Source organism: Maylandia zebra, linkage group LG18 (assembly GCF_041146795.1).
Source record: "Maylandia zebra isolate NMK-2024a linkage group LG18, Mzebra_GT3a, whole genome shotgun sequence".
In the NCBI taxonomy this organism is placed as follows: domain Eukaryota; kingdom Metazoa; phylum Chordata; class Actinopteri; order Cichliformes; family Cichlidae; genus Maylandia; species Maylandia zebra.
This window is the reverse complement of record NC_135184.1, coordinates 4,570,475-4,713,646: the sequence shown is the minus strand read 5'-3', so window position 1 is coordinate 4,713,646 and position 143,172 is coordinate 4,570,475. Positions and strand designations below refer to the sequence as shown.

General features: G+C 41.3%; 11 protein-coding genes and 2 pseudogenes across 19 annotated transcripts in view; all 13 read right to left on the bottom strand.

Moving 5' to 3' along the window:
- Nucleotides 1-7,938, bottom strand: part of LOC101482917 (uncharacterized) — a 13,519-nt gene extending 5,581 nt beyond the window's left edge. The window contains exons 1-2 of the mRNA XM_024798990.2: nt 7,779-7,938; nt 3,151-3,388 (exon numbers count right to left, since the gene is read on the bottom strand). Of these exons, the coding sequence (XP_024654758.1) occupies nt 3,151-3,373 (223 nt within the window). The 5' untranslated portion in view covers nt 3,374-3,388; nt 7,779-7,938. The remainder of the gene's footprint in view (nt 1-3,150; nt 3,389-7,778) is intronic.
- A 1,953-nt stretch (nt 7,939-9,891) lies between these two features.
- Nucleotides 9,892-12,564, bottom strand: LOC112430625 (tripartite motif-containing protein 16-like; annotated as a pseudogene).
- A 3,013-nt stretch (nt 12,565-15,577) lies between these two features.
- On the bottom strand, nt 15,578-34,947 carry LOC112429804 (uncharacterized). Its single transcript, XM_024798988.2, has 3 exons — nt 34,785-34,947; nt 28,891-29,128; nt 15,578-20,761 (listed from the first exon to the last, which is right to left on the bottom strand). The coding sequence occupies exons 2-3, from the start codon at nt 29,111-29,113 to the stop codon at nt 19,350-19,352; spliced, it is 1,635 nt and encodes a 544-aa protein (XP_024654756.2). The 5' UTR covers nt 29,114-29,128; nt 34,785-34,947; the 3' UTR covers nt 15,578-19,349.
- A 3,051-nt stretch (nt 34,948-37,998) lies between these two features.
- Nucleotides 37,999-40,080, bottom strand: LOC112431529 (tripartite motif-containing protein 16-like). Its single transcript, XM_076877114.1, has one exon. It carries the CDS (start codon nt 39,994-39,996, stop codon nt 38,317-38,319), a length of 1,680 nt encoding a protein of 559 aa, XP_076733229.1. The 5' UTR covers nt 39,997-40,080; the 3' UTR covers nt 37,999-38,316.
- A 5,173-nt stretch (nt 40,081-45,253) lies between these two features.
- Nucleotides 45,254-47,605, bottom strand: LOC106676976 (tripartite motif-containing protein 16-like). Its single transcript, XM_014414608.4, has one exon. It carries the CDS (start codon nt 47,573-47,575, stop codon nt 45,893-45,895), a length of 1,683 nt encoding a protein of 560 aa, XP_014270094.3. The 5' UTR covers nt 47,576-47,605; the 3' UTR covers nt 45,254-45,892.
- An 11,772-nt stretch (nt 47,606-59,377) lies between these two features.
- LOC101483376 (tripartite motif-containing protein 16-like) lies at nt 59,378-61,849 on the bottom strand. The gene has a single exon (XM_014414607.4). It carries the CDS (start codon nt 61,817-61,819, stop codon nt 60,143-60,145), a length of 1,677 nt encoding a protein of 558 aa, XP_014270093.3. The 5' UTR covers nt 61,820-61,849; the 3' UTR covers nt 59,378-60,142.
- Nucleotides 61,850-70,309: 8,460 nt separating this feature from the next.
- Nucleotides 70,310-73,678, bottom strand: LOC143413668 (tripartite motif-containing protein 16-like). The gene is made up of 2 exons (XM_076876999.1): nt 73,661-73,678; nt 70,310-70,978 (listed from the first exon to the last, which is right to left on the bottom strand). The coding sequence occupies exons 1-2, from the start codon at nt 73,676-73,678 to the stop codon at nt 70,310-70,312; spliced, it is 687 nt and encodes a 228-aa protein (XP_076733114.1).
- Nucleotides 73,679-73,721: 43 nt separating this feature from the next.
- LOC143413667 (uncharacterized) lies at nt 73,722-77,504 on the bottom strand. The gene is made up of 2 exons (XM_076876998.1): nt 77,370-77,504; nt 73,722-74,632 (listed from the first exon to the last, which is right to left on the bottom strand). The coding sequence occupies exons 1-2, from the start codon at nt 77,452-77,454 to the stop codon at nt 73,722-73,724; spliced, it is 996 nt and encodes a 331-aa protein (XP_076733113.1). The 5' UTR covers nt 77,455-77,504.
- A 2,604-nt stretch (nt 77,505-80,108) lies between these two features.
- LOC106676977 (tripartite motif-containing protein 29-like) lies at nt 80,109-83,639 on the bottom strand (annotated as a pseudogene). Its single transcript, XR_013094347.1, has 3 exons — nt 83,465-83,639; nt 82,567-82,653; nt 80,109-82,079 (listed from the first exon to the last, which is right to left on the bottom strand). The product of XR_013094347.1 is annotated as a tripartite motif-containing protein 29-like (transcript).
- Nucleotides 83,640-100,419: 16,780 nt separating this feature from the next.
- Nucleotides 100,420-122,456, bottom strand: LOC112431527 (tripartite motif-containing protein 16-like). The gene is made up of 2 exons (XM_076877120.1): nt 122,371-122,456; nt 100,420-103,346 (listed from the first exon to the last, which is right to left on the bottom strand). Exon 2 carries the CDS (start codon nt 103,201-103,203, stop codon nt 101,536-101,538), a length of 1,668 nt encoding a protein of 555 aa, XP_076733235.1. The 5' UTR covers nt 103,204-103,346; nt 122,371-122,456; the 3' UTR covers nt 100,420-101,535.
- On the bottom strand, nt 105,931-114,114 carry LOC143412384 (uncharacterized). 3 transcript variants are annotated; one of them, XM_076877141.1, is made up of 5 exons: nt 113,881-114,100; nt 112,581-112,850; nt 111,741-111,886; nt 110,197-110,475; nt 105,931-109,710 (listed from the first exon to the last, which is right to left on the bottom strand). In XM_076877141.1, the coding sequence occupies exons 4-5, from the start codon at nt 110,441-110,443 to the stop codon at nt 109,166-109,168; spliced, it is 792 nt and encodes a 263-aa protein (XP_076733256.1). In that variant the 5' UTR covers nt 110,444-110,475; nt 111,741-111,886; nt 112,581-112,850; nt 113,881-114,100; the 3' UTR covers nt 105,931-109,165. The 3 variants fall into 3 exon arrangements, with proteins under 3 accessions (XP_076733256.1, XP_076733255.1, XP_076733257.1); XM_076877140.1 differs by having other exon boundaries at nt 112,589-112,850; nt 113,881-114,099; XM_076877142.1 differs by lacking the exons at nt 111,741-111,886; nt 112,581-112,850 and having other exon boundaries at nt 113,881-114,114.
- LOC112436405 (tripartite motif-containing protein 16-like) lies at nt 119,183-142,881 on the bottom strand. Of its 5 annotated transcripts, XM_076877109.1 has the most exons (3): nt 142,056-142,881; nt 141,616-141,701; nt 119,183-121,883 (listed from the first exon to the last, which is right to left on the bottom strand). In XM_076877109.1, the coding sequence occupies exons 1-3, from the start codon at nt 142,109-142,111 to the stop codon at nt 120,067-120,069; spliced, it is 1,959 nt and encodes a 652-aa protein (XP_076733224.1). In that variant the 5' UTR covers nt 142,112-142,881; the 3' UTR covers nt 119,183-120,066. The 5 variants fall into 5 exon arrangements, with proteins under 5 accessions (XP_076733224.1, XP_076733222.1, XP_076733225.1 ...); XM_076877107.1 differs by lacking the exon at nt 142,056-142,881 and having other exon boundaries at nt 141,616-141,934; XM_076877110.1 differs by lacking the exons at nt 141,616-141,701; nt 142,056-142,881 and adding an exon at nt 122,371-122,450.
- On the bottom strand, nt 134,062-137,766 carry LOC112436411 (uncharacterized). 2 transcript variants are annotated; one of them, XM_076877135.1, is made up of 4 exons: nt 137,562-137,766; nt 136,270-136,531; nt 134,991-135,567; nt 134,062-134,906 (listed from the first exon to the last, which is right to left on the bottom strand). In XM_076877135.1, the coding sequence occupies exons 2-4, from the start codon at nt 136,517-136,519 to the stop codon at nt 134,639-134,641; spliced, it is 1,095 nt and encodes a 364-aa protein (XP_076733250.1). In that variant the 5' UTR covers nt 136,520-136,531; nt 137,562-137,766; the 3' UTR covers nt 134,062-134,638. The 2 variants fall into 2 exon arrangements, with proteins under 2 accessions (XP_076733250.1, XP_024661738.2); XM_024805970.2 differs by having other exon boundaries at nt 134,062-135,567; nt 137,562-137,765.
- Nucleotides 142,882-143,172: the final 291 nt, after the last annotated feature.

Here is a 143,172-nt window from a genome sequence, read left to right as displayed (position 1 = left end):
GACGGGCTTTTCAGTGAAGGCCTTGCATCAGCTAGACAATATTAAACCACATACTGCATTTATTCCAACAACATGGCTTTGTAGTAGTAGAGTCCAGGTGGTGAACTGGCCTGCCTGCAGACATGGCAAATGTTTCTTTCATCCACTGAAAATATTTTGCATGAAAGTGAAAAATATGAAAATGGAGACCCAGGACTGTTCAACAGCTAGAATCTTATATCAGAGAAAAATGGGAAGAAACTCAAAACAGCAGCTGCTCTCCTCAGGTCACTAACTGTTGTTAAAAGAAGACAGAAAACAGTGGTAACATGGCTCCGTCCTGACTTTTCTGTTGCTATCTTCAATTTCAAAATAAGCAAATGTTTTGTATATTTGTTTGTTTTGTTGTTTTTCTTCTACAATGTCCAATTGGGTTTAATTGGGTTTGTATCTGTAGAAATTTTATATCCATTAACAAATAAAGACAATCAGCATCATAATATGAACTCATTTTCAGGTTTCAACATTAACTAGACACAAGATTGTTTCTACTTTCTCAACCAACACACTTCGGCTTGTTCCTTTTAGTTTATATTATTCCTGTACCCCTGAAAATAAAGTTTAAGTTCTAATTAGAATCCTACATTAGTAATATTTGTTTGTCTCATCTATAGAGTATTCCAAACTTTTCATACTTTGTTGGTAAAATTATTTAGCACTAATTTCCTAGCAGCGGCTGTACTGTCCTGTGACAATTACACCCAGCTGTATTAGGAATTAGGTTAAAGAACTGTTTTGCTTTTTAGTTTAACTGTTGTTAGTTTTGCCATATTTGTGCCAACAGTGTTGGGTAGTAACGGAATACCCCGGGGTTCCCTTTACTACGGTTCGGAGCCACGGACCTGTTTCATATACGCGCGGAATAGTTTTCTATATGAGACCCAGCAAAAAGTGTAGCCGTACCTAATGTCCAACCTACTGATACTCATTTTACATTAAGATTTAAAAGTCTAGTTGGTACTGGTATGGCGAGTATCCTTCAGTAATAGTAATAAATCACACAGCAATTCATGTAGTTGTAAAAAGCATGTTAATATATTAAGTAATCCAAAGTATTCAGAATTAGAGATGGACCGATCCGATATTACGTATCGGTCCGATACTGACCTAAATTACTGGATCGGATATCGGAGAAAAATAAAAAATGTAATCCGATCCATTAAATATCACGAAAGCACCTCACAAAACTTGCAACATGCCGTAACTCACCTCAGAACGTTAGCACGTCAGAGCAGTATGCGTCACGTGATAGAGCGGCTGTGGCATGCGGGACCTGTCGGTGGTCTGGATAGCATGTGGAGCTTCGCTAGCAACCTGGCATTTCATCTCCGACAAAGTTATCCCCGAGAGAAGTAAAGCAAGTGTGTAAGTCCATCTCTGAATGTTTGTAAAGCATTTCTGCGTTAAGCTTAACAAACGACTGCCTCTCGCTCTCCGGCTGCTACTTCAATCGTGAAACTTACTTAATTACTTGCTTAATGGGGCGATCGTGGCTCAAGAGTTAGGAGTTCGCCTTGTAATCGGAAGGTTGCCGGTTCGAGCCCCGGCTTGGACAGTCTCGGTCGTTGTGTCCTTGGGCAAGACACTTCACCCGTTGCCTACTGGTGGTGGTCAGAGGGCCCGGTGGCGCCAGTGTCCGGCAGCCTCGCCTCTGTCAGTGCGCCCCAGGGTGGCTGTGGTTACAATGTAGCTTGCCATCACCAGTGTGTGTGAATGTGTGTGTGAATGGGTGGATGACTGGATATGTAAAGCGCTTTGGGGTCCTTAGGGACTAGTAAAGCGCTATATAAATACAGGCCATTTACCATTTAATGATCAGCTGATCGGCTTTTCTGTCGCGAGTCTGTCTCTCTGGTTTGCTTTTGGCCCACTTTGCACCAGAAAGAGGAAACCAGCGGCTGAACAACAGCAGAACGTTTAAGCTTGATAAGCTGTTGTTAGAATGTATTTAATATTACTTTCTACACCAGGATCTTTTTCTACGTAGCTGACGCTGGTAACTGTGCAGGGGCGGATCTAGCAAAGTTTAGCCAGGGGGGCCGATAGGGCATGAACAGGGAAAAGGGGGCACAAAGACATACTTTTCTTTCTTATTCTCATTTAAAATGTCTAGCTTTTAATAAATAATTATCTGACACCCAAAGTTTTAATTTGATGTAAAATGAATAGAAGTCAATTACTGTATATAGTGACTATTAAGTCTAATATACCCTAGTAAGCTATAGTACTCTTTACTTTGGGAAGGTACCATCTGTGCAGTCTGCAATTTTGTTGAAGAAAGATGTTGAATCTATTTAATATTTCTTGAAAAATAATTGATTTCTGTGCATTTTTTTTCCACACTGCATCAAATTAAGGTTGATTACGTCGATTAAGCATCATGAGGTGGCGCGTGAGGGGTGGTTCCCTATTTTTTATTTATTTATTTTTGTTGTTGCTGGGAGTTGGAACCCTATTAGTTAGGTTGCTTAATATTTATGCTAAGTACTCTTTAAAATACCAGAATAGGGAGGATGGTGTAGGTTTAAGTTTATTAGATTGATCAGTATTGCTGAACTATGAAATATTTTTTTTGTATACAGGTATAACAGAATAGCTTTAGTGTAGTTGTTGTTTTAAACTTGAGTATGAACTTATACAAAATGCAGCAAGATATTTTAAAAAACAGTTTTGTTGATTAAAAAACACTATATCGGATTCATATCGTATCGGCAGATATCCAAATTTATGATATCGGTATCGGACATAAAAAAGTGGTATCGTGCCATCTCTATTCAGAATACATTACACTCACTGAGTAACGAGTTCTGAATACATTACAAAATACATATATTCTGTAATACATTTTAAAAGTAACTTTTCCAACACTGCGTACTATTAGCAAACTTGCGAGCCACATGCTATGAAGCAAATCTATGGTCTACAGTGACCCCTTGTAGACATTGTGAGACATCGTTTCTGCTTCCAGAAAACCACAATTTGTGGGACTGTCAACTGCTCCTAAAAGATAACTGAGCAACAATAACAGATATTAAGGCGCCTTTTCCTTCTTCCCAGTGCAGACATCACTGATGCTTCACTCGTTCCTGCCTTCCTGATAGTTTCACATACCTTTACTTTGTATCTGTATTTCAGGTTTCCAGATGGTATCCAGCAGTCTGAGCCTCTCCTGCCCGGTCCAGACCATGATGTGTTCAACCTCGTGACTGGTGCAGAGTTCCTCCTGTTCCTCCTTAATCTGAGGAGGCTCTGGGTCCTCCTGCTTCAGACTGGAGCTCCTCTCCTGGTTACAGATCTGTTGGTCTGCGGGAACCTCCTCATCCTTACTCTTCATTCTGTTTTGAGAATTCTTGAAAAGAGACAAGTGATAACGGGAGAAATTAAAAATGAACAAATGTGACAAATGTTTCAAGAGCACCGTGTGAGTGACTCAAGTTCTGATACTTTTATAAGCAAAATTAAGAATACAAAAACTTTCAGGTAGCTGCTGCCAGCTTGGTAAATGGCCTGCATTTGTATAGCGCTTTTCTAGTCCATAGGACCCCAAAGCGCTTCACACTACATTCAGTCATTCACCCATTCACACACACATTCACACACACAGCTTCACAGTTGCGCAACTGTTTGTCATTTTAACCTGCCACAGTAACAACCAAAAGTAATTATATCATTAATTATATTTAGATGGAGGATTTTAGAGTATTTCTCACCACCTGACTATGATCTGAGTCCAAATTTCAAATTAAAAGCTGTTTCACTTTGTTTGCTCCTCAGTGTGTCGGTTCTCTCTGGGTACTCCAGCTAGGGCTGCCACAAACGATTATTTTTGAGATAGTCGACTAATCACATCATGCATCCATTGTTGTAAAACGTACAGCTTATTGCACCAGTATGCACCAGCTCTTACATAACTATCATTAGCTTACAGCTTAAAGTGTTTAACGTATGTGCTCACTAAAAATAAAGATAAGATGATAGTTCATTAAACTTTTAATTAAATTTGCAGATTAAACACCACCGAGACAATCAATTCAGCAGTCTGCTCTTTGCTCCCTCAAATATAACAGGACATTGGAGTAAATTCTCAATCATCTCACATTTCTGTTCAGTTTTCTGTTTATTCAGCTGTGTGAAAACTGTAATTTTAATCTCAGCCAAACTGATGCACTCAGGAAACAATAAAACACTGAAAAAGCCAGATAATAACATTTATAAACTAAGTCACTTATATAACTAACCCTATAGATGAAAGCACATAACATTTTATTTTCAAAAGCAAATAACAAGCTTATAGAGCAGTAGTTTTCGGTTTTCAACAAAAGCATGCAATTTACTTTGTGTACAGTCAAATGGAGTTGAGTCAACTAGTGCCACCCGTGGCAAGGTGCCATAGCCTACAGCCAGATCAACTTGTGACACAGACATCTGCAGCACAATACATTTGTAACTTTCAATTTTTTCTGTTTTTGTGTCTTGCAAATAAACCTTATATTATATAATTATATTATGCATTTATTTTTGGCCTACATCAGTAGAAAATGACAAATTATATACACAAAGTTATTGAAATCACCAGTCCTGTTGATTATCATGATTTTAATTTTCTTTCCCATAACAAAGAAATACGTCTTGAACAAATATATGACACATTAATATTTCACATCCTGTTATCATAGCCTGCCTGTGTAGAGAATACATTAACATGGCAAATGTATTGTGCATGAAACAAATTCAAACGAGGTGCAGATGTGTGTCACAAGTTAATCTGACTGTAGGCTTTAGGCACTTGACCACAGGTGGCGCTAGTTGACTCAATTTGAGTGAACATAAAGTAAACTGCACGTTTTAGTTGTGCAGCGAAAACGCTGAAATCGGAGTAATAACACGTACGAGGGGAACAATAACGAAGACAAGATTCTCCCGATCGTTTACTCTTGCTGTCCTGTGAACAACATCGGCGTGGTGTTAATTGTTTGCCGTTTTCGCGATCGCCTCGCGCACGAGAATATCACCAGGTAAACTCGCGGAATTTTTAAACATTTTGTTATTAAAGAGCAACAAGACTGAGGGAGTGTGTTTGAGGTAACCTTATAAATGTCACGGATGACACATTTGGTGTTTATTTGCTGTTTTGTCGGTAGCGGCTACTGAAAAGCAAGTCTACCACACATCTGTTCGGCCAACGCCAGTTAATCCGGAACACTGGCCGCGAAGAATTACCGTTCACTCGCAGAAAAGGCTCATCGATGGTGGCTGGGATCGCGGCACGATCATCAGCCATTGCAGCCTAACGGTGTGTTCACACCGAACGCGATGGACGCGAATAGAGCGTCAGGTTTACATGTAAAGTCAATGGAAAGGCGCGATGACGCGCGATTGCGGGTCCCGCGAAAATTCGGAAGCAGATTTGCGTCGCGAAAACGCCAAAACGCGTGAAACGCGCGTCAGTGTAGCGCGTCTGGCGCGTTTGACTCGCGAATAAAACCACGCGCGTGAGTTTTTGTGTTGCATTTTGTGCATACGCGCGTTTCGCGTCTACCGCTCGAGTTGGAAAAATCTGAACTCCAGCGTCAAATCGCGCCGCGACAACCAATCAGGAGCCTGGTGACGTGGCTGTTACCTAGGTCAAAGGGGCAGATCCAGCCAAAGCCTTTCATACTTCAATGGAGGGGAAGGCTAATCAATGCGGTAGCAAACAACTCGGAGCTGTACAACACCAGCTGCTTTCAGTACCGAGACAGGAATAAAAAGGACCGAGCTTGGAGGAAGATATGTGAAGAGATTGGGCAACCTGGTAAGTTCATTCATTTCTCTTTTGAAAGTTTTCACTGACCCGGGGAAGCCGCACAAAAGCTAGCAAGCCACCGCTATTTTCCCACTGACGTACAAATACCGTTCTGCTTTTATGCATGTTGTCATTTAGGAATATATTTTATTGTTTATTAATAAACAGCACACAGTGGTCCCGCTGTTCATCCGTCACTGCTTTGCTTTTTCGCTGATTTTTTATTGCACAGTACAGCATTGCATTCTGCAGCCTGATTGACAAATCTCCTGCGCTTGCCAAATTTATCACGTTTGGTTTTGATAACCATCGCGTCCAATAGAAAAAACAGCACAAAAACACCCATAACTATGCGCCTCATTCGGAAATAGACACCTGCACCGTGAGGGAAAAAGGCGCACGAAAGTGGCGGGCAGATGAAGACAAACCGCGGCATAATAATACTTTTACGTTTTGCAATCTACAAAGGTTTGCACTTTGAGAATCAATTGTGAGAACTGTGACCAGGGGCTAGTTATTCTGAGAACCCCTGCAATAAATGAGGGACCACTGTCTACTCTACGATTATTATATCCAACCTGTTAACATTTAATACTGTATTGATAGAACCAACTGATTCTGCAGCAGAGCATCCCCAGTCCCTGAGCTCCTGCTGCTGCACCCACAGGTATGTACAGCAAGCACTGATACCTTTTTAGTCGGTGGGATTCCCTTGTGATCACCTTTACTAAATATCTACAACCAATCTGATTATATCCTGTTATTGTTTTTTTTTTTTTTTTCAATGTTGAAATTAAAATCTAGTAGCAGCCTTCTCATTTCTTTGTGTTTTGTGCTGTTTTACAGGCCCACAGAGGAGGACGGCTCCGAGGCAGATGAGGGACGGGTCCCAGGACGGTCCATCGGCGGTGGAGCTGGCCATCCTGGAGTCCCTGAAGAGGCCACACCAGTCTCCAATGGAGCATTTCCTCCTCAGCCTTGTTCCTGCTCTGGAGAGCAGCTGGTCCTTTTTATTCCTGTCTCTCTGTAAATTCTTATATTTTATATATTTATGTTTAATGTTTTTCTGTTTGAGACTTTTAATATTATTTCAAATAAATGTTTATAATGACTAATGTCTCAGTTCTACTACACAGCAAATGTTGGCACACAACTTGACACATGTAGAATTTATTTCATATTATACTAATGACAAAATATACTGATACAGTGGGATGCAGAAGTTTGGGCAACCTTGTTAATAGACATTATTTTCCTGTATAAATCGTTGGTTGTTACAATAAAAAATGTCAGTTAAATATCATACAGGAGACACACACAGTGATATTTGAGAAGTGAAAAGAAGTTTACTGGATTTACAGAAAGTGTGCAATAATTGTTTAAACAAAATCAAGCAGGTGCATCAATTTGGGCACCACAAAAAAGAAATGAAATGAATATTTAGTGTATATCAATGTGTGTGTCTCCTATATGATATATGGGGTGCCTTTGTCTGGATGTGCTTCCCATCCAGAGCTGCTCGGGGAAACGAGCCCGCCAGCCCTTTATAGTGGCCGAGCCCACTGGCGATAAGGAAAGGTAGCTCGTCATAGAGGACTCACGCTCGGGGAGACGTTTTTATGGTCGACTTAATAATGGAATAATGGCATGCATTTATATAGCGCTTTTCGAGACCCTCAGAGCGCGTTACAATCCCACTATTCGGTTCTATACTTAGGCTCCCAGAAGAGCCTCGAGAACCCTGGCGCTGTCTTTGCATACCTCCACAATGCTATGTTATTTAATCTTTTAAAAAAGGAGATTTCCTGCGTACGACCAGAAAGAGCTCAAGTACCGCGCGTTCCACAGTTTTTAAAATAAATAACCTACAACATCTGCACGGCAACCACGTGGTGCGAGTTGAAGGTTTCTCTCACAGATTCTTTCGTCCGCGTGTTTAATACTAAAATCTTACCGTTTAAATCAAAGGGACGCACTTATGTGATGAGCTGCTGGTTGAATTTAGTCTGCGCTGATGGTTGATCTCACCCTGGTCGATTGTTTCTTAACCTCCGAGCAGATTTCTACCTTGAAAAACTCTCAAACCACTGTTGTTTGTTTGTTGTGGAGTTTGAGTGACGTCATTTCCGCTATACTTCTTCTATTAGAATTTCGAGTAGAACTGGCGCACTGCTGCCCTCCTCGGGTCATTCGTAGTCCAAATAAAAGTCCTTCCAAACAGTCCAGTGCTTTGCAGAAACCCGAATAAAGAATTTTAGTTCCCCAGTGATCCAAGCCAAGTATTGACTTAAACAGTCTGTAATATTCTGCAGCACAACTGGAACAGACTGTCTAAACATGTAAAGTAATGACACCCATTCTTTTCATTCTGTTATTGCTTTTTCCACATGCTGTTTTTTTGATGATGGATCCACATTCAGAAGACCCAGTGCTTATTAAATTAAATTAATTAATTTTATTTATATAGCGCCAAATCACAACAACAGTCAATACTATATTTATATTGTTATATATTATAATTAGTCCTCCAGTGAAGTTAGTCTCATATCACATGTGGCTGCATTACATCCTGCAACACCTCGACCGCCCGGGAACTTATGCCATGGTCCTGTTTGTGGACTTTAGTTTGGCTTTTAACACCATCGTGCCTGAACTTCTCTCCTCCAAACTATCCCAGCTCAGTGTGTCACCAGCTGCCTGTCAGTGGATCACCAGCCTGACAGACAGGAAGCAGCAAGTGAGGCTGGGGGAGATCACCTCTGAAACTCGGTCCCTCAGTATTGGTGCCCCTCAAGGATGTGTCCTCCTTCTACACTAATGACTGCACCTCCAAGAACTCTGCTGTTAAACTCCTAAAGTTTGCAGATGTCACCACCGTCACTGGCCTCATTCAAGATGGTGATGAATCTACATACCGACAGGACGTTAAGCAGCTGGTACTCTGGTGCAGTCAGCACAGTCTGGAGCTGAACACTCTTAAGACTGTAGAGATGACAGTGGTGTTGGAGCTATTTGTTCTTTATTTTTTATTATTTTTGAAATTAGTTAAAGTTTGTTGTTAGTTTACTTATATTTTGGGGTTTATTTACAAGTTTATTTGTAGGTTAATATTTGTTTCAATGTTTTGTTTGTTTGATGTTACCTTGTTAAATTAGTCAGTAAAAGCTGTAGGGCCATTTTGTTTCTATAAATAAAGAGACTGGTATAGGACCAGTATGCACTGGGGTGAGCCTATGGGTTTTTACCAGAGCAGGAGAAGCAGCAGGAAGTAACTAAAAATGGATCTTGTTATTGCCAAACTGGATGAATAAACCATAAAAACGCAACTTTCAAGTTTGGACAGTGGACTTCTTTTGCCTGCATACGGAATATTATCGCAGTGCAGCAGTGGCTTGTGGACTTTTAATTGCGGGATGTTTGGTTGGTCAAACAAAAGGAATTGCCACTACAATTGGACTTCAGGAGACATCCCTTAACTCTGCTCCCCCTTACCATATCAGACAGCCCGGTGTCTACTGTGAAGATCTTGAAGTTCCTGGGTACCACCATCTCCCAGGACCTGAAGTGGGAGACCAACATCAACTCCATCCTCAAAAGGACCCAGCAGAGGATGTACTTCCTGAGACAACTGGGGAAGTACAGTCTTCCACAGGAGCTGCTGATCCAGTTCTACACTTCAGTCATTGAGTCTGTCCTGTGCTCCTCCATCACAGTCTGGTATGGTGCAGCCACTAAACAGGACAGGAGCAGACTGCAGCAGACTGTACAGGCAGCAGAAAGGATCATCGGCGCCCCCCTGCCCTCCATCCAGGAGCTGTACCTCTCAAGAACCAGGAAACGGGCAGGGAAAATCATCACAGACCCCTCACACCCTGGACACAGACTTTTTGACCTGCTGCCTTCTGGCAGACGGTACAGAAGCCTGCAGACCAGGACCACCCGACACAGGAACAGTTTCTTTCCCCTCGCCATCTCCCTTCTAAACAGTTGACCTGTATTAAATCCCAGTTCTTTGTATTCCTTACGGCAAAGAAAGACACAGCTCAAAGTGGTCAAACTCAAAAAATGATCTTTATTTTACGTTACCGGGAAGGGAGACCTGAACACACGAACACACAAGCTCAGGTCTGAAGCACAAGCAGGAAGCCTAGTTATTTATATACTTCCTCTAGACGTCACACACACTTTAAGTTTCGATCAAACACCCTACTTAGTTTCACTTTCTGCCCGCAACTCATGTTCTCTGCAAAAGCATGCAGTTTCCTGTCAGTACTTTTGGCACAGACTGTACTCAGAGTTGGGCCTCTCTTATCCATAAAACAATATAATCAGCAAATAAGCATTCAGATTATATTATGTCACACTGCTCCCACTGCCAAACTGCAGCTGCACCTTATGTACATTCTGTAGTATTCATTCCACCTCATTTCATTTCTGTATTTAATGTATATAAGTTTAGATTAGTTATTTATAGTTGGTTTACACAGCTTTGTGTATGTATGTGTATATATAGACGTGTGTGTGTGTGTGTGTGTGTGTGTGTGTGTGTGTGTGTGTGTGTGTGTGTGTGTGTGTGTGTCAATATACCAAACAGATAAATGTATTTGTTTCTTTCTAAAGTAAAGACAAAAAAAACTGCTTGACAAAGAATGTTCTGCTAATTTCTCTGTTAAAGCCCATGAAGTAGAAGACAAAAACAGGTGGAGAAATATTTGTGTAAATAAAATTCATATCGATCACTGGTACCTTCAATGGACAAACAAACACAGGAAGGATCCCCTTTAAAAACTCAAAAACATCAAGAGAACAAAATGAAGATGTCAAAGTACCACCCATAATGTTTGACAGACAGCTGATCTCGGTGCAGAAATGATGGAGAGAAAATAAAATGGAAACTAAAATATAGATTTAAACCCACAATATGAAAGTCTTCGGTCTATTTCAGTTTAATGAATTCAGCAATATCTCCATAATTGGTGTAAAGTCTAAGCCCAACGTAGAGCGGCTGAGTGAATGTGGTCTGGACTCTGTGGAGGAGAGTCATGGTTTCAGAGACGCTGTAGAAGGACAAAATACCTGCTCTGTGATCCAGGTACACTCCTACTCTGGAGGAACAAGGACCTGAAATGGGAATTTCAGTGTTGTTATGCCAAAATGTGTAACTATTTTTGGAACAATCTAGTGCCCAAGACTTGTCATTACGACCAAATCCACATTCATTTCGAGTCCCTGCTCTGCTGATATTCCTATATGCAACTGCTACAAAAACTCCCCCTCTCCTCACCACCTCCCAGTAACAACGTCCGGTCAGGCTCTCTCTACTCAGGACCTGCCACCATCCAGTAAATGTCTGGATGATCCAAAAAGGATTGTTGATGATACATGAATGTTACTTTTCTGTTCTCGTCTGATAATAACAGCTGTTTGTGTGCTGTGTTTGGATCCAGTGAGATTTTACATGAATATTTTAAGAATCCAGCTCTGGTCTTTGGCTCTGCTGGTGGATCTGACAGTAAAACATCCACTTCAGTGACTGTCAGTGAGATGTTTGTCCATTCCTCTCTCAGAATGTCCTGTAGTTTATCTCTGACCTCTGACACAGCTGCTGTCACATCCTCAAAGTAGCTCAGAGGACGGATATTGATGCTGGATGAGTCTGTAGACTCACTGAGTGCTGACAGTGAGGGGTAGTTGTGTAGAAACTGGATGTGATCCTCTGTGTGTGAGAGCTGCTTCAGCTCAGCATCTTTCCTCTTCAGCTCAGTGATCTCCTGCTCCAGCTTCTCCTGAAGCTCTTTGACTCGACTCACTTCAGTTTCCTGCTGGGATCTGATCTGCTGCTTCACATCAGAGCTTCTTTTCTGGATGAGATGGATCAGCTCAGTGAAGATCTTCTCACTGTGCTCCACTGTTTGATCAGCAGACTGATTGATGGCCTCCACCTCCTGTTGAAGCAGCTTCACATCTTTCTCTCTGTCCTGGATTCTCTGCTGGATGTTTTGTCGACTCACCTCCAGCTCTCTCTGCCTCTCAGTCCTTTCTGCTGCAGCTGAGACTGTGTCGTGGCCTTTATGTTCATCCACAGAGCAGAGATAACAGATACTCTGCTGATCAGTACGGCAGAACATCTTCATCACCTCATCATGACGAGAGCAGATGTTCTCCTGGAGCTTCTTGGAGGGCTCCACCAGCTTGTGTTTCTTTAATGGAGCCACATCATAATGAGGCTGAAGGTGTTTCTCACAGTAAGAGACCAAACACACCAGACATGATTTCACAGCTTTCATTTTTCTTCCATTGCAGAAATCACAGGCCACATCTTCAGGTCCAGCATAGCAGTGATCAGCAGGAGCAGCTTGGAGTCCAGTCTTCTTCAGCTCCTCCACTAAAACTGCTAACATGGTGTTTTTCACCAGGACAGGCCTCGCTGTGAAAGTCTGTCTGCACTGAGGGCAGCTGCAGGTTTTCTTCTCCTCCTCTCCATCCCAAAAGCCATTAATACAGTTCATGCAGTAGCTGTGTCCACACGGAATAGTCACTGGCTCCTTCAGCAGATCCAAACAGATCGAACAAGAGAAAGTTTCTTGGTCCAGCTGAACTCCTTTCTGCGCCATTTCCCCATCTCAGTATCAGTGACTTTGTGAGTTTCACTTCCTTATAATTGAAAGCATTCGGAGCTCTTATCTAAACAACATGAGTTAGCTCTTCTGCGTCGCTGCACGTTGATTACAGCCATGTTCAAAGTGCAGACCTGAAGGGGAGGGAAGAAGGAAATATATGGGCAGACAGTAGGTGCTGAGTCAGAGAGCAGGAAGAGGAGGGAGGATTATCAGGCTATGATTAATTCTAAGAAGAGGAAAGATGTGTGATTAGTACTTCTTATAACAGAGCTTGCTTCGCATTTTAAACAGTTTTAAACAGTGTGTTTTAAAAGGTCTTTTAAAATAATCTAAGTCTGCGAAATTAATTCATCTTTTTATTTGTTTCAGTATTTAAAATACTCCATATAAAGAGAGAACATAGTGAATAACTTTTCAAAACTGAGCTGAGAACAAATGTAGTCCATTTATTTTTTATATTTTTAGTTACAAAACAGAAAATTCCAAATGCTCCTAAAAGAAAACCGAGCAACAATAACAGAGATTTATAACGTCTCTTCCTTCGTCACCTGTTTGTTTTTCAAGTTGCTTTTGACAGTTAGTTCTTATACTCTTGTCTCATGTGTGACAATATAGGGCACATGCCTTTATTGTTCATAGCAGGAGGTGTTTAAATTTTCATCCTCTGACTTGTTCTCAGGACGTCTAGAGACAATAATCAAGTGCACTCAAAGGAACTTTGCTTCAGTGACCATGCCCTTAGCCCACAGTGGATATTTGTAAGGGGGTGATTGCAAAACATTGCCGCTGTCACGGAGTTTCATATGATTGAGTCGTGTGTTTATGAGTCAGTAACTGTTATTTCATTGGCAGGTTAAGTGGATTATGCTGGTTATAACTGTTAAAGTTATATGTCTCATTTACAGATTATTCCAAACTTTTCATACACACTAAAAAATGCTGGGTTATTTTCATAATCAACTTCTGTGTAAAAGCTGTAGGTTCGTAAATCGGGTTATTGTGACCAAATATTGGTGCAAAAGTCATGACTCAGGAGTTGGGATGATGATGTGCCGGGTTCTTCAGTTCACTCCACAGCTTGACTAATCCTGTTGGGTCACAGGTTGGGCAGCTTTGATAAAACATTGAGTCAAAATTTCACACAATTGTTTGGGTTGAAGATAAGCCTCAGAAGAAGCCACATCAGTCTTCACACTGCCATGTTCAACTAGAAATGACCTGATCAGATATCACTGGACTTCTCCACTACTCAGGGGCGATTCTAGGATCAGAGCTTTGGGGGTGCTGAGCACCAGGAGAGCTGCCCAGCCAGGCAAGATAAACTTTACTTGTCACAATGAGACTTCTTCCCCATCTCTGTCAGTCCTGATTTTATGTCTTTATTTCCAGAGCCGGCTCTTTTTAGTGAGCCGAGCCGAAAGAGCCGGTTCTCTAAAAAGAGCCGAAAATCCCATCACTAGTATTAAGCCTTTTGGTTCTTAGTCAACAGAGATTGACAGACCACGTGACTTTCGCGCATTGCTTTGTGGGTACCCGTGGCAACAACATCAAGACACTGCATCAAACACTAGCATTTCCAGCACCGGTAATCATTAATTCTGAGGTTTTAATCCCTACTTGCATTTTATTTGCCCCAAAAACAGTTATGTACAAAACGACGAAGAACTCGGCAGGTCCGTACGAAGACAGACTTGACGAAAAGACCAAAAAACAAAGTACGAGGAAAAAATCAAAGGAGAGATTTTCAATCTCTACACACAACGCTAAGTTGTTAAAGGGTTAACCTGGCAGGGCTGAGAATGTTGGTTGACCCTCCTCAGTATACAGCTAATCTGTTCTTCACTTAAGCTGGGCATACAGTGTGTGATTTTCGGCCCATTTTGAGATGATTTTTCAGTTGTGCCGTCGACCGTTTTGGGGATCGGCCCGAGTTTCGCCTTAATCGTGTGTCTTGTAGTATACATGGGGTAACAAGAAGTGATTAACACCTCACGACCAGCTCCCAATCAGCAATCGTATGGTTGAAAGAAAATCAAACCTTTTTGAAATCCTGGTCGCCCCTCGTGAGCAGAGATGGGCAGTAACGCGTTCTGTAATCTGATTACTTTTTTCAAGTAACGAGTAAAGTAAGGGATTACTATTGCAAAAACGGTAATTAGATTACCGTTACTTTCCCGTAGGAACGCTACGTTACTGCGTTACTAAAACCGTGATTTTTTGCGAGAATGGCTCACGACAGTGACGTAAGCGAGTGCGCCGTTAGTGACAACAGCTGTGTGCAGATCAACAATGGATCATATATCGAGTGCGGAGAGAGTATGAGCGTGCAGCGTTTAAAGCGTGGAAGTACTGACCTTACTTTGAGTTTGATTCCATAAAAAGTGACAAAAACATTAGTGTCCGTTGTGTGTGGGAAGAAAACTTCTTTTTACAGCGAAAAAACCCCCTAAACTTCCAAGCAAGCACCGAGTGCGCAACGACGTAATGGGAAATTCACAGAGAAACTCATGGATTCTTCAACTGACCGCGGCACACCTGCACCAGGGTAAACCTCCGCCTACCCCACTCCTGCTTTACAGGTGAAAATAGAGCAACAGGACCGCTGAGTCTTTGACTTTATTTATTTTCTGCTGTGTTTTACTTGCATCTATTTGAAAGAGTGAGTGTAAACACAAAAACTATTTTCTTTTATGTGCTGGAATGTGCAGAAAATAGGTTTAAATGTTAAACTAATTTATTCAAGTCAGAGAATGTTGCATATAATTAAATTTTTGCTTGATGCATAAAGTTAAAAGATTAAAACTAATAAAACAAGTTTTAAAAAGAGACTTTTCCATTTGATTACAGAGGGGCCGATGGCGCGATATGGCAGCCTCGCTTCTGTCAGTCTGCCCCAGGGCAGCTGTGGCTACAACCGTAGCTTGCCTCCACCAGTGTATGAATGTGAGAGTGAATGAATAGTGGCATTGTAAAGCGCTTTGGGTGCCTTGAAAAGCGCTATATAAATCCAATCCATTATTATTATTATTATTATTATTATTATTATTATTATTGTATGATGGATTATGCAGAAAAAGTAGAATTGGGCTGAAAGATCTATCGCTTTATTACCTATTCAGGTTGTAAATCGTGTTTTTAAAAAGTAACTAAGTAACTAAGTAATTAATTACTTTCGAAAATAAGTAATCAGTAAAGTAACGGGATTACTTTTTGGGGAAGTAATCAGTAATTAGTTACTGATTACTTTTTTCAAGTAACTTGACCAACACTGCTCGTGAGGGTATCGCATAGTAATGTGCAGCTCGATACTGAAATACCGATTCGTACGATACCAGTCATTTATGTTCTAGAATTGATTCTCATAATAAAATATCGATATTTTAGTAATTTAGGGTAAGTTTGTAGTTTATCATTAACAGGAATACAGTGGAAAGAAACTATATCATTCGGATTGTCTACATAGGAAGGAACTACTTCCTCTTCCACCTTTCATAGTCATGTGCGAAATACGGCTGCATAAATGTGTCGCAGCCCCTTGGCGTGTGCACTCACAATAATGGCTGAGCATAAATGGAGTCATGTGTGGACGTATTTTACCTCCACAAACAGCTGAGACATGGTTTGCAATACATGTGGCAAGAAAGTGAGGTGTTGTGGCAACATCACTAACCTTGTCAAACACCTCAGAATAAATCATATCACAGAATATGATGAGCGTATGTTGAGGTGAACAGAAGAGGAGGAGAGGACAGGGACAGATGCTGCTAGGGCGAGACAGACGTCTCTCACGGAGTCCTTTAGTGCTGCAGGCAGGCAACGTGTTCAAATAGCGCACAGCTTCAGTTTCTTTATTTCTATATGATGAATTCTGCATTTTTAAGTGATAAGAACAAGTAATCTGATGTCCTGTAATCATTATGAAGCTATAATTTGAGATACAATAAATAAAATAAGTTTTTGTACAAAGTATTGGTATCGGATCAGCATAAGAGACCAAGACCTCTGATACCCGACCTGACATAGACACAGACAAACAGGCACCCACAGATACAAAGACTCCAAACCTCCCTCCGCCCGCTCATATGTAGTGTTGATGCATGTGTGTTCTAAAGTGCATTTAAAACCCAGGAGGGCATGGAGCTACCTGCCAGAGAGCAGCAGTTAAGCGCATAGCCCCTCCTGATAGCCCTCATTGTCTATGTGTATTTAAAATTGAGAGGTGGGCAACAATGCTAGGGGTGAGGTTGTACACCCTAAAGGTCTTCTGGATGCCGTGTAGTGTGCACACCCCCAAGATCCTATATGTATGTGTTATGAGAGTGTGAGTAATGTCTAAGTTGTGGGATAAAATTGAGGGACAGGCAGCCAGAAGGGGACAGAGGGGGGGATGCCTTACCTGCACCCTGGTGACACACCTTTACCCCAAGGACCTACATGTGTGGGTGATTGTGGTGGAGCGGGAAGACTGAGGCAGCTGGAGATGGGGAGGGAAGGAAGGGAGGGGCAAGTGACCCCTCCCTGGGGCCAGCTCCCCCGCTGACCCCAGTAGGCACCCCCATACTCTGCAACCCACCAGGGAAAGGGGGCCCAGGCCCATCCGGACCGGTTCAGCAGCGCCGCCCGGCCCCACAGAGCCCGGGACAGCCCACCCGACCCCACCACAGAGAAAACTGCACCCACTCTGTCATCCACTCAGCTTCCAGACTACACAAGACAATAGACACCCAGGCTGAGATGTTCCTCCACCTCTCCTATATCTCCCCCTCCTGCAGAGTGAGTTCCTGGAGAGAGGAGACCTCCTGCAAGATGTAACACCCCCCCACCAGTTGAAGAGTCCCCCAGGTGGCTCTGGCGGCACCCTGCGCCAGGGCTGGGCCCCCATACACCCGCTCGCCAACAACCCCGGCGACACACCAACCAGGACCCAAACCCCAAGGCCCAGCCAGGGCCCCAGCCAAGAAGAAGGCGCACCCCCAGAACCCCACGCCCGTCCCGGACCCACCCAGGGGCAGCCAGGCTACCAGGTCAGTAACCCATGTCCGTCAGCACAGACCCTCCCCTAGGCCCACTGCACGCATCCACGAGGAAACCGTCACCTAAGAGCCAACAGAGCCCTAAACAGGCCATGACCGCAACCCCGGGTTGAGCCCTCCACGGAAGATGCTCCTGGGGAATCCCCCGACGCCCTAAGCCTGTCCCTACCCCCACATCAATCTGATCAACGAACAGAAAGTTCTGCTAATTTCTGTTTAACTCCATTAAGTTGCAGACAAAAAACAAAAATAAAACTAGGGTAGCGCTCTGCCCATAAAGTTCAACTGACAGCTAATCTATGTGCAGTGCATAAAGAAAATGATGGAAAGACAAACTAAAAGAAAATTTAAACCTCTTACACCATTAAAGACTTCAGTCGTTCGCAGTTTAATGAACTCAGCAGAGACTCCAATAAAGAGCAGCTGAGTCAATCTGGTCTGGACTCTGGAGGAGAGTCATGGTTTCAGAGCCTCTGTAGGACAGAAAACCTGCATTTATAGTGGGATAGTCTTCTGCTTAAATAACAGGATCATTCAAAACCGTTGTGTGACTCTGGAGGCTACACCCATAGACTGTGTGTCAGAAATATGATTTGTGTTCAGTATTTGAGCAATTTTATATGGTTTCCATATTCTTAAAATTTACTTTTGAAGGCGAATTATCTCTATTTCCAGTTAGCATCGGACTTCACTGAACAAGCTGGGTGATGGAACAAGCTGATGCTTTAATTTGCTGAATTATTTTGCACATCTTGCCAGTGGTAACAACACAGGCAAAGTTTTCACATCCATTACACAACATGGTGAGCGTCAGTAGTTGAGGGATGAAGTCACATATGTCAACATACATTTGCATCAGAGAACAGTCTCTTCAATTTACTTTTATTTCTATTTCTATAATATGTGAAAACGAGAATATAAAATACCCCCCAATCTAACATCTCTCACAATACAAATGAAACTACAATGCTTTGTAGACTGCCCAAGAATTTGAACAGGGTACTGGGCTTAAGTATAACAGACCCAAATTCAAGCACACTGGGTGAAAAAGTCCATTGTAAAAATCTGAGTTTAAATAAATAGTTTCTCAATTTATATAAAACATAGTCAGACACCAAGAAACAAATTGTGGAAAAAAGCTAAATAAAGGAGAACATTGTTATGTTGTTTGCTGCAAAGAACTGGTTATAATCATTTTTGACATTTTTTTTAAACTATAAAAATCAGAAAGGAATTTGGTTCCAGTAGATGGTGGCTCTCAAGCACAGCAATGTAAATCTCTCTCTTACACACACACACACACACACGCACACACACACGTCTATATATACATTACATATGCATACACATACATACACAAAGCTGTGTAAACCAACTATAAATAACTAATCTAAACTTATATACATTAAATACAGAAATTAAATGAGGTGGAGTGAATACTAATGAATATACATAAATAAAAAGCACAACTAACTAAATCAACATCACAACATGAAGTGACTTCCAGTCCATAATGACTCCAGATTTTTGGTCTTAGGTATTACTTGAATGATTTCAAATCTTTTGTAGGAAAACCAGAATGACTGATGAATTAAATGTTTGCAATAAAAAAATAATAAATGTTTTTTATAACAAAGTTGATTAGGTAAAAAAAAAATTAACATCTACAATTAATATATACATGTTATCTGTACAGTTATCTGTACAGAAAAACATTCATCATAGTAACAAACCAATTAGTGTAACAAACAGTTGTTACTGTTACGGACATAAAATACCAAATTGAACTAAATATGAGGTAATCTTTTCCCTCATATATTGTAGTGAAGCTCCGCTTTGAACATTGCTCCATTTGAACTCTTTCCTCCACTTTCATGTACTGTGAATTCTCATGTGCTTTTTCAAGTTTGTTGTCTGACTCAATATTTTACCACATATGTTACACAAGTTTGGCTTCTCACCTGTGTGAATTCTCATGTGAACTCTGAATGCTGACGCGTCACTAAAGCTTTTCCCACAGGCGCTACAAGAATATGGTTTCTCACCTGTGTGAATTCTCATGTGAACTCTGAATGCTGACGCGTCACTAAAGCTTTTCCCACAGGCGCTACAAGAATATGGCTTCTCACCTGTGTGGATTCTCATGTGTGTTTTTAAGTGGATCAGCTGACGGAATCCTTTCTCACATGTGCTACACCGATAAGGTTTCTCACCTGTATGACTTCTCATGTGAGTTTTGAAGAACAGAATGCAACTGAATTTTTTTCCACACAGACTACAAGAATATGGATTCTCACCTTTGTGGATTCTCATGTGTGTTTTTAAGTGGCTCAGCTGACGGAATCCTTTCCCACATGTGCTACAGCAATAAGGTTTCTCACCTGTGTGGATTCTCATGTGAGTTTTGAAGCACACAATGTCACTGAATCTTTTTCCACAGCTGCTACAAGAATATGGCTTCTCACCTGTGTGGTTTCTCATATGAGTTTTCAAGCTGTCCATATCACTGAATTTTTTTCCACAGGTGTTACAAGAATGTGGCTTCTCACCTGTGTGGATTCTCATGTGCCTTTTCAAGTGTGCCCCCTGATTGAATGTTTTACCACATATTTTACACAAGTGTGGCTTCTCACCTGTGTGGATTCTCATGTGAACTCTGAATGCTGACGCGCCACTAAAGCTTTTCCCACAGGCGCTACAAGAATATGGCTTCTCACCTGTGTGGGTTCTAATGTGAGTTTTTAAGCCGTTCATCTGAATGAATCGTTTCCCACAGGTGCTACAAGAATAAGGTTTCTCACCTGTATGGACTCTTAGATGGTTAAGCAGTCTGTATTTATACTGAAAGGTTTTTCCACAAATCTCACATTTTACAGACTTTCTACTTGTGTCAGGCTTACACTGACTATATGACATGAGCTGGCTCTCTACTCCACTTTGCTTTCTCTGATTTCTCCTCTTTGTGTTTGCATTTGTAGTTGATCCTGAGTGCACATGCTCACTTTCTTCCTGGCCTTGGCTCCACTCTGGCTGAGGACAGTTGTTAGAAAGAAAGTCACTGCTTGGTTCAGGTTGCTCATGAGTAGAAGTCACCATACATTTATTAGTCTCTTCCTTTAGAAGAAGCCGCTCTCCCTCCTGACTGGTGCAGGGTTCCTCCTGCTCCTCTTTAAATTCTGGAGGCTTTCGATCCTCCTGATCCAGACTGGAGATCCTTTCATGGTTAGAGACCTGTTGGTCTGCAGGAACCTCTTCCTCCTTACAGATCTTTTGATCTGAAAAGTCTCAAGAGACAAAAACAAAAACATAAAATGAAAAAAACCAAAAACTCGAACATTAAAAAAACAAAACAAAACATCTCATCAACTATTAGAAATTCTCTATGAGCATGTCGCCCACGTACGCCAGTGTAATTCAAACAGTTATGCTAGTGATACTGACACTTAGATACACCGGAATAAATTGAAGTTTGGGGAGCTACATACAAATCAAAAGATCTTGCTGCATTTTCTTACATATTAATTTTGTACATTACTACAATGAATTTTAAATAAAACCCCTCAGATGCAGTTTAAGTGCAGACCTTCAGCTTCAATTCAGTAGGTTGAATGAAAACACGGCATAAAAATGTGAGAAAAAAAATCATCATGTTCATTTCTAATACAGATGCTTGCTTTCTCCTTTTTAATACTCTACCAGGCCTTTACTGCAGTGACTTTCAGGTCTTGTTTGTTTGTAGGCCTTTCTGTCTCAAGTTTAGCTTTCAACAATAGAAATGCATGCTTAACTTGGTCAACGCTTGAGGGTCGACGGACGTGCTGACGCGCCAAAAATCAAACCACCAATTTAGGACAACACAGCAACAAGATGCAACGACCCAGAGTCTCCATTTCAACTTGGGTCAAAAGTGCGGACTTCAAACTTTATACCAGTTTTTAAATTGTGTTGACAGGCCACGTAAAACAGACGTATGATAAAAAATACACACAATGTTTTTTTCTGAATAAAATAGTAGTGTTTACAGTGGGAAGAAACTGTAAAAACAGTGTTTTTTTAAGGACAGCGCTAGCAAACACTCCTTTTTATCTTGTGAGAGAAAAAGACAAAACACCCCTTTCCTTCCCCATTAGTGAAAAAATGTACCATGTTAACCAATCGAAAATGATGTGGCAACATGTGGCATTTTGTTGTTTGGGAAAAGGTGGAAGTTTTAGGAGTGACACCGGCGAGTCATAGCGAGCGAGCGAGCGAAAGAAAGAGAGAGAGCAAGTTTTGATGCGTGAGAGATTTGTGACATTTAGCATGTTTGGAGGGTATAGTTAGGGTGTAGTTTAGTCGTTGTGTTGTTTTGTGTCAGTTCTACGTCTTATGTGTGCATTTTTAGGTACATAGTACCATGTACTATAATATTTGCAAAACGTGCGCATAATTTTTAGAAATGTACAATTTCTATTTGCATTTTAAGTTTCGAAAATGATTTTTTTTAAACACGTTTGTGGTTTTTACAGTAAAAAATATAACTTTTTTTCTACTCGGATTTTAGGTTTTTGGTCTCAATTGTCGTCAGTTGAAGCAGAATTTGAATTTTTTTTTTGAAAACATGGACATGGCATCCTTTGGATTAATGAGGATCACTTGCTTGTTCTTAGTGCTCAGGTCAAAAACTTTCTTCTGTGATGGAATTTCCTATCAAACTGGCTGCTTAGGCGTCAAGTTTCTAACTCAACAATGCTCCCATCCAGACGACGGGCTTTTCAGGGAAGGCCTTGCATCAGCTAGACAATATTAAACCACATACTGCATCTATTCCAACAACATGGCTTTGTAGTAGTAGAGTCCAGGTGGTGAACTGGCCTGCCTGCAGACATGGCAAATGTTTCTTTCATCCACTGAAAATATTTTGCATGAAAGTGAAAAATATGAAAATGGAGACCCAGGACTGTTCAACAGCTAGAATCTTATATCAGAGAAAAATGGGAAGAAACTCAAAACAGCAGCTGCTCTCCTCAGGTCACTAACTGTTGTTAAAAGAAGACAGAAAACAGTGGTAACATGGCTCCGTCCTGACTTTTCTGTTGCTATCTTCAATTTCAAAATAAGCAAATGTTTTGTATATTTGTTTGTTTTGTTGTTTTTCTTCTACAATGTCCAATTGGGTTTAATTGGGTTTGTATCTGTAGAAATTTTATATCCATTAACAAATAAAGACAATCAGCATCATAATATGAACTCATTTTCAGGTTTCAACATTAACTAGACACAAGATTGTTTCTACTTTCTCAACCAACACACTTCGGCTTGTTCCTTTTAGTTTACATTATTCCTGTACCCCTGAAAATAAAGTTTAAGTTCTAATTAGAATCCTACATTAGTAATATTTGTTTGTCTCATCTATAGAGTATTCCAAACTTTTCATACTTTGTTGGTAAAATTATTTAGCACTAATTTCCTAGCAGCGGCTGTACTGTCCTGTGACAATTACACCCAGCTGTATTAGGAATTAGGTTAAAGAACTGTTTTGCTTTTTCGTTTAACTGTTGTTAGTTTTGCCATATTTGTGCCTTACCAACAGTGTTGGGTAGTAACGGAATACCCCGGGGTTCCCTTTACTACGGTTTGGAGCCACGGACCTGTTTCATATACGTGCGGAATAGTTTTCTATATGAGACCCAGCAAAAAGTGTAGCCGTACCTAATGTCCAACCTACTGATACTCATTTTACATTAAGATTTAAAAGTCTAGTTGGTACCTGTATGAGGAGTATCCTTCAGTAATACAGGGAGTGCAGAATTATTAGGCAAATTGTATTTTTGAGGAATAATTTTATTATTGAACAACAACCATGTTCTCAATGAACCCAAAAAACTCATTAATATCAAAGCTGAATGTTTTTGGAAGTAGTTTTTAGTTTGTTTTTAGTTTTAGCTATTTTAGGGGGATATCTGTGTACTCCACCTCCACCTTGCTGGCGTCTGAGTCGGACTGGAGCTCTCTGCCCTTTACCAATCCAGCCACGGGCCCATCCATCTGGCCCATCAAGACTCACTCTCATTTCATCAGTCCATAAAACCTTAGAAAAATCAGTCTTGAGATATTTCTTGGCCCAGTCTTGACGTTTCAGCTTGTGTGTCTTGTTCAGTGGTGGTCGTCTTTCAGCCTTTCTTACCTTGGCCATGTCTCTGAGTATTGCACACCTTGTGCCTTTGGGCACTCCAGTGATGTTGCAGCTCTGAAATATGGCCAAACTGGTGGCAAGTGGCATCTTGGCAGCTGCACGCTTGACTTTTCTCAGTTCATGGGCAGTTATTTTGCACCTTGGTTTTTCGACATGCTTCTTACGACCCTGTTGACTATTTTGAATGAAACGCTTGATTGTTCGATGATCACGCTTCAGAAGCTTTGCAATTTTGAGACTGCTGCATCCCTCTGCGAGATATCTCACTATTTTTGACTTTTCTACCGAGGGAATTTACAGCAGTGATTATTACGGCTGTTTACATACCCCCACAAGCCGACACTGACCGTGCACTCAGGGAACTGTACAGCGCGATCAGCAGTGAGGAAACCGCACACCCAGAGGCAGCGTTTATCACAGCCGGAGACTTTAATAAGGGAAACCTGAAGAAAGTCTCACCAAAACTCCATCAACACATCCTTTTTAACACACGTGGAAACCGGCTACTCGACCACTGTTACACCTCTTTCCGGGATGCGTACAAAGCCCTCCCCCGCGCCCCATTCGGCCAATCAGATCACTGCTCCATCCTGCTCCTGCCCGCCTACAGGCAGAAGCTGAAACAGGAAGCTCCAACCCGGAGGGCGGTGCACTGTTGGACGGACCAATCGGAGTCTGCGCTGCGGGACTGTTTTGATCACGCGGACTGGGTAATGTTTCACGTGGCCGCCAGAGACATTGATGAATACACAGACTCTGTGCATTTATCAGGAAATGCGTGGAAGATGTCGTCCCATCCAGAACAGTTAAATCCTCCCCAAATCAAAAACCCTGGATTAACAGAGATGTTCGCGCGGCACTGGCGGCACGGAACACCGCCTTTGCCTCCGCGAACACATCGGACTACAAACACGCACATTACCAACTCCGGAAGACGATCAAAGCAGCCAAACGTGAGTACAGGGACAGGGTGGAGCAACAGTTTGACAACCCTCGGAGTATGTGGCAGGGACTAAACACGATCACAGACTTTAGAGGGAAAACCAGCACACCGCAGACCACGGCCTCTCTGTGTGAGGATCTAAACGTATTCTACGCTAGATTCGACGCAGCGAACACCATGAGACCGGACAGTGTGCGCACCGCGGATGACGTCAGTGCGCACACTGTGTCTGAGGAGGATGTGCGGAAGTGCTTCAGGAAGGTGAACGCACGCAAAGCTACTGGTCCGGACGGGATTCCCGGCCGCGTCCTCAAGTCATGCGCGGCTCAGCTGGCTGGAGTGTTCACACACATCTTCAACCTTTCCCTCTCTCTGTCTGTAGTCCCAGCCTGCTTCAAAATGGCCACCATCGTCCCTGTACCCAAATCCTCCACCATCTCCTCATTGAACGACTGGCGACCTGTAGCCCTGACCTCCATCGTAAGCAAATGCTTCGAGAAGCTGGTCAGGGACTTCATCTGCTCTGCACTACCCGACTCACTGGACCCTCTACAGTTTGCATACCGCCACAACAGGTCCACTGATGATGCCATAGCCCTGACACTACACACTGCCCTGTCACACCTGGAGAAGAGAGACACGTACAGTGGGGCAAAAAAGTATTTAGTCAGCCACCGATTGTGCAAGTTCCCCCACCTAAAATGATGACAGAGGTCAGTAATTTGCACCAGAGGTACACTTCAACTGTGAGAGACAGAATGTGAAAAAAAAATCCATGAATCCACATGGTAGGATTTGTAAAGAATTTATTCGTAAATCAGGGTGGAAAATAAGTATTTGGTCAATAACAAAAATACAACTCAATACTTTGTAACATAACCTTTGTTGGCAATAACAGAGGTCAAACGTTTACTATAGGTCTTTACCAGGTTTGCACACACAGTAGCTGGTATTTTGGCCCATTCCTCCATGCAGATCTTCTCGAGAGCAGTGATGTTTTGGGGCTGTCGCCGAGCAACACGGACTTTCAACTCCCGCCACAGATATTCTATGGGGTTGAGGTCTGGAGACTGGCTAGGCCACTCCAGGACTTTCAAATGCTTCTTACGGAGCCACTCCTTTGTTGCCCGGGCGGTGTGTTTTGGATCATTGTCATGTTGGAAGACCCAGCCTCGTTTCATCTTCAAAGTTCTCACTGATGGAAGGAGGTTTTGGCTCAAAATCTCACGATACATGGCCCCATTCATTCTGTCCTTAACACGGATCAGTCGTCCTGTCCCCTTAGCAGAAAAACAGCCCCATAGCATGATGTTTCCACCCCCATGCTTCACAGTAGGTATGGTGTTCTTGGGATGCAACTCAGTATTCTTCTTCCTCCAAACACGACGAGTTGAGTTTATACCAAAAAGTTCTACTTTGGTTTCATCTGACCACATGACATTCTCCCAATCCTCTGCTGTATCATCCATGTGCTCTCTGGCAAACTTCAGACGGGCCTGGACATGCACTGGCTTCAGCAGCGGAACACGTCTGGCACTGCGGGATTTGATTCCCTGCCGTTGTAGTGTGTTACTGATGGTGACCTTTGTTACTTTGGTCCCAGCTCTCTGCAGGTCATTCACCAGGTCCCCCCGTGTGGTTCTGGGATCTTTGCTCACCGTTCTCATGATCATTTTGACCCCACGGGATGAGATCTTGCGTGGAGCCCCAGATCGAGGGAGATTATCAGTGGTCTTGTATGTCTTCCATTTTCTGATGATTGCTCCCACAGTTGATTTTTTCACACCAAGCTGCTTGCCTATTGTAGATTCACTCTTCCCAGTCTGGTGCAGGTCTACAATACTTTTCCTGGTGTCCTTCGAAAGCTCTTTGGTCTTGGCCATGGCGGAGTTTGGAGTCTGACTGTTTGAGGCTGTGGACAGGTGTCTTTTATACAGATGATGAGTTCAAACAGGTGCCATTCATACAGGTAACGAGTGGGGGACAGAAAAGCTTCTTACAGAAGACGTTACAGGTCTGTGAGAGCCAGAGATTTTCCTTGTTTGAGGTGACCAAATACTTATTTTCCACCCTAATTTACGAATAAATTCTTTACAAATCCTACCATGTGGATTCATGGATTTTTTTTTTTCACATTCTGTCTCTCACAGTTGAAGTGTACCTCTGGTGCAAATTACTGACCTCTGTCATCATTTTAAGTGGGGGAACTTGCACAATCGGTGGCTGACTAAATACTTTTTTGCCCCACTGTATGTGAGAATGCTGTTTGTAGATTACAGCTCAGCATTCAATACCATCGTTCCCTCGAAGCTGGACAGGAAACTGCAGGATCTAGGACTGAGCAGCTCCCTCTGCAGCTGGATCCTTAGCTTCCTGTCTGACAGATGCCAGGTGGTCAGACTGGGCAGCATCACCTCATCCCCCATCACACTGAACACTGGTGCTCCACAGGGGTGTGTACTGAGCCCTCTCCTGTACTCACTCTACACCTACGACTGCACAGCCACTAACAGCTCCAACATCATTGTGAAGTTTGCGGACGACACTACAGTGGTGGGTCTTATCACCAACGGTGATGAGACGGCTTACAGGGAGGAGGTCAGCGCCCTGACCCACTGGTGTCAACACAACCATCTCACCCTCAACGTCGCAAAGACAAAGGAGTTGATAGTGGACTTCCGGAGGTGCAGAGAAGTACACACCCCCATCACCATCAACGGCGCTGCTGTGGAGAGAGTGAGCAGCTTCCGGTTCCTTGGAGTACATCTGGCTGAGGATCTTACGTGGTCAGTACACACAAACAAAACAGTGAAGAAGGCGCAGCAGCGCCTCTTCTTTCTCAGGAGACTGAAAAGATTCGGCATGAGCCCCCGCATCCTCAGGACCTTCTATCACTGTGCCATTGAGAGCATCCTCACTGGATGCATCACCACCTGGTATGGCAACAGCACCGCCTACAACTGCAAAGCTCTCCAGCGAGTAGTGCGGTGCTCTGAACGGATAATTGGAGGTGAGCTTCCCTCCCTCCAAGACATCTACAGGAAGCGCTGCCTGAGGAAAGCGGGGAGGATCATCAAGGACTCCAGTCACCCCAGCCATAAACTGTTCAGACTGCTTCCATCAGGAAGGAGGTTCTGCAGCATCCGGTCCCGTACCAGCAGACTGAGAGACAGCTTTTTCCATCAGGCCATCAGACTGCTGAACACGTCATAGACACCTCAGCTTCACTACTGGAACTTTAACATTATGCACTCCACACTGTATATAAATGCCACTTGTTTTGCACATATTCAACTCTGTATATTTTATATATTTTATTATTATTATTATTATTATTATTTTTACTATTTAATTTGTAAAAATGTGTATACACACACACACACACACACACACACACACACACACACACGTAGGAAAATATTTAGTATACACATCCAGAAATGCATACACTATTATACATTGTACATATATTTATTAGTTTCAGGTTGGCCATTCTTTTATTTTGCTCGTTTGTGTTGTTGTGTTTGCACATCTCTGTTGCTTGTGGGGCTCGCACACAAGAATTTCACTCGCATGTGCTGTGCCAGTGTGCCTGCACATGTGATGTGACAATAAAAGTGATTTGATTTGATTTGATTTCTGAGCCTGTCAAGTCCTTCTTTTGACCCATTTTGCCAAAGGAAAGGACGTTGCCTAATAATTATGCACACCTGATATAGTGTGTTGATGTCATTAGACCACACCCCTTCTCATTACAGAGATGCACATCACCTAATATGCTTAATTGGTAGTAGGCTTTCGAGCCTATACAGCTTGGAGTAAGACAACATGCATGAAGAGGATGATGTGGACAAAATACTCATTTGCCTAATAATTCTGCACTCCCTGTAGTAATAAATCACACAGCAATTCATGTAGTTGTAAAAAGCATGTGAATATATTAAGTAATCCAAAGTATCCAGAATACATTACACTCACTGAGTAACGAGTTCTGAATACATTACAAAATACATATATTCTGTAATACATTTTAAAAGTAACTTTTCCAACGCTGCCTACTATTAGCAAACTTGCGAGCCACATGCTATGAAGCAAATCTATGGTCTACAGTGACCCCTTGTAGACATTGTGAGACATCGTTTCTGCTTCCAGAAAACCACAATTTGTGGGACTGTCAACTGCTCCTAAAAGATAACTGAGCAACAATAACAGATATTAAGGCGCCTTTTCCTTCTTCCCAGTGCAGACATCACTGATGCTTCACTCATTCCTGCCTTCCTGATAGTTTCACATACCTTTGCTTTGTATCTGTATTTCAGGTTTCCAGATGGTATCCAGCAGTCTGAGCCTCTCCTGCCCGGTCCAGACCATGATGTGTTCAAACTCGTGACTGGTGCAGAGTTCCTCCTGTTCCTCCTTAATCTGAGGAGGCTCTGGGTCCTCCTGCTTCAGACTGGAGCTCCTCTCCTGGTTACAGACCTGTTGGTCTGCGAGAACCTCCTCATCCTTACTCTTCATTCTGTTTTGAGAATTCTTGAAAAGAGACAAGTGATGACGGGAGAAATTAAAAATGAACAAATGTGACAAATGTTTCAAGAGCAAAAGTAATTATATCACTAGAAAAATTTGCATTTCTTGCGAAAATGCAGTGTGGATGCTTTAAAGCTGAAGCTGTATGCAAAAACTAGCTGAAAAAGCTGAAAAGTTGCAGAAATTGTAAAAACTTTGCAGAAGTAAAGGAACTTTGCTAAAATGTAATAACTTAGCAGAACTGCAATATCTTAGAGGAAACATAATACTTGGCAGAAATACAATAGCATAGCAGAACTTAGCAGAAATATTGTAACTTACCAGAAACATGATAACTTCTCAAAAATACAAGAATTTAGGAGAAATAGTATAAGATAACAGAAAGAATATATTTATCCAAAAATACTTAAACATTACTGAAACACTATGATTTAGAAAAATAGTACAACATAGCAGAAATACTGTGTTTTACCAGAGACACTGTGATGAACTATGAATATTGTAATTTTAAATTAATAGTATGTTTTAGCACAAATACTATAATTTGGAAAAAATACTATGTTTCAGCACAAATACTCTGGTTTAGCACAAATATTATAACATAGCAGAAATACAATTATATAGCAGAAGTGCTATATTTAGAAAGAAAAATATAATATAGTAGAAATACTATGATTTAGCAGAAATACTGTAATCAGGACATATATTGTAACATGACAGAAATTCCTCCACTTAGTAGTAATACTTTAACATAACACAAATGTTATGATTTGGCACAAAAATCATGATTTGTCAAAAATACTATGATTTAGCAAAATACTATGATTGAGCAGAAGTACTAAGATGTAATAAAAGAACCTTGATTTAACAGAAATACAATTATGGAGGAGTAATACTTTAAAATGGGAGAACTATTGATACACACACACACATACACAGAGCCTAAAGGGAAGAGTATTTGTGCCATGGAGTGTTAACAAGAATGTGAGGTCCATATTAGAAAAGCTGGTAAAATCATAAAAGTTTGCAGAATTGTAATAAATGATGAATATGAATTACTGGTCTGTGATAGTGTATTAATTTGTAGGGGAAAAAAACATGTTGACCAAGGTGGAATCGAACCCACAACCTTTGGTTTGCGGACCCGTGTCATTAACAACTGCGCCACTGGGAAAGAGAGCGGGTGCCTTGAAAAACAGGGTAATGAGCAGTCAGAATTAGATTGCGGTGAGAGGCAAAAAAATGCCGTTTTCTGGAGTTACAAAACGTCATGTAACTCAAAAACTAGGTGGACTAGAAGCATAATTCTTGTACTGGGTGAATCAGCGGACTTTGGTGTACTTTGACCGCGATTTTCATTGCTCTCTGTACATCCGTCGCTGAGATATGACGAGAGAAGGAACGGCAGACCTCAGATATGATTGGCTGGCTGGGAAGCCGTGCAGGCCCTGATATGTGCATTTGAATGTCTGAGTCCTCACAGAGGATTGGCTGCCTGGCAGAAATATATAGAAATAGTATGATTAAGCATAAATACTACATTTAGTAGAAATACTATATTAAGCACAAATCCTATAAAAAGCAGAAATACTGTACTATGATTTGGTAGAAAAACTATAATTAATCAGAAATACTATATTTGGCAGAAACACTATATTTAGCACAAATCTTATAAAATAGCAGAAATAGTATGATTTAGCACAATAGTAATAAGTTAAACAGAAAAGTTGGAAAAGCAAAATGGACAGCTGAAAAAATGCTGAACATGCTGAGGGTCCCTCAAATATACTTGTTAAATGAAAAAAATCAGCAAAAAAATATATAACAGCCACACAATCACAAATATGTACACATAAGGAAACACACATGCACAGAGAGAGACACACACAAGATCCAATTCAGTAAACCAGTCTAAATATATTGAATTTTAATCTTACAATGAGATCATCCCATTAAAAGGATTTCTCTCTCTCTCTGTCACACACACACACACACACACACACACACACACACACACACACACACACACACACACACACACAGGGAGAGAGAAGTAAGTTTCCAGCTCAGTCAAGCAGGCTGGGAGCTGCAAAATTTGAATCCACCAATCAGAGAGGCGGTGTACTTTTCCCCGCCAAAACAGGTGCACGCAGCACAGAGAGACACAGGATTTTTGCAGTCTGTTTCTCATAGTGACGACTCCCCTCAAACAAATGACCATAATTTCCTAACCGTAGGGGCTAGAACGGTCATTCTTACATCGTTCTGTTCAGAAGAGATGGAGGAATCTTCCAGTGTTGACAATTTATCATTAAAATATGAATTATTAAAGATATTTGACTTGTAATGCACCATAACTGAGTAGAGCAAAGCAAAAACTGCCTTGACTTGCCTTCAAAAAACGCTTTGTAACTCTAAATCTATTTGGAGTATCGATATCATTCTTTCACCGTAAGAGACAGCAGGCTTTGGTGAACAGTCATGGAAATTTTCAGGTCTCTGTGGAAATCCAACAAAAAGTTATGACGAGAGAAAAAAGTGGTTCATTTCCAGAGTTTGAAATCTGAGCGAAGGACGAATTTCCTACCCTCAAACGAGTCCAACTCATTTCAGAACGGTAATAGGTGAGAAAGAAATTCTTTAATTGTGAGTGTCAGGAGTGTCTGAAGATATACTGGGACAAGCCTCATGTCTTAACTTTGCTTCGTTAAGGAGATATGACGATTCGAATATGCCTCTCATTACAGAAATCAAGCGGTGATTTTGAACAAACTCTCCATTGACTTTCTATGGAGAGTTTTGCGACTTTGTGTTGGTCTGAGGAGATTTGCAAAAATTCTATAAATTCCACAACAATGATAGTGACATTTTCAGAAAGCCAGCAAAAATACCTACGTTTTGTTGTATAATTTGTGGAAGTTGAGTGAAATTTGAGCAAGTAGCAAGAAGTTGTTCGGACATGAAGAGAAGACTGCGAAACCTTCAGTGGCACACTGGAAGCCAAGTGCATAGCAACCATAACAACGCATGTATTTTGTGAAAAATCACAATTTTGCAACTCAAAACTTTAAGAGGCATAAAAGTAAAACAGTAAAAGATTTGAAAAAGCTGATTTATACCTGAATGGCCCAATAATTTGAGAACATTTTAAAGTTTGAATGGTTGTTCTACGTGAAAATATGAAGAAGTAGTTAAGTTTTAGCAGAATTGCAGAAGTTTCCTATTCATTTCAAATTAAAGGAAAAAAGCTTAATATTTTAAAAAGTATAATAGTGAAAAATACCAAAAGACATAGCCGTCATTAGCAGAAATAGCAGAATAGTTTAAAATTTGAACGGTGAAAATCGGCTGAAAATTGTGGAAGTAGATCCACGGCGAAAAGTGTACAGAAACACCAAGAAGGAACTCAATAGTGTGGATGCTTATTTAGATGGAGAATTTTAGAGTGTTTTTCACCACCTGACTATGATCGGAGTCCAAATTTCAAATTAAAGGCTGTTTCACTTTGTTTGCTGATTTGTGCTTAAAGCTGCAACACCTACCAGTATTTTGTTTTGTTTTTCATTATTTTCAAACTACGAAATAATTGCAGTAAAAATAATGAATTAATATCATGTAAATTATTTAAACGGTACTTAAGATGGTGGTTAACACTGTTGCCTCACAGCAAGAAGATTCTTAATTCGACTCAGGAGTTTGCATGTTCTGCTCCTCAGTGTGTCGGTTCTCTCTGGGTACTCCAGCTAGGGCTGCCACAAACGATTATTTTTGAGATAGTCAACTAATCACATCATGCATCCATTGTTGTAAAACGTACAGCTTATTGCACCAGTATGCACCTGCTCTTATATAACTATCATTAGCTTACAGCTTAAAGTGTTTAACGTATGTGCTCACTAAAAATAAAGACAAGATGATAGTTCATTAAACTTTTAATTAAATTTGCAGATTAAACACCACCGAGACAATCAATTCAGCAGTCTGCTCTTTGCTCCCTCAAATATAACAGGACATTGGAGTAAATTCTCAATCATCTCACATTTCTGTTCAGTTTTCTGTTTATTCAGCTGTGTGAAAACTGTAATTTTAATCTCAGCCAAACTGATGCACTCAGGAAACAATAAAACACTGAAAAAGCCAGATAATAACATTTATAAACTAAGTCACTTATATAACTAACCCTATAGATGAAAGCACATAACATTTTATTTTCAAAAGCAAATAACAAGCTTATAGAGCAGTAGTTTTCGGTTTTCAACAAAAGCATGCAATTTACTTTGTGTACAGTCAAATGGAGTTGAGTCAACTAGTGCCACCCGTGGCAAGGTGCCATAGCCTACAGCCAGATCAACTTGTGACACAGACATCTGCAGCACAATACATTTGTAACTTTCAATTTTTTCTGTTTTTGTGTCTTGCAAATAAACCTTATATTATATAATTATATTATGCATTTATTTTTGGCCTACATCAGTAGAAAATGCCAAATTATATACACAAAGTTATTGAAATCACCAGTCCTGTTGATTATCATGATTTTAATTTTCTTTCCCATAACAAAGAAATACGTCTTGAACAAATATATGACACATTAATATTTCACATCCTGTTATCATAGCCTGCCTGTGTAGAGAATACATTAACATGGCAAATGTATTGTGCATGAAACAAATTCAAACGAGGTGCAGATGTGTGTCACAAGTTAATCTGACTGTAGGCTTTAGGCACTTGACCACAGGTGGCGCTAGTTGACTCAATTTGAGTGAACATAAAGTAAACTGCACGTTTTAGTTGTGCAGCGAAAACGCTGAAATCTGAGTAATAACACGTACGAGGGGAACAATAACGAAGACAAGATTCTCCCGATCGTTTACTCTTGCTGTCCTGTGAACAACATCGGCGTGGTGTTAATTGTTTGCCGTTTTCGCGATCGCCTCGCGCACGAGAATATCACCAGGTAAACTCGCGACATTTCTAAACATTTTGTTATTAAAGAGCAACAAGACTGAGGGAGTGTGTTTGAGGTAACCTTATAAATGTCACGGATGACACATTTGGTGTTTATTTGCTGTTTTGTCGGTAGCGGCTACTGAAAAGCAAGCCTACCACACATCTGTTCGCCAGTTAATCCGGAACACTGGCCGCGAAGGATTTCACTCGCAGAAAAGGCTCATCGATGGTGGCTGGGATCGCGGCACGATCATCAGCCATTGCAGCCTAAGGCTCAGGGAAACGAGCCCGCCAGCCCTTTATAGTGGCCGAGCCCACTGGCGATAAGGAAAGGTAGCTCGTCATAGAGGACTCACGCTCGGGGAGACGTTTTTATGGTCGACTTAATAATGGAATAATGGCATGCATTTATATAGCGCTTTTCGAGACCCTCAGAGCGCGTTACAATCCCACTATTCGGTTCTATACTTAGGCTCCCAGAAGAGCCTCGAGAACCCTGGTGCTGTCTTTGCATACCTCCACAATGCTATGTTATTTAATCTTTAAAAAAAAGGAGATTTCCTGCGTACGACCAGAAAGAGCTCAAGTACCGCGCGTTCCACAGTTTTAAAATAAATAACCTACAACATCTGCACGGCAACCACGTGGTGCGAGTTGAAGGTTTCTCTCACAGATTCTTTCGTCCGCGTGTTTAATACTAAAATCTTACCGTTTAAATCAAAGGGACGCACTTATGTGATGAGCTGCTGGTTGAATTTAGTCTGCGCTGATGGTTGATCTCACCCTGGTCGATTGTTTCTTAACCTCCGAGCAGATTTCTACCTTGAAAAACTCTCAAACCACTGTTGTTTGTTTGTTGTGGAGTTTGAGTGACGTCATTTCCGCTATACTTCTTCTATTAGAATTTCGAGTAGAACTGGCGCACTGCTGCCCTCCTCGGGTCATTCGTAGTCCAAATAAAAGTCCTTCCAAACAGTCCAGTGCTTTGCAGAAACCCGAATAAAGAATTTTAGTTCCCCAGTGATCCAAGCCAAGTATTGACTTAAACCATAGGTGTCAAACTCTGGCCTGTGGGCCAAATTTGGCCCGCAGCCTAATTACATTTGGCCCGCGAAGCCATACCAAATTACTATTAGAGCTGGCCTACTGGTATTATACAGCTAATATATATATTGTTTAGTATTAAGCTTTGCTTGTTCCATATTCAGTTTTTCAGCAAAACGTGTTTGAGTCCATAAGAAAAGATTCATTCTTATATCTGGAGGAATAAATATATTTCAATAAATATTAACGTTAGCCTGCGACATTGTTTCAGTTTTGAATTTTGGCCCACTGTGTATTTGAGTTTGACACCCCTGACTTAAACAGTCTGCAGCACAACTGGAACAGACTGTCTAAACATGTAAAGTAATGACACCCATTCTTTTCATTCTGTTATTGCTTTTGCCACATGCTGTTTTGTTTTTTTTTGTTTTTTTTTTTATGATGGATCCATATTCAGAAGACCAAGTGCTTATTAAATTAAATTACATTTTATTTACATAGTGCCAAATCACAACAACAGTCACCTCAAGGCCCCCCAGGTTCTCCAGCCTTTAGATTGATTTTAGTGTCATCTTCATTAACTGAAGTTTCTGTATGTTTCCTTATCATTTCATTCATTTTCCTCACTCCTTAATACATATCTGAGCTCCTAGTTTGAGCAGATGACAAACTTGACACCAAGTTTGTCATCTGCAAACTTGGTGTCAAGTTTGGATTTAGTCCATAAATGATTGAAAACCAACAACAAGGCTACAACAAGACAGCAGCAATGTGTAGGCCTGTACTAAAAAAGGGAAAACAGTCATCCTGGGTCATCCATATGCCAAACAGTAGATAACACATGAGGATCCTACTTACCACCCTTTAACAGTTATACAGAGTGAGGAATTGCCAGGGGAAATGAATCCGGTCTGCAATACAGCCTGTAATCTTTGCCACCCTGAACACGAATAAGTGGACCAAAGCACCACTATAACAACCTCTGATTAACAGGTAAGGGAGAGGTGAATGTTCATGCTGCATTCACTGACACATGTATGGACCAACCTCCACCAAATCTACCCCACTACAAGTGGTAAACATGGCCCTGTCCTGACTTTTCTGTTGCTGTATTCCATTTCAAAGTAAGCAAATGTTTTTGTATGTTTGTTTGTTTTGTGGCACAAGTTCCCATTTTCTTCTACAATGTTACAGCTGTACCATACATTTTATTTCCGTTAACAAATGAAGCCAATCAACATCATAATATGATCTCATTTTCAGATTTTAACATTCATTGCACTCAAGGCTGTTCATGTGTCTTCTCTGTCCGAAATGTGTTAAACAAATGTGAACATGGTTTGAAAAAGGAGTGAAAGAAGCGATCTATGTCCACTTTGAACAGAGGTGGTGGTTTACGACACCAACTGTCTGCCATCTATAATCCAGAGATTATATCTTTGAGATCCTTTCCCAGATGCCTTAACGCCCACTCACATTCACTCACAGCCTTTTGACCCCCTTGGCTCATGTGATTAGGTAAAATGGTAAATGGTAAATGGCCTGTATTTATATAGCGCTTTACTAGTCCCTAAGGACCCCAAAGCGCTTTACATATCCAGTCATCCACCCATTCACACAGGTAGAGGATCACTAGGAGGACCAGACATCAGCTAGTTCCTTTTAGTTTTAATCATTTAAATTTGTGGCGCTTGGACCTTAAATTCTTCCTGTACCACTGAAAATACACTTCAAAGCTTTAATTAAAATCTTAGTAATATTAGTAATATTTGTTTATTTATTTTATTAAGACCATGAAAGTTTCACATACCTTTTCTGTGTATCTTCATTTCAGATGGTATCCAGCACTCTGAGCCTCTCCTGCCCGGTCCAGACGATGACACTGTTTTGAAAAGTCTCGACAAACAAATAGACACAAGTGATAATGGGAAAAATTAAAAATGAACAAATGTGACAAATATTTCAAGAACACTGTCCGAGTGACTCAAGTACTGACACTTTTATTGGAAAAGTTAAAAGTAGAAAACATTCACGTAGCTGCTGCCAGTTTCACAGTTGTGTAACTGTCTTTTTAACCAGCAACAGGGAAAACCAAAAGTAAATATATAATTAAAATGTGTATTGGATGGAGAATTTTAGGGTGTTTCTCACCATGTCACTATGATCTGAGTCCATATTTCAAATTAAAAGCTGTTTCGCTTTATTGTTTGTGACAATTGCCCGCACGTGAGGAGACACGTCAGCGTGTGGTGACTCCGCCCCAAGGTGGAGACATCTGCTCAGAGGCAAAACACCTGTACTCACCCGGACCATGGACACAGCTGCTGCTTTAAAAAGCACCTGAGACCTCAAAGGCCAACAAGTAAAAGAAAAGTTCACAGACTGAGGAATCTTCCTTTGTGAAAACATGAACTCTGAACTTTGAGGTGTTTCAGGATGATAACTACTTCAGTTATTCTCTCAGATTAGTTTGACATTTTCTCAATTAGATTTGAGTGAGATCCTGGAATGAAGACGGACAAAAATTGTTTGTTCAACAAAGTTTTCTTTATAGTAATAGTCTTCGGTTTGTTCATATGTTTCATCACGACAAGAAACATATGAACAAAATCAGGTTTTAGATCCCCCTGAAAACTTTGGTCTTCCAAACAGGAAAATATAAATGTAATTTATATTAAGAAGGAAACAAAGTTTTCAGTATTTTATATATTATATAAATAAATATAAATATTTAGTGTTTTTAGTATCTAATAAAAAATACCAGGTTTTTTTTCAGATATTAAACAAAAACTTTTAAATGTAGTCATAGATATGTTTAAAAATGTACAAACTGGTGAGAAAAAACAATTGTCATAAAGGAAACCCAGCCTATTTCTCTGTTAAGGTTTATTAAGTGGAAGAGGAAAAAACAACATACAAATCCATCAATACAAATACAGAGAGCACAAAAAATTTTAGATTTTCATATGGAGAAATATTTTTATACATGAAAATAATCACGAGCAGTGATAGGCTACAAGGCTAAAGAGTAACAGGAAAGAGCTCCACTGAAACAAACAAGGTGCTCAGGTACCACCCATAATATCCAACCGGTAGCTGACCATTGTGCAGGCGCAGAAATGCCACAATATTGCTGCAGAGAAAATAAAATGGAAATTAAAATGCAGATTTCAACCTACAATATGAAAGACTTCAGTCTATTTCAGTTTAATGAACCCAGCAGTGTCTCCAAAATTGTGGTAAAACCAGAGTCCAGCATAGAGCGGCTGAGTGAATGTGGTCTGGACTCTGTGGAGGAGAGTCATGGTTTTAGTGACGCTGTAGAAGCACAAAATACCTGCTCTGTGATCCAGGTACACTCCTACTCTGGAGGACCCAACATTTGAAATAGGAGTTTGAATGTTGTTATGCCAAAATGTGGAACTGTTTTTGGAACAATCTAATGCCCAAGACTTGACATTACGCCCAAAGGCACATTCATTCCTCCACCATGCTCTACTAATGTTCTTGTATGCGACTGCTATAATAACTCTCCCTTTCCTCTCCACCTCCCAGTAACAACGTCCAGTCAGACTCTCTTTACTCAGGACCTGCAACCATCCAGTGAATTTGTCTTGATGATCAAAATAAGACTGTTGATGCTTCATAAATGTTGCTTTTCTGTTGTCCTCTGATAATAACAGCTGTTTGTGTGCTGTGTTTGGATCCAGTGTGATTTCACATGAATATTTTAAGAATCCAGCTCTGGTCTTTGGCTCTGGTTGTGGATCTGGCACTAAAACATCCACTTCAGTGACTGTCAGTGAGATGTTTGTCCATTCCTCTCTCAGAATGTCCTGTAGTTTATCTCTGACCTCTGACACAGCTGCTGTCACATCCTCAAAGTAGCTCAGAGGACGGATATTGATGCTGGATGAGTCTGTAGACTCACTGAGTGCTGACAGTGAGGGGTAGTTGTGTAGAAACTGGATGTGATCCTCTGTGTGTGAGAGCTGCTTCAGCTCAGCATCTTTCCTCTTCAGCTCAGTGATCTCCTGCTCCAGCTTCTCCTGAAGCTCTTTGACTCGACTCACTTCAGTTTCCTGCTGGGATCTGATCTGCTGCTTCACATCAGAGCTTCTTTTCTGGATGAGATGGATCAGCTCAGTGAAGATCTTCTCACTGTGCTCCACTGTTTGATCAGCAGACTGATTGATGGCCTCCACCTCCTGTTGAAGCAGCTTCACATCTTTCTCTCTGTCCTGGATTCTCTGCTGGATGTTTTGTCGACTCACCTCCAGCTCTCTCTGCCTCTCAGTCCTTTCTGCTGCAGCTGAGACTGTGTCGTGGCCTTTATGTTCATCCACAGGGCAGAGATAACAGATACTCTGCTGATCAGTACGGCAGAACATCTTCATCACCTCATCATGACGAGAGCAGATGTTTTCCTGGAGCTTCTTGGAGGGCTCCACCAGCTTGTGTTTCTTTAATGGAGCAACATCATAATGAGGCTGAAGGTGTTCCTTACAGTAAGAAGCCAGACAGACTAAACATGATTTCACAGCTTTTAACTTCATCTCAATGCAGAAATCACAGGCCACATCTTCAGGTCCAGCATAGCAGTGATCAGCAGGAGCAGCTTGGAGTCCAGTCTTCTTCAGCTGCTCCACTAAAACTGCTAACATGGTGTTTTTCACCAGGACAGGTCTCGGTGTGAAAGTCTGTCTGCACTGAGGGCAGCTGTAGACTTTCTTCTCGTCCTCTCCATCCCAAAAGCCATTAATACAGTTCATGCAGTAGCTGTGTCCACAGGGAATAGTCACCGGATTCTTCAGCAGATCCAAACAGATCGAACAAGAGAAAGTTTCTTGGTCCAGCTGAACTCCTTTCTGCGCCATTTCTCCTCTCAGTATCAGCGACTGTGTGAGTTTCACTTCCTTATAACTGAAACTAATGCAGTAAATGGGGCCTGTCAGCTATTCCACGTCACTACATGCTGGTTATGTCATCCAGGGAAGGACGGACGTTGTTTTGCTGTGCTGTATTTTAATGTGAAGTGTACATATTTATTTTTTATATTGCATGCATTGGTTATATTTTTGTGCAGTGTTTTATTTAGTTTGCATGTTTTAGTTGCCGGCAAATTGTCCTGGAGAGACTCCGCCTTTTCCCCCGTTTTTACTAATTGGACACACCTGAGAGAAAAGAAAAGGTAATTTACAGAGTGCTCAAGGACACATAAGAGGTTTGGAGCCGGTGTTCAACGAAAATGTAACACGGAGAATGCGAGACAGACAGAGGAAAGACACAGACGATCAGAGGGGAGAGCGAGAGACGATCAGAGAGTAGAGATGATCAGATGGAGCAGACGACCAGCGACTGGGAAGAGAGATTACCAGCGACTGGAAAGGGGAAACGATCAGAGGAAAAAAAGGCAGATGACCAGCGACTAGGGACGCGTAGCGGCAGTCTGGTGGCAATAACGACAAGAGCCAGCTCGTGCACTGCGGGAGAACAGAAGCAGTGAGACGGCGGTGCCGATTGCAGTTTGAGGAAGCGGCGGGCGGAGTTGAGAGCTCTGCCCACCCGGGTAAGTCTTTGACTTATCCTTTTTATAAAGTAAACTGCCAAAGGAATAGTGACTGCCGCTCCCTCCCTTTCTTCAGTGCACCAGGACGTGGAATGCGGGGAGGAAGGCGAGGACTCCGCTGGGTTTCCCTCTTTGACTACTACGCTGGACCTCTTAGTTTTCTGTGACTTTTAGGCCGTGGTGGATTCCACTGGACTTTTAATGTTGTGTGTTATTGATTTTTATTGTGTCTTCCCTTGGCCAAGGTTGTTTTAATTCATTTTATATTTTTAACTATTTAAACATAATAAATTATATTTTTAATTCTACAGTTTTGTTTCGTGTGCTTTTCCCTCGGCGGCTCCATTGCTCTGCCCGTTTTGAGGAAGGTTTCCTTCCTTTAAAAAACACAAATCACCTGTGGAAAGAAGATAAGAGAAAGATAAAACTCAGCCTTTCCGCACCGGTGTCACAGTTACACCCATCTTCAAAGTTTAGATCTGAAGGGGAGGGAACACAGAAACATGTGGACAGAGAGGAGGTGCTGAGTCAGAGAGTGGGAGGAAGTGGGAGGTTTATCAGACTGTGTGTCATTAACACTTTTTATAACGGAGCATTTTTCACATTTTAAAAATACTATTCAAACTTTTTAAAAATTATCTTCTACATCTGCTAAATTAATCATTTTATTCATTTCAATAACCACTGACACTCTAACTACATGTCTCTGGACTCTGAGGAAGCCAGAGTGCCCAGAGATAAGGACAACATGCAAATCACATCGAAAGGCTTGTACAGATCCTGCACAGGACATAGTATGAGACCAGTATCACCTTCAGTGTCAGTCACACTGAATTGTAATTGTTAGGGTGCCTGGGTCGTTGACCCAGAGGTTTAAGTTTTCATTATTATTGTACTTTGATTTTTGCCTTTATTTATCATTTCTAGTCTTTTGGTTTCTTTGTCTGAGTTGTACCTGCTGGTTTCTGTTCTGTGTTGCCTCCCCTGTCTGCTGTATCCCCATGTCAAGTCTGCGTCTCTGTGTTATGTTTCCATTTTTACTTTGAAAGTCCGTGTCTCATGTTAATGTGTCTGGTTTTGCTTCCTTTGTCTTTTTAGGCCTGAGTTTCTGTCCAGCCACCTGTTGCTGCTGGAGGGTCCGAGAGGCCCGTCCAGCCACCTGTTGCTGCTGGAGGGTCCGAGAGGCCCGTCCAGCCACCTGCCTCCGCTGGAGGGTCCGAGAGGCCCGTCCAGTCTTCGTTGCCTGCAGTGCCACCACCTGCTTCTCCATCTGCGGCTTCCACGCTGTCGTCGCCTGGTCCTGCCTCGCCTGGTTATGAATAAACTCTATGTAGAGGGGAAATGTACATACCAAGTCTACATTTGCACAAAAGTCTACAGGAGAAGCAGCAAAAGTGCAGACATTCTGAGCAGATACTCTGTACAGATGCTAGTGTTAGAAATTCTCAAGTAAAAGTAGAAATACTGATTCAACTTCTTTACTCAAGTAAAGGTGAAAAAGTCAGCAAGAACAAAGCAAAAGTAAAAATCAAGTTTTTTGCTGGATGTCAAACATATGAAATACTCTTGAGCAAATTTATTTAGCAAAATCCACAATGGTATAACCATGCAAAATAAAAGATGCCCAAGTGTGCACCCTCATGCTTGTCTTTGAACTGTATGTGAAGCGTACATCTACAGCTGAAAAGAGACTGTTTCCATAATTTGTGAATTTACTGATTTGTTGTTAATGTGACACTTTTTTTCATGAACTGCAGATGATGAAATTCTCTTTATTTGAGAAAATATATCCTTATACTAGTAACAACTTCTTTACTATGTGAATAAACTATTTGAACAACTAAATCAGAATCAGAATATTTTATTGATTCTGATTCTGATTCAGTTAATGGGTTCAGAGTGAAATCCAATACACACAGTTTAGTTTAGAATCACAAATTAATCTAACCCCACTAACTACATGTCTCTGGACTGTGAGGAAGCCAGAGTGCCCAGAGATAAACACAAGGACAACATGCAAATCACACAGAAAGGCCTTGCACAGTTGCACAGTGCTGTAGGCCTTAAAGCCTTTCAATAGATATAAGAAGATGGTTAAGGCAAGAGATTACTATTTTGTCTTTTACATTGGTGCAAATGGAGGAATAAATGCCCAAAAAAGAAAGAAGGTTTTTAAAATTGACCACGTAAAACAGTTCAAGTACCTCTGTGTTTACGGAGAGAAGGGGATATATGTGGCGGACAGATAGTCGCTTCACCAATGACCTGGGCTACTTTGAGCTGGTTAACATCAACGACAAATGTAAGACTAAGTGCACAGACACAATTGATAATCTGGACAATAAGAAAATCCAGATATGTTTTCCACAGGGAGCAATACAGAAATAAAAGATGTAAAACAAGTAGCCATCCTGGGCAACAGAAACAGCAGAATCCTCCACATGCATCAAATATTGCAGAGCGCAGGGGTGGAATGATATCAGTCACAGATGCAGCGCTGCAGAACGGAATCAATCTAAAAACAGCAATCAAAGAAACAGGCAGCAACATTGGCCTGAGGAGGTTTATGACCTACTTTGTCAGCATAAAGAGTAGATTCCTCCAAAACTCTTTCCAGGAAGCACTGAAATGCAGGAATGAGAACTTTGGAAAGATCCGACAGTCTTTGTTGTTATCTGTTTGTGCTGCTTTTTAAAGGAACAATTGGATTGTTTATAATTTGCAAGAGTACATGTATTTGTTTGGTTGATTTAGCAGAAGCACTGTGGAAAATTTTACAAGGACGTGCGCTTACATCCATGTAACAGTACAAGAGAGGCACGGCTCAGCAGGTTCTGAGGTACCTGTTTACAAAATGTTGTATCCTATCTAAAGATTCTTTACAATTTTACATTGAGAAACATTATTCTTGAAATATTTGACCTGTATGAAGTATCATGTCTTAAATGTATTTCACATCATTCATTTTTGAACCATAAGACTAACAAGCTGAAATGTAACAGGAGGGAACTTAAATACTGACTTAGCTAAACCCTATGACACACGAGGGGGAAGCAAAATAGCTGCCCTATAACTACCTAACACAAAACAATTAAGCAAACTCAAACACCCCCTGGCAATGAAGCATGTTGTTCAGTCCAATGAGGCTGTCAGCAGTACTTCCGATCCCCCAGCCTTTTGCCAACCAGGAAGGAGAATCCAAACCTGCAGGTATCTCAAACAAAAAGACTTATTAATAAAACATAAAACATAAATTTGACCATGCAGTGTTGATATGGGTGCACTCCATATAAACATTGTAAGGTGTGATGGAAAAGGTAAACTAATTTAATAAAGAAACAATATAATAGACAATAAATAAAATATATTTAAAGTAGGGACTGCAAAGTAAACTAAAGTGAAGCAAACTAGTGGTGAGGTGTGGAGCTTACCATGTGTGGCTTGCCATCACAAACACAAAGCCAACAACAAAATGCAAAGATGAAAACCACCGCAAGAATTTTTTAAAGCAATCAAACCACTGTGAATTCTACTTTAGAAACAAGAACAGATAGAAACGAAGGCTGCAACCTGACTGGTTACACGTTTGTTACCTGTTGAAGTTCAGAGTTTGGCTGCTGTGCTGGGGTCAGCATTGCTCAGCTTTAACGTCACTCTTGGTTCTTGGCTAGCTTAGTGTTAAAATGCCATCTGTGCAGGTTGTCTGTGCGAAGTTGTGTTAGCAGGATCATGCAGCTGTTTCTGTCCTGGACACAGTTTACACTTTACCATCTCACGCTTATCCTTTTGTTTAAAATAAAAAAAAAAGTAATGTCCATGTCCAAGCTGTAGACTGTGCCACTATTTTCCTCCTGCAGCACACAAAATGAGATCAATTCCACAAATTTACCCACTTGAAACCAGTTCTCTACAAGAACTTGATTCTTTTATATAGTTCAATTCATTTTTATTGATTTGGCGCCAAATCACAACAACAGTTACGTCAAGGCACTTTATGTTGTAATGTTTTCTTGTTGTCATGTCTGTCGTTGTCCACCAGGTGTCTCCTTTGGATCATTTTTTCTGTGTAACTGTTGTTTTACACCAGTGATCAGAGTTTTGTTTGTTGGTTTTTTTGTGGTTTGTTTCTTTGTTTGGATTTGTTTTTATCCACATTTGTACATATGTCCGTATATTTTCACCAATAGCTATGACAGGAGATGGGACAACCCTGGAAAAGTAGTGCCAAAACAACCATCTATGCCGAAATGTCTTCAAGACAAAGGAGGTGTTTTTGTTAAATGAAGGGGGGGCAAATCATTCATCTCCCAGAGATTCACAAATCTCACACCGGCAGGCTAAGAGAGCAGTCCATATCTGACTGAAGAGAAGAAAAATCTAGCACGGAGAGGCTGTGAGTCACAACCAGTAATGCTGATGCTGCACTGAGAGACCATGGGAAAAACTGATAAGTTTGCAGTTTATAAATATGAAATAAAACACTTCAGTGCTTTAAAATGTTTAATAACTTTGTCCATGATGACCCATATTAAAAAAACTTCTCTATATAATGATTGAAAGAAAAAAAACATTGCTTTAAAAATCAACAAGTACGAGATTGACTGATGAATCTTCCTCTGGTCTAAACATGAACTTTGTGGGGTTTTAGGAGGAAGATTTCTTCAGTTATTCCCTCAAGATTATTTTAGCACTTTTCCTATCATACTTGACTGAGACCCTGGAATGAAGACAGAAAAAAAAACGTTTTTTTCAACGTTTTATTTGTAATTATAATAATATTAAATTTCTTCATGTAGTGAATTTTAAAAACAACGGACAATCTCATCTTGATTACTCCTTAAAACTAGAGTTTCATAATACCTCATTTGTCATGACTTACCCCCCAGAAAAGTTAGTCTTCCAGTTATACATTTCTTTCCAAGTGTATAAAGTGATGATCACTACTCATTTAGAGATCAGCTCTTTTTATGCAGTGAAATGTTTTTGTAGATGAAAATGATCATGAACAGTCATAGCCTCCATGGCTAAACAGACTTAGGAACAGCTCGTTATAAAACGCTCAATAACATCATTCAACATCTAGAAGATGTTGGGGTAACACCCATAATGATTGATTTACAGCTGATCTCTGTGCACAGCCAAAATGTCACAACAATGATGAAACTAAAATACAGATTTAAACCCACAATATGAAAGACTTTAGTCTATTTCAGTGTGACGAACTCAGCAATATCTCCATAATTATAGTAAAGACTCAGTCCAGCATAGAGCGGCTGAGTGAATGTAGTCTGGACTCTGTGGAGGAGAGTCATGGTTTCAGAGACGCTGTAGAAGGACAAAATACCTGCTCTGTGATCCAGGTACACTCCTACTCTGGAGGACTGAGGACCTGAGACATGAGTTTGGATGTTGTTGTGCCAAAATATATAACTGTTTTTGTTGCAATCTAATGCCCAGGATTGGTCATCGTGCCCAAACCAACATTCATCCTGTGCTGTCCTGATATTTTTAGATGCAACTGCTACAATAACTCCTCTTCCTCTCCTCAACACTTCCCAGTAACAACGTTCAGTTAGACTCTCTCTACTAACGACCTGTTTATAAGAAGTGAATCTGTATGGATGATCAAAATAAGACTCGTCATAAAACAATAATGTTACTCTTCTGTTGTCCTCTGATAATAACAGCTGTGTGTGTGCTGTGTTTGGGTCCAGTGTGATTTCCTTTGAATATTTTAAGAATCTATCTCTGGTCTTTGGCTCTGGTTGTGACAGTAAAACATCCACTTCAGTGACTGTCAGTGAGATGTTTGTCCATTCCTCTCTCAGAATGTCCTGTAGTTTATCTCTGACCTCTGACACAGCTGCTGTCACATCCTCAAAGTAGCTCAGAGGACGGATATTGATGCTGGATGAGTCTGTAGACTCACTGAGTGCTGACAGTGAGGGGTAGTTGTGTAGAAACTGGATGTGATCCTCTGTGTGTGAGAGCTGCTTCAATAGCTGCTTCAGCTCAGCATCTTTCCTCTTCAGCTCAGTGATCTCCTGCTCCAGCTTCTCCTGAAGCTCTTTGACTCGACTCACTTCAGTTTCCTGCTGGGATCTGATCTGCTGCTTCACATCAGAGCTTCTTTTCTGGATGAGATGGATCAGCTCAGTGAAGATCTTCTCACTGTGCTCCACTGTTTGATCAGCAGACTGATTGATGGCCTCCACCTCCTGTTGAAGCAGCTTCACATCTTTCTCTCTGTCCTGGATTCTCTGCTGGATGTTTTGTCGACTCACCTCCAGCTCTCTCTGCCTCTCAGTCCTTTCTGCTGCAGCTGAGACTGTGTCGTGGCCTTTATGTTCATCCACAGAGCAGAGATAACAGATACTCTGCTGATCAGTACGGCAGAACATCTTCATCACCTCATCATGACGAGAGCAGATGTTCTCCTGGAGCTTCTTGGAGGGCTCCACCAGCTTGTGTTTCTTTAATGGAGCCACATCATAATGAGGCTGAAGGTGTTTCTCACAGTAAGAGACCAAACACACTAGACAGGATTTCACAGCTTTTAGCTTTATGCCAGTGCAGAAATCACAGGCCACATCTTCAGGTCCAGCATAGCAGTGATCAGCAGGAGCAGCTTGGAGTCCAGTCTTCTTCAGCTGCTCCACTAAAACTGCTAACATGGTATTTTTCACCAGGACAGGTCTCGGTGTGAAAGTCTGTCTGCACTGAGGGCAGCTGTAGGTTTTCTTCTCGTCCTCTCCATCCCAAAAGCCATTAATACAGTTCATGCAGTAGCTGTGTCCACAGGGAATAGTCACCGGATTCTTCAGTAGATCCAAACAGATCGAACAAGAGAAAGTTTCCTGGTCCAGCTGAACTCCTTTCTGCGCCATTTCTACTCTCTGTGTCAGTGACTGTGTGAGTTTCACTTCCTTATAACTGAAACTGGTCTGAGCTCTGATCTAAACAACATGTGTTGCTGCTGTGAATGGGGCCTGTGAGCTCTTACAGATTGCCACATGTTGCTTACACTCATCTACAAAGTGGAGATCAGAAGGGGAGGGAACAAGTGAACATGAGGACAGACAGGAGGTGCTGAGTCAGAGACCGGGAGGGGAGGGGCTTATGGGGCAGTGACTCATTACAGGAAGCCAAGAGATGTGTTTTTAACACTTCTGCAGCTATGGCAGACAATTAAATCCTCTGATGGCAGAATTTACAGTCTGATATGCTCTGATAACTGTAATTTAGTGCTGCTGAGCTTTGGTAATTGTAAGTATTTTTTTTATTGTTTGTGACACTTTGCTGTTTCTTATAACATGTATGACTGTCAAGCTGACATTAATGGTCTTTTAATGGTATATAATTTGTTAATGTGCAGTCAGAAACCCTGACCAGGAGTCTTTCACTGAGGTTTCCTGCTTGTCTCTAAACACTGCATCAGTGTTTATGTCAGAAACTCTCAAAATGTCAGAAAATCACGGTAATTATCTAGAAAGAATTTCACCCATATCTGTCAATTAAAACAAAAAAAAAAAATAAACTAAGCAGATTTAAAAATGAAGAGAAAATCCCTTTATTGATTCATCTGGTGACACAGCTGATTAAACCTCAGTATGTTTATTTATAAAATGCTTTTTACAGACATATAATTACTAAGTACTGTACAAATAACAGACAAAGGGCTGTGCTCTGAACCCATTCCTACACTCACTCTACACCCATGACAGCTTGGAAAAAATGGCTAATAACATAACTGAGAGGTTTTCAGGATTGAGTTCACTTGCTGATGAGACAGCCCTGGACAACTATTGCCAAAACAAGCATTTATGCCTGAATATCTCAGAAAGAAAGGAGGTTATTGTGAATTACATGAAGGTGGAGGAGCATTCATCTGCCAGTACTCATGAATAACTCAGCTGTGGAAACAGTGGACAGCTTTAAATACCTCTGAATATATAAAGACTTTATATGGGCAACTCATCCAACTGTTGTTAAAAAGAAAACCAACATCTTGGACCTCAAATTCTCAAAGGAACTTTAACCGCAACGCAAAAGTGTGCTCTCTATATTTATTTATTTATTTATTTATTTATTTATTTTAATTGAATCGCTTTACACAAATCATGGTCACAATATAAAATGAAAATGTTCCGATTATACATAAAACTCCACCCCAAAAAACCAAAAAAAACCAAACCAAAAAAACCCAAAAAGAAACCCCCCTCCCTCCCCACCCGAGGCTCATGTAAAGAGAAACAGAACAAAACAAAACAAAAAAAACAAAAAATGTATGTCACTCATCTGGAAAATACGTTTTTATATAGTCAATAAATGGGTTCCAAGTCGCAGAGAATTTTTGTTGTGATGAGAGAACTCTGTATCTAAGTTTTTCCAGTTTTTCCATTTCAGACACTTATCAAAGTGTCTGAAATGTAACATTCCAACTTCCCCCTTAGTGTGTTTGTTGGGCAGCTTAGATAATGTCACTTCAGAAAAGAATATAGCCCATATGGTTTTCACTGCCCTATGCATAGCCAAGAAAACAGTCCTCATGAAGTGGAAAAATAAAAATAATCTTAATTCTAACCAATATAGAAATTATCTATTAGATTACATTAGTCTTGATACAGCCTCTGCCACCACATCAGATCAATTGCTCTGGGCTCCTTTGATCAGCTCCATCACCTAGTGGGGGTGGGGGGGTCATAGTTTGGTCCCACCTTCACTGTTGTGATTGGTGTGGGGGTAGGGACAGGCTTAGGGCGTCGGGGGGTTCCCCGGAAGCATCTTCCTTGGGGGGCTCAACCCGGGGTGGCGGTCGTGTCCGGTTGGGGGCTCTTTTGGCTCTCGGGTGACTGTTTCCTCGTGGCTGCGTGCAGCGGGGCTAGGGGAGGGTCTGTGCTGACGGACGTGGGTTACTGACCTGGTAGCCTGTCTGCCCCTGGGTGGGTCCGGGATGGGCGTGAGGTTCTGGGGGCGCTCCGTCTCTGGGCTGGGGCCCTGGCCGGGCCTCGGGGCCTTGGGTCCTGGTTTGTGTGTTGCCGGGGTTGTGGGCGGGTGGGTGCATGGGGGCCCATCCCTGGCGCAGGGTGCCGCCGGTGCGTCGAGCCACCTGGGGGGCTCTTCAACTGGTGGGGGAGATTGACACACCTTGCAGGAGCTTTCCTCTCCTCAGGAACTCTCTGCAGGAGGGGGAGCTACAGGAGAGGTGGAGGAAGATCTCAGCCTGGGCGTCTATTGTCTCATGTAGTCTGGAAGGTGAGTGGATGATGGGGTGGGTGCAGTTTTCTCTGTGGTGGGGTTGGGTGGACTGTCCCAGGCTCTGTGGGGCCGGGGGGTGCTGCTGCGCTGGGCCCCGGTCTGGATGGGTGTTAGATTAAATAGTTAAACATTTGTCATTTTTATATTTACCATTAGTCCATTGTTTTAACTCTGTGAAAGGAATTCTTTCTTTCCTCCCATCCCCAGATTCTCGAGGTTCTGGGTGGGAGGTTGAAGTGTTTTATCACAGGAACGTCCTTTTGAAGATCTGTTTGATGTTTGGTAGAGCTTCCTACCCTTTGTATGGTTTCACTGTGTTATCTTTGGTAAACCATACATTGGGTGTGGGGGAAGACTACCCTCTTTATGACCAAGGATGTTGTTCCTGCTTTTAGGTTTTATGACCCTTTGATCAACACACACACACACACACACACACACACACACACACACACACACACACATTCTCACATAACACCCACACACACACACTTACATACAGTGCCTTGTCTTTGTAACCAAAGGGGGTTGCAGGGGGAGGTGTTTTGTAAACTATTGTTTGAAGTTTGTCAATAAAAGGCAGCGAGAGGAGGCCATCATCGGGGTTCATTGTCGTGCTGGACACAGATGAGGGGGCCTCCCTTGCGCAAGAAATCGATCGAACACTGTTGCCTTGCTTTTCTTTCATGGGAATAAGTCTTGGATACAGCGGGGTCTGAGTTTAGACCCAACAATGGGCCTGGGCCCCCTTTCCCTGGCGGGTCGCGGAGTATGGGAGTGCCTACTGGGGTCAGCGGGGGAGCTGGCCCCAGGGAGGGGTCACCTGCCCCTCCCTTCCTTCCCTCCCCATCTCCAGCTGCCTCCCTCTTCCCGCTCCACCACAACCACCCACACATGCAGGACCTTGGAGTAGGGGTATGTCACCAGGGTGCAGAGGAGGCTACCCGTCCCCCCCCCCCGTCCCCTTCTGGCTGCCTCTGCCTCAATTTTATCCCACAACTTAGACATTCACAATACTCACACTCTCATTACACATACATATAGGATCTTGGGGGTGGGCACGATACACGGACTCCAAATTACCATCAGGGTGTACACCTCACCCCTGACGTCGTTGCCCACCTCTCAATTTTAAATACACTTAGTCATTGAGGGTTAGCAGGAGGGACTATGCGCTTACCTGCTGCTCCTTGGCAGGTAGCTCCATGCCCTCCTGGGTTTTAATTGCACCTTAGAACACACATGCATCAACACTACAATGAGCGGGTGGAGGGAGGTTTGGAGTCTTCTCTCACCCCCATTCTCTGCGGCCTGCTGGAGCGGGGGGGCTAGGACTAGGAGGAGGAGTTGGCCATCCGACTGCGGTCTGGAGTGTGGGGCCTCCCTGCTGCTGCGGAGTCGGGGCGGTCTGCCTCTCCCCACCGCAGGGAAAAGGGTAACACCACCTGGGTCTGGGTGCAGTTCCCCCCTCCAGGGGCAAGGGTACCTAGACCCGGTTCGTAGAGTACGCTTGGGGAGTGTGATCGTGTGTACAGCGTCTCTTTATGTCTGTCTCCACGTTGGTTGAGTGTGGAGTAAGTGCATATGAGAGCATGAGGGTGGGAATGGATGTTTGTGTCTGTGTGTGCCTGTATGTCTGTGTCTATATGTCAGGTTGGGTATCAGACGCCACCTCTCTGGGGACATCTCAGGCCCTCCAAGGTTTGGAGGCCTATCTCCACCCACCACCACTTCCCCTGCCAGTGGCGGACTCCTTCAGGTTTCGGTGCGTTGGTGGTTCTTTGTGCTTTGGGGTGGGCGTCCGGGTACACACCGGCTCACTCCTTGGCGGCCGCTTATCGGGGCCTGGAGCCTGGGGCTTGCTCGGGCCACTTCGGAGGTGGGGTGCCCCCGGCCTCTCGGCCTGGGGCTCGGTCACTCAGGCACGGCTGGCTGCCGGCGGAGCTCACGGGCGTGTCTCTGCAACTCCCCCTGGCTTCTGCTCCGCGGCTGCTGAGTGAACCCTCATCTGGGACTCTCCTCAGCTCTTTCTGGGACAGTGGCGCGGCTGCCCCTCTGTTGGTCTTCCTTGGTCTCTTGTGTTCTGGGAGCCTCTGGATGTCTGGAGTTTTGATCTCCTCCATACCTGCTTCATACCCTGGTGGACGGGGCTGTGGCCCCCCCACACCCCCTAGCAGATCGTTACATGGAGAAACCTTTGGAATGCAAGCATGCTGATCCACACAGGTATGCACACGGGTGTACACATGGGTATTCACAGACGCGGACTACAGCTTTCTTGGCTGCTGCCTCAAAGCACATTGTGCGCTGTCTATCTTGCGTGCTACACAATATTGTTTATTATTTAGTATCTACTGATATCTACTGCTAGCTAGTTTATTGTGATGGTGCTGTTTTTTTTATTATGTTGCTCTTTGTTGTTTGCTTTCTCTTCTGTTTTTTTTCTCCATACAGGTGACCCAGGTGTTTTGTTTTTTTGTTTGTTTGTTTTTTTTCTTTCTTCCCCCCCCCCTTCTCACCGTCTCTTCTCCCCTTTGGTTTTCTTTCTCTCCCTCTCTTTCTTTCATTCTTTCTCCCTGTCCTATCCACCAGTCATGTCTGTCCCGTTTGTAGCAACTGAAAATAAAATAAATTCATAATTATAATAAAGGTCAATCAAATGGACCAATATGGCAAGGCCATGATGATCCACTTGGTAAAATAAATCCGCTTGGCATCTTTCTTGGCCTTAAGACAACAATTCTGATGGCTAAAGATCCAAACGGGACATACAAAAAAAAAAAAAAGTTTTTCCAGTGGTAAAAAGAAAAGCACCTCCTTTAGCCATTGTATACATGAAGGAGCCTTATCAGACTTCCAGTGGAATAGAATAAGTCTGCGGGCAAGCAATGTAGCAAATGCTATGGCATTTTCCTGAGATTTACTAATTTCATATTGAGGTGGCATAACTCCAAAAATGCCAATGCGGAAATCAAGCACTAAATTTTGCGCACTGATGTGAGATGATACTTTGAAATATTTCCCCAGTAATTAGCCAGGTTCGGACAAGACCACATCATGCGACCCTCATTTGCTGGATTATGTCCACACCTGGGACAGGCAGGATCGGCTTCTGGGAAAAATTTTGAAAGCCTCTCTCTTGTATAATGAAGACGATGAAGAATTTTAGACTGAATTAAACCATGGCGAATGCAAAGGGAGGAAGTATGTATACGATTCAAACAACATCTCCACTCATCATCAGATAAATCCACCCCAATGTCTTTTTCCCAATTATTTTTAGTTTTTTTTTCCAAGTAATAGGCCTTAAGCTCTGTACCAGTTTGGAGATTCGCCTTTTGCCAAAAGGATCCATTTCCAAAATAGTATCCACTTGATTTTTAGGAGGTAGGTAGGGGAAAGAAGGAAACAATGTTTTTGCAAAACTTCATATTTGCAGATATCTAAACACATGTGAGGTTGGTATATTGTAATCTCTCATCAAAGCGTCAAAGGTGTTAAAAGTTTCTCCTGAAAATAAATTGTTAAAAAAACTTCAAACCATTATTGTGCCAAATTTGGAATGCTTTATCTGAAATGGATGGCAAAAAAGGGTTAAAAGCAACAGGAAAAAAATTACTAACCTGTTGCAAACAGAAGTGCCTTCTGAATTGAAGCCATATTTTTATAGATGTTCTTACAACTGGATTTGTTATTTTCTGTTTTTGATTTAGAGCTAGGGATGAGGTTAAGAGGGGAAGTGGATTAGACATCAGTTCCATTTTTACCCAAGCCTCACCCTCGCTATTTTCATAAACATATTTCCAGTGCAATAATTTGGTGATATTAGCCGCCCAGTATTAAAATCTAAAATTTGGCAACCCTAGCCCACCAGCCTCTTTTGGTACTTCCAAAAATGTTTTTTCCATTCTGGGATTTGAATTTTTCCAAATAAATGTTGCTATTAACCTATCTAAATCTTTGAAACTTGATTTGGTTATGAAAACAGGAACCATTTGGAAAACATAGAGAAATCTTGGTATTTTAACTATATTTATTCTGCCTGCTAATGAGATTGGAAGTGTTGCCCATTTTTTAAAATCTTGTGATGTTTGTTCTAACAAAGTGCAGTTTACAAACCGGGAGCAACCAGGGGAGGCAGTATCAGTTCCTTAGCACCAGCCGGATAAGCAGCTGAGGATCGCCCTAGCCAGCCACGGAAGCTGGAGTGCAAATAATACTCCAGAAAGGGCTCAAAGTAAAACCCAAAGCTCCAACGAGGTGAGGCGAGTCAAAGCAGCAGGAGTAAAACAATACAGCCAACAAAACGGAACACAAGGAATCATGCGCTTTGGCCATCAAAGCGCATGATTCCTTGTTTCACACCATTTTCATACTCGTGAAATATTCTATGAGCCTGCTTCAGTCCAGTCCCATCAACATAGAAATGTTCCACCCTACAAACTGACTGTGAAAGTGCCGTGGTTCTTGATGTCAGATGGTCCAGTCTGAGTATTTCAGAAACTTGCTGATCTATTGGATTTTCTAGCACAACCATATCTAAGATCTACAGAGAATGGTCTAAAAAAAGTCTACTAAGCTGAAGATTTCTGGGAGAAATTTTTTTGTTGATGTTAGAGGTCAGAGGAGAATGGCCAGAGTACTTTGAGCAGTTTTGAAGGCAAAAATGACTCAAATAACCACTTGTTACAAACCAAGGTATGCAGAAGAGGAGATTAAAAATTCCAAAGAAGAATAAAAAATACAGATTTTTTTGTTCAAAAGTCAAACTTTTTAGTGAGTCTGGATGTCCATCCATCTTCATCCGCTTTATCCGTTCTAAGGGTCAAATGGTGGAGAGTCCCAGATTTAAACCCAGTGGGAGTTTCCCCCAAAGAGGGACAAAGGACCCCCTGATGATCCTCTACCTAATCACATAAGCCAAGGTGTGAAAGCGTGTGTGGGTCACAATCAGCCACAATCCACAATCTCCACCATTTGACCTTAGAACTGAAGAAGCTTCTCGGATGAGAGGTGAAACGTCTTCAAGCAACTCAAAGAAGTCCAGACGCTTTTCTTTCCAAGCTTCTTAGACTAACTAACAGATAAAATAAATCCAGTTACCAGTACAAAAGTATTGGGCAACCCCTTATTTCTTTATATTGCACTTTCAAGGAGCCAAGTGTTACGGTCCTGGGCCTGTGGCCCAGTGTTTTGATTTTGTATTGTGGTTTATTAGTCTGTTTTCCTTTCGGTTCATGGTTTATGACTATTGGCGTTTTGGTCGTGGAGATGACGACCAACCTTCACCTGCATTGGCCCAAAGCAGTCGATGCCTGTTGAGAAGAAGGCTGGCTGATGTAATCGTAGGCATGCAAGGGGAAGGTCAGCCATCTTTGGGTTGACAGGTTGGGCTCTCCATTTTTGGCACTCAGGGCAGGAGCGCTGTTCACTTCTTATGGCTTCATGGCCACGAAGAATCCAGTATTTCCTTCTCAATTCTGCAAACAATCTCTCTCCTCCTGGGTGTTTCAAATCACTGTCAACCTGTCGGATGAGTAGTCTGGTGACTGGATGTTTAGGGTCCAATACTACTGGATGTATCACAGCAGCTTCCAAATCATGGCACCGTCTCAGACGACCACCTACTCTTATGAGTTGAAGTGACTTATCAAATTCCAGGTCTAGGCAAAACAGACGGCTGGATGAGTGAACTGGTTTCCCAGTGGTCAGGCATTGCATCTCATCTGGGAAACTGTCTTTCTGAGCAGCTCTCAGCAGAATAAGCTCAGCCTCCTTGTAGTTCTCTGATGTGAGATTGTCACCAGCCGCCCCATGAAGGCACCTGGCTGTTTCTTCCAAAAACTCGCTAAAACTGGTAAACTGCTGTGCATCAGGCAGAGATAGAGTCAGTAGACACAGCTAAGCAAGTTATTGGTTTACTCTGCTCCTCAGCAAAGTCTGTACTGTACAATTCACTAATTACTAGTGCTGTCAAAATTAACGCGTTAACACAAATTAATCCGCCATCACTGTCAACACGATTCAATTTGTTTTAAACGCAATTAGCGCATCTGGATTGCAGAATGACTCAAAATCCCTGACATTTTTCCGTCAACGCATTTTGGGCAGTTTGTCCAAGTAGACTTACCTTCGCACCTGCGCAAATGGGCAGTTGATCTGGTAGTGATGGGCAGCTGAACCAATCAACTCAATATGGAAGATGATAAACACACATTGGCCCTCTGAGTTGGAAATTTGAGTATTAAAAAAATAACAAGACAGAACAGTCGACCGACATAAAGTATTATGCACGTTGTGCAAGAAGGAATTTTCTTTTCACCGAACCACTTCCAGCTTAAAATATCACATTGGCGTGAAGCAAACGTTACTCGGGGATGCTGCTAGTACTTTGGCTAACACGTCACCCAGCTTGCGACAAACCACTCATGGAGCATCGGGCACTCAGTAAGTGTACCTCGGCCATATTGACTGACACAATTGCCAAGTGAATTGCAACAAACTGCAGACCTATTAATGTCGTTGAGAACACTTGCTTTACATAGCTTTGGTTTCTCGTTTCAAGGACTTGAAATGCCTCCCCAAGAGTGACAGAGAGAGCGGATAAATATTTACAGAGTTTTTGTTAACATGAATGTTCAAGAAGTTCAATAAACATGTTAAGTGCATATATTTTCCCTTTTTTCTCGAGTCTGTTTGCTCATGCAAAACGAATAGACTAATATAGAATAAAAATGAATGATATTTAATCCTAATTCATCAAAATGTATCCACATTAACCCTGTGATTAATTTGATGAAACATTTTCATTGTTTGGCAGCACTAATATATATTATATATTAGTGTATACTTACCTATTAGAATATAGGTTTTTTTAAAGTTGTATTTCACAGGACAGAACCTGTGTTAAAAGACTTAAAAAAACTATTCATTTTTTTTTTATAATTTAAGCATACATTCTTTGTGTTTATTCTGCATTCACTTAATTATTTTGCATAAATGTCAGTTACAACCTTAAATACAAAGTTGAAAAAATGTAATTGCAACCAGGCTATCAAGTAGTTGCGATTAATCACGATTAATTTCAGAAAATTTTGGGATTAATTGGTAATTTTTTTTAAATCTATTGATAGCACTACTAATCACATTAACTCATTTTCTCTAAACACCGCGTCTCTGTGGCTTTCAAACCCCAAAACGGGCTGCACCAAAAACTGGTCCACCCATAGAATTGGGTCTCACAGCACAAGCAGAGTAATATAGTGTACACTGTTAAGTGCCAGGAGGATTGCCGTGATTTATACGTGGTAATTAATGGTCATTAATCGGTGGTCATTGATCAATGGTCATGACAGTTTGCATATTAGTGATTATGAAACTGACCTCACAGCCCATTGTTCGTCAGTGGTCCTAGTTTCAGTCATTATTCAAATATACTGTTTATAAGGTTCGGGAAACCTGCAGTCAGCTGAGACTGAAGAAGTCACTTGGATGAGCGATGAAACGTTTCTCCTACTGAAAATGCCACGTCCAGATGAACAGAATCAACTTTATGGGACTGTTCAAATATTCTTTTTTAAAAGAATCTACCAAGTCTTCTAAATTAGTTTAATCATTTTATTCATTTTAGGTATTCACATACTCCATATAAAGACAGAAAATAGTGAATAGGTTGTAAAGACTGAGCTAAGAACAAATATAGACCATATATGTTTTACATTTTTAGTTACAAAAATAAGAAAATTCAAATTGGCTCAAAAATAAATATTTAGCAACAATAATAGAGCATTTTAACTTCTTTTCCTTCATCTCAGTGCAGACACCACGCAATTTACACTGATCTTTTGCTGCCCTCTGCTGTTTGGGCAACCTTGTTAATCTGTAAATCCAATAAACACTTCTCAAATATCACTGTGTGTGTCTCCTATATGATATATTTAACTGACATTTTTGTATTGAAACAACCAACGATTTATACAGGAAAATAATGGCTATTAACAAGGATGCCCAAACTTTTGCATCCCACTGTAACTCTTACAGTACTAAACCTTTTCTCATCTGTGATAATATAGAGCCCAAACAGACAGGACATGCACAATGTCACCTTCAGTGTCAGTCACACTGAATAAAAACTAGTATAAAGGTAAAAATGCACATCCCATTAGTGCAGAGGTCTACAGTGACTGCAGACAAGGTGCTCTGATTGTTGCAGAATCTACAATATGTGCTTATGCTCTATTAACTGTAATTCAGTATCTCTAAACTGTGTGTATTACAAATAGTTTTCATTCATTTCTAAAAAAAACAAAAAAAACAAACACATGTAACTGTCAAGCTGGCACTAATTTTATTTATTAACATGACCTGGGAGAAGGAATGTTTTTCTATGTGTGTTTTGCTAAATAATTTGATGCCCTGTCAGTATTTTTCATTTTAATTGTATGTAATTGTTAACCATATTTTTTTAGTGCTGTGTTTCCAGTTTTATGATCTTTATTCAAATAAGTGGTAAATATTAAAGTAACAGTGAGTTTTATAATATAGCATTTTCATCAGTTATAAGTACAACAATTGTGTTTATATGTTTTAACAATAAATAGGGGGACAGAAATCAAGTGACTAAGTTTGAAAACTAAGTTGTTGTTGTTTGTTTATTGTGTTTTTGTTTTTTGTTTTTTCCCCCCACCATCTTCTATATACTACGATCTAGGGACCTTCAGAATGATACAAAAAGTATTCAGTCACGTGGTTGAAGATTCTATTGTGTCATACATAATGTTTTCTGACCAAACAGCTTCAGACGCCATTTTTCAGAAGCACAAGAGATCAGAACCAGCTCAGCAACAAAGACAAGTGGGAATGGGAAATTAAAGGAAAAGGCTTTTTATTAAGTTGTTTGTGTACCATGTGCCTTTAGAATAGCTCCAGTGTTTCATGATATTGATTCTGCAAGTGTCTGAAACTCTAAAGGAGAAATGAACACAGTTCTATAAAAACAACAACAAAAAAATACTTCATTTTGTGTTCTGATTATGGTGGTGAGAACATTTTCTTCAGTCCAAAATCTGCCAGAGGTGTGCTGCTGGGTTGAGATTTGTGATTGCCAAAGCATATGATTAACATCATTTTCTTAGTCCTCAAATGTTCAGTGACCCCACTTCAGTCCAGTCCCATCACAGTAGAAATAATTTTACTTTACAAAAGGTGAAGTGGAAAAAGGTGTGGTTATTGATTTCACATGGGCTGGTCAGAAACTTGCTGATCTACTGGGAGTTTCCCGCACAACCTGTCAGGGCAGGACACACAACTCCAAAGCACAAAGTAAAACTCAAAATAGCTTTGTAGTTGAACAATAGTGTTAAGCCTGGGCGGGCCAGTGTGTTTGCAGTGTGGACCCAAAAGCAGACACGGGAGAGAAAACAAAAGGCGAGTCATTTATTAGGCTGAATCCACAAACAGAAAACAAGGCAAAGCAAGCTGGAGAAAAACTAAACTGAAATCTAAACTGGGATAACTTAAAATTAGCTATCAAAACTGTGACAAGACAACATGAACAGAAGCATAAAAGAAACCTGAGACCTGGAATAACATAATGCAAGACAAACAGACAACCCGACAGAGGGAGACAACAACAGAGAGGCTGAGACAATATATATATACATACACGTTGACGAGGGCACAAGAAACAGGTGGGAAAACAGCTGAAATTAATCACATGCTAAAGTAAAAGAAAAGATCACAGAATAGCTAATATTTTTGTGTATGTACAAAATAAAAACAGAAAGGTTAGGTCTTCTAAACAGATAAAATGTAATTATGCATTTCTTTCCTAACGTACAAAGTGATGATAAATTCTGTGTGATAAAGGAAACAATCCTAATTTCACTGTTAAGGCCCATGAAGTGGAAGACACGATATACAAATACATCAATACAAATATTCCCTAAATATTTAGAGCAAAGAAAAGTTTACATTTTCATGTGGTGAAGCATTTTTGTTAATAAAAAACATCATGAGCAATGATAGGCTCCATGGCTAGATATACAAAGGAAAGAAGACCACCTAACAAAACTAGAATGTATCACCCATAATGGTTGACTGAGAGCTGAACTCTATGCAGTGTAGAAATTGGCAAAAATGATGGAGAGAAAATAAAATGCAGACTTTAAACCCACAACAATATGAAAGAGTTCAGTCTATTTTGGTTTATTGAACTCAGCAAAATCTCCATAACTGTTGTAAAACCTTACTCCAGCGTAGAGCGGCTGAGTGAATGTGGTCTGGACTCTGTGGAGGAGACTCACGGTTTTGGAGACACTGTAGAAGGACAAAATACCTGCTCTGTGATCCAGATACACTCCTACTCTGGAGGACCCAACATCTGAAATGGGAGTTTCAGTGTTGTTATGGCAAAATGTATAACAGTTTTTGGAACAATGTAATGCCCAAGATTTGTCATTATGCCCAAATCCACATTTATTTCCACACTTTGCTCTGCAGATGTACTTGTATGCGACTGCTACATAAACTCGCCCTTTCCTCTCCACCTCCCAGTAACAACGTCCAGCCAGACTCTGTTCACTCAGGACCTGCCACCATCCAGTAAATCTGTCTGGATGATCCAAAAAGGACTGTTGATGATTCATTAAAGTTACTCGTCTGTTCCCCTCTGATAATAACAGCTGTGTGTGTGCTGTGTTTGGATCCAGTGTGATTTTGCATAAATATTTTAAGAATCCAGCTCTGGTCTTTGGCTCTGGTGGATCTGACAGTGAAACATCCACTTCAGTGACTGTCAGTGAGATGTTTGTCCATTCCTCTCTCAGAATGTCCTGTAGTTTATCTCTGACCTCTGACACAGCTGCTGTCACATCCTCAAAGTAGCTCAGAGGACGGATATTGATGCTGGATGAGTCTGTAGACTCACTGAGTGCTGACAGTGAGGGGTAGTTGTGTAGAAACTGGATGTGATCCTCTGTGTGTGAGAGCTGCTTCAGCTCAGCATCTTTCCTCTTCAGCTCAGTGATCTCCTGCTCCAGCTTCTCCTGAAGCTCTTTGACTCGACTCACTTCAGTTTCCTGCTGGGATCTGATCTGCTGCTTCACATCAGAGCTTCTTTTCTGGATGAGATGGATCAGCTCAGTGAAGATCTTCTCACTGTGCTCCACTGTTTGATCAGCAGACTGATTGATGGCCTCCACCTCCTGTTGAAGCAGCTTCACATCTTTCTCTCTGTCCTGGATTCTCTGCTGGATGTTTTGTCGACTCACCTCCAGCTCTCTCTGCCTCTCAGTCCTTTCTGCTGCAGCTGAGACTGTGTCGTGGCCTTTATGTTCATCCACAGAGCAGAGATAACAGATACTCTGCTGATCAGTACGGCAGAACATCTTCATCACCTCATCATGACGAGAGCAGATGTTCTCCTGAAGCTTCTTGGAGGGCTCCACCAGCTTGTGTTTCTTTAATGGAGCCACATCATAATGAGGCTGAAGGTGTTTCTCACAGTAAGAGACCAAACACACTAGACAAGATTTCACAGCTTTTAGCTTTATGCCAGTGCAGACATCACAGGCCACATCTTCAGGTCCAGCATAGCAGTGATCAGTAGGAGCAGCTTGGAGTCCAGTCTTCTTCAGCTGCTCCACTAAAACTGCTAACATGGTGTTTTTCACCAGGACAGGCCTCGCTGTGAAAGTCTGTCTGCACTGAGGGCAGCTGTAGCTTTTCTTCTTTTCCTCTCCATCCCAAAAGCCATTAATACAGTTCATGCAGTAGTTGTGTCCACAGGGAATAGTCACTGGCTCCTTCAGAAGATCCAAACAGATCGAACAAGAGAAAGTTTCTTGGTCCAGCTGAACTCCTTTCTGCGCCATTTCTCCTCTCAGTATCAGTGACTGTGTGAGTTTCACTTCCTCATAACTGAAATTAGTCTGAGCTCTGATCTAAACAACCAGAATTTCTTTTACAGTGATTCATTCCTCTCACGTCTTCTGCGTCACTGCACGTTGGTTACACCCATGTTCAAAGTGCAGACCTGAAGGGGAGGGAAGAAGGAAATATATGACAGTAGGTGCTGAGTCAGAAAGCAGGAAGAGGAGGAAGGGTCATCAGGCTATGATTAATTCTAGGGAGGAGGAAAAATGTGGGATTAGTACTTCTTATAACAGAGCTCGTTTCTCATTTTTAACTGTTTTAAGTGTGTTTTAAAACCTCTTTTAAATAATCTAAGTCTGCTAAATTAATTCATCTTTTTATTAATTTCAGTGATTCAAATACTGCATATAAAGAGATAAAATACTGAATAACTGAGCTGAGAGAAAATACAGATCATATATTTTTTATATTTTTAGTTACAAAAGAGAAAATTCTAATTGCTCCTAAAAGAAAACTGAACAACAATAACAGAGATTTATAAAGTCTTTTCCTTTGTCCCCTGTTTGTTGTTCAAGTTCCTTGTGACAGTTAGTTCTTATATTAATAAATGTGTGAGAATATAGAGCTCACGCCTTTATTGGTCATAGCAGGAGGTGTTTACATTTTCCTTCTCTGACTTTGTCTCAGTATGTCTAGAGACAATAATCAAGCGCACTTAAAAGAACTTTGCTTCAGTGACCATGCCCTTAGCACACAGTGGATATTAGTAAGGGAGTGGTTGAAGAACATTGCAGCTCTCACGCAGTTTCATATGGTGTGCATTAATGACTCAGTAAGTGTTATTTCATCAGCAGGTTAAGTAGCAAGATACTGTTTGTAACTGTTAAAATTATATGTCTTGTGGAGGTGAACACAGACGACACGAGAGCTCTTGATTAACACTGCTCGTTTATTACTCATCACCACACAACTGAATACTTTCCTCTCCAAAACACAGCAACAACACTTCCAGAAAACTGGGTGTGAGTGGAGCCCTCCAGTGGTCCACCACAGTCTCATCTATAGACTATTCCAAACTTTTCATACTGTGTTGGTAAAATTATTTAGCACTAATTTAATAGCAGCAGCTGTACTGTCTTGTGACAATTACACCCAGCTGTATTAGGAATTAAGTTAAAGGACTGTTCTGCTTTTTAGTTTAACTGTTGCTAGTTTTGCCATATTTGTGCCTTACTATTAGCAAATTTGCGAGCCATATGCTATGAGGCGAATTTATTGTGTACACTGACCCCTTGTGGACATTGTGAAACATTGTTTCTGCTTTCAGAGAACCCCACTTTGTGGGACTTTCAATGTCAACCACACTGACTAAACTAGTACAGAGGGGATCAGTGCAAAAGTCTACAGTCACTGCAGACAATTAAGTGCTCTGATTTTCACAGAATCGACAGTCTGTTCATAACTCTGTTATTTAGTACCACTGAGGTTACTGTACACATTGTAAATAGTTTTCTGTAATTGTTGACAGTTTATTTCTTAAAACATATCTGACTATCAAGCTGAGACTAATTATATCCACTGACATGATCTTAGAGAAAGAATGTGTCTCTAAATGTCACTTAAAGGGATATAATTTGTGGAACTGTGAATATTTTTTTTGTTTCAATGACATATAATTGTAATTGAAGTAAATATTAGTATTCTCCATTCATCACTTATAAGTAAAACACTGATGCTTATATGTTTTAACAATAAATGGGGGCACCAAAATGGAGTTCGATTATATATGATATTATTTATGATATATAAAGCGCCTTGAGGCGACTTTTGTTGTGATTTGGCTCTATATAAATAAAATAGAAGTGAATTGAATTGAATTGATTGGTTTCAGTTAAGGATATTTGCAAGAATTAACTTCTTTTTGCTATCCCCCCAATACTGCTAAAGACCTTCAGAATGACACAAATGATAAGTGTCAGTAAATGTAATTTAGAAAAAGACAAAGCATTCTGTCACATATTTGATTGATTGTGGTTGATGATTCTGTTGCGTTATACATAATATTTTTTGACTAAACAGATTCAAACACCATTACAGATCTCTTGTCAGTGAGACAAGAGATCTAAACCAGAGCAGTGACATAAAGACAAGAAAAATCAAGAAAAATGCCTGTTGGTAAAGAGTTTGTGTACCTTGTGCCTTTAGAAAAGCTTCAGTGTTTCAAGTTATTAATTCTGCCAGTGTCTTAAAATCTAAACAAGAAATTAATACTATTTTTTAATGTTCAGCTGGGTTGAGCTCTGGTGACTGTTATAGCCATCATTGTTAGACTCATCAAATATTCAGCGACCCCACTTCAGTCCAGGCTGTCAAGATCAATATCGAGCAAGATCGAGGAAGTTCTCTTGATGAAAATGTTTAGTTGATGTCAGAGGTCAAAGGAGAATGGCCAGACTACTTTGAACAGTTATAAAGGCAACAATAACCACTCACTACAAATGAAGGTATGCAGGACAGCATCTCTAAACACAAGATGTTTATGCTTGAAGCTGATGAGCTACAACTCACTTGAGCTCACCAAAATTGGACAACAAAAGATTAGAAAACCATTGCCTGGCCTGATGATTTTTAATTTTTGCTTTAGCATTTAAATGGTAGGGTCAGAGTTTTCCCTAAACAACATGAAAGCATGGATCCATCCTGCCTTGTGCCAATGGCTTAGGTTCATGGTGGTGTCATGCTGTAGGGGGAGTTAAAAACCCCCGCTTTGGATTAGTACTGTTAAATACCCCAATTCTTTGATCTTCAGGCTGAAGGAAGAACAACACTCTGTGTTTAATGCTCAATCAACAATCTCTTTAATTAATACAGTTCTCTTTATACCATACAACACTTTGAGCAATACAAACACTGGGACTGGAGAGGTGCACGGGAGGGTGTCCGGCAGATCTCGAAGTGTCTGACAGTTTCACACATTCTTATAACTTCTCCCCTCTCCAAAGTCATAAAAAAACTTTCACATTCACATTATTATATGTGTGAGATGAGGGAGAATATCCTGTGCAGTATGTTCTGTTCTCTTTGTAATCAGAAAAGCAAAGCCATGATTCCATGCAAACAGTATTTCTTTATAAATCAGCAATATAAGGTATCATAAAACAGTGTAATTCATTTGCAATAATAAATCAGCAGTATAGTGTAATACAAATCAGTGTATTAATTTCACAATTTCTAAATCAGAAGTATAATGCAACCTAAAACAGGGTAATGATTCTACAACACAGACATCAACAACCTTTGTCTCTCAAAACTAGGTGCCTGCTGATTCCTCTTTATCTCCTGCCTCCCTATCTCGTGTCCTTGCTGCCCACTTCTTCGCACACTATGCTCTCCTTGCTTTGGCTTACCAACACCTTATCGCACTAACGGCAGCTTAATGTCGCTTTTGCTTCCCACATACACCTCTGACCTATTCTCCCAACTCTGTGGGTGTGCTCTATCTGTGGATGTTTAGCACCTTAACCTATGACCTACTTAAATGAATAATGGATAAAATGTTTTACTATTGTTAATACAACGAAATTCCTAATACTACGATAATCTGTTCTTTCAGTACCAATTGTCATTGGTTTAAATCTGCACGCTAGTGTTTGTGTCTGATTTTATGTAGGTGGTGATATTTCTTTTGATCACTCATAATGATATTTGATGGTAATGACACCAGGAAATCTCCCCAATATAACATGAAGGATTTAAAATAACATTCTATGAATTGACAACAACATAATCGATATTGTGCTACAACGGTTCCAGTTCCGGGTTGCTGCTCGTGCGGTCGACCGGCCAGTCAGCTGAGCAGTTTTGCGTTCTTTTTCTAACTTTAATGCTCTTTTCATTGTTGTATTTCGCTGTTATTAAATTCAGTTCTTTGTATTCTTTTAACGGCAAAGAAAGACACGGCTCAAAGTGGTCAAAGCTCAAAAAATGATCTTTATTTTACATTTCCGGAAATGGAGGCCTGAACACACGAAGACACAAGCTCAGGTCTGAAAGCTTTAGAAGCCAGCATGGTTACATATATATTTCCGCTGCACGCCACACACTAAGTTTCGATCAAAACACTCTGCTTAGTTTCACTTTCTGTCTGCACCTCCTGTGCTCTGCAAAAGCATGCAGTTTCCTGTAAGTACTCTTGGCTCAGACTCTACTCAGAGACGGCCCTTTTAGACTATATTAAAAACAAGTAACAATAAGCACTAAATAAGCACTAACAATATATTTATTTTATGACACGGTCTACTCTGTATATTTGTATTTGTTTCCTTTTCCTCATTTTTGTGATTTTTCAGACTTGTTTTCAACCCTCGACATGACCCCAAGGCTCACCTACACCAGGGACTCCCTCATCCAGCTGCGGACGCAGATGCAGCCCGGCCTCCGGCTTTTCCGCTCCGCTTCCATGGACTGCTTTCCCGAGGAAATACTCCGTGGACACGGAAATCGAAAAACTCACAATAACAAGGTAACCAGGAGGGGAATAAAGAAGAGTGGGGTGAGAGCTAGACTAAAGAGGGAGACACACAAACAACAAGTGCTCCCGTCCCTTATCCTTGCTAATGTGCGGTCTCTCCGCTCCAAGCAGGAAGAGCTGCAAGCCTGTGTCAACCACCTGCATGAGTACAGAACTGCCTCCATTCTGGCATTCACGGAATCGTGGTTAAACAACAACGACGAAGACAGCGCGCTGCACATTGATGATTTTTCACCACCTCTTCATCTGGACAGAGACCGCGAACGCACCGGGAAGCAACATGGTGGCGGCGTGTGTCTGTACGTAAACAACAGCTGGTGCTCTACAGTCACTGTGAGGGAGAAGCTGTACAGTACAGACATCGAGCTTCTGGCTGTTTCCCTGCACCCCTACTACATCCCCAGAGAATTCCCACAGCTTTTCATCATCTTGGTTCACATCCACCCCAGAGCTGATGCAGCTAAAGCCACAGAGTACATCACCAACACTCTGTACAAACTGGAACAATTATCACCTTACTCTCCCAAGTTCATCCTGGGTGATTTCAACCACTGTTCCCCTGACAAGTTGCTTAAAGGATACCAACAGTATGTTTCATGCAGCACACGTCAGGGAAAGACTGGATAAATGCTATGGCTCTGTACCAGATGCATTTAAAGCCCTACCCGACCCCCTCTCAGCTCAGCAGACCACCACACCATCCTGCTGGCCCCTGCTTACACCCCAGTCATCAAGAGGATTAGAAAGGTCACCAAAAACATCAAGCAGTGGACAGAAGAAAGTATCCTCACCCTACAAGGATGTTTTGAAGCCACTGACTGGGACAGCCTTCTTTCTCCCTCTGATGACATTGACGAACAAGTCAACACGGTGACATCATACATCTCCTTCTGTGTTGACAACATTATCCCCTCAAAAACAGTCTCCATGTACCCCAACAACAAACCTTGGATCACCAAGGAACTCAAGGAAATCCTTAATAAAAAAAAAAAAGAAAGAGGATTTTCTTCACCGGCTCTGCACTGGACAAAAAGGAGGTCAACAGGGAGGTGAAGAGGGCCATAAAAACTGCTAAACTGGAGTATAAAAACACAGTTGAAAAAAAATTCACCAAAGGGGACCTCCACTCAGCCTGGCAGGGCCTCAAAACCATGGCCTCTGTGAATACTGCGGCTACCACCACAGAACCATTCAGGTGGAGGGCAGCAACCCCTCCTCCCTCCCTGACTACCTCAACGCTTTCTACACCAGGTTTGAGACGGACAACGTGGCCCAGCTTGAGGAGTACAGATCCTCACTCAAACCTGGCAGCTCTGCACTCACCTTCAGCACTGAGGACATGGTGAGAGCCCTCAGGAGGACCAGGGAGAGGAGCTCACCCGGTGTCATGATCCCCGCATCTCGCCAGCTGACGTCTGTCAGGTGCTATGTTTTGGGTGTTTTGTCCCCTCTCTCCCTTCTGCTCTCTCTTTTTCTCTCACTCTCCCCTGGCCCACGCACCTGGGATGATCAGCATACCTGCAGCTGATTAGGACGATTGGAGTGCTACTTAAGATGGCAGACCGGCTCTACTCGTCGCTGGATCGTTGAGCCATCAGCGTCAGTCACCCTGCAACCTGCAATTTGAACTCGTGAGTACTTCTGAACTTGGAAACTAACCGATTGTCTGTATGTGTGCAGATCTCCCCTGGACCTGTCCCCGTGTAACTGCGAATGAGAGTGAGCACGAGAAGTGGTGGAGAGAAGAGTAGCTTAAGCTTAAGGAAGCTGTGTGGAATTCCCCCCCCCCCCGGACTCCTGCCCCTTTCACTCCTGGACCCCTGTCCCATTCCCCAAACACCTTTGTATATATATTTCACTGTGGGAGATCACTGTAAATAAATTCACTGTTGCCTTACAGAAGTCTGTGGTCTGCACCTGAGTCTGCTTCACTACTCGTGACACCCGGCCCTGACAACATCAGCAGTCGAGTTCTGAGGCACTGTGCAGTGCAACTAGGAAGTGTGTTCTGGACTCTGTTTCAACACTCAATTGACAGTCACACCGTCCCCCAGCTGTGGAAACACGCCACAGTCATCCCCATCCCCAAAAGAAACAACCCAAAGTCTCTGAATGATCTTCATCCTGTGGCCCTCGCCTCCCTGGTGATGAAGGCCATGGAGAAGATCATAAAACAGCACATCTGAGAGCAACTGACCCCCTGATGGACCCACTCCAGTTTGCTTACGGTGCACACAGAGGTGTTGATGATGCCAAAATCTTCATCTTGGACTCCATCCACAAACATCTGGAGCTTCCTGACTCCTCCGCCAGACTTCTGTTTGCTGATTTCTCATCAGCGTTCAACACTCTGCAGCCTCATATCCTGGCCACTAAACTTTCCACCCGATTTCACCTGGATGATCAGCTAATCCTGTGGATATTGGACTTTTTGACCAACAGGACTCAGAAAGTTCGGGACAACAACTCTCTTTCTGGTCTCCATTCTGGCTGCTTCAGTCACCACCACCATCAACGGGAAGCCAGTGGAGGTAGTTGAGGAGTACAAATACCTGGGAACTATCTTTGACAACCTCCTGAAATTCTCTGCCAACACAGAGGAGATTCTCAGGAGGTGCCACCAACAACTATACCTCCTTAGGAAACTCAACTCCTTTGGCGTCAGCACACCCATCAAATGACTTTTTACTATGCCTTCCTTGAAAGCATCATGACCTTGTCCATCACCTGCTGTTTCCACTCCCTCAGCCTTCAGAACAAGAACAGACTGCAGCACACTGCATCAGTGTTCTCTAAAATCATTGGACTGCCCGTCAGAACTCTGGCACAGGTTTTCAGCCAACAGGCCCTCAGACAGGCAGCCAAAATCATCAGTGACCCCTCTCACATTCTTCACCCTGCATTTCAGTGGCTCCTCTCTGAGCGAAGCCTCCGCTGCATTTCTTGCAGGACTGAGAGGAGGAGAGCCACCTTTGTCCCCAAAGCCACCCTGCTTTTTAACTCCAGATGATAACATTTCCCACACCCATAAACTACACTCTTCTTACACTACTGACACTTTATTCACTTTTAGTCACTTACAGTTATTTATTCACCTTCAGTCACTTTAATTTTAAAACTGTATATACTGTATTTTCTGTGTACTCCTATTGCCTGTTCTTATTGTCCTTATATTCAGCGTATGCTGCTCGGTTGTTTGTTAATTGCTCCTTGGGGATAAATAAAGTCTTCTGATTCTGATTAGTAATATTTAAAAAGAATGACTGTAATTTGTAGACTGTTTTGTAGTTTCTAAATTTTCAGCAGTCATGTGATTTCTAAAAGTATACACTGTGAAGCAGATCTCAGTACTAAGCTTTTCTTATCATGATGAGTAGGGATGGGAATTGATAAGAATTTATAGATTCCGAATCCTTTATGATCATTTGGTTCTCACTGGCTTCTCGTTGAGATACATCACTGTCGTTAAGCAGCATAATAAAGAGATTACATTCATGAAATTAACTGCAGGTATTTGTCCTCTTTGTTGTGATCAGTATTGAGGTCATTACTCCAAAAATAAGACTGACAGCTGATCTCTGCGCAGATCAGAGATGTCACAACAATTATAGAGAAAAAAAAAAGAAAGAAAAGAAAATGGAAACAAAAAACAGATTTAAACCCATAACAATATGAAAGAGTTCAGTCATGGTTTCAGAGACGCTGTAGAAGGACAAAATACCTGCTCTGTGATCCAGGTACACTCCTACTCTGGAGGAACGAGGACCTAAAACTGGAGTTTCCAAGTTGTTATGGCAAAATGTGTAATTGTTTATGGAACAATGCCCAAGATTTGTCATTATGACCAAATCCACACACTTTTCCACATGCTGCTCTGCAGAATTTCTTGTAGGCAACTGCTACATAAACTCGCCCTTTCCTCACAACCTCCCAGTAACAACGTCCAGTCAGATGCTCTCTACTCAGGACTGATAACAATGAATCTGTCTGGATGATCAGAATAAGACTGTTGTTCTTCCATTACTGTTGCTTTTCTGTTCCCCTCTGATAATAACAGCTGTTTGTTTGCTGTGTTTGGATCCAGTGTGATTTCACATGAATATTTTAAGAATCCAGCTCTGGTCTTTGGCTCTGGTTGTGGCAGTAAAACATCCACTTCAGTGACTGTCAGTGAGATGTTTGTCCATTCCTCTCTCAGAATGTCCTGTAGTTTATCTCTGACCTCTGACACAGCTGCTGTCACATCCTCAAAGTAGCTCAGAGGACGGATATTGATGCTGGATGAGTCTGTAGACTCACTGAGTGCTGACAGTGAGGGGTAGTTGTGTAGAAACTGGATGTGATCCTCTGTGTGTGAGAGCTGCTTCAGCTCAGCATCTTTCCTCTTCAGCTCAGTGATCTCCTGCTCCAGCTTCTCCTGAAGCTCTTTGACTCGACTCACTTCAGTTTCCTGCTGGGATCTGATCTGCTGCTTCACATCAGAGCTTCTTTTCTGGATGAGATGGATCAGCTCAGTGAAGATCTTCTCACTGTGCTCCACTGTTTGATCAGCAGACTGATTGATGGCCTCCACCTCCTGTTGAAGCAGCTCTGAACATATAACATGTTCCTCTTTGAAGGCAATGGCCTGCAGCAGTAGAAGACAATGCTAGGTGCCATTGCCATCAGCTAAGGATAGTTTTGTGCTGCAGCATTTGAATGATATCTCTGGTATCATCTCACTCTGTTTCTTTTGTGCAATAAAAATAAAGGTTATGTCCATATCCACTCTATTTTCCTCATCTAGCACACAAACTGTAGCAAGTGTGAGTGGAATTGATGAGCAGAATCAACAGGCAAGGAGATTAACAAATCCAAGGAATTTAACTGTTGGGAACCAGTTTGTGACTCCCATCCTTAATGATGACAGATTTCATTTACAGAAAGTAAAACACAAGCAAAGTGAAATCAATCACAAGGTTGAAAAGTATAAATGGTAAAATGGTAAATGGCCTGTATTTATATAGCGCTTTACTAGTCCCTAAGGACCCCAAAGCGCTTTACATATCCAGTCATCCACCCATTCACACACACATTCACACACTGGTGATGGCAGCTACATTGTAGCCACAGCCACCCTGGGGCGCACTGACAGAGGCGAGGCTGCCGGACACTGGCGCCACCGGGCCCTCTGACCACCACCAGTAGGCAACGGGTGAAGTGTCTTGCCCAAGGACACAACGACCAAGACTGTCCGAGCCGGGGCTCGAACCGGCAACCTTCCGATTACAAGGCGAACGCCCAACTCTTGAGCCACGATCGTCCCACGATAAAAGAAAATACAGATTTTTTGTTCAAAGGCCAAACGTTTTAGTGAGTCTGGATGTGTGGGGGAAGTTTTATACAACTCAGTAACTTATACTTATCAAACTCCTAAAATATTCAGAAGCTTTGTACAATTCAGATTTTAAAAGATAGCTCAGTTTAGGATTATGGAAAACCAACATCTCATGTCTGTGGCGTTTGAAAACTAAAGTCAACTGAATACAAATTTTTGTGGGAAGATGATGAAGTGTTTTAATGATTACTACAAACACTACTGATGTTATACATTGTGGATGTAGTGAAAAAAAAGATGAAGAGGGCTGGCATAACTGAAGAGGATGCTAGAAACTGTGTGAGATACTGGAAGATGAGTCACTCTGGCGACCCCTAAAAGGAGCAGTTGAAAGAAAAAAATGATTTAAATCATTTTCTTTTTCTTACTATGTTGTTGTTGTAATTTTGCTCCCAAGAGCTGACATACTGGTTTAATGATGCTGAAATGTTTCCTGCAGTTTCCATCAGTATTTCTGTCAAACACTCTCAGATTTTAATAATATAATGTCAAAACTCTAAAATGAATTTCAGCCAAATCTGTAAAACTAAAACAAATAAAAAGAAACTGAGCAGATTAAAAAATGAAGCAAAGGAAGAAAAATTCCTTCATTACCTTAGCTGATTAACTACATTAGGTAAATTTATTTACATAGCACTTTTCACAGACATGTAATCACAAAGTACTGAACAACAAAATTGATAAATTATAAAAAAAATCAAAAATTAAAAATACAGTAGAAAATTAAAATAGAGGTAAAACAAAACCAGTTACCAGTACTGTGCAAATGTCTTGAGCACCCCTCTTTTCTTTACATTTTACTTTCAAGGAGCCAGAGTTGTAATTTTTGACAGTTGGACAGGTAATCCATTTCTTCCACTTTTCTGGGTATTGGCCACAGCACCTAGTATAGCTGCAGGTATAAGCAGAGATACCCAGAGTACAGAGTTTTCCAGCCATCTCCTCCCAGCTTTTCCTAAGGCAAGGCAAGGCAAGGCAAATTTATTTGTATAGCACAATTCAACAACAAGGTGATAAGGGGACCCCAATGAGTTCCCAAACCAGCTGAGAGATATAATCTCTCCATTGTTTCTCCTGGGGCCACATCCTGCAGTGCCCAGAACACTTCACACTGGATACTTTCTGGTTATATGCAAAAACCACCTTAAACATCTCCTTTTGATATTTGGGGAGTAGGAGCTCTACTCTGAGACGGAAAAACACGTGAAACAGTCCATTCAGAGTCAATGTCCCTAGCTCATCAGAATGCAGTTAAAGCTCTCAGAGTTGAAGATCTTGTGAACTGGAACCTCTACCAGATGCTTTCAGCACATCTACAGTATGGGTATGCAAGGTCGTTCTGGCATCCTTCCCCACCACTTCCTCCAACTCACCACTAGCTAATGATCAACTGACAACTCATAACCTGACAGTTCAGAACATACAGCTGCAGACCTGACTATATGATTACAAAATTGATCAGCAATCTATGGCTCAGGTGCGATGTGCACTCATAGACACACTTGTTTGAAGATGGTGTTGATTATGAATAAAGTAGGACTATCACAGAAGCCCGACAAAGCACTGCTTGGATTTAGACTGGACAGGCTATTCCCTTCAATCACACCCCTGCAGGTTTTACTTCACTTCTTATGTTGAGTGTTGGGGACCCTAAGTAGCCCAGGTACATGCTGAATAGTTCTTGGATAGTATTCGGCATGTAAGCACAGACATCAGCCAGGAAACGTTCGCCAACCCAAAGATGCAGGGGAAAAACTGTTTTGTTCTCTGGTCACCACGTCACAATTTATTTTTTTTAAAAAGTACAATAAAAAAAGGTTCCAATGCGTCATAATAATAAGCCAAATAAAAATTTTGAGAGTTCTGTGCACGTCTCAACCTGAATATGAGGTCACATTTTCCCTTAGTTGTTGCAGTGATTTGGTTTGTCACCAGTGTGGGCTCTATCATCGGCACACTGCCATGTCTGACAGCTCTCACTCATTTGTAATCTTTAACTAGTATGAATTCCCATGTGTCGTTTCAGGTTTGCCATCTGACTAAATCTTTTCCCACAGATCGCACAAGAATGTGGCTTCTCACCTGTGTGGATTCTTACATGCGTTTCCAGTGTTGATTTCTGACTGAATCTTTTACCACAGGTGCTACACGAATGCGGCCTCTCACCTGTATGAATTCTGATGTGAGTTTTCAAGTGTATCATACGACTGAATCTTTTCCCGCAGGTGCTACAAGAATGCGGCTTGTCACCTGTGTGATTTTGCACGTGAGTTTTCAAAGTTATCATGTGACTGAATCTCTTCCCACAGGTGTTGCAAGAATGTGGCTTCTCGCCCGTGTGAATTCTCATGTGTGTTTTCAAGTTTGCCATCTGACTAAATCCTTTTCCACAGATGCTACATGAATGTGGCTTTTCACCTGTGTGTGTTCTCAGATGTTTAGTCAGGTTGGATTTACACTGAAAGGTTTTTCCACAAGTGTCACATTTTACAGACTTTCTACTTGTATCAGTTTTACACTGGCTGTCTAAAGCCTGAGAGTCATTTACTCTGCTAATATGACTTCTGTCTATTTGATGTCTCAACAGATCTGCACATCTAGTCGATCCTGAGTCCACATACTTGCTTTCTTCCTCGTCTCTGCTCTCTGGTTCAGGACAGTTGTGAGAAAGGAGCTGGTCACTGTTTGGTTCACTTTCCTCATAAGTAGAAGTCACCATAAAGGTATCAGTCTCCTCTTTCAGTATAAGGTGCTCTCCCTCTTGACTGGTGTAGAGTTCCTCTGGTTCCTCTTTAATCTCTGGATGCCCTGGGTCTTTCTGATCAAGACTGGAGTTCCTCTCCGGGATGCAGACCTGCTGGAGGAGACCCTCCTCTTCCTTACATTCATGTTGTTGTGGGATTGCTGAAGGAACAAAAGGACACAAGAAAAAAGCTTCCTAATGTTATGACAGGAAAACACTAAAAACAGTATGGTATGTCATTCAAAATATTAAACCTGACCTGTTTGCTTCAAAAGTCAATCCTATTAATTCCAGTTTGCATAAGTCAGTTTTTGTTTCCAGTTTAGAAGTCAACTGCATGTGATCTTAATGTTCTGGATCTTCAGTCCTGGCTTCAACAACTTGAAAAAGAAAATGCTCAGCAAGTTGATAAAGTAGAATACTTGGAAAACTAAAGCTGACTGAGTTCCCCCTTTGTTTTCTTTGTCTTTGTCCGCTGCCATAAAGAAGCTGCCTTCATGTCATCCATGAACTCACCATCATAACATTGACCTGCTGAGGTGCATTCTGTTATTTTCTTTAGTCAGTTATTACTTTTTAGTGGATCGTTCAATGTGATTTCTAAAATTATATTATATATGGGTTCGTATACAAAGTGTAAACCTGCACGTTGAAAGGAGCGATTTCAGATGGTTCGAGGATGCCTCGTGGGCACCTCCCTTTGCAGGTGTTCTGGTCATGCCCAGAAACCTGCTGGAGACATAAAAATTACTCATCTAGCCTGGGAATGCCAGGCTAGATGATCCAGTTCCACAGGATCCCTCAGTTGGAGAGGAATGTCTGGAAAAGTGTGCTTAGCTTACTGACCCAACTTCGGATAAGTGGATGGATGGAAGAATAGTACTCATCTGTTATGTAGAAAACATAACAAGCAATGGGAAAACAACATAAATTGAATTGCTTGTTTGCTGTATCCCACATTGTAGATGAGTTACCAAACATTTGAATAACACAAAGTCAGTGTTCATTTCACAGAAACAGAATTCAACCTGTCTTGTTCTTACATCTTTCTCTGTCTCTGAATAAACATTCTCACCCTGCAAAATAAAGCAGTGATGCATTTAACTAGCAAATACAACATGTAACATGTAAACTTAAGAAAATCAGATATAATGACAGCCCTAAAAAGCAAATATGTCAGGCTCATAGCCTGGGTTTATGCCCCAGTACAGTCCTGCATATAACTAAACAGGAGTAATGTTTAACCACATTAAGATGTGTGGACCTGTGAAAAAAAGTAGGCTTGCTTGTTAGCACTTATAACATTAGACACACTTGACTAACTAGTCTGACATTTGGGGTATTTTAAATTATTTTATAGTGTGTTATAATGATCTCTACCAACCTGATCTATGTACTATCTAAAAGCCTGCAGGTCCCGTGTTGGGAAATGAGCTACATTTGTTGTATTTTTAGTTGTAATGAATGTTTTTTGTTTGCAAGCCCTTTTTGTGTATGTTTGGACAAACTGTGTAATTTCTCTCTATAGTTTCATCATTAATGTCCATTTTGTATCTGAGGAAGTTGGTCTTTGGATCAAAGATTTTATTTTTTTGGCTCTTTCTGTGTGAAATACTACCTTTGAATATTTCAAATTTCTGCTCCATGTTAGCTTTTTACTTATTCAAACATGTTTTGTTTCTCAAACCAGACTACATATATTTTCATTAAGTTCATCAGTGTTCATTAAGTGTGCCTATGCCAAAAGGCACACTTATTTGTTTTATCGCTGCTTTGTAAAAAGCTATCATTTTATTTATTTGTCTTGTGACCTTTTGTTTTCTGTTTGCTTGTCTTATTCGTTCTGTGTTAGTTGTGCATAGTATGTATTGTTTTCTTATCATTTGGTGCATGAATTTTTGTTTTGACCCCTTCAACAAAGAGATGCTACAGCTCAAGAGGTTTATCAACATATAATGAATCTGATTGAGGTGTGGAGCTGTGTGATGTCATGTCGTGTAATGAGACTTATGACTATGACTCAAACTAAATGACTAATATTAAGGAAAGAGGTGCGATATATGGTCATCTCCATAGAAGCTTCCAAAATATTATTTATATTTATATTATTTATTACTTTGTAATTTTCCACAGTTTATGTGTACAGGAAGTAAGTATGCAGCCAGTCTGAACCAGTTTGCTCATTGTAGCTCTTTTCATTCAGTCTCAAGGTCGGTCTTTCTTTATCAGGAAGGCTCACTCAATAACTGTCTCTCAGAGTGCAGTTCTTCGTTATCCAGCCTGCACAAAATGCTTTGTGTGTCTGTTCATGCTGGTCCTTCTGCAGCTTTAATGAAAGACTCAAAGACATTGGAAGTGAGCTTTTTTCCCCAGATTTCCTCCACACAGCTGAATCATTTTAGTCTGAGCTAAAGCTGCTGCAAAAGCTTACAGCAAAATTCATAATCATGATTATTTTTGGTCACATAAACCTATTGCAGTTTCACTTATTTAACAGGGTAAATTTTGAAAATAAAACTTACATTTAAGTCGAATCGATTTGTTTGTTTAAAAGAGACGAGAGTGATGGGAGACACAGGGTCGTCTTGCAGGGAGTTTGGCCCTGATTAGGCGGTGATTTTGATCACTAAACACATCTCAAAGGATGAAGATGGGTGGTGAGGAGCAGATGACTCCTGCTTCAGGGCACACAGGGTAAGGGACAGAGAGATCAAGCTGTCAGCCAGCTGTGGCACAAGTTTTGTCTCACATTTTAACCTCAAAAGTGACTTTCTCTGCGCCTTACTCAGTGTTTAATGCTAAAAGTTTACGTGTGTGTGTGTGTGTGTGTATATAACTCCATTAGCCTAAAACTGAGCTCTGATCAGGGTCCTACATGATCATCGCAGTTATACATACCTGTCATGTGTAACTTTGTCTCGGGTTTCCGGCTGATATCCAGCAGTCTGCGCTGACGGCTGATCTCCTCCTCATACTGGACCATCGTTTTTTCAGCCTCAGAGGAGATGTCTTCAGCTGTAGCAGTTAGTCTCTCCCTGATAAAGTCTCTCAAATGCTGAACTGAAGACATTGTTGCTTCAGTAACTGAAATATTTGTCAAACCAAAATCTTCCAGCTAACTGCAGACATATGTATCACACCTGAAGATAACATCCATCAGAGCCCTTGAGTACTAAAGCTGTGTCCCAATTCAGGGGCTGCATCCTTCTCCGAGGCTGCTTTAATTGAGATCGTCTAGCCTACGACGCGCTGCTCCTGTTGCTTAGCAACCCTGACAGTAGCAGCTGAGAGCCTTTTTTACAGCATTGCTTGACGGATGTGCAAATGTCAATTGTATCTCATTTATTTAATTTTTACAGGAGATGTGACGTGCCTTACATTAAGAGAGGACCGCACCCAGGTGCAGTAATTTTAACACTAGGAAACAACAGTTAGGTATGTAGATAAAAGCAGAGTCATTTAAATCTAACTGTATTTAGTTAATAAAGGGATTCTCCTTTCTTTGCTTTATTTTAAACCTGCTCAGGTTAATTTTATTTGTTTTATTTTTAACAGATTCAGGTGAAATTATTTTTGTCCAGAAGCTCTGACTGTTATGTGTGTGCAGGAGCCAAATGCAGATTCTCAGACGAGTGAGTCAAAAGAAAATACTTTTAATTTTATAGGTGGAAGTTCAACCTCTCTGGGTACTCCAGCATTCCTCCCACAGTCAAAACATACAATTAGTGGGGTTAGGTTAATTGGTGATTCCAAAATACCCATTTGTGTGAATGTGAATGGTTATCTATCTCTCTCATGGAACTCATGGTGGGTTCACGCCCTCGGCCCACGCCTTCCTGGATTGGGAACACCTGGGCCTCATTAGACCAGCGGGTATTTAAGAGGGAGAAGGTCTGCTGTTTGACGCTGGATTGTTGTGAAGACTCTCATTAGTACAAGTCTAGCTTAAGTTTCCTGTGCTGACATGTCAGACGTTAAAGTGTGTTTCTGTGTCTCTTCCCCTAACCCGTCCCCGTGTGGAGAGAGGTCGGTGTGGACGTGTGTGTGATTTCCCTTTTTCCCTGGAACCCCGCCCCTCACGTCTTGTAAATAGCACAATTTCCGCACTGCCTGTAAATACACTTGGTAAAGAAATTGTAAATAAAACTTTCTCTGTTAAATCACAACCCCGGAGTCCTGCGTGTGGATCCTCAGAGCAACCCGTGACAGTCCAGCAAGAACACCACAAAAATTCAGAAGAAAAGCAACAAACAAAATCCCGACTGAAAAACAGACAAGGTCACAAAGAACAAAGGATAACTGAAATTATGTATACTAATACATGTTGTGCTTTTCATACTAATTTATACACATTAGAGCTAATCAGGGGAATAGGGAACGACTGAACACACAGGTGAGACTCATCAGAATTAATGACGCAGGAAGTAAAACTAAATACAAAGCATAAGAGACAAATGACCATCAAATAAAAGGGGAAGTCAATGACTAACACTTAGACAAGACCCTGACACACTGAAACGTCACATAAAAGAACATGGGGGGGAAAGTTGGGAAAAATAACATAAGCAACTTTTTGCAAACTGCTTCTGAGCAACACAAACTGACCTGCATAACTTATTTTTCTTCACTTGGGCACACTGGATGCTGGTAGTTATTCCACTTGCTTTCAATAGTTAAATCTTACTATAATAAACTTTTACTCGTCTATGAAAGGGCCCTAAAGTATGTTAAAGGAGCCACCTTCAGAATAAGAAACCTCTAACTGCAAGGCAAAAACTGTAGCAGCTGAACATCCCTATGCTATCAGACCTGAAGATGCTTTTAGCTACCTACAATCAGGCACTTGACCTGCCACAAGGACAGAAAGAAAAACAAACAGAGACAGGACTTACTTCATACAGGAGACTTCAAACACAGAGACGGGATAAGACAGACAGGACATGAAAGGAAACTAAGATCATCTGATTATCATAGAAAAGAAAACTCACTATAATACTCAAAGGACTTAAGAGAACTCTTAAATCCAAAAGAAAAAAAAATCACGAGCCACCAAAAATCTCTGACTCTCCATCATTAGTTACGACCACAGGCGGACCTCTGCAAGAATGTGAAAATAAAAGGTTTTGTTTTGCACTGCATACATTAACATTAAATTCAAAGCTGGTTTCAGAAAACACAGTGCATTCTGTAATCATTATGTCAACATTATGTGCAAACAGAAATTTACTTTTACTGCTCAGCCTTGTAAAAGGTGTAACTGTCGCGAACATTTAGAAAGCTTCATATGTTTATGAGTTATTATGTAATATTTACAGAATCCGTTTTACTTTGTGATGCAGTATTTGAAAAGAATTCCTGGAATCCGAAGCCTTTTCTTACATGTCTGTGTGCGCATTAATTTCTCATTTCATTTATACGATGATGTGTTCAGGTTTGAGGACCTCCTGCGGCTTTTTGGAGACTTTCATTGATTTTAATATAACACTGGGTATGGACCTAATAACAGAGTTAAATTCTGTATAATGTAAAAACCAAAGGATAAACCCCAAATTCCAAAGGAAAACACACCCAAACTAACACCAGTCTGATGTCAAGATCCTGGAATGAAGACTGAGGAAAAGACTTTGTTCAAAAATTTATTTATTAGAAAACCCTTCAGCTGGTTCCCACATTAAACAATGAACATAATGACTAATCTCCTCGTCAAGTGTGATCACAGAAACCTCTTTCTGATAACACCCCATTTGTTTTTTTGATTTAGAAAATAAAAACTGTGATAATGGAAAGCCCATGAAGTGAAGGAGAAACAATAACATACAAAAGCATTAATATACATGTTAAATAAAATTTTTGATTTACATTTAGATTTAAGATTTACATTTGGAAAAATATATATGTTTAAAATGAAAATCATAAAATTATTATGAGCAGTGATAGCCTCCACGACTAAAGAGACACGGGAAGTTTCCCTTCGAAAAACTAGCAAAATTAACTAATAAAATAATCAAGGAAATATAAAATACCTACAACAAAAATAATACCAACTCATGAACAGACAAATCTAGAAGTGTACTAGAAGCAACACTAACAACACTCAATGGGGAGGGCTCCACACAGGAGGCGTCTCTCTTGCCTCTTTAGCTCTGATGGTGTAAGTAAAACATCCACTTCATTGAATGTCATTAGAATTTTTTTCTATTCTTTTTAAAATTTTCCAGTTGGTTCAGGCGTGCCATTCTTGGATCTAAGAAAGCTGATTGATGATGTACACTGGAAAACGATACACGGGGAACCACTAAGGGGGTGTGGGGAGGCAATACGCGAGGGAGGTGAAATGCACCCACAGGGCGTCTCTCCTGACTAGGTAATAAAGCATCCACTTCAGTGACTGTCAGTGAGATGTTTGTCCGTTCCTCTCTCAGAATGTCCTGTAGTTTATCTCTGACCTCTGACACAGCTGCTGTCACATCCTCAAAGTAGCTCAGAGGATGGATATTGATGCTGGATGAGTCTGTAGACTCACTGAGTGCTGACAGTGAGGGGTAGTTGTGTAGAAACTGGATGTGATCCTCTGTGTGTGAGAGCTGCTTCAGCTCAGCATCTTTCCTCTTCAGCTCAGTGATCTCCTGCTCCAGCTTCTCCTGAAGCTCTTTGACTCGACTCACTTCAGTTTCCTGCTGGGATCTGATCTGCTGCTTCACATCAGAGCTTCTCTTCTGGATGAGATGGATCAGCTCAGTGAAGATCTTCTCACTGTGCTCCACTGTTTGATCAGCAGACTGATTGATGGCCTCCACCTCCTGTTGAAGCAGCTTCACATCTTTCTCTCTGTCCTGGATTCTCTGCTGGATGTTTTGTCGACTCACCTCCAGCTCTCTCTGCCTCTCAGTCCTTTCTGCTGCAGCTGAGACTGTGTCGTGGCCTTTATGTTCATCCACAGAGCAGAGATAACAGATACTCTGCTGATCAGTACGGCAGAACATCTTCATCACCTCATCATGACGAGAGCAGATGTTCTCCTGGAGCTTCTTGGAGGGCTCCACCAGCTTGTGTTTCTTTAATGGAGCCACATCATAATGAGGCTGAAGGTGTTTCTCACAGTAAGATGCCAGACAGAATAAACAGGACTTGAAGGCTTTTATTTTTCTTCCAGTGCAGACATCACAGGCCACATCTTCAGGTCCAGCATAGCAGTGATCAGCAGGAGCAGCTTGGAGTCCAGTCTTCTTCAGCTGCTCCACTAAAACTGCTAACATGGTGCTTTTCACCAGGACAGGCCTCGGTGTGAAAGTCTGTCTGCACTGAGGGCAGCTGTAGATTTTCTTCTTTTCCTCTTCATCCCAGAAGCTTTACAGTTCATGCAGTAGCTGTGTCCACAGGGAATAGTCACCGGATCCTTCAGTAGATCCAAACAGATCGAACAAGAGAAGGTTTCTCGGTCCAGCTGAACTCCTTTCTGCACCATTTCTCCTCTCAGTGTCAGTGTCTGTGTAAGTTTCACTTCCTTATTATAGAAACTGGTCTGATCTGAACAACAAGTGTTGCTGCTGTGAATGGGGCCTGCCAGCTCTAACACATGTTGGTTACACCCATCTTCATAATGTAGATCTAAAGGGGAGGGAACACAGAACGATATGGACAGACAGGAGGTGCTGAGCTAGAGAGCAGGAAGAAGAGGAAGGGTTTTCATGCTGTGATTCATTCCAGAAAGCAGGAAGAGGCTCTGTGTTTAATTGTTTTCTGTTCAAACCTTTAACTAAATAATATAAATGTCAATAACTGGATGCCTCTCTATTCTTTTTGTTAATCTGCTAAATGAATAGTTTGTTTCTTTTAACAATTCAAATAGCAGAAATGAACAGCTGACAGCTTGTCAGACTCAGACTGTAAACCATAGAGACAGTTTATATATACATTTAGTCAGGGCAGTGCAGAGATGTTTAAAGGGGCGGGTGCTCACAGTTAAAAAGGGCACATAGAAGCAGGCTGAAGAACAACAACCCACATTCATCAAGAATCTAATATGGAATCACATCACACTACATCACTGTCATCAGGTGGGCACAATGCAAAGCAAACGTAGCCCATTTTTTACCTGATGGGGTACAATGTTGCTGTTTGGGGGGTTGCTTCTGCTCTTGCTGCTGATAGTGCTGGAGGGCAGGGCTGTGTTGATCTGAGACTGTAGAGATTAAACAGTCCACAGGAGAGAGGGTAGCTGATTAAACAAGTGTTATGAGATAATAATAAAACGCAAAGATTGTTCCCTTATGGTTCTAAGCGCGGTGACCAAAACTGTGGGAAATAAACTAAGCTCTGCCTGTGAATCACTCTTTGCCTCTCTTCTTCCTTCCATCTCCTCATCTCATCTATCACATTCCACTTGCTGTCCATCTGAGAACGAGGCACAGTTTGCTATTGAATTCATCTATTATTTAATTATACATTTTAACAACTCTTGCACCTAATCCATAATAAAGCAATGATAGAAAAATGTTATAGAACCAAAACTTTGTGTTTATTATGTCTGTGAAGGTTCTCAGTCATCCAGGTCATCGTAGTCAAATCAGCTTGCAAAGAAAAGCGTCTGGACTTGTTTAAGTTGCTTGAAGACTTTTCACCTCTCATCACCTCTCATCCGAGAAGCTTCTTCAGTTCTTAGATCAAATGGTGGGGAGTCTCAGATTTAAACCTAGTGGGAGTATCCCCCCACAGAGGGACAAAAGGACCCCCTGATGATCCTCTAATCGCCTGAGCCAAGGTATGAAAGCCAAGGTGGCTTGCCTGTTCCATTTGCCCATTAGTTTGAGATGGAAACCGGATGGTAAGCTGACTTGAGCCCCTAGTTCCTTGCAAAACTCTCTCCAAACCCAGAACGTGAACACATGCTGTGTAAGAATCTGGCTGGTGTTCAGAGCTGATGGGAGCCTAGGCAGAGCAATGAAATGCACAGCTTTGGAGAACCGATCGATGATGGTCAGAATAAGTGTTACCTGAGGATGGTGGGAGACCAGTGATGAAGTCCAGTGCGATATGAGACCAGGGGCATCTAGGAACGGGCGAAGGAGGCCAGCAGGAGGTGAAACCTAAACTGGAAAAAACTAACACAACACAGAACTGAAACCTAAAATGGAGATGCAGGGAGACGACACAGAATGATGCAGGAAAAAACACAGATGAACCGGTGAGGAGCACACGAGGACACATAGTATAAATACACACAGGGGGAGACATGGAATGGCAAAGACACAGCTGAACCTAATTGACTACACGAGACAGGGGAAATGTGAACACAACACACTAACATAAGACATGGACCTTCACAATAAAACAGGAAATGCACAGAGACATGATACAGACACTAAATAGAGGGGAACACAGAAACCAAACTCTAAGAACTAACTAAGGCTACGTTCACACTGCAGGCGAAAGCGCATTAAATCCGATTTTTTTGACCCTATGCGACCCTATATCCGATCATGCTACGACAGTGTGAACGGCACAAATCCAATATTTTCAAATCTGATCTGGGTCACTTTCACATGTGGTACTGAATACTGAATCTGAATATGCAAATTAGGGGAAATTTACATCAAATTAAATGAGTAATGGCTGATTTGATGACCAAAATCAATGATGGTACTTAGAAACACATGACATTACACATTACATTTTCATGCAGTTAGAAGTTTGAACCTGCAGCTTTATTAAATGAACACCTGGTATCCAACAAGAGTTTAGTTTAAACTTTAGGAACAAAAAAGTAAGAATCAACAGAATTAAACAAAGAACCAACAGCACAGGAAAGTTTAATCTTCATGAAAAACACATGCAGTGACTTCAACGTCCACAATAACACAATGTGTTTGGGCTTATGTGTGTCAGTTTCCAGCTTTAATCTTATGTAACAAGACCTCTTTATAGGTCAATAGAGGAATGAAGTCATTGTTGAACTACAGCTTGTGTGTGTGTCACCTCCACAACCTACAACAATAAAATATGATCTTTGAGTAGTGATATGGGAGTAAAATATACCATACTGATGTGAATAGGAGGTCATCTTTTCCCTCGGCTGTTAGGGTACCTGGGTCGTTGACCCAGTGTTTTGTGTTTGTGGTTTTTTGAGTCTTGTTTAATCATTATTCTGTTCTCTGTGTATCTTATGTTTCCTAGTTATCAGAATCAGAATACTTTATTAATCCTTCAGGATTAATAAAGTATTCTGATTTACTTTATTAAATCTTTAATTTATTCAGTATTTGTTGTTTAGGTTGTCTTGGTTAGTATTTGGTCCCGTTCATGTCTTTGTCTCATGTCTTCTCTTGTCCCTTGCTCTCTGTCCTTTTTGCTCTGCTGCAAACAGAAGCAGAGGAAACTGGAGCTTCTGGTCTTGGCCAGATCTCTTTTGAAAAAGACATTTTAAAGTCAATGAGACTTTTTACCAGATAAATAAATAAAGAATATAAAAGTCTTCTACTTTATGATGGAAATGTTCTTCCTGGCTCAAAATGACATCATTTATCTGAATCTGTAGAAGAAGAAACAATCTCGGAAAGTCACTTTACTCTGTGTCTCACTGGATGTTCAAAGTTTTTAACAAAAGAGAAAACGGAACGGTTCGCAGCCGAGTGTGAAGCAGCGGGAATGAGGATCAGCACCTCCAAATCTGAGGCCATGGTTCTCAGCCGGAAAAGGGTAGAGTGCCCTCTCCGGGTCGGGGATGAGTTCCTGCCCCAAGTGGAGGAGTTCAAGTATCTCAGGGTGTTGTTCGCGAGTGATGGGAGAAGGGAGCCGGAGATTGACAGACGGATTGGGGCTGCAGCTGCTGTAATGCGGACGCTGCACCGGTCCGTCGTGGTGAAGAGGGAGCTGAGTGTAAAAGCAAAGCTCTCAATTTACCGGTCGATCTACGTCCCTACCCTCACCTATGGCCACGAGCTGTGGGTAGTGACCGAAAGAACGAGATCGCGGATACAAGCGGCGGAAATGAGCTTCCTCCGAAGGGTGGCTGGCCTCTCCCTTAGAGATAGGGTGAGAAGTTCGGCCATCCGGGAGGGGCTCAGAGTAGAGCAGCTGCTGCTCCACATCGAAAGGAGCCAGCTGAGGTGGTTTGGGCATCTGACAAGGATGCCCCCTGGGCGCCTCCTGGGTGAGGTGTTCCAGGCATGTCCCACCGGGAGGAGGCCCCGGGGAAGACCCAGGACACGCTGGAGAGATTATATCTCTCGGCTGGCCTGGGAACGCCTTGGTATTCCCCCGGATAAGCTGGAGGAGGTGGCTGGGGAGAGGGAGGTCTGGGCCTCTTTGCTTAGGCTGCTGCCCCCGCGACCCGGCCTCGGATAAGCGGTTGAAGATGGATGGATGGATGGAGAAAAAGAGAAGCATTCTTTGATTTTAGTCTGTTAGCCCACAAGCTGAGTCCTGCATGAGTCAGTGTTATTTCACTGACACCATCACAGTTTTACACACCTGTTCTGTATGACTTTGTCTCAGGTTTGCGGTGATATCCAGCACTCTGAGCTGATGGCAGATCTGGTCAGTCCACAGTAGCTTCAACCACTAAATTATCTCTAACACATCACCAAACCAAAGTCTTCCTGCTAAGAGTACATCAAAGGTGAAAAGCGAGCCTAGAATGTCATCATTTCTGCTCTCCTCTTTCTTCTTCTTCTACTTCTGGACCGCACACATCTGTCGCTGCCCTACTCAGGTCGATCTAATGAAAATCAGCCAGAAATAATAATCAGAAATCCAAATGTAGAATTTATAGTTCCCCATTGATGCAATTTGGTTATTAAATTTAAGAAGCAGTCTGTAATGCTCACCCCAGCATAGTTGAAGCAGATCATCAAAGCATGCTGAACACTTTCTACCATTCCACATGTGCATTTTCTATCCAGGTACTCAACAGCACCAAACCATAATTGTGAATCCATGGCTTTGATCTGGTGAAAATCACCCTACCCCTACTGTTCATCTTTACACACAACAGATGGTGTTTCTGTATCTTATGACTGAATGAAAAGTAATGACAACCGTTATTTTCAATCTTCCATTGCTTCTACCTGTTGTTTCTCTGTATTATTGTCGGATCTTTACCTTCGAATAAAGTGCCTTCAATATAAACTGCCTTGAGGTAACTTGTTGTAATTTGGTGTTTTATTAAGAAAATTGAACTATTGTGGCAGAAAAGTTGGATGCAAACCAAGACTAAAAGTCCTCAGGCAGGAGTCATAGCTGGGCTTTAGCATCTGGGTCACCCACTTTACCCAGGGAGCTAAACCAGCATCTCCAACAGGTGATTTGTTTGTCTGGCAGTTTCAGGCTGGGAAAGCTTGTTAAACTTTAACAAAACATTATTTGGCACCAACGTGAATGATTTGGGTCATGTTTATCACGTCTGAGTCAGGGAGCAAAGGTCACCTCCTTTATGCAGGATTTCACCTTATGCCAACAGGGGAAAAAAATCACGAGTTCTTAAACAAGCTGTAGGTCATGTTACTACACACATTTCAATATGTAAGCATTTCATCATGTTTTAGAGTCTCAGAGTTATTTCAGCCTCATCTTCACATATTTTCACAAATATTCACATTATCTCCGAGATCCAGTTGTGAAATTTTTTCCCTCAGTGTAACCGATTGCAACACAACAAATGACTGACCAGTGATTAGTGTTTTACAGTGATTACGACAGACAGCCTGTTTCTGCCACTGCTGCCAAGCATTTGCTCTTTTCAGCTTGTTCAATTGTGGAGGTTTTTACATTCTTTACCTTACAATATAAAGCACCTTGAGGCAACTGTTGTTTTTTTGGCACTATATATAAATATAAATGAATTGAACTGGTAGCAACTTTATGAATGAGAAAATGAAAACAAGTGTCAGTCAGCTGGTTCATGTCCAGCAGGTGGGGAGGAATCAGTGAGTCTGTTACTCCAGTTACTTACTCAGAGGTAAAGTTAAAGAAAACGAGTTTCCTTCATCGCACTAAACCTGCCCACTAAACATGACCCTGAATGAACCCATATGTAAAGGACTGTAGGTTTTAAGCAGGCTCAGGTAATGGCAACACAATAGATGAGGAAAGTGGGGGAACTCTGACGACATCTAGTGGACATCTTGAAGATGACGGGTCTGAACAGAGAGCAATGCAGGTCTGTGGAGAAGATTGCAGCACACTGTGAAATATGAACTATGAATAATATCTACATCTGTAATGATGTAATCAAAATAGGCTCCATGTAGTTTAAGTTCTGTTACTGTACTTATGAAGCAAACTGCACACACAGAGTTGGCAAACATTGAGTTTACTTGCATTTAGGCAAAATGATATAAACACTTATCATGAGCCAATATAGCACATTTAACTGCTTTTATTTAGCAGGGATTACACAATACACAAAATTAGTCACAAAAAATTTAATCAAATCTTGCAACATGTTGCTAAGAAGAACCAGGACAACCAGGTCAAAGCCATACTGAAGTATAACCTTCATTAACATAAATCACAAAGAAAACATATTTAAATAAAAATTGTATACTTGTCTTGAACTTTTTTAAAATCTTTAGTCCTGTGTATCAAAACTTATTTATTGGCTGATAAAAAGGAATCACATCATGGTTGTTACAAGGAACAAGTGATGAAAAACTCATTTTCATGTTTGTTTTCTTCTATACTGAAGAAGAAATACAAGTTTCTGTGGTAAATATTAAAAGAGCATCCATGTTCAATAAATATTTGTGTCACCTTTAAAGACCAATAAAAAAAATATCAAGCTTAGAGAAACATAAAGTCAGGGCTGGAACAAACAACATAGAGTGCCCTTCACTGCTGTGGACAGGAAATGTACCGTGACTTGGAGCATGAGGTCATTTTCTACCTCGGGTGCTGCAGTGATTTGGTTTGTCACTCAGGTGGATCCTTAGATGAAAATTCAGTCCTGATTTCCAACTGAATCTTTCCCCACAGGAGCTACAAATATATGGTTTCTCACCTGTGTGGATCCTTCTGTGACTTTTCATAGTCGACAAGTCTCTAAACTCTTTCCTACAGACGTTGCAAGAATACGCTTTCTCACCGGTGTGGATTCTCAAATGAGTTTCTAGTCCTGATTTCTTACCAAATCTTTTCCCACATGTGCTACAGAAATACGGCTTCTCGCCTGTGTGGATTCTCACGTGACTTTCAAATCCGGATTTCTTATTAAATCTTTTCCCACAGGTGATGCAAAAATATGGCTTCTCGCCTGTGTGGATCCTTACGTGAGTTTCCAATCCTGATTTCCAAATGAATCTTTTCCCACAGGTGCTACAAGAATGTGGCTTCTCACTTGTGTGAACTCTCATGTGTCTCGTCAGGTTGGATTTACACTGAAAAGTTTTTCCACAAGTGTCACAGCTTACAGATTTTTTACTTGTATCAGTTTCACTCCGAGACTTATCTGTTCGGTTTTTGTGACGTCTCCTTTTCTTCAGCTCCGCATTTCTAGTTGATCCCGAGTCCACATGCTGGTTTTCCTCCTGTTCCTCAAGCTCTGGTTCAGGAAAGTTAAGAGCAAGGAGCTGGTCATCGTTTGGTTCTGATTCACTGAGGTCACTTTCCTCAAAACTAGAAGTCACCATAAAACTATTGATCTCCTGCTTCAGTACAATCTCCTCCAGCTCCTGACTGGTGCAGAGTTCCTCCTGTTCCTCTTTAATCTGTGGAGGATCTGGGTCCTCCTGGTCCAGACTTGAGTTCCTCTCCTGCTGATTGGCGACAAACTCCTCCTCCTTACAGGCAGTTTGCTGGTGGAGGTCTAAACGAACAATAAAAAAAATGTAATTATAGAAAAACACTTCTGAGAAGATAAAGTTTTAGTTAAAGTCTGTAATGAGGGCATGTTGCTCACATTTGCAGGTGAAATTAAAAGTGTGTAAAAATGAAGTTATTTGTGCACTCTGATGCAAATGAGAACTTGAGTTCTGACATTTTTCAGCAACATTAAGAGTAAAAAAAACCTTTCAAACAAAAAAGAACTCACTTATTACTGACTGACTGATGATCTATTTTGGAGTTGATCTCGAAACTGATCTACATCTTGATATTTTTCAAAATAATCTTCACTATTGGGGGTGGCTGTAGCTCAGGCGGTAGAGCAGATCATCTACTGATCGGTTCGATTCCCGGCTTCACCTAGTCTGCATTTCAAATATCCTTGGGCAAGATACTAACTCCAAGTTGCCTCAAGTTGCTCTTTGATCTGTGGAATGTGTGTCTGAATGTTGGTAGAAAGCACTAAGAAAAATGTGCTTGTGCGAATGGGAGTGAGTGGGTGAATGCACAAGTTTTGTAAAGCGCTTTGAGTGCTCAAGATTGAGTAGAAAAGCGCTATATAAGAACCAGTCCATTTAAAACTCCCTGTCATGTTTTCACAAATACACATTAAATAGATCTGACTTTTTTTAAAATTTTATTCCTTATTACTTTTCCATCAACCAAAAAAAACCAAAAAACTGAGTATATAATAATGATTTATGTACATCGTAAATGATTAATGTTAGGAGGACACAGAGATATATTATATATACTCTCCCATGAAAATCATTCATATATTATTTCAGAAAAATATATGCAACCCAAAATAACCCCCCAACAACAAAAGAAAAAAAAAAAAAAGAAAAAAAAAAGACCCTGAAGCAAAGGTTTACAGATAGTGCTCCAGAGAGAAAAAAAATCAAGCAAGTATAACATTCCAGGGTTTCGGGCTGAAGTTTAATCCAAGGATATCATGTTAGTTAGAGAGGCATCCAGATTAGTGGTTGCAATGATAAGCTGCGTCCTCTTCCGTTTCCAATCCATTTAATTTCACGTCCCTTCTCCTGTCCTTCTATTTAGCAGACCAGCAATCGCAGGTTCCCCAGGTTTTCTTTAGCAGCTGTGACGTTACTTCTCCATACAGGTTAAATAGATAGAATCATTTCTGTACATTATCGATCATTTCCTCACCTTCCAAAAATAACAAAAAATTTCCCCACATTTTTTTGAAGGAAGCATGTTTACCCTTTATCATAGACGTAAGTTTCTCCAGAGCAAGGGTTTTTGACAATGTCGATAACCAAATTCTCACGTGTGGTCTACTAGTGGATCTCCATGATTTGGCTATACTGTATTTCGCCTGTAGCAGGCAGAAGGTTGTGGTTTTTTGGTTAGCTTTGCTCAGCTGGATTTCAGCGGGGAAAATTCCTAGGATGCATAATTTAGGACATGGATCCAATTTGACACTTGTAATATGTGCAATTATTTCTAAAACTTCCTTCCAAAACTTTTGAATTTCTGAGCATTCCCATAGGCAGTGCATCAGTGTGCCCTTTTCCCCACATTTAACACATATGTCCGGAGTTTTGGGGTCAAATTTATTTAATAATGTTGGGGTAATATATGTTCTCATTAACCATTTGTACTGGATTAGTTTAAATTGAGTGTTTATAGATTGTGTTTGAGCTTTCAAGCAAGCTTTTTGCCATTCCTCTGTAGTTATACTACACTCTAAGTCTTGACACCATGCGCGTCTTTCTTTTTCTGAGGATATTTGAGAGCCGTCTCTAAGGTTATTGTAGAAGCGAGAAATTAAACCCTTCTTCAGCTGATGGTTTATTGCTATATCCTCTAATGAGTTTAGGGTGGGCGGTGTTAGAGATTGAGGTTTTGAAATGAAGCTTCTGATTTGAAGAAATTTAAAGAAATGTTTGGTTGGAATGTCAAATTTCTGAGTCAAGCCATTGAAACATATTAAGGTGTCCTTGTCAAATAGATCTGCAACTTTGCACAGGCCTCTGTCGGCCCATATTTTAAAGCCCAAATCTTTCCAACCAGGTTTAAAGGCCTTATTGCCCCAGATAGGTGAGAATTGGGATAGTGCTGGCATTTCATTTTTAAACTCGAGTGCCTCGAACCGCACACGAATAGTATTTTTAACAAAGAGGTTTGATGTATCTTTCATCAGATCTTTATATTTTGCAGAGTACAGATAAGTGCTGAGTGGTAAGGGGGTAGTACTTGACCTTTCTAAATTTACCCAGGGTAGGGTAGTTGTTGAGAACCAGCATGAGGCCGCAGAGAGTTGGGCAGCCCAGTAGTACCATTTGAGGTTTGGAACACAGAGACCTCCTCTGTCATACGGAAGATATAGTAGCGAAAGACGCAGTCTAGCTCGTCTGTTATTCCAAATGAATTTACTGAATATTGTTTTTGTCTTTGTGAAGAAGTCATCTGGAGGGTTGAGAGGAATGACTCGGAAGAGATATAGAAATTTTGGAAGGATGTTCATTTTGAGAATATTTACACGTCCAATCATCGAGATTGGTAGCATAGACCATCTATTGATTAAGCCAACAACAGAGTTGATAGTAGGAGAATAATTTGCGTTAATTTTTGGAGTGATTTTTATACCTAGATAAGTGAGACTGTCTCTGGCAATTTGAAACGTTGTTTGAATAGGTGGTTTAGTTCTTTCAGAATGATTAAAAAAGAGGATGGCCGATTTGGATTCATTAATTTTATAACCCAGGGCTCTCAAAATTTCAAAATCCCTGGTAGCCCTTCGGGCAGGGACTCTTCAGTTTTTGGTAGCCCAAAATAAATGTAAGTAGCCCGAATAAAAAAAGAGAGCAATTTTTTGATTGATGTTTTGTTTCCTGTTTTGTTTCCTTTACAATATTATACATTAAAGTATAATATTGTAAAGGAAACAAAACATTAATCAAAAAAATGTTGAAAAACAAATTACAACATTGTATAAAAATTACAATCATCAACTCAAATACTTGGTTCTAATTGAACAGAAATTTCTATGAACTTGTAAGAACTGTAGGACATGAATCAGTCTGTGTCAGATCCTGACTTTGAAATTTCCGCTGAAGTCACGGGTAAGAGACAAGTGGAACCAAGATCGAGGCCATTTGCTTTTTGAAGTTTGCAAAGACTGCTAAATTTTGCCAGTGGTAGTTCACTCTTTGCAACATAGTACGCTGTTCTAAACAGATTTTTCAGGTTTATTTTTAGTATGTTATTTGCAATTGGTGTTTGTTCTGGGAAAGATATTGCAGACTGAGCAATAATGCATTTCTTGCATTTCTCATGGGTTCTAATGGGGGCCTTTCTTAAAATGACTGGTCCCAGTAACAAAGGCGCTTGTCGACTCAGAAATCGAGAGAAAACCAACAACACACCTGGCAGAACATTATGTTATTTACACGGGTGCACATAAGTGGTCCGCATGTGCGCATTCCCTGTCAAAATAAAAGACGCGCACCAGATAAGAAGTTGCAACGCGCGTTTGCGTCCATATAAAAAGCACTGTTTTTGTCTGCTAGAGTGGGATTTTCACGGCACATTCCGCACCACATCTCTGTGCGTTCATCATTTGTTTGAAGCCAGCTCACCTCCTGCAACCACTTTTCTGAGAATACGCGCTTCTTTTGTGGTTCGGACTCCTTCTGACATTTCTTTGGAGGTGGAGGAACACCAAAGTAATTGCTTAAAGGAGCTTCTTCGACATCTTTAAGAGTTCTAAACAAATTTCTGTCCTCCTCCAGAAAATCTTATGTATGCAAACACGCGTTGCAACTTCATATCTTGTGCGCGTTTTTTATTTTGACAGCGAATGCGCACCTGCGGACCACTTATGTGCAGCCCTGGTTATTTAGCTCGTCATATTGCAGCCACAGAAATTCTTTTGTCCATGAAACCATAAAGCTGCACTTTCTTTTTGCCTTATAGTCTGATTTGTCATAACTTTTCCGTTTTGTGGTAAGCTTTTCTTTGGCTGTCACTTCTTCACCCTGACCTGTCTTATTTGGCTCAGCAGAACTAAAATATATATCCTGCTTCTTTTACACACACACACACATAACGGTCAGTGATTCTCTGCTCAATCAACCTCTCATATGTTTAAGCTTGCTGAGGGAGATTTCACTTGTCATGTTTGCATAGTAAACTAACGATTGATAAGACGATGTCAGAGGAATTGGTGCGCAAATTATCATCACTCACCAATCAGTACTGTCGCTCTCTATACACAGTTCGCGCGATTGCAAAGTGAAAGCAAAAAACAAGCGCAAATTCAAACGCGATTTCAATATGTCACATATTGACAGTGGCTCACTGATGCCAATGACATAATTACCCAGCTACATTTCTGAAAGAATGCAAAAGCATTGGCATATATTTTTCCTTCCTACAATAGCCCGACGGGCAGGGCAGAGATAGATTTTGGTAGCCCGACTGGAAAAATCGCTAGCCCCGGGACGTCGGGCTAGCGATTTTGCGAGCCCTGTAACCGGAGATATTGCCAAAGAAGTTAATTGTTTTAAGTAGCTGAGGAATTGAACTCTTTAATTTAGACAGCATTAAAATAATATCATCTGCAAATAATCCAATTTTAGACTCAATATTATTTGTTCTAATGCCAGAGATGTTTTGGTTGTTCCTTATCGCAATAGCCAGTGGTTCTATTGCTAGGACGAAAAGAAGAGGTGAGAGGGGACAGCCTTGACGTGTACCTCTACCTAGATAGAATGGTCTAGATATAATATTGTTGGTTCTAACTGAGGCTATAGGTTCTCTGATGACTCTGCAATAGTCGGCCTCATCACTGATGGGGACGACAAGGAGTACAGAGGACTGACTCAAGACTTTGTGGACTGGTGCCAGCTGAACTACCTCCAGATCAACGCCAGTAAAACCAAGGAGCTGGTGGTAGACTTCCGCAGGCACAAGCATTCTCCACTGCAACCACTGAACATCCAGGGTATGGACATTGAGGCTGTGGACAGCTACAGGTACCTTGGTGTTCATCTGAACAACAGACTGGACTGGACTCATAACTCAGACGCCCTCTACAGGAAAGGGCAGAGCAGGTTGTACCTGCTGCGGAGACTCAGGTCGTTTGGGGTGGAGGGCCCACTCCTGAAGACCTTCTATGACTCTGTGGTGGCTTCTGCTATCTTTTATGGTGTGGTCTGCTGGGGCGGCAGCATCTCTGCTGGGGACAGGAAGAGACTGAACAGGGTGATCCGAAGGGCCAGCTCTGTTCTAGGATGCCCTCTGGACCCAGTGGAGGTGGTGAGTGACAGGAGAACGGCGGCTAAGCTGTCATCCCTGTTGGACAACATCTCCCACCCCATGCAGCAGACTGTGACAGCACTGAGCAGCTCCTTCAGTGGGAGACTGCGGCACCCACGGTGTGGGACGGAGAGATTTCGCAGGTCTTTCCTCCCCACTGCTGTCAGACTCCACAACAAAGACTTTAACTGAACAAACACACACATCCATACATATGCAATAACACTAAGTGCAATAATCTTTTCTGGCATCGTTGTATTTTTACTCAGTTGTATATAGCATTCGTATTCTATTTTTATCTTATTGTATATTTTTATTCTATTTTATTCTACTGTATATAGTATATTATTTTATTCTATTCTGTACAGCTGTGTACTGTATTTATTCTTATTGTATTCTAATTTTTGCGTCATAACTTTTGCACTGTCCACTTCCTGCTGTGACAAAACAAATTTCCCACGTGTGGGACTAATAAAGGTTATCTTATCTTATCTTAATATTTTAACCCAGGTCATGAAGTAATTGCCAAAGCCGAATTGAGATAGTACCTTATAGAGATAATTATGTTCGACCCTATCGAAAGCTTTTTCTGCGTCTAAGGAAAGCAGAGCCATGTCTAGTTGTTCTGAGTTTGTGTAAAGTACATTCAGTACTCTGCGAATCCCATGCTGCGTTTGTCGGCCTTTTACAAACCCATTTTGGTCATTATCAACAAGAAGATGAAGGTACCGTTCAAGTCTGTTTGCCAGTACTTTGCTTATTATCTTGGCATCAGAGTTTATTAGTGAAATTGGTCTATAAGATTCACATTTTGTAGGCGGTTTCCCAGGCTTAGGGAATACCGTTATAAGTGCATTTCGCAAGGAGGGGGGAAGCTCTTTTGAATCATAGCTTTCCACCAGCATGTCGTACAGAGGGAATATTAATTTATCTTTAAATATTTTGAAAAGGTCTAGTGGAATTCCATCTGGGCCGGGAGTTTTTCCCATTTTTAATTTATCGATTGCATTGGAGAGTTCATTCATCGATAACTGAGAGTCTAATTCGCATCGGGCTTCTTCAGAAAGTAAAGGGGTACTTATTGAGTCAAAGAAGGATTCTAGTGATTCTCGAGTCGTATCTCCTGTTGAAGTATATAGTTGTGAATAGTAGTGTTCAAAGAGTTCACTTATTCTATGAGGATCTGTGATATTTTCGTCTGCAGTTCTAATTTCATTTATTGTTTGTTCGTTCAGTAGCGTTTTTATACGCCATGCCAAAAGTTTTCCTGCCTTTTCCCCTTGGTCATAGTAGGTCTGTCTCAGTCTAAATAGTCCGGCTGAGGCTTTCTCAGTAGTTAATTTATCGTATTTTGCTCTTAATCTTAAAAGTTTTTGTTGGTTTTCTTTAGAGTCATTCAGGTTTATCTCAAGTTCCACTTCTTTTATTTGACCTTCGAGGTCCAACATCTCAGTATAGTTTTTATTTGCTTTGTTTTTGGTGTAGCCTATCATCTGTCCACGAATAAAGACCTTAAAAGCTTCCCATCTTACTGAGGCTGTAGTTTCGGATTTGTTGAAGTAGAAATAGTCATCAATATTTTTGCCTACATATTCCAAATATTTTTGATTGTGCAGCCAGTGTGGTCTTAAACGCCAAATAGGGTTACGTCTAAAAGCTGCTGTGACTGAGAAGTTAAGCGTGGTTATTGAGTGGTCAGATATAAGCACACTTTTATATGAGCAGCTGTTAATTCTGGAGATAAGAAAGTTTGAGATAAGAAAATAATCTATGCGACTGCGGCTATTATGACTGGCTGAGTAGCAAGAATATTCTCTCCCTGTTGGATTTTTTAATCTCCATATATCTTTAAGATTCAATTCAAACATAAAGTGTTGTATGACTTGTCTAGATTTTGGATGGGAAGAGTCTAAGCCTGATGATCTATCAAGCCTGGGCTCTAGGGTACAATTAAAGTCCCCCCCAACAATTATCTCACCGTGAAGGTCTGTAATAGAGAGAAATAGATTATTATAAAAGTTGGAGTCGTCAATATTGGGGCCATATACATTAACTAATATTAAATCTTGATTCAGCACGGAGCATTGTAGAATAATGAATCTCCCTGCGGGGTCCAATATGTTTTTTTTAATACACATGGGTACTGATTTATGAATGAGTGTTGCCACTCCTCTAGCATGTGTTGAGAAGTGGCTAAAGAAAACCTGACCTGGCCATCTCCTCCTTATCCGGTCAGTTTCATTCACGAGTAAGTGTGTTTCTTGAATGAAGACTATCTTTGGGTGATATTGTTTTATTCTATCCATTACTCTTTTCAGTTTAATATATTTTCTAAGGCCTCTTACATTCCAGGAAATTAGATCAATATTTGAATAACTACTCATACAGTTTGTACCTTTAGTAATCTGGGTTTGACTACATCTCGTCTCTCCTGTCGAGACTCACAAGTTGTTATTTCAAGAGCACTGCACTTTAAAAACAATCTCTTATAAACCAGAAAACAAAAGAAAACAACAACAAAAAAAAAACAACCCAGAGATCTTCCATCGGTGTAGATCTCAAAACCTTCCCCCCCAAAGTCATAGCGGATTGGTTATGCATCAGATCCGTGTGAAGGAGCTGATAGAGCGTCCTCATGATTGAAGTTACAAACTTAGGTCCGACCGTATTAACTAAAGAAGTGGCCATACAAATGTAACTGAATGAAAAGATTTAGACATAGCATACCTAAGGCCATCTATATCATACCTGTACACCAGCAGCCGTTATATGTCCGGTTTGGAGTTGTTCATCAGAGTTGCATATATTTGATGTAGCGTTTCTGAGTGGGCGTGAAGTTTATCCCTCGTTTTGTTGCCGGACTTTTCGCATGAAATCTTCCACCTCCGCTGGTGTGTGGAAGAGGAGCCTGTTGTCATGGTGGAGAATCCTCATTTTTGCTGGAAAGATCAGTCCGAAGTTTATATGCATTTCACGGAGTTGTTGTTTTACCTGGTTGTATTGTTTCCGTTGTTTCTGGACTTCCGTTGACAGATCAGGAAAAAACATAATGTGATGTCCGTTGTGCGTTATTTTTCCCTTCAGACGTGCCGCTCTCATCACCCTCATCTTGTCTTGATAATTCAAAAATTACATGATGATCACACGGGGTGGGCCATTTGGAGTATTTCGCCCTTGTAGTCTGTGTGCTCGTTCAATGATAGGTGGGGATGGGAGCGCGTCTCGTCCCAAAACATCAATTAAGAAAGTTTGCAAGAATATTGTAATTTCTCCTTGTTCAGTATTCTCAGTCAATCCGACGAGTCTCAGATTAGATCTCCGGCTTCTATTTTCGAGGTCGTCCACCTTTAACTGTAGTTCCTGAATTTTCTTATGAAGGGAAGTCTCTTTACTTACGAGGGAAGAGACGTCGTCTTCAACTTTACTGATGCGAGTTTCTGCGGAGGTGAGCCTCTCCGAAAACACTCCAATCGCCTCTTTTATTTCTTGGTTTGATATTTTAACTTCTTGCAGTTGAGCAGTGAAATGTACTTTCAACGACTGAATTGCGGCCAAAACACTCGCCTCGGTCTGTTGAGCACTAGCACTAGCGCCTTCCATTTTCTCGGTTTCAGGTTCGTTGTTAGGGTCATCGTCTGATCCATCCTTTCCGGCTGTTTTAGGCTTGGACCTATGTTTGGTCGGCATCTTGGTTGTTTAGATCAGAACAGAAGCTTAAGTCGGTGAGGCAGCCGCTAAAAGATTGGATTTTAACCGCTGTTGGGCGTAGGCAAAGGACGTTGAGGTCGGAGCTCGAAGTCTCACTGCCACTCAGGTGGACGCCATAACCAATCTCCCTTAAATAGATCTGACTGATACAAACTGTAGGTTTAATATTAATGTTAACACTTCAGAAAAGCGATTACAGTTTTACCGCTGGTCTGTAAATCTTTCTCAGGTTTCCAGATGTTATGCAGCTGTCTGAGCCGCTCTTCCCCGCTCCAGACGACGATGCCTTCATCCTCGTGTTTCACTACAAGCTGTTCTCCCTCTTGACTGATGCAGAGTTCCTCCTGTTCCTCTTTGATCTGTGGGGGATCTGTGTCCTCCTGGTCCAGATTGAAGTTCCTCTCCTGCTTCCAGACCTGCTGGCCAGCCAGATCTTCCTCCTCCTTACACTTCATGTTGATGTGGGACTTGAGGAACAAAGTAAAAAGAAAAAGATTAGACAGGTAAAGGTGCAGCCTCAGTCAGCAGGGCTGTACACTGTGAGCATGTTGCTCACATATGTGAGAGAGGTTTGTACAAATGTTTCAGAAGCACCATGTGACTCCCTCTCTTTGTTGGAAAGTCTTATTAATTCACTTTATAACTATTACTTTGAAGATAAATTTCTACCATCACAAAAATATTATGACCTCTTTAAAAACAAACAACGGCAACTACATGACTTAAATTCCATGTTTAGATGAAGGTAATGGTCAATGCCTTTTGACAGGGGAAAAACCTCCACACAGAAGAATCTTACTTGGCTGAATCATAAATTATTCACCATGATTAAAACTGCAGATGAGCAATAATCTGCATTTTATTTTAGCCAAAGAGGAATGTTTCTGTTTGTCTGTGATCTGACTTTTTCTGCTGGGTCCAAATTTCATTTTATCCTGTGTAAGTTTGTTTCTCTTCCTGTTAACTAGCAAAGTCAAAATCACCTTGATTCATTTAACTTTAATTCAATTATAAATGTAATCATTTTATTGAACAATTAATTTCATTTCAATGAAAAACAATTACTTAAAAGAAAGAGATTAAGTTGGAGAGAGACATGTGGCCATCTTTTAGTGAGTTAGACCCTGATTAAGGGCTATTTTTAAAAGTAAAGCCCATCTCTCAAAGTCCCTGCCGGCCTGCCTCCACCTCGGGAAATCTGTGGGTGCAGACGGAGGTGAGGAGCACCACAGGCGGCAGAGAACTGTCTGTAGCCCCGGAGTGAGGCGTCGTGAACCGAAGCAGACAGCGAACTGTGGCACAGTGCAGAAAACCGAAGCTTTCCCTCCCTGTTTGGTTTTGATGTGTCTCATGAAAGTCTATTGTTAAAAGTTGACCTTTAAAAAAAACGGACGCACTTGTTTGATTAGCTGCTCTCTGATTTTAGCCTGTTAGCTTACAGACTGAGCTCAGATCGTTCCTGTGTTAGTTCATTGAGAACATCACAGTTTTACATACCTGCTGCGTGACTTCATCTCGGGTCTCCGGCTGATATACAGCAGTCTGAGCCAGTGGCGGATCTCATCATCCTGGACGACTGTTTTTAATGTTTTTAACCACGGAGATTTCTTCTGCATCATCAGTCTCTCATTGTTAAACTCTCCCAGAAACTGAAGACAGTTGTGCCATTTCCGCGCTTCTTCTTCTTCTATTGAGTAGACGGCAGACTACACATGTCCAAGGGTAATACTGTCCTCCTCAGGCCATTAGCATCAAGTCAAAGCCTTAAAGTCTGGTACTTTGCGCATGGTCATTTTTTACGAACAGCAGAATCACAAGACAAAGCGTGCCAATGTTTATACTTTTCACTGTGACTGCCAAATAGATGAAAAAGTAGATGTTAAAAAACAACTTATAGTTTTGTCATTGGGCTGGTAGAAAGCTATGAGTTTCTGTCCCTTTGTCTGACCTTAGAGACTTATTTTAAAAGGAAACATTACAATCCTTTAAAGCAAGTATTTTCACCTCTGTTCCCCCCTCTGTACTTAGCTTTTTTGTTGTCATGTCAGTAATTGTCCAGTTGATGGCTCCCTTGGATCACAAGCCTGTCTCATGAGTCCAAGTGAATATATTCTTAATAAACAGCTTTGAAGAATTTGTGACCAACTTTGTTTAATTCGGAACATCATCATCATGAGTCAAACTCACTCTTGGATCTACAAAATATTTAACAAAAACAAACATCACTGAATCATAAGGTATTTGCTCCAACTCTTAGTCCAGAAACACATGAGTGAACTAGATCAGCTGCTCCTCCAGTTCAGCTGTGGATTTATATCATTATTTATATTTGTAAAGTGGATATGCAGTTTTTCAGTACTAATATAAGCATTTTATATCATTGCTTTATTGACAGATGTTTGGTGTTCAAGGTCAGGCATCAGTTTGAAAAAAACAAACAAACACACTGAGTTGAACTTGAACTTCCTACTGACAAAAACTAAAATTGGTGCAAAAATAACCAGAAACATATAAGAAGCATCCTGGAGGTGCTGCAGACAAGATAGGACCAATAACATGTCAACAGGAAATCCTTTTTACTAATTTGTTTATTTCTTTTTAGATTTTTACTCTCCATTTTAAGCCATGATGTTTGCTGATACTGTGTTCCTACTGTTTGTTCTCATTAATAGTTCTGTTTTTAACATTCTGTGCTGAAGCTGGAGGAAATGTTTCTACAGTGTCAGATGATACAGCTCCAAACTAAATAAGTGACTAACTAACGATGCTTTAATACACTTTACTATAAATTATGATATAGTGCACTTTCTTAAAATTTCTTATTGCTCTGTAATTAATTGTTTTCTTTATAAATGTACAAATGAGAATAAAATCTGTGTGATAAAGGAAGGTCTGTAGACTTCTCTGTTAAGATCAGTGAAGAGAAACAACAACATACAAATACCTAAGAAAAATATTCAGTAAACATTTAGAAGATAGAGAAGTTTATGTTGTCATGTGGAGAAATTTTTCAAATAAAAATATCCATAAGCATTGATAGTCTCCATGGCTGAACAGACACAGGAAAGAGCTCCACCTATAAAACGTAAAAACATCAAGACAACATGTTGAAGATGTCGAGGTACTGCCCATAATGTTTGACTGACATCTGATTTATGTGCAGCACATAAATACCACAATAATGATGGAGAGAAACTAAAAGGGAACTAAAATACAGATTTAAACTTACAACAATATGAAAGACTTCAGTCTATTTCACTTTAATCAACTCAGCAGTGTCTCCATAGTAAATCAACAGTCCAGCATAGAGCGGCTGAGTGAATGTGGTCTGGACTCTGTGGAGGAGAGTCATGGTTTCAGAGACGCTGTAGAAGGACAAAATACCTGCTCTGTGATCCAGGTACACTCCTACTCTGGAGGAACGAGGACCTGAGACAGGAGTTTGGATGTTGTTGTACCAAAATGTAAAACTGTTGTTGTTACAATTTAATGACCAAGATTTGTCATTATATCCAAATACACATTCATCACCTCCTTTTCTGCTGATATTCTTGTATGCGACTGCTACATAAACTCCTTCCCCTCTCCACTCCACCTCCCAGTAACAACGTCCAGTCAGACTCTCTCTACTCAGGACCTGAAACCTGTTAGTGAATCTGTCTGGATGATCAGAATAAGACTGTTGTTGATTCATAAATGTTGCTTTTCTGTTCCCCTCTGATAATAACAGCAATATGTGTGCTGTGTTTGGATCCAGTGTGATTTCACATGAATATTTTAAGAATCCAGCTCTGGTCTTTGGCTCTGGTTGTGACAGTAAAACATCCACTTCAGTGACTGTCAGTGAGATGTTTGTCCATTCCTCTCTCAGAATGTCCTGTAGTTTATCTCTGACCTCTGACACAGCTGCTGTCACATCCTCAAAGTAGCTCAGAGGACGGATATTGATGCTGGATGAGTCTGTAGACTCACTGAGTGCTGACAGTGAGGGGTAGTTGTGTAGAAACTGGATGTGATCCTCTGTGTGTGAGAGCTGCTTCAGCTCAGCATCTTTCCTCTTCAGCTCAGTGATCTCCTGCTCCAGCTTCTCCTGAAGCTCTTTGACTCGACTCACTTCAGTTTCCTGCTGGGATCTGATCTGCTGCTTCACATCAGAGCTTCTTTTCTGGATGAGATGGATCAGCTCAGTGAAGATCTTCTCACTGTGCTCCACTGTTTGATCAGCAGACTGATTGATGGCCTCCACCTCCTGTTGAAGCAGCTTCACATCTTTCTCTCTGTCCTGGATTCTCTGCTGGATGTTTTGTCGACTCACCTCCAGCTCTCTCTGCCTCTCAGTCCTTTCTGCTGCAGCTGAGACTGTGTCGTGGCCTTTATGTTCATCCACAGAGCAGAGATAACAGATACTCTGCTGATCAGTACGGCAGAACATCTTCATCACCTCATCATGACGAGAGCAGATCTTCTCCTGGAGCTTCTTGGAGGGCTCCACCAGCTTGTGTTTCTTGAATGTAGGTGAATCATAATGAGGCTGAAGGTGTTTCTCACAGTAAGATGCCAGACAGACTAAACAGGACTTGAAGGCTTTCATTTTTCTTCCAGTGCAGACATCACAGGCCACATCTTCAGGTCCAGCATAGCAGTGATCAGCAGGAGCAGCTTGGAGTCCAGTCTTCTTCAGCTCCTCCACTAAAACTGCTAACATGGTGTTTTTCACCAGGACAGGCCTCGCTGTGAAAGTCTGTCTGCACTGAGGGCAGCTGTAGATTTTCTTCTTTTCCTCTTCATCCCAGAAGCTTTCAATACACTTCATGCAGTAGCTGTGTCCACAGGGAAGAGTCACCGGATTCTTCAGTAGATCCAAACAGATCGAACAAGAGAAGGTTTCTCGGTCCAGCTGAACACTTTTCTGCGCCATTTCACCCAACAGTGTCAGTGACTGTGTGAGTTTCACTTCCTCAGAACTGAAACTGCTCTGATCTAAACAACATAGGTTTCTGTAGCGAATGGGATCTGTCAGCTCTTATACGTCACCACATGTTGGTTGCACCCATCTTCAAACTGCAGATCAGAAGGGGAGGGAACAAGGGAACATGTGGACAGAGAGGAGGTGCTGAGTTAGAGAGCAGGAAGAGGGAGGGTTATCAGACACTAATTCAATCCTGGAACATGTGAGCCTGTGAGTTTTTCATTTAAAAATAGCACTGCTCAGCCTTTAAAGTTGTTAAATAAACTTAACATTTAAAAGACAATCTTTTTATGTAAATTAGTTTAAATTATCATTTTAGTCATTACAGGATATCAAATACTGCAGCTGAACTAAGAAATTGTTGTAGAAAAAAGCAATAAAAGGTCGTTCCCCCTCTGTCCCCTCCTGGTCACCTGTGCCTCAATTTTATGAGATGAGATGGATCAGCTCAGTGAAGATCTTCTCACTGTGCTCACTGTTTTATCAGCAGACTGATTTTATTCCACAACCTAGACATCCACATTACTCACACTCTCATAACACATACATATAGGGCCTTGGGATCGGGCATGTTATACGGTGTCCAGAGGACAGTCTTTGTATTCAACCTCACCTCTGGCGCCGGTGCCCACCTCTCAGTTTTAAATGCATGTAGACATTGAGGGTTCTCAGGAGGGGCCGTGCTGTACAGTACATGTACAGTGTCCATTTGTGTCTGTATCCAGGTTGGATGAGCGCCGAGTATTTGTATATGTGTGCATGAGGGTGGGAATGCATGTTTAGGTCTGTGTGCGCCTATTCGTCTGTGTCTATATGTCAGCTCGGGTCTTACACTCCACCCCCTTGGAACATCTCAGGCCCTCCAAGGTATGGAGGCTTATTTCCCCTCACCACACTCCCTGCTGGTGGCTGATGCCCTCAGACATCGGTGCGTTCTTGGTGTCCAGGGCTGGACGCTCAGGTCTGTACCAGCTCACTCCCCGGTACGGCTGCTTGGTGGGGCCTGGTGCCTGTGGCTCGGTCGGGCCCCTTGCGGGGGCTCGATTCACTCTGGCACAGCTGACTGCCGGCAGAGCCCGCGTGTACGTCACTGCAGCCCCCTCTGGCTTCTGCTCTGTGGCTGTTGGGTGACCCCTCATCTGGGGTTCTCCTCAGCTCTTCCCAGGAAGGTGGCATGGTTGCCCCTCCGGTGGTCCTCTTTGGGCGCTCGCACTCTGGGGGCCTCTGGATGTCTGGGGCCTGGATCTCCTCCATGCCTGCTTCATGCCCTGGGGGACGGGGCTGTGGCTCCCCACACCTTCTAGCAGATCGTTACATGGAGAAGCCTTTTGAATAGACGAGCACTCATCCACACAGGTGTTCACACACACAAGCTACACCTTTCTTGGCTGCTACCTCAAACCACATTGTGCGATGTCAATCTTGCGTGCTGCACAATCACATTCAGTATTTAATATTTACTGTTATTTACACTTAGCTAGATTATTGCAATGGTGTTGTGTTATTATGTTGCTCTCTTTTTTGCTTGTTTTCTCTTATTTTCTTCTCTCAACAGGTGACCTGGGAGATATTTTTTAAGTGCCCTTTCTCACTGTCCCTCTTCCCCTTTTCTTCCTTCCTTCCTTCCTTTCTTTCTTTCTTTCCCCCAGTCATGTCTGTCCTATCTGTAACAGCTGAAAATAAATTAAAATAAATAAATAATAACAAAGGTTGATCAAATAGACCAATATGGCAAGGCCGTGATGGTCCATTTGGTAAATTAAGTTAGTTGGGCATCTTTTTTGGCCTTCAGACAATAATTCTGATGGCTAAAAAACAAGAAAGAAAGAAAGAAAGAAAGAAAAAAAAGTAATAAAAATGTCTCTAAAACATATTTTAAGATGAATCTTTTTATGACTGAGTAAAAAAAAATGCTAAAATTCGAGTGCAGTGTTGAGTAAAATGGTTTTATTAAAATTTAATTGACCCTTTGAAATTATTTGTTGGAAGTCTTAAATCCCACTGAACAGGGGAAGAGAAAGAGACAGAGACACAAAGATAGCAACACAGAGGTAAATAAACATGGAGACAAGACACTGAGAATAAGACAGAAGGGGAAATGCCCAAAGTCTCATATCTCTGACAAGTTAAGTCACTTTTATTCATAAAAAAACCCAGAACTTAAATATAATTATAAACCACACATAAACATAATCATAGAACAATTAAAAGTAAAACATACCAAAAACACATCAAATGGAGAGTGAAGCAAATATTATTAATAACAACAAATGCACATATTAATAATATAAACCAAAATCCTTCAATAAAAAGGCTACAAACAGAAACAACAATTTGAAACAGCAATAAGAAAACAGTGAAAGTGACTACAGATATAGACCTTCCTAGGGAGGCCTGAAGTGCAAACATACCCTCTACACTCCCTTCATAAAACAGGGGACCATGATTACCACCATAGTTGGCCGGTCTGAAGGCACTGACCTCAACTTCCATACAATGTTTGAGCAGGACAACCAGGACAGACCCACAACATACAGAGCCTTAAGTGACCGCAGGCAAATCTCATCCACCCCACCACCACAGTGATGGGCAAGTCTCCCTGCCCACTGTACAAAATGTGCTTCACAGACGTTGTTTCATGTTGTAAAGATTGTGCCTTAAAAAAATAGCCACAAGAAGTTTTAAAGAAATCTTTATTTCACTTTTAAGACACATAACCAACACCAACATACGAATCAACAGGATGAGCACATGCTGAAATTCAGTCTTCATGAAAATCAAGATTAAATCACAAAATGTTTGGTCTCATGTGTGTTTCTTTCCAGCTTTGACTCTGTGGAGTAAAACCTCTCCACTAAACAAAAAAATAAAACATCTCAGCAACTTTTTTGTCACCTCCACAGCTCAACACGATACAAATATCACATCAAATGAATGTAAATACGTGTTTCATCTTCATTACAGGTTTTAATGGAATATGCAACAAACAGAATTAGGGCTGTGACATATCATATGATCTGCAATAATACTGGTATAAATGTTTACAAAAAAGTGTGTTTAGAGGAACATCATGTGTTTGCATTCACCCCAATGAGTCAACCCCAGTCATGTCTCACAGCCAGAGCCATATGTCGGGCTCCAGTCACAGTTTGGTAGCTGAATGTTCGCAAAATATGCAAGAAAACTTTTCCCACTGAAAGTGAAAAAAGCAAACCTGTTACAACACTTTAAGCAAAAACACACTTGAGTACAACCGGGCTGTGAAGGCACGTGAGCAGGAGATACTAGCAGCAGTGATGTGCGACCCAAAGGTAAACAAATGATTCAACCATGCATCACTGGAGCACTCGCGAGTTACATTTCATATAACAGCAAGAGCAGTCAGTGGATGGAAATTACTGATGTGCTACACGGTGGAAAAGCAGGAGGTTAAAAAGCTCGACCCAAGATGAAACAAACCAGGTAGAATTTCTTTTCCTTATATGCAGAGGTGGAAAGAGTACTAAAATATTTTACTCAAGTAAAAGTACTATTACTTTGCTGAAATTTTACTCAAGTACAAGTAAAATTACCTGTCTAAAAATGTACTCAAGTAAAAGTAAAAAGTAGCTCATTTAAAATGTACTCAGAGTAAAAGTTACATAGTTACTTTTCTGTCAGCAGGAGGACAGCCGCTTCTGAGTAGTGCAAAAAAGGACAGTGGGATATAAATCTCAAAGTAGTTCTTTTTTAGTGAAAAGAAAAACTTTACAAATTAAAGTGCAGTGGCAGTTAAACTGCAAGTCTATACATGAAAATGGATAATGGTCACCAAACCAATCAACCAAACCAAACCGTCAGGTATCACAGTGTTTTCAATACAAAACCATATCATTCTTTCACATGAGAATGTGTTCTAAACTGTCAAATAAGAGAACAAGTACTGAACTGAACGGCAGCTGCTTTAAAAATGTTTTTGAATTTTTTAAACTTGGCCCTGCCCTACTGTACCTCTAGATTAAAGTTCCTTTGTATCCATCCTAGAGTGTTACTCTCTGAACTTCCTGTTAATTTTGAGGAGCAGTTGATTTTCAGAGTTAGTAGAGTTCATCCTTGCTCACTTTGCAGTGAACAGTAGTCCAGCACAGCTAAAGAGACGCTCGAAGGCAGCTGAGGCAGGCAGGCCAGTGTTAAGTTTGAGAGAAAGTTTTTTGATGTCCCTAATAAGACATCAATGCATTACATAGCTACCGCTGGTAAATTATACCAATATACCTCGTGGGGTTTTTTTTATTGGACAGTAACAGGCTAGTTAACGGGAGGTTGCAAGTGCTAATTAACAAGTAACAGAAGTCAGCTGTCTTTGACTAATCTAAGGTAAGTGAGCGCTCTGTTATTCTTTTGCCTGCAGTGTGAACATATGTGGGTTAAGTAAGAAAGTAGCCGCTTCTGTCTTTAATTTAACTATTTTTTTAAATAAATTCTTATTATTAACAAACAGGAAAAACGTAGGTAAACACATTTTCTTTTGGCAATTTACCAACCCAGTAAAAAAAATGTAAGTTGCGTGGACAACAACGTGCCCGATTACAGCAAGTTGCTAGTACCAACCAACGTTATCTGTGTTCTTCACAGATGTCTTAACTTAATGTGATTAATTTGAACACAGCCTTTTTGCTACCATAACGGTACGAGTTGTATTTAACTTACCTCCACATGCTTGCGCAGGTTTGATGTGGAATTTTTAAAAGCTGCTAACTCGGTCTCTCTGGGCAAACACAGCTTACACTGCATAATAAAGCTGTTGCCTTTCTTGCACTTGAAGCCGAAATGGTCCCTTAAATACGGCCAGGGGTTCACATCCGTTTCTTCGAGTTCAGGGTCAGCAGAATTCGACGGGGCTTCTTTTTTCACTGGATCCATAACACCGATGTCAGACTCCATCTTTAACGTGACCTTAGCGCCAGTTTGTTCTACTACCCATCATTCCCTGCAGTATTTCCGAAGTGCAATGGTTTTTTTAATTTACTCAGTAACGGGTGTGATTGAAAACGTAGCGAACTACAATACTTTTTAAAAAATATACTTAAGTAAAAGTAAAATTACAGACTTGAAAAATGACTTTAAAAAGTACAAATACACAAAAAAACTACTCAATTACAGTAACGCAAGTAAATGTAATTCGTTACTTTCCACCTCTGCTTATATGACAGAATTGTGCAGGCTCCGCATTACAAGGTTATTTTGGATATTAAGCTAGAGTGTAAGCACTTGTAATACACTTTTCTTAAAACTTCCAGGAAAAACACCCCTGAGGATACTTATGTGCTCATATTTCATGTATGCCGTGTCACTAACATTGCACTATAATGTTGTTCATAGAGTATTTAAAGGTAGAATGGGAGGCAGAGCCTTCAGCTTTTAAGATTAGACTTAAAACTTTCCTTGTTGCAGATGGGGGTCCCTCCCTGAGCCTGGTTCTGCTGGAGGTTTCTTCCTGTTAAAAAGGAGTTTTTCCTTCCCACTGTCGCCAAAACGCTTGCTAATAGGGGGTCATATGACTGTTTGGGTTTTCTCTGTTTTCATTGTATTATTGTTGGGTCTTTACCTTACAATATCAAGCACCTTGAGGTGGCCACATTTTCACACTTTGAATTAGCTAAGCTGTCATCAGTGACAGCAGCTCACTGGAAGAGAAAGATGGAAAATCCATCATTTACTTACACATATAAATGCTGCTGCCTGCCGAGCTGATAAAATGTACATTATTTTTTTTAAATGTAAGTTTCTTGAAATATTATTTTGAGGCTATATCTCCCACCCCTACATACAATAAACAATACAGAGAGTTTTTTAATGAAGGAGGTCATCTGATCTGCTCTGATCTGGCTTCTCAGTGGACTGCTTCATCTGACAGTTCTCCCACTTTTAACTAGTGTGAATCCTCATGTGTCTTTGTAACTGTATCCTCTGAATGAAGCTTTTCACCTGTGTGGATTCTCATGTGAGTTTTCAAGTTTATCATCAGGCTGAATCTTTTTCCGCAGGTGCTGCAAGAATGTGGCTTCTCACCTGTGTGAACCCTCATATGTCTCGTTAGTTTGGATCTGTACTCAAAGGTTTTTCCACAAATCTCACATTTCACAAACTTTTTACTTGTGTCAGTTTTACGCTGACTCTCTGACACAGGAAAGTTGTCTTGCTGATCTCTGCTCTCTGGTTCAGGAGAGCTGGAAGAAAGGAGACGTTCACTGTCCAGCTCTGGCTCACTTTCCTCATAAGTAGGAGCCACCATGAAGATAATAATGCCTTCAGTCTCCTGCTTCACTACAAGCTGATCTACGTCCTGACTGGTGCAAGGTTCCTCCTCTTCCTCTTTTATGTGTGGAAGCTCCGGATCCTCCTGGTCGAGGCTGAAGTTTCTCTCCTGGTCCCCAAAAACCAGTTCCTCCTCACATTCATGCTGTTGTGGGAAAGCTGAGGTGACAAATGGACAAAATTACTTGTCTTAGATAAATATAGAAGTATAACAAGAATGACTACTCGGCAGTGGTGTCTACAGCTGTCCATTTCCAACTCTACAACAGAGTTTAATCAAAATATCATCAGAAATATCATCATATCATTTACCCAGACCTGGAAACTGTTAAAATAAGATTTCATGCACTCACTTCTAACACGTTAGTAAATTTCTATGCACCAATCACAGTTTGTCCACCAATTACTGTTGGAAAGATGTTTATGTAAATGATAAGACAAACATCAGACAGAAGGGGAAATTTAAAAGTAGGATTAAAATATGGGGATAAAAAGCAGCGAAGCTCTCAGAAAACCTCGACTAACAATCAGCTGAGTTTATTTAAACACTGGCCTTGAAGAACTCTGATGTGTTTCCAAAATATCTTTATTGAATGAATTAAAGTCATATTAATTTTTAGGTAAGACCATTACGGTTTTACATACCCCTGCTGTGTAAGTTCATTTCAGGTTTCCAGATGTTATCCAGCTGTCTGAGCTGCTCTTCTTCAGTCCAGATGAGGCCTTCATCCTCCTGTTTGAGTACAATCTTTTCTACGTCATCACTAATGCAGAGTTCCTCCTCTTCCTCTTTGATCTGTGGAGGATCTGGGCCCTCCTGGTCCAGACTGGAGTTCCTCTCCTGGTTGGAGACCTGCTGGTCATACAGGCCCTCCTCTTCCTCACACTTCATGTTAGGGGGAGATCTTGAGGAACAAAGGGTCACTGAGGAAAAAGGTTAATAATGTGATGACAGGAAAACACATCTGAGCAAATATAGTCCACTCTGAGCATGTCCTCATATGTGAGTGAAATTTAAACTGTACAAACGTGAACAATGAAAGTGTAAGTTACTCTCGAGCTCTGATACTCTTATTAGGAAAGTTCAGAGTACAAATCATTCAGGTAGCTGCTGCCAGCTTCACGCTGCAAGTAAATGTTTGTCATTGTTGTAGATTAAACTGAAAATCTCACAGTGCCATAGCAGATAAGTACCAGTCAGGTTTCACAGCCAGTCATTGCACAGAATCAACCCAACTAAAGTCATCAGTGATCTGAAGATTATTAGGGACTCAGAGTTTCAGTCTTAGTTCTATTTGATCTCATTGCTGCCTTTGATACTGTTGATCATGACATTTTAAATCAAAGGTTTCATCATTTAGTTGGTTTAACCGGACAGTTCTCAATTGGCTCTCGACCTTTGACCCAGTTAAACCTCTCAGGTCATCAGGTTCAGATCTGTTAACTGTTCCCAAAATCAGATGTAAGTGTGCTAAGAGTGTGTTCAGTTACTGTGCTCCTGTTCTTTGGAGCATGCAGCCATAGTTTGCCTGCTGTGGCTGCATTCAAAACTAACAACTATGTTTCCATGCTTTGTGAATAACACTGACATCTGTGAGATTTGAGCTGATTTAGTTCGAGTTAAGACTGTTTATTAGAACATTACAAAGTTATTTTAAAAACTTCATCATTTTCTTGAACCCAAATATAATTCAGTTGAAAAATATACATTTTAAAATGAGGTGAGGATGGTGGGGGAGGCACGATGGTCTTGTAGGGTTAGACCCTGATTAAGGGGTATTTTTGAAAGTAAAGCCCATCTCTCAAAGTCCCTGCCGGCCTGCCTCCACCTCGGGAAGTCTGTGGGTGCAGACGGAGGTGAGGAGCACCACAGGCGGCAGAGGACTGTCTGTAGCCCCGGAGTGAGGCGTCGTGAACCGAAGCAGACAGCGAACTGTGGCACAGTGCAGAAAACAGAAGCTTTCCCTCCCTGCCTCCTTTATCTTAATCTTCTAAATAAATCTTCTATAAAGGCACTTTCTCTCGGTCTCAAGGTTTGTTTAATGCTAAAAGTTCACCGTAAAAAAGAGACGCACTTGTGTGATTAGCCGCTCCCTGATTTCAGTATGTTAGCCTACAAGCTGAGCTCTGATCAGGTCCTACATGAGTTGTATTCTTGTGTTAGTCCACTGAGACCATCGCAGTTTTACCTGTTATGCGTAACTTTATCTCGGGTTTCCGGCTGATATCCAGCAGTCTCTGCTGAAGGTTGATCTCATACTGGACGATCAGACGTTCTGTTAACCTCAGAGCAGATTTCTTCTGCAGCAGTCAGCCGGTCTCTCCACTATTGCTTCTAAACGAACAATAAAAAAAATGTAATTATAGAAAAACACTTCTGAGAAGATAAAGTTTTAGTTAAAGTCTGTAATGAGGGCATGTTGCTCACATTTGCAGGTGAAATTAAAAGTGTGTAAAAATGAAGTTATTTGTGCACTCTGATGCAAATGAGAACTTGAGTTCTGACATTTTTCAGCAACATTAAGAGTAAAAAAAACCTTTCAAACAAAAAAGAACTCACTTATTACTGACTGACTGATGATCTATTTTGGAGTTGATCTCGAAACTGATCTACATCTTGATATTTTTCAAAATAATCTTCACTATTGGGGGTGGCTGTAGCTCAGGCGGTAGAGCAGATCATCTACTGATCGGTTCGATTCCCGGCTTCACCTAGTCTGCATTTCAAATATCCTTGGGCAAGATACTAACTCCAAGTTGCCTCAAGTTGCTCTTTGATCTGTGGAATGTGTGTCTGAATGTTGGTAGAAAGCACTAAGAAAAATGTGCTTGTGCGAATGGGAGTGAGTGGGTGAATGCACAAGTTTTGTAAAGCGCTTTGAGTGCTCAAGATTGAGTAGAAAAGCGCTATATAAGAACCAGTCCATTTAAAACTCCCTGTCATGTTTTCACGAATACACATTAAATAGATCTGACTGATACAAACTGTAGGTTTAATATTAATGTTAACACTTCAGAAAAGCGATTACAGTTTTACCGCTGGTCTGTAAATCTTTCTCAGGTTTCCAGATGTTATGCAGCTGTCTGAGCCGCTCTTCCCCGCTCCAGACGACGATGCCTTCATCCTCGTGTTTCACTACAAGCTGTTCTCCCTCTTGACTGATGCAGAGTTCCTCCTGTTCCTCTTTGATCTGTGGGGGATCTGTGTCCTCCTGGTCCAGATTGAAGTTCCTCTCCTGCTTCCAGACCTGCTGGCCAGCCAGATCTTCCTCCTCCTTACACTTCATGTTGATGTGGGACTTGAGGAACAAAGTAAAAAGAAAAAGATTAGACAGGTAAAGGTGCAGCCTCAGTCAGCAGGGCTGTACACTGTGAGCATGTTGCTCACATATGTGAGAGAGGTTTGTACAAATGTTTCAGAAGCACCATGTGACTCCCTCTCTTTGTTGGAAAGTCTTATTAATTCACTTTATAACTATTACTTTGAAGATAAATTTCTACCATCACAAAAATATTATGACCTCTTTAAAAACAAACAACGGCAACTACATGACTTAAATTCCATGTTTAGATGAAGGTAATGGTCAATGCCTTTTGACAGGGGAAAAACCTCCACACAGAAGAATCTTACTTGGCTGAATCATAAATTATTCACCATGATTAAAACTGCAGATGAGCAATAATCTGCATTTTATTTTAGCCAAAGAGGAATGTTTCTGTTTGTCTGTGATCTGACTTTTTCTGCTGGCTCCAAATTTCATTTTATCCTGTGTAAGTTTGTTTCTCTTCCTGTTAACTAGCAAAGTCAAAATCACCTTGATTCATTTAACTTTAATTCAATTATAAATGTAATCATTTTATTGAACAATTAATTTCATTTCAATGAAAAACAATTACTTAAAAGAAAGAGATTAAGTTGGAGAGAGACATGTGGCCATCTTTTAGTGAGTTAGACCCTGATTAAGGGCTATTTTTAAAAGTAAAGCCCATCTCTCAAAGTCCCTGCCGGCCTGCCTCCACCTCGGGAAGTCTGTGGGTGCAGACGGAGGTGAGGAGCACCACAGGCGGCAGAGAACTGTCTGTAGCCCCGGAGTGAGGCGTCGTGAACCGAAGCAGACAGCGAACTGTGGCACAGTGCAGAAAACCGAAGCTTTCCCTCCCTGTTTGGTTTTGATGTGTCTCATGAAAGTCTATTGTTAAAAGTTTACCTTTAAAAAAAACGGACGCACTTGTTTGATTAGCTGCTCTCTGATTTTAGCCTGTTAGCTTACAGACTGAGCTCAGATCGTTCCTGTGTTAGTTCATTGAGAACATCACAGTTTTACATACCTGCTGCGTGACTTCATCTCGGGTCTCCGGCTGATATACAGCAGTCTGAGCCAGTGGCGGATCTCATCATCCTGGACGACTGTTTTTAATGTTTTTAACCACGGAGATTTCTTCTGCATCATCAGTCTCTCATTGTTAAACTCTCCCAGAAACTGAAGACAGTTGTGCCATTTCCGCGCTTCTTGTTCTTCTATTGAGTAGACGGCAGACTACACATGTCCAAGGGTAATACTGTCCTCCTCAGGCCATTGGTGTCATGATATGAGTGAACAGTTGTTGTTTAAGGTGCAGTTCATGTGGAAGCCACCGGAGGGTGGTGTGGAGATAATAAAAAAGTGATGGCTAAAACCTAAGACGGTGTCATGTCTGCTCCCTGAAGTAATATCGTAACATGGTGTCAGAAGTGAACTGATAAGGCTATAGAAGAGTGTCGCACACATGGAAGGGCTTAAGCCGCCAGCTGGACTTGATTTGCTGCAAGGGAACCTCTCGGAAAATTGGAGACGGTTTCGGCAACGGTTCGAGCTGTATCTCGCGGCTACAGGAGGTGCTAGCAAGCCACCCAAGGTACAGTCTTCACTATTTCTTCACGTTGCTGGAGAGGAAGCGGTTGAAGTGTATAATACCTTCACGTTTGCGGAAAATGGTGATGAGCATACGCTGACGAAAATAATGGAGAAATTTGAGGAATACTGTAGCCCAAAGAAGAACATAACCTATGAAAGGTACAAGTTTTTCACGTGTGTGCAAGGGGATATGCCAATTAGCCAGTACATCACGGAGCTAAAGCTAAGGGCCAAGTCATGTGAATTTGGACAACTGCAAGAATCCCTCATCAGAGATCGGGTAGTGTGTGGAATTACATCGGATGCAATGAGAGAAAGGCTGTTAAGAGAAGATGATATTACTCTCGAAAAAGTAGTTCAGCTTTGCATTGCAGCTGAGACCACAAAAGCTCAAATCAAGCAAATGCATGAGGAGGATCAAAATGCTCAAGTCTCTGCACATGAAAGTAAAGACGTAGATGCAGTGAGACATAAGCAGACATGCAAAAAAGACAGACAAAGTAAGATGAAACTGAACGACAAAGACCAAGCAAGCACGTTTAATTGCAAACGATGTGGAACTAAGCATGCATTACGCCAATGCCCTGCTTATGGCAAACTGTGCAAGAACTGCGGGAAAATGAATCACTTTGCCAGAATGTGTAGATCGAGAAAAGTGCACACTGTCGCCGATGAAGCTACGGATCAGCAGGCAAGTCTGTTCATTGGAGCTGTAAATGCAAAAACACAGACACGAACAGATGAATGGACTGTAGAAATAAAAGTTGGCCACAAACCTGTGAAATTCAAACTTGATACTGGTGCACAAGCCAATGTGGTTCCCTACAGTCTACTACGAAGAATAGGAAATAAGCAAATGCTTAGACCCACAAATGTCAGGTTGTCAACATACACCGGAGACAAAATAGCAGTTAAAGGAAAGTGCACTTGGGCAGTGAAATACAAAAAGAAAAGTTTTGCTTTGGAGTTCATTGTCGTAAAATCAGAAACCAAGCCAATTCTGGGAATTCAAACATGTGAAGAAATGGGACTCATCAAGAGAGTGATGGCACTGAATAAAAGTGATGAAATGGACATCTTCAAAGAATTTGCTGATGTGTTTGAGGGGATAGGTTGCCTTGAGGGAGAACACACCATTCAAATTAATGATAGTGTGGCACCAAAAGTTCATCCACCGAGAAAAATCCCCGTCACTTTGAGAGAAAAACTCAAAGTAGAACTGGACAGAATGGAAAAAATGGAGGTGATTACAAAAATTGAAGAGCCTACCCAGTGGGTAAATCCAATCGTCGTTGTGGAAAAGGCTACTGGACGACTGAGAGTCTGCCTAGATCCACGTGATCTCAATACAGCAGTCATGAGAGAGCACTACCAGTTGCCAACAGTTGAAGAGATAACGAGCCGACTGGCAAAGGCCAAATACTTCACAGTGCTGGACGCAAGCTCAGGATTTTGGCAACTTAAATTGGATGAAGCCAGCTCTCGTCTCTGTACATTCAACACACCTTTTGGTCGTTACAGATTCCTTCGCCTGCCTTTTGGAATTAATTCAGCTCCAGAAGTATTCCACAGGACGGTGAGGCAGCTGTTTGAGGGGATTGATGGCGTCGAGACATACATAGACGACCTTTTGATCTGGGGAGAGACTAAAGTACAGCATGACGACAGACTGAGGCAAGTGCTGGAGAGAGCAAGAGCAAAAAATTTTAAGCTGAACAAAGACAAATGCAAGGTAGGCCTGGAGGAAATTAAATACCTTGGCCACATCTTCTCGGCAGATGGTTTGAAACCAGATCAGAGCAAGATAGAGGCAGTAAAGAAAATGCCTACACCAGAGTGCAAAAAAGATGTGGAGCGATTTCTGGGTATGGTGACATACCTAGCAAAGTTCATTCCAAACATGTCACAACACACAGCGCCATTACGCGGCCTTACCAGAGATGATGCTGCATGGCAGTGGGAAGGTGAGCATCAGCACGCATTCAACAAATTGAAAACAATTCTTACTGAAGCTCCTGTGCTCAGATACTATGATGTACAGCTTCCAGTAACACTATCTGTCGATGCTTCTAAAAGTGGACTCGGTGCTGTCTTACTACAAGATGGCAAGCCAGTTGCTTATGCATCACGCTCATTAACAGAGACTGAACAGCGTTATGCACAAATAGAAAAGGAGATGTTGGCAATTGTGTTTGGTGCAGAGCGTTTCCATCAGTATGTGTATGGCAGAGAAGTGAACGTGGAGTCAGATCACAAACCACTAGAAGTGATAATGAAAAAGCCGTTGAGCAGTGCTCCAGCAAGAATACAGAGACTCCTAATGAGACTGCAAAAATATCAGGTACAAGTACAGTACAAGCCAGGAAGTGAAATGTACATCGCAGACACATTATCCAGAGCATATTTGCCAGTGACCAGCTCATCTGATAATGAGATAGAAGACCAGGTGCACATGGTAATTTCCAACTTACCTGTGACAAGTGCAAAACTAAAGGAATTCAGAAAGGAAACAAGGAATGATATGACACTGACTAAACTTACAGAGACAGTTCTGGATGGATGGCCAGAAACAAGAAACCAAGCTGCAACAGAAATCCAAGCGTATTGGAATTACAGGGAACAAATTTCAGTAGTGGATGGAGTTCTGTTCAAAGGAGAGCAGCTTATTGTTCCTGCAGCACTGAGAGCAGAAATGCTAAAGCGCATTCATGAGGGTCACTTGGGTATTGAAAGCTGCCGACGCAGAGCGAGAGAAGTACTCTTTTGGCCTGGAATGTCACAGAGTATCACAGAGATGGTGAACTGCTGTGATGTGTGCAGTACTCACCAGAAACGACAGAACAAAGAACCACTACATCCACATAGTGTTCCTGAAAGACCTTGGCAGAAGATAGGTGTGGACCTATTTACTTTTGACCAGCAGGAATATCTCCTCTTAGTGGATTACTATTCCAAGTTCATTGAGGTTGAGTGGCTGAAGTCAGACACAAGAAGTGCAACAGTTATCACTCATCTTAAGTCACAATTTGCCAGACACGGGATTCCTGAAACGGTGATTTCAGACAACGGACCACAGTTCAGCTCCCGTGAATTCCAAGACTTTGCAAAAGAGTGGGAGTTTTGTCACAACACTACGAGCCCCCACCATGCACAGTCAAACGGAATGGCAGAGAGAGGAGTACAAACAGTGAAACTCTTGTTAAAAAAGGCAAAAGCCGAGGGGAATGACCCGTATCTATCATTAATGAATCTGAGGAGTACACCGTTGGAGGACATTGGAGCGTCACCAGCCCAGCTGCTAATGGGTCGACGCATAAGAACAAGACTTCCAACAACATCGCAAAGATTGAAACCCCACATGGTCACTAAGACAGTGCAGCAGTTGTTAGAAACAAGACAACAGAAACAGAGAGAATACTTTAACCAAGGAACCAAAGCACTTAAACAACTGCAGGTTGGTGACACTGTCAGAATGTGGCAACAGGGTGTATGGAATCCAGCTCAGGTGACAGGTTTATCTGAACATCCAAGATCTTATGTTGTTCAGATGCCTGATGGACAGACATATAGAAGGAACAGAAAGTTTCTAAGGCAGTCAAGGGACAACCAAAACGTAACACAGCAAAATGAGTGTGATGAAACACAGGGACAAAGTGAGATGGACATGCAAAGTACAAATGTCACTCCCACAGAGTTTCCAAGTTCCCCACCCAAAACTGCGAGTGGACGTATTGTTTCCAAGCCCAGAAGGCTTATTGAGGAATAAAATGAACATTATGTTTTGAGCACATGCTGTGATTAAAAAAAAAAAAATAAAAATAAAAAAAGTGTTCACTAGAGAGAAATGTGAGTATGCCAAGAGGCATTTTTTTTTTTCTCCCTTTCTTTTTTCCCTCTGGTCATGGGCCTTGAGTGGTGTTGTGAGTTACTTTGTTGTTTGCCCCTGTTGTTGAAAAAAAAAAAAAAAAGGGGGATGTCATGATATGAGTGAACAGTTGTTGTTTAAGGTGCAGTTCATGTGGAAGCCACCGGAGGGTGGTGTGGAGATAATAAAAAAGTGATGGCTAAAACCTAAGACGGTGTCATGTCTGCTCCCTGAAGTAATATCGTAACAATTGGCATCAAGTCAAAGCCTTAAAGTCTGGTACTTTGCGCATGGTCATTTTTTACGAACAGCAGAATCACAAGACAAAGCGTGCCAATGTTTATACTTTTCACTGTGACTGCCAAATAGATGAAAAAGTAGATGTTAAAAAACAACTTATAGTTTTGTCATTGGGCTGGTAGAAAGCTATGAGTTTCTGTCCCTTTGTCTGACCTTAGAGACTTATTTTAAAAGGAAACATTACAATCCTTTAAAGCAAGTATTTTCACCTCTGTTCCCCCCTCTGTACTTAGCTTTTTTGTTGTCATGTCAGTAATTGTCCAGTTGATGGCTCCCTTGGATCACAAGCCTGTCTCATGAGTCCAAGTGAATATATTCTTAATAAACAGCTTTGAAGAATTTGTGACCAACTTTGTTTCATTCGGAACATCATCATCATGAGTCAAACTCACTCTTGGATCTACAAAATATTGAACAAAAACAAACATCACTGAATCATAAGGTATTTGCTCCAACTCTTAGTCCAGAAACACATGAGTGAACTAGATCAGCTGCTCCTCCAGTTCAGCTGTGGATTTATATCATTATTTATATTTGTAAAGTGGATATGCAGTTTTTCAGTACTAATATAAGCATTTTATATCATTGCTTTATTGACAGATGTTTGGTGTTCAAGGTCAGGCATCAGTTTGAAAAAAACAAACAAACACACTGAGTTGAACTTGAACTTCCTACTGACAAAAACTAAAATTGGTGCAAAAATAACCAGAAACATATAAGAAGCATCCTGGAGGTGCTGCAGACAAGATAGGACCAATAACATGTCAACAGGAAATCCTTTTTACTAATTTGTTTATTTCTTTTTAGATTTTTACTCTCCATTTTAAGCCATGATGTTTGCTGATACTGTGTTCCTACTGTTTGTTCTCATTAATAGTTCTGTTTTTAACATTCTGTGCTGAAGCTGGAGGAAATGTTTCTACAGTGTCAGATGATACAGCTCCAAACTAAATAAGTGACTAACTAACGATGCTTTAATACACTTTACTATAAATTATGATATAGTGCACTTTCTTAAAATTTCTTATTGCTCTGTAATTAATTGTTTTCTTTATAAATGTACAAATGAGAATAAAATCTGTGTGATAAAGGAAGGTCTGTAGACTTCTCTGTTAAGATCAGTGAAGAGAAACAACAACATACAAATACCTAAGAAAAATATTCAGTAAACATTTAGAAGATAGAGAAGTTTATGTTGTCATGTGGAGAAATTTTTCAAATAAAAATATCCATAAGCATTGATAGTCTCCATGGCTGAACAGACACAGGAAAGAGCTCCACCTATAAAACGTAAAAACATCAAGACAACATGTTGAAGATGTCGAGGTACTGCCCATAATGTTTGACTGACATCTGATTTATGTGCAGCACATAAATACCACAATAATGATGGAGAGAAACTAAAAGGGAACTAAAATACAGATTTAAACTTACAACAATATGAAAGACTTCAGTCTATTTCACTTTAATCAACTCAGCAGTGGTTCCATACCAGTAAACCAACAGTCCAGCATAGAGCGGCTGAGTGAATGTGGTCTGGACTCTGTGGAGGAGAGTCATGGTTTCAGAGACGCTGTAGAAGGACAAAATACCTGCTCTGTGATCCAGGTACACTCCTACTCTGGAGGAACGAGGACCTGAGACACGAGTTTGGATGTTGTTGTACCGAAATATATATCTGTTGTTGTTACAATCTAATGACCAAGATTTGTCATTACATCCAAAAACACATTCATTACCACCTCCTTCTCTGCTGATATTCTTGTATGCGACTGCTACATAAACTCCTTCCCCTCTCCACTCCACCTCCCAGTAACAACGTCCAGTCAGACTCTCTCTACTCAGGACCTGAGACCAATAAGTGAATCTGTCTGGATGATCAGAATAAGACTGTTGTTGATTCATAAATGTTGCTTTTCTGTTCTCCTCTGATAATAACAGCCGTTTGTTTGCTGTGTTTGGATCCAGTGTGATTTCACATGAATATTTTAAGAATCCAGCTCTGGTCTTTGGCTCTGGTTGTGACAGTGAAACATCCACTTCAGTGACTGTCAGTGAGATGTTTGTCCATTGCTCTCTCAGAATGTCCTGTAGTTTATCTCTGACCTCTGACACAGCTGCTGTCACATCCTCAAAGTAGCTCAGAGGACGGATATTGATGCTGGATGAGTCTGTAGACTCACTGAGTGCTGACAGTGAGGGGTAGTTGTGTAGAAACTGGATGTGATCCTCTGTGTGTGAGAGCTGCTTGAGCTCAGCATCTTTCCTCTTCAGCTCAGTGATCTCCTGCTCCAGCTTCTCCTGAAGCTCTTTGACTCGACTCACTTCAGTTTCCTGCTGGGATCTGATCTGCTGCTTCACATCAGAGCTTCTTTTCTGGATGAGATGGATCAGCTCAGTGAAGATCTTCTCACTGTGCTCCACTGTTTGATCAGCAGACTGATTGATGGCCTCCACCTCCTGTTGAAGCAGCTTCACATCTTTCTCTCTGTCCTGGATTCTCTGCTGGATGTTTTGTCGACTCACCTCCAGCTCTCTCTGCCTCTCAGTCCTTTCTGCTGCAGCTGAGACTGTGTCGTGGCCTTTATGTTCATCCACAGGGCAGAGATAACAGATACTCTGCTGATCAGTACGGCAGAACATCTTCATCACCTCATCATGACGAGAGCAGATGTTCTCCTGGAGCTTCTTGGAGGGCTCCACCAGCTTGTGTTTCTTTAATGGAGCCACATCATAATGAGGCTGAAGGTGTTTCTCACAGTAAGATGCCAGACAGACTAAACAGGACTTGAAGGCTTTTATTTTTCTTCCAGTGCAGACATCACAGGCCACATCTTCAGGTCCAGCATAGCAGTGATCAGCAGGAGCAGCTTGGAGTCCAGTCTTCTTCAGCTCCTCCACTAAAACTGCTAACATGGTGTTTTTCTCCAGGACAGGCCTCGCTGTGAAGGTCCTCCGGCACTGAGGGCAGCTGTAGATTTTCTTCTTTTCCTCTTCATCCCAGAAGCTTTCAATACACTTCATGCAGTAGCTGTGTCCACAGGGAAGAGTCACTGGATCCTTCAGTAGATCCAAACAGATCGAACAAGAGAAGGTTTCTCGGTCTAGCTGAACTCCTTTCTGCGCCATTTCTCCTCTCAGTGTCAGTGACTGTGTAAGTTTCACTTCCTTAATATAGAAACTGGTCTGATCTGAACAACAAGTGTTGCTGCTGTGAATGGGGCCTGCCAGCTCTAACACATGTTGGTTACACCCATCTTCATAATGTAGATCTAAAGGGGAGGGAACACAGAACGATATGGACAGACAGGAGGTGCTGAGCTAGAGAGCAGGAAGAAGAGGAAGGGCTTTCATGCTGTGATTCATTCCAGAAAGCAGGAAGAGGCTCTGTGTTTAATTGTTTTTTGTTCAAACCTTTAACTAAATAATATAAATGTCAATAACTGGATGCCTCTCTATTCTTTTTGTTAATCTGCTAAATGAATAGTTTGTTTCTTTTAACAATTCAAATAGCAGAAATGAACAGCTGACAGCTTGTCAGACTCAGACTGTAAACCATAGAGACAGTTTATATATACATTTAGTCAGGGCAGTGCAGAGATGTTTAAAGGGGCGGGTGCTCACAGTTAAAAAGGGCACATAGAAGCAGGCTGAAGAACAACAACCCACATTCATCAAGAATCTAATATGGAATCACATCACACTACATCACTGTCATCAGGTGGGCACAATGCAAAGCAAACGTAGCCCATTTTTTACCTGATGGGGTACAATGTTGCTGTTTGGGGGGTTGCTTCTGCTCTTGCTGCTGATAGTGCTGGAGGGCAGGGCTGTGTTGATCTGAGACTGTAGAGATTAAACAGTCCACAGGAGAGAGGGTAGCTGATTAAACAAGTGTTATGAGATAATAATAAAACGCAAAGATTGGTCACCGCGCTTGGAACCATAAGGCGACAAAACTGGGAAATAAACTAAGCTCTGCCTGTGAATCACTCTTTGCCTCTCTTCTTCCTTCCATCTCCTCATCTCATCTATCACATTCCACTTGCTGTCCATCTGAGAACGAGGCACAGTTTGCTATTGAATTCATCTATTATTTAATTATACATTTTAACAACTCTTGCACCTAATCCATAATAAAGCAATGATAGAAAAATGTTATAGAACAAAAACTTTGTGTTTATTATGTCTGTGAAGGTTCTCAGTCATCCAGGTCATCGTAGTCAAATCAGCTTGCAAAGAAAAGCGTCTGGACTTGTTTAAGTTGCTTGAAGACTTTTCACCTCTCATCACCTCTCATCACCTCTCATCCGAGAAGCTTCTTCAGTTCTAAGATCAAATGGTGGGGAGTCCCAGATTTAAAACTAGTGGGAGTATCCCCCCACAGAGGGACAAAAGGACCCCCTGATGATCCTCTAATCGCCTGAGCCAAGGTATGAAAGCCAAGGTGGCTTGCCTGTTCCATTTGCCCATTAGTTTGAGATGGAAACCGGATGGTAAGCTGACTTGAGCCCCTAGTTCCTTGCAAAACTCTCTCCAAACCCAGAACGTGAACACATGCTGTGTAAGAATCTGGCTGGTGTTCAGAGCTGATGGGAGCTTAGGCAGAGCAATGAAATGCACAGCTTTGGAGAACCGATCGATGATGGTCAGAATAACTGTTACCTGAGGATGGTGGGAGACCAGTGATGAAGTCCAGTGCGATATGAGACCAGGGGCATCTAGGAACGGGCGAAGGAGGTGAAACCTAAACTGGAAAAAACTAACACAACACAGAACTGAAACCTAAAATGGAGATGCAGGGAGACGACACAGAATGATGCAGGAAAAAACACAGATGAACCGGCGAGGAGCACACGAGGACACATAGTATAAATACACACAGGGGGAGACATGGAATGGCAAAGACACAGCTGAACCTAATTGACTACACGAGACAGGGGAAATGTGAACACTAGGTTTAGTTTAAACTAAACTTTAGGAACAAAAAAGTAAGAATCAACAGAATTAAACAAAGAACCAACAGCACAGGAAAGTTTAATCTTCATGAAAAACACATGCAGTGACTTCAACGTCCACAATAACACAATCTGTTTGGGCTTATGTGTGTCAGTTTCCAGCTTTAATCTTATGTAACAAGACTCTTTATAGGTCAATAGAGGAATGAAGTCATTGTTGAACTACAGCTTGTGTGTGTGTCACCTCCACAACCTACAACAATGAAATATGATCTTTGAGTAGTGATATGGGAGTAAAATATACCATAATGATGTGAATAGGAGGTCATCTTTTCCCTCGGCTGTTAGGGTACCTGGGCCGTTGACCCAGTGTTTTGTGTTTATGGTTTTTTGAGTCTTGTTTAATCATTATTCTGTTCTCTGTGTATCTTATGTTTCCTAGTTATCAGAATCAGAATACTTTATTAATCCTTCAGGATTAATAAAGTATTCTGATTTACTTTATTAAATCAGAATTCAAGGGCTTACGCTCTTGAATTTATTCAGTATTTGTTGTTTAGGTTGTCTTGGTTAGTATTTGGTCCCGTTCATGTCTTTGTCTCGTGTCTTCTCTCGTCCCTTGCTCTCTGTCCTTTTTGCTCTGCTGCAAACAGAAGCAGAGAAAACTGGAGCTTCTGGTCTTGGCCAGATCTCTTTTGAAAAAGACATTTTAAAGTCAATGAGACTTTTTACCAGATAAATAAATAAAGAACATTGTAGCGACTTCCACAGTCGCTACAGGCCGGGGATGGAGCCTGCCTATTTGCCTGACGCGCTGTCAAAGTTACGCAATAATGCGAGAGATGGAATTGTTTGCTCGTTTAATTAAAGTGCTTTGAGAGTTTACAGAGTAGTATCATCGGCTCCTGATTCAAACTCTTACAACATCACAGGCTCTAATATAACGAAGCGAAACATGTAGTGCAGCGGTCAACAAAAACTACGGCTACCCAGCCCTCCTCTCTGTCAAAATCAAAACCCGTGAATGACAGAGTGACAACGCCCATTTATGTCACCGCTAGCACCCACGTGACTCCCATAACAACCAAACAAATAAAAACCCAGTGATCATCAAAATTCAATACATTCAATTATGGCTCCTACACACCAGCCCCTAATTATTAGTATCCCTTCTAATAATTACCCATAATTAACCAAGTAGGAGACATAAAACATGCAGAGAAAAGTCAAGCATTTACTGTATTTCAATATTACCCGCAGGAATCCTATAGGTAATCTTAAAGTCTATCTTTAAAGAAAAATGAGAGACATTTTATGTCCAAATACAATCAAAGTCTGATAATTGGACCCAGAAGTCTTTAACTGTGATCTGCCTCCAGCAGTAGACACAGTTTGGTAATAGGTCGATCCAGGCAACTAGTCTGAGTTTTAATCCGAACTTGACGAACGAATCCTCTTCGGTCAGGAAAAGTCTTTATCACACGTCCCATTGGCCAAGAGTTTCGAGGTGCCGAACTGTCCATGATGAGAACCAGATCTCCCACGATGAGGTTCCTTTTTACCCCAATCCATCGCTGACGTTCCTGTAGTAGGTATTCCTTCACCCATCTTTTCCAAAACAAGTCAGACATGTATTGGACTTGTTTCCATCTTCTGTGTGTGTACATATCAGTGGAATGGAATACTCCTGGTGGTAATATCGGTGAGGTCTTTAACAGAAGAAGATGATTAGGGGTCAAAGCTTCCAGGTCGTTAGGATCCATTGAGGCTTTGGTAATTGGGCAGCTGTTAATGATGGCTTCAACCTCACAAAGTACTGTATGAAGACCTTCTTCATCCAGGTTTTGTACTTTCATTATGGAATTAAGTACTTTGCGAACCAGTCTTATCAGTCACTCCCAGGTTCCTCCGTGATGTGAACCTCCAGGAGGATTAAATGTCCATTTAACTCCCTTTTGCAGAAAGACGTCATTGACTTTTACATGGTTCCAATGTTCAATGGCAGTTCTAAGTTCACGTTCAGCGCCTATAAAATTGGTTCCGTTGTCAGAATGCAGTTCTCGAACCTGACCTCTTCTTGCATTGAAACGTCTGAACGCATTAATGAAAGAGTCAGTATCCAGTGATGGAGCAACCTCAATGTGAACAGCACGGATAGCAAGGCAGGTGAATATAACACCGTATCTCTTCACCACGCTCCTCCTACTTTTTACACTGAAGGGTCCGAAGTAATCCACTCCCACCCGCGTGAATGGAGGTTCATCTGGAATGATTCTTTCATTGGGCAAATCCACCATCTGTTGATTCACTGGTGCAGCATTAAGACGTCGACAGATGACACATTTAGATAACACTTTTCTTATTGCTGTACTAGCTCCAATCAACCAGTACTTTTCTCTTAGCTTAGACAGCATGTGGTTACGACCACCATGTCCAACTTCCTGATGTATGTGTCTAAGCAAGAGCTCGGAAATGTGTTGATCCTTTGCTAGTATTATGGGATGTTTCACCTCAACCGGCATCGATGATCTACTGAGTCTCACACCCACTCTGAGAATTCCATCTTGCAGCTGTGGGCAGAGTCTTCTTAGAGGACTTGATTTTATAATGGGTTGTCCCTTCTCCAGACTCACAAGCTCCAAGGAAAATCTCCTCCTCTGACAGAACTTGATAATGACAACCTCAGCTTTGTCCAGATCTTCCACTGTAAGATTCTTAATCACAGATGTCCTCTTGAAGTTCCTCAGCTTTTCTTCCACAAATGATTTCTGTTGCTCTTTGGTGACCTCTGACTGTGGTAAGCTTGAACACAATTCTCTCCTTTTCTTCGCAAAGGACAGAAGCAAGTCCTTAAATTTTAACAGCCATGCCACTGACTTCTTAAGACGTGTCCAGGTGGAAAAATGTTTAAACAAGCGAGTAACAGAATTTTCGCCAGCTTGCTCAACACTCACTGTGGCAACTGTTTTTACCTCAGGATCATCAGATGCAAGCAGACTGATGTCATCTGGGTAGACAGGCCATTCACTCCTAGATTGTAGAAGATACTGAGGCCCAGACAACCACTTTGTATTCTTCATAAAAACATCGACTTTCACTCCTCTTGAGGCCATATCTGCTGGATTACTGGCAGTGTCCACATATCTCCATTGCGAGGAAGATGAAACTCTTAAGATTTGTGAAACTCTGTTGGCCACAAAAACCTTGAATCTTGAAGTTTCACTCCTGATGTATTTAAGAACAGAAGCACTGTCTGTCCAAAACACAGAATCCAGAAGTTCCATCTGCAGCTCTTTCCTCCAGAGTACATCCAATCGACTGGCCATGGTTGCTGCAATGAGCTCCATTCTCGGGATGGTAAAGGATTTAAGAGGAGCGACACGCGCTTTTCCCATAACAAACGCACAGTGTCGTTCTGAACAGATGTTTTCAATCAGCAGATAGGTCACTGTTCCATACCCATCCTCACTGGCATCACAGAAATGGTGCAACTGAGCACTCGTGATTTCTCCAAATCCATCAGGTTTCAAACAACGACTCACTTCAAACTTGCTCAATAGCTGGAGCTGCTGGAGCCATGTTAACCATCTTTTGGAAAACAGCTCGGTTACATTATTGTCCCAGCCGATTCCTTTCTGGCATAGATCTCTTAGGATTTTCTTAGCAGTTAAGACCACAGGACTTAGCATTCCAAGAGGATCATAGATAGAACTGACAATTGAAAGGATTCCTCTTCTGGTGAGCGGTCTGTCCTTGAGCACAATCTTGAATTTAAAAGAGTCTGATTTTATACACCATTCCACGCCCAAAACTCGCTCGGTCATTGAGGAATCCAATTCCATGTTCAACTCTTTCATTCCTATGGCTCTGTGACTTTCAGGAATTGATTCCAGCAGGCGAGTGAAAGAATAAATGATGACTCTCCTCCTCTCTCGGAGTCAGGGGACATGTTGCATGTCATCTCGGTGTCTTGGTACGCAGTGGTGCGGTGATGATGTGCTGGGCAGGGCCAGTTCAGAACAGAGTCAAGGGCATCGGGGTGACGGCAAGTTAAATGTCCAACTGTTCCCTGTCTGTTGGTGATCCACTTTTTGAGCAGAAATCCTCCTTTGGCACACAAAGAAACCAACTCGTGGTACATTAACACTGCTTCCTCATCAGTTTCAATGGACACAAGACAATCGTCCACATAAAAACAGTGCAACAACTTCTTCACAGCTTCCTCACTGTAGAGATGTCCAAAGTCATCCGCACACTTTCTGAGTGCAAAGTTGGCACAACTTGGTGACGAAGTTGCCCCGAAGAGATGTACATTCATCCTGTATTCAGATGTTGGTTGTTCCAGATCACCTTTAGGCCACCAGAGAAATCTCAATAGATCTTTATCTTCAGCTGGAATCATGACTTGATGGAACATGGATTCAATATCTCCCATAATTACAACTGGCTCCTTCCTGAATCTTGTGATCACTCCTATTAAAGAGCTTGTAAGATCAGGTCCTTGTAAGAGTTGGGAGTTTAAAGATGTTCCCTGATAACTCATTCCACAGTCAAACACAACTCTGAGTTTCTTCTTGGTCGGATGGTAAACACCATGGTGTGGTATATACCACAGCTTGCCATCATTGCGATTGATCTCCTCTTCCGGGACCTTTTCAGCATAACCTTTAGCCAGAAGCTCATTCATGAAGACTTTGTACTCAGTATGAAACACTGTGTCTCTCTCAAATCTCTTTTTTAGAAAGCACAGACGTTGTTGAACAACTTTCTTATTGTTTGGCATACTGATACTGGCATTCCGAAAAGGTAATGCTATCTGGATATGACCACCCACATATTTGGCAGAGTTAGTCACTATTTCCAGAAATCTCTGATCCTCTCTTGACAATCCAACCTGCTCATCAACTTTGCTCTCAGGAAAGTCATTCTTGAACCGTTGCTGCCAAAGCTCCTCCAGCGTGACAACAGAAATTCTGTTGACTGTAACTTGTGGATGCTTCTGATCACTTGTAGCTTCACAGTTTCCTGAAAGTGGTCCATTGATGGTCCAGCCAAGCCTTGTCCTTATGGCATATGGTCCTCCATCAACACTACACACCACTTCCAGAGGTTCCAAGGCTTTGGGAATGTTTGTTCCAATCAGAAGTTCGATTCCTGCATTTATTTGAGGCAGGGTTATGTGTTTTAAATGTGCCCATCCTTCAATATCTCCTGGTGTTGTAATATTTCCCTTATGTACAGGCATGGACTCCTGTGTGTACACTTTTGGCAGTTCCAGAAATTCGTCACCACAAAGAGCGGCAACCTCCAGTCCTGATAAAGTGTTGCTGCTCACAACTCTTTCCTGGCCCATGCTTCTGAGGAGGATGTTTCCTTTCCTTCCCTCAAGGTGAAGTCTGCGCATCAGACTCTCAGTGCAGAAAACTGCTGTGCTCCCTTGGTCCAAAAAAAGCATATGTTGTAATAATGTTGCTTCCTTTCTTTGACTTTACTTGGACAGGCACAATGGGCAGTTTACAGTCCTGGTCTCCAGCCCCTGTAAGACCACTCGACACTAGTGTGCTCACATGCGGCTGCATGTTCCTGTCGGTCTTTTCAGAAGGTGAACTTTCTTTGTGCAGGATGGTGGGATGTTTCCAGCTGCATTTGGAACAGGAAATCCTCTTACGGCAATCTTTACTGATGTGTCCTATACACAAACAGCCAAAACAGATGCCATTTTCCTTTAAGAAGGTTATCTTCTTCTCATGAGCCATTTTTCCCAACTGTGCACAGACGTCCAACATATGTCTTCCTCCACAACAAATACAGACGTTCCTTCCAACCTGATTCTTTTTCATTTCCATTTCCGCAGGCTTAGGTGTACTCTCCACAACTTGCATAGTGGTGGCAAAGCTTGTTCCTTTATTTCCAGGTCTGCCTTGATACTTGGCTTTACTCATTCCTTTTGTTGGTAAAGAAAGCGGAGAATCTTGAATATTACCGAATACAGGATCAGTTAATATTCTTATTTGCTTCTCCAAAAAGTCTGCAATATCCATAAATTTGGCTCTTCTTTTATGCCTTTCTTGCAGGTCACAAACATGGCTTCTCCATTTGTCCCTAAATTTATACGGCAATTTTTTAATAATGTTCACCATATTAGAAGGCATGTCCAAATCGCTCAGATGCTGCACCTCCTCCATTGCATTACAGCATCCCCTGAGGAACAAACTGTAGTTCTGAAGAGCTTTTACTTCCTCTGTTTTAATTGATGGCCATGAAAGTGCCTTGTCCAGATATGCAGCTGCGACCTTCTGTTCATCGCCATAGTGCTCCTTTAACAGTGATTTTGCTTTGCGATAACCACGATCTGAGTTCATTTGTTGACAGCTTCTCACCAATTCCTTTGCATGGCCTCTTGTGTACTGTTCCAAAAAATATAAACGATCGCTGTTATTCTTCGTATTGCACTCAACTGCATTCTCAAATGCTTTAACAAATGAATAATATTGAAGTGGATCTCCATCAAAATGAGGTATTTCTCTCTTTGGTAAAGAAAAGAGGCTTTGTTGTTGGATTAAGAGTGTTGTTATTTCATTTTGTTTAGTCATTACTCCAATAACATCATTTTGTGGTTCCGGTTCCACCATACCATTTGTATAACAGTCATTTTATTTTATTTATTGTGGACTTCAGGAAGCACACAGCCCCACTCCCCCCCATCATCCTGTCTGACACCCCCATCACCTCTGTGGACTCATTCCGCTTCCTGGGTACCACCATCACCCAGGACCGGAAGTGGGAGCCCACCATCACTTCCGTCATCAAGAAAGCCCAGCAGAGGATGTACTTCCTGAGGCAGCTGAAGAAATTCAACCTGCCAACACGGACGATGATGCAATCCTACACTGCAATCATTGAGTCCATCCTCACCTCCTCCATCACTGTGTGGTACACTGGAGCCTCTATCAGGGACAAACAGAGACTGCAGCGTGTTGTGCGCTCTGCTGAGAAGGTGATTGGCTGCAGACTCCCATCTCTGCAGGACCTGTACACCTCCAGGACACTGGGGCGTGCAGCTCGGATCTCAGCTGACCCTTCTCACCCTGGACACAGTCTGTTTGACCTGCTCCCCTCAGGCAGGAGGCTCCGGTCCATTCGCACCAGAACCTCTCGCCATAAGAACAGTTTGTTCCCCTCTGCTGTCGGACACATGAACAATAACCGTATGACTGTTCCCACCACTAACACATGACCCTACGCTGTGTCACTGCATCATTCCATGTTTGGCACTGATCACCACCCGCACTCATGTATATATCTATCTACTTAGCACTTTTAATTCTTATTCTTATTTTATATTTTTATGACAGTATGTTTGCACTGAAGCACCGCAGCAATTTCCTAATGTTGTAAACCTGCTCAACATTTGGCAATAAACCCTTTCTGATTTCTGATTTTGTCCATTTGCATCAGATGGGTTTGAAGGAATAACTGAATATTGTCGAGGATGCTTATTTTGAGAAGATTCAGTCAGCACAGCTTGTTGCATGACACATTCCTGGGTTTTATCTTTTCTCCGGTTTTGAGTTTCAGCATTAGTCAATGAATTTTGTTTTGCAGAAATGTGAGGTATAAATTCTAATGCATCAACATTAAGGGTTTGTTTAGATCTTTCATGGGAAATGTATGAATTCATTCCATCTGAAACTTTTAAAGATCCTTTTTTGCTTGTTATACTTTGAGCTTTAAGGACATTTATTGTAGCCATTTTTTCAGCAATTTCAGTGTCCAATTTTAGCCTTTCCTTTCTTTTACGAAGACGTTCCTCCTCTTCTTCCAGTACATGTTTCTCATCCAATAATTTCTGCTTTATCATTAAAGCTGCCAACTCTGCCTCAGCTTTCATATGAACAGATGAAGTTGAAGATTTTGATGAAGAAGTTTTGTGGCTTTCAACATTTGAAACACTATCACTTGGCTTGATATCATCCTCCACTTCTGTCTCAGTATTTGATGTAACATTGTTTTCCAATAAATTGATTTGCTTTGGACAAACAGCAGAATTTTGTTCTCTTTGATTTATCCAGTTCTGAATTTCATTTAAAAACACATTGGTGTATTTCATGATACTTGAAAACCATTCCTCTTGTTTTATTACTTCTTCCTCTGGCACCAAAGACAACACCTCAACATGTGAACTTGAAGCCTTTTCACACAGTGCCTTTAAATCCACCAAATACTGCTTAATTTGAGAAAGATTTTCATTGTGTTGCAGGAGTGCTTTCATTTTTTGTATTAGTCCTTTCATTTTATTAACATATATTTTGCATTCATTTTGTGATTTTTCGATTTTACTCAACAATGCCTTTCCAGTCATTTTTCTTTCTCTCTTTCCCCCAAAATCATTAAAGGAACAATCATCACCACCTGTTTGACTCATGATTTTCCCGTTTGTTTGTTCGATTTTTTATTTATTTATTTTAATCTTCAGTGATTATCCATTAAAACATATCCACTGGAAGCCACAATAGACTTTGACCATAAAATCCTTTCAACGTAACGGCACTTTAATTGTCCATTTGAACGTCATCCAAGCAGCATAATTAATAAGACGCAGCGCAGTCATCAATCCAAGAGCGCAGCCAAAAACATTGCACATTTAACCAACATTCATTCCATTCAGTGTCTCCTCTTGAAACATCTCAGCGCTAATGCAATGTCGCTTCCTTTTCCACAACCAGACATGCACAGGTATTCTTACCTGCGCTCCTCAGAATTGCGTCAGGTGTGTCGGTGCTGCTGGGCTCACTCATTCAGATGCGCTGCACTTACTTGTGGCTTTCAGGTTCCTTGATCTGATTCCTTTGATCCTGCTTGCGGCTGGCTTCTCCAGAATGCCGTTTTTTGTTGACTAAAGATATAGCGACTTCCACAGTCGCTACAGGCCGGGGATGGAGCCTGCCTATTTGCCTGACGCGCTGTCAAAGTTACGCAATAATGCGAGAGATGGAATTGTTTGCTCGTTTAATTAAAGTGCTTTGAGAGTTTACAGAGTAGTATCATCGGCTCCTGATTCAAACTCTTACAACATCACAGGCTCTAATATAACGAAGCGAAACATGTAGTGCAGCGGTCAACAAAAACTACGGCTACCCAGCCCTCCTCTCTGTCAAAATCAAAACCCGTGAATGACAGAGTGACAACGCCCATTTATGTCACCGCTAGCACCCACGTGACTCCCATAACAACCAAACAAATAAAAACCCAGTGATCATCAAAATTCAATACATTCAATTATGGCTCCTACAAATATAAAAGTCTCCTACTTTATGATGGAAATGTTCTTTCTGGCTCAAAATGACATCATTTATCTGAATCTGTAGAAGAAGAAACAATCTCGGAAAGTCACTTTACTCTGTGTCTCACTGGATGTTCAAAGTTTTTAACAAAAGAGAAAAAGAGAAGCATTCTTTGATTTTAGTCTGTTAGCCCACAAGCTGAGTTTTTATCAGAGTCCTGCATGAGTCAGTGTTATTTCACTGACACCATCACAGTTTTACACACCTGTTCTGTATGACTTTGTCTCAGGTTTGCGGTGATATCCAGCACTCTGAGCTGATGGCAGATCTGGTCAGTCCACAGTAGCTTCAACCACTAAATTATCTCTAACACATCACCAAACCAAAGTCTTCCTGCTAAGAGTACATCAAAGGTGGAAAGCGAGCCTAGAATGTCATCATTTCTGCTCTCCTCTTTCTTCTTCTTCTACTTCTGGACCGCACACATCTGTCGCTGCCCTACTCAGGTCGATCTAATGAAAATCAGCCAGAAATAATAATCAGAAATCCAAATGTAGAATTTGTAGAACAAATGACTGACCAGTGATTAGTGTTTTACAGTGATTACGACAGAAAGCCTGTTTCTGCCACTGCTGCCAAGCATTTGCTCTTTTCAGCTTGTTCAATTGTGGAGGTTTTTACATTCTTTACCTTACAATATAAAGCACCTTGAGGCAACTGTTGTTTTTTGGCACTATATATAAATATAAATGAATTGAACTGGTAGCAACTTTATGAATGAGAAAATGAAAACAAGTGTCAGTCAGCTGGTTCATGTCCAGCAGGTGGGGAGGAATCAGTGAGTCTGTTACTCCAGTTACTTACTCAGAGGTAAAGTTAAAGAAAACGAGTTTCCTTCATCGCACTAAACCTGCCCACTAAACATGACCCTGAATGAACCCATATGTAAAGGACTGTAGGTTTTAAGCAGGCTCAGGTAATGGCAACACAATAGATGAGGAAAGTGGGGGAACTCTGACGACATCTAGTGGACATCTTGAAGATGACGGGTCTGAACAGAGAGCAATGCAGGTCTGTGGAGAAGATTGCAGCACACTGTGAAATATGAACTATGAATAATATCTACATCTGTAATGATGTAATCAAAATAGGCTCCATGTAGTTTAAGTTCTGTTACTGTACTTATGAAGCAAACTGCACACACAGAGTTGGCAAACATTGAGTTTACTTGCATTTAGGCAAAATGATATAAACACTTATCATGAGCCAATATAGCACATTTAACTGCTTTTATTTAGCAGGGATTACACAATACACAAAATTAGTCACAAAAAATTTAATCAAATCTTGCAACATGTTGCTAAGAATAACCAGGACAACCAGGTCAAAGCCATACTGAAGTATAACCTTCATTAACATAAATCACAAAGAAAACATATTTAAATAAAAATTGTATACTTGTCTTGAACTTTTTTAAATCTTTAGTCCTGTGTATTAAAACTTATTTATTGGCTGATAAAAAGGAATCACATCATGGTTGTTACAAGGAACAAGTGATGAAAAACTCATTTTCATGTTTGTTTTCTTCTATACTGAAGAAGAAATACAAGTTTCTGTGGTAAATATTAAAAGAGCATCCATGTTCAATAAATATTTGTGTCACCTTTAAAGACCAATAAAAAAAATATCAAACTTAGAGAAACATAAAGTCAGGGCTGGAACAAACAACATAGAGTGCCCTTCACTGCTGTGGACAGGAAATGTACCGTGACTTGGAGCATGAGGTCATTTTCTACCTCGGGTGCTGCAGTGATTTGGTTTGTCACTCAGATGGATCCTTAGATGAAAATTCAGTCCTGATTTCCAACTGAATCTTTCCCCACAGGAGCTACAAATATATGGTTTCTCACCTGTGTGGATCCTTCTGTGACTTTTCATAGTCGACAAGTCTCTAAACTCTTTCCTACAGACGTTGCAAGAATACGCTTTCTCACCGGTGTGGATTCTCAAATGAGTTTCTAGTCCTGATTTCTTACCAAATCTTTTCCCACATGTGCTACAGAAATACGGCTTCTCGCCTGTGTGGATTCTCACGTGACTTTCAAATCCGGATTTCTTATTAAATCTTTTCCCACAGGTGATGCAAAAATATGGCTTCTCGCCTGTGTGGATCCTTACGTGAGTTTCCAATCCTGATTTCCAAATGAATCTTTTCCCACAGGTGCTACAAGAATGTGGCTTCTCACTTGTGTGAACTCTCATGTGTCTCGTCAGGTTGGATTTACACTGAAAAGTTTTTCCACAAGTGTCACAGCTTACAGATTTTTTACTTGTATCAGTTTCACTCCGAGACTTATCTGTTCGGTTTTTGTGACGTCTCCTTTTCTTCAGCTCCGCATTTCTAGTTGATCCCGAGTCCACATGCTGGTTTTCTTCCTGTTCCTCAAGCTCTGGTTCAGGAAAGTTAAGAGCAAGGAGCTGGTCATCGTTTGGTTCTGATTCACTGAGGTCACTTTCCTCAAAACTAGAAGTCACCATAAAACTATTGATCTCCTGCTTCAGTACAATCTCCTCCAGCTCCTGACTGGTGCAGAGTTCCTCCTGTTCCTCTTTAATCTGTGGAGGATCTGGGTCCTCCTGGTCCAGACTTGAGTTCCTCTCCTGCTGATTGGCGACAAACTCCTCCTCCTTACAGGCAGTTTGCTGGTGGAGGTCTAAACGAACAATAAAAAAAATGTAATTATAGAAAAACACTTCTGAGAAGATAAAGTTTTAGTTAAAGTCTGTAATGAGGGCATGTTGCTCACATTTGCAGGTGAAATTAAAAGTGTGTAAAAATGAAGTTATTTGTGCACTCTGATGCAAATGAGAACTTGAGTTCTGACATTTTTCAGCAACATTAAGAGTAAAAAAAACCTTTCAAACAAAAAAGAACTCACTTATTACTGACTGACTGATGATCTATTTTGGAGTTGATCTCGAAACTGATCTACATCTTGATATTTTTCAAAATAATCTTCACTATTGGGGGTGGCTGTAGCTCAGGCGGTAGAGCAGATCATCTACTGATCGGTTCGATTCCCGGCTTCACCTAGTCTGCATTTCAAATATCCTTGGGCAAGATACTAACTCCAAGTTGCCTCAAGTTGCTCTTTGATCTGTGGAATGTGTGTCTGAATGTTGGTAGAAAGCACTAAGAAAAATGTGCTTGTGCGAATGGGAGTGAGTGGGTGAATGCACAAGTTTTGTAAAGCGCTTTGAGTGCTCAAGATTGAGTAGAAAAGCGCTATATAAGAACCAGTCCATTTAAAACTCCCTGTCATGTTTTCACGAATACACATTAAATAGATCTGACTGATACAAACTGTAGGTTTAATATTAATGTTAACACTTCAGAAAAGCGATTACAGTTTTACCGCTGGTCTGTAAATCTTTCTCAGGTTTCCAGATGTTATGCAGCTGTCTGAGCCGCTCTTCCCCGCTCCAGACGACGATGCCTTCATCCTCGTGTTTCACTACAAGCTGTTCTCCCTCTTGACTGATGCAGAGTTCCTCCTGTTCCTCTTTGATCTGTGGGGGATCTGTGTCCTCCTGGTCCAGATTGAAGTTCCTCTCCTGCTTCCAGACCTGCTGGCCAGCCAGATCTTCCTCCTCCTTACACTTCATGTTGATGTGGGACTTGAGGAACAAAGTAAAAAGAAAAAGATTAGACAGGTAAAGGTGCAGCCTCAGTCAGCAGGGCTGTACACTGTGAGCATGTTGCTCACATATGTGAGAGAGGTTTGTACAAATGTTTCAGAAGCACCATGTGACTCCCTCTCTTTGTTGGAAAGTCTTATTAATTCACTTTATAACTATTACTTTGAAGATAAATTTCTACCATCACAAAAATATTATGACCTCTTTAAAAACAAACAACGGCAACTACATGACTTAAATTCCATGTTTAGATGAAGGTAATGGTCAATGCCTTTTGACAGGGGAAAAACCTCCACACAGAAGAATCTTACTTGGCTGAATCATAAATTATTCACCATGATTAAAACTGCAGATGAGCAATAATCTGCATTTTATTTTAGCCAAAGAGGAATGTTTCTGTTTGTCTGTGATCTGACTTTTTCTGCTGGCTCCAAATTTCATTTTATCCTGTGTAAGTTTGTTTCTCTTCCTGTTAACTAGCAAAGTCAAAATCACCTTGATTCATTTAACTTTAATTCAATTATAAATGTAATCATTTTATTGAACAATTAATTTCATTTCAATGAAAAACAATTACTTAAAAGAAAGAGATTAAGTTGGAGAGAGACATGTGGCCATCTTTTAGTGAGTTAGACCCTGATTAAGGGCTATTTTTAAAAGTAAAGCCCATCTCTCAAAGTCCCTGCCGGCCTGCCTCCACCTCGGGAAGTCTGTGGGTGCAGACGGAGGTGAGGAGCACCACAGGCGGCAGAGAACTGTCTGTAGCCCCGGAGTGAGGCGTCGTGAACCGAAGCAGACAGCGAACTGTGGCACAGTGCAGAAAACCGAAGCTTTCCCTCCCTGTTTGGTTTTGATGTGTCTCATGAAAGTCTATTGTTAAAAGTTGACCTTTAAAAAAAACGGACGCACTTGTTTGATTAGCTGCTCTCTGATTTTAGCCTGTTAGCTTACAGACTGAGCTCAGATCGTTCCTGTGTTAGTTCATTGAGAACATCACAGTTTTACATACCTGCTGCGTGACTTCATCTCGGGTCTCCGGCTGATATACAGCAGTCTGAGCCAGTGGCGGATCTCATCATCCTGGACGACTGTTTTTAATGTTTTTAACCACGGAGATTTCTTCTGCATCATCAGTCTCTCATTGTTAAACTCTCCCAGAAACTGAAGACAGTTGTGCCATTTCCGCGCTTCTTCTTCTTCTATTGAGTAGACGGCAGACTACACATGTCCAAGGGTAATACTGTCCTCCTCAGGCCATTGGCATCAAGTCAAAGCCTTAAAGTCTGGTACTTTGCGCATGGTCATTTTTTACGAACAGCAGAATCACAAGACAAAGCGTGCCAATGTTTATACTTTTCACTGTGACTGCCAAATAGATGAAAAAGTAGATGTTAAAAAACAACTTATAGTTTTGTCATTGGGCTGGTAGAAAGCTATGAGTTTCTGTCCCTTTGTCTGACCTTAGAGACTTATTTTAAAAGGAAACATTACAATCCTTTAAAGCAAGTATTTTCACCTCTGTTCCCCCCTCTGTACTTAGCTTTTTTGTTGTCATGTCAGTAATTGTCCAGTTGATGGCTCCCTTGGATCACAAGCCTGTCTCATGAGTCCAAGTGAATATATTCTTAATAAACAGCTTTGAAGAATTTGTGACCAACTTTGTTTAATTCGGAACATCATCATCATGAGTCAAACTCACTCTTGGATCTACAAAATATTTAACAAAAACAAACATCACTGAATCATAAGGTATTTGCTCCAACTCTTAGTCCAGAAACACATGAGTGAACTAGATCAGCTGCTCCTCCAGTTCAGCTGTGGATTTATATCATTATTTATATTTGTAAAGTGGATATGCAGTTTTTCAGTACTAATATAAGCATTTTATATCATTGCTTTATTGACAGATGTTTGGTGTTCAAGGTCAGGCATCAGTTTGAAAAAAACAAACAAACACACTGAGTTGAACTTGAACTTCCTACTGACAAAAACTAAAATTGGTGCAAAAATAACCAGAAACATATAAGAAGCATCCTGGAGGTGCTGCAGACAAGATAGGACCAATAACATGTCAACAGGAAATCCTTTTTACTAATTTGTTTATTTCTTTTTAGATTTTTACTCTCCATTTTAAGCCATGATGTTTGCTGATACTGTGTTCCTACTGTTTGTTCTCATTAATAGTTCTGTTTTTAACATTCTGTGCTGAAGCTGGAGGAAATGTTTCTACAGTGTCAGATGATACAGCTCCAAACTAAATAAGTGACTAACTAACGATGCTTTAATACACTTTACTATAAATTATGATATAGTGCACTTTCTTAAAATTTCTTATTGCTCTGTAATTAATTGTTTTCTTTATAAATGTACAAATGAGAATAAAATCTGTGTGATAAAGGAAGGTCTGTAGACTTCTCTGTTAAGATCAGTGAAGAGAAACAACAACATACAAATACCTAAGAAAAATATTCAGTAAACATTTAGAAGATAGAGAAGTTTATGTTGTCATGTGGAGAAATTTTTCAAATAAAAATATCCATAAGCATTGATAGTCTCCATGGCTGAACAGACACAGGAAAGAGCTCCACCTATAAAACGTAAAAACATCAAGACAACATGTTGAAGATGTCGAGGTACTGCCCATAATGTTTGACTGACATCTGATTTATGTGCAGCACATAAATACCACAATAATGATGGAGAGAAACTAAAAGGGAACTAAAATACAGATTTAAACTTACAACAATATGAAAGACTTCAGTCTATTTCACTTTAATCAACTCAGCAGTGTCTCCATAATAAAGCCAAAGTCCAGCATAGAGCGGCTGAGTGAATGTGGTCTGGACTCTGTGGAGGAGAGTCATGGTTTCAGAGACGCTGTAGAAGGACAAAATACCTGCTCTGTGATCCAGGTACACTCCTACTCTGGAGGAACGAGGACCTGAGACACGAGTTTGGATGTTGTTGTACCGAAATGTAAAACTGTTGTTGTTACAATCTAATGACCAAGATTTGTCATTACATCCAAATCCACATTCATCATCTCCTTCTCTGCTGATATTCTTGTATGCGACTGCTACATAAACTCCTCCCCCTCTCCACTCCACCTCCCAGTAACAACGTCCAGTCAGACTCTCTCTACTCAGGGCCTGATGCCTGTTAGTGAATCTGTCTGGATGATCAGAATAAGACTGTTGTTGTTTCATAAATGTTGCTTTTCTGTTCCCCTCTGATAATAACAGCCATGTGTTTGCTGTGTTTGGATCCAGTGTGATTTCACATGAATATTTTAAGAATCCAGCTCTGGTCTTTGGCTCTGGTTGTGACAGTAAAACATCCACTTCAGTGACTGTCAGTGAGATGTTTGTCCATTGCTCTCTCAGAATGTCCTGTAGTTTATCTCTGACCTCTGACACAGCTGCTGTCACATCCTCAAAGTAGCTCAGAGGACGGATATTGATGCTGGATGAGTCTGTAGACTCACTGAGTGCTGACAGTGAGGGGTAGTTGTGTAGAAACTGGATGTGATCCTCTGTGTGTGAGAGCTGCTTCAGCTCAGCATCTTTCCTCTTCAGCTCAGTGATCTCCTGCTCCAGCTTCTCCTGAAGCTCTTTGACTCGACTCACTTCAGTTTCCTGCTGGGATCTGATCTGCTGCTTCACATCAGAGCTTCTTTTCTGGATGAGATGGATCAGCTCAGTGAAGATCTTCTCACTGTGCTCCACTGTTTGATCAGCAGACTGATTGATGGCCTCCACCTCCTGTTGAAGCAGCTTCACATCTTTCTCTCTGTCCTGGATTCTCTGCTGGATGTTTTGTCGACTCACCTCCAGCTCTCTCTGCCTCTCAGTCCTTTCTGCTGCAGCTGAGACTGTGTCGTGGCCTTTATGTTCATCCACAGAGCAGAGATAACAGATACTCTGCTGATCAGTACGGCAGAACATCTTCATCACCTCATCATGACGAGAGCAGATCTTCTCCTGGAGCTTCTTGGAGGGCTCCACCAGCTTGTGTTTCTTTAATGAAACTTCAACAATATTATGAGTCTGAAGGTGTTTCTCACAGTAAGATGCCAGACAGACTAAACAGGACTTGAAGGCTTTCATTTTTCTTCCAGTGCAGACATCACAGGCCACATCTTCAGGTCCAGCATAGCAGTGATCAGCAGGAGCAGCTTGGAGTCCAGTCTTCTTCAGCTGCTCCACTAAAACTGCTAACATGGTGTTTTTCTCCAGGACAGGCCTCGCTGTGAAAGTCCTCCGGCACTGAGGGCAGCTGTAGATTTTCTTCTTTTCCTCTTCATCCCAGAAGCTTTCAATACACTTCATGCAGTAGCTGTGTCCACAGGGAATAGCCACCGGATTCTTCAGTAGATCCAAACAGATCGAACAAGAGAAGGTTTCTCGGTCTAGCTGAACTCCTTTCTGCGCCATTTCTCCTCTCAGTGTCAGTGACTGTGTGAGTTTCACTTCCTTAATATAGAAACTGGTCTGATCTGAACAACAAGTGTTGCTGCTGTGAATGGGGCCTGCCAGCTCTAACACACGTTGGTTACACCCATCTTCATAATGTAGATCTAAAGGGGAGGGAACACAGAAAGATATGGACAGACAGGAGGTGCTGAGCTAGAGAGCAGGAAGAAGAGGAAGGGCTTTCATGCTGTGATTCATTCCAGAAAGCAGGAAGAGGCTCTGTGTTTAATTGTTTTTTGTTCAAACCTTTAACTAAATAATATAAATGTCAATAACTGGATGCCTCTCTATTCTTTTTGTTAATCTGCTAAATGAATAGTTTGTTTCTTTTAACAATTCAAATAGCAGAAATGAACAGCTGACAGCTTGTCAGACTCAGACTGTAAACCATAGAGACAGTTTATATATACATTTAGTCAGGGCAGTGCAGAGATGTTTAAAGGGGCGGGTGCTCACAGTTAAAAAGGGCACATAGAAGCAGGCTGAAGAACAACAACCCACATTCATCAAGAATCTAATATGGAATCACATCACACTACATCACTGTCATCAGGTGGGCACAATGCAAAGCAAACGTAGCCCATTTTTTACCTGATGGGTACAATGTTGCTGTTTGGGGGGTTGCTTCTGCTCTTGCTGCTGATAGTGCTGGAGGGCAGGGCTGTGTTGATCTGAGACTGTAGAGATTAAACAGTCCACAGGAGAGAGGGTAGCTGATTAAACAAGTGTTATGAGATAATAATAAAACGCAAAGATTGGTCACGGCGCTTGGAACCATAAGGCAACAAAACTGGGAAATAAACTAAGCTCTGCCTGTGAATCACTCTTTGCCTCTCTTCTTCCTTCCATCTCCTCATCTCATCTATCACATTCCACTTGCTGTCCATCTGAGAACGAGGCACAGTTTGCTATTGAATTCATCTATTATTTAATTATACATTTTAACAACTCTTGCACCTAATCCCCTTAGGCAGAGCAATGAAATGCACAGCTTTGGAGAACCGATCGATGATGGTCAGAATAACTGTTACCTGAGGATGGTGGGAGACCAGTGATGAAGTCCAGTGCGATATGAGACCAGGGGCATCTAGGAACGGGCAACGGAGGCCAGCAGGAGGTGAAACCTAAACTGGAAAAAACTAACACAACACAGAACTGAAACCTAAAATGGAGATGCAGGGAGACGACACAGAATGATGCAGGAAAAAACACAGATGAACCGGCGAGGAGCACACGAGGACACATAGTATAAATACACACAGGGGGAGACATGGAATGGCAAAGACACAGCTGATCCTAATTGACTACACGAGACAGGGGAAATGTGAACAGAACACACTAACATAAGACATGGACCTTCACAATAAAACAGGAAATGCACAGAGACACGGTACAGACACTAAATAGAGGGGAACACAGAAACCAAACTCTAAGAACTAACTAAGGCTACATTCACACTGCAGGCGAAAGCGCATTAAATCCGATTTTTTTGACCCTATGCGACCCTATATCCGATCATGCTATGACAGTGTGAACGGCACAAATCCAATATTTTCAAATCTGATCTGGGTCACTTTCACATGTGGTACTGAATACTGAATCTGAATATGCAAATTAGGGGAAATTTACATCAAATTAAATGAGTAATGGCTGATTTGATGACCAAAATCAATGATGGTACTTAGAAACACATGACATTACACATTACATTTTCATGCAGTTAGAAGTTTGAACCTGCAGCTTTATTAAATGAACACCTGGTATCCAACAAGAGTTTAGTTTAAACTTTAGGAACAAAAAAGTAAGAATCAACAGAATTAAACAAAGAACCAACAGCACAGGAAAGTTTAATCTTCATGAAAAACACATGCAGTGACTTCAACGTCCACAATAACACAATGTGTTTGGGCTTATGTGTGTCAGTTTCCAGCTTTAATCTTATGTAACAAGACTCTTTATAGGTCAATAGAGGAATGAAGTCATTGTTGAACTACAGCTTGTGTGTGTGTCACCTCCACAACCTACAACAATAAAATATGATCTTTGAGTAGTGATATGGGAGTAAAATATACCATACTGATGTGAATAGGAGGTCATCTTTTCCCTCGGCTGTTAGGGTACCTGGGCCGTTGACCCAGTGTTTTGTGT

Excerpts from the sequence above, each read along its gene's own strand:
- LOC112429804 (XM_024798988.2), bottom strand. The coding sequence starts at position 29,113 with ATGAAGAGTAAGGATGAGGAGGTTCTCGCAGACCAACAGGTCTGTAAC. Across the intron at positions 20,762-28,890 it reads AATACAGATACAAAGCAAAG|ACTTTTCAGATCAAAAGATC; the intron begins GTATGTGAAACT and ends TTGTCTCTTGAG.
- LOC112431529 (XM_076877114.1), bottom strand. The coding sequence starts at position 39,996 with ATGGCGCAGAAAGGAGTTCAGCTGGACCAAGAAACTTTCTCTTGTTCG.
- LOC106676976 (XM_014414608.4), bottom strand. The coding sequence starts at position 47,575 with ATGGCGCAGAAAGGAGTTCAGCTGGACCAGGAAACTTTCTCTTGTTCG.
- LOC101483376 (XM_014414607.4), bottom strand. The coding sequence starts at position 61,819 with ATGGCGCAGAAAGGAGTTCAGCTGGACCAAGAAACTTTCTCTTGTTCG.
- LOC143413667 (XM_076876998.1), bottom strand. The coding sequence starts at position 77,454 with ATGGTCCAGTATGAGGAGGAGATCAGCCGTCAGCGCAGACTGCTGGAT. Across the intron at positions 74,633-77,369 it reads GACAAAGTTACACATGACAG|CAATCCCACAACAACATGAA; the intron begins GTATGTATAACT and ends TTGTTCCTTCAG.
- LOC112431527 (XM_076877120.1), bottom strand. The coding sequence starts at position 103,203 with ATGGCGCAGAAAAGTGTTCAGCTGGACCGAGAAACCTTCTCTTGTTCG.
- LOC143412384 (XM_076877142.1), bottom strand. The coding sequence starts at position 110,443 with ATGAAGTGTGAGGAAGAGGAGGGCCTGTATGACCAGCAGGTCTCCAAC. Across the intron at positions 109,711-110,196 it reads AATGAACTTACACAGCAGGG|CTTTCCCACAACAGCATGAA; the intron begins GTATGTAAAACC and ends TTGTCACCTCAG.
- LOC112436411 (XM_024805970.2), bottom strand. The coding sequence starts at position 136,519 with ATGAAGTGTAAGGAGGAGGAAGATCTGGCTGGCCAGCAGGTCTGGAAG. Across the intron at positions 135,568-136,269 it reads GAAAGATTTACAGACCAGCG|ACCTCCACCAGCAAACTGCC; the intron begins GTAAAACTGTAA and ends TTGTTCGTTTAG.
- LOC112436405 (XM_076877106.1), bottom strand. The coding sequence starts at position 142,296 with ATGTCTCCCCCTGTGTGTATTTATACTATGTGTCCTCGTGTGCTCCTC. Across the intron at positions 141,129-142,055 it reads TGGTCTCCCACCATCCTCAG|ATCTACATTATGAAGATGGG; the intron begins GTAACAGTTATT and ends CCTCCCCTTTAG.